General features: G+C 35.8%; 3 protein-coding genes across 3 annotated transcripts in view; 1 reads left to right on the top strand and 2 right to left on the bottom strand.

The window, feature by feature from the left end:
- Nucleotides 1-22,198, bottom strand: part of nudC (nuclear distribution C, dynein complex regulator) — a 171,969-nt gene extending 149,771 nt beyond the window's left edge. Inside the window, exon 1 of the mRNA XM_081759889.1 lies at nt 22,015-22,198. Coding sequence (XP_081616015.1) covers nt 22,015-22,092 — 78 coding nt within the window. The 5' untranslated portion in view covers nt 22,093-22,198. The remainder of the gene's footprint in view (nt 1-22,014) is intronic.
- A 240-nt stretch (nt 22,199-22,438) lies between these two features.
- Nucleotides 22,439-45,930, top strand: Bet3 (blocked early in transport 3). Its single transcript, XM_081759892.1, has 4 exons — nt 22,439-22,598; nt 36,761-36,955; nt 38,913-39,095; nt 44,693-45,930. Exons 1-4 carry the CDS (start codon nt 22,560-22,562, stop codon nt 44,810-44,812), a joined length of 537 nt encoding a protein of 178 aa, XP_081616018.1. The 5' UTR covers nt 22,439-22,559; the 3' UTR covers nt 44,813-45,930.
- Nucleotides 45,931-52,012: 6,082 nt separating this feature from the next.
- Nucleotides 52,013-116,104, bottom strand: LOC145686503 (DNA repair nuclease/redox regulator APEX1-like). Its single transcript, XM_081759886.1, has 7 exons — nt 115,800-116,104; nt 102,325-102,885; nt 86,472-86,598; nt 69,942-70,085; nt 67,701-67,844; nt 64,702-64,882; nt 52,013-55,611 (listed from the first exon to the last, which is right to left on the bottom strand). The coding sequence occupies exons 1-7, from the start codon at nt 115,827-115,829 to the stop codon at nt 55,494-55,496; spliced, it is 1,305 nt and encodes a 434-aa protein (XP_081616012.1). The 5' UTR covers nt 115,830-116,104; the 3' UTR covers nt 52,013-55,493.
- Nucleotides 116,105-144,179: the final 28,075 nt, after the last annotated feature.

The raw sequence follows: 144,179 nt of genomic DNA, 5'->3' as shown, positions 1-144,179 counted from the left end.
GACATAGAACATAATTATCGCCTAAGTACTAAAATAATAGTCGAAGTAGAACAAAAACAGCGTTTCTAGTGAGTATGAATGTCATAATTTTCTTGAGAACCGTTATACATCGCTACAAGTACCTTAGCAGAAGTCCTTGTGTTAGCTCACTGGTAAGCTGTTGGATTTCAAATCATAAGGTTGTGAGTTCGAATCCCTTCTGGGTCAAAGCCTTTTTAAAAAAATATATTTTCCGCAATGCATGAAAAATTATATAAAATAATGACATTAAATACATCAGTAGTATATATATAACATAATCATTGCAGAATGTAGTAATTATTATGTTTAAAATATAACATCTGAAATAGGTAGGTGTCCACAGTAGGTCTGTATTATATATATGAGAATGTTAAATACAAGTTAAGAAACTCGTTCACTAGCAATAAATAAATCATGTAGTGTATTTATTTGCAGCTATTTGTCATATAGAGGGTAATTCTCATACCCTCTATATGACATTTTCATAATACAGCATGTCATTTATGTTCTTGAAAACTTATTCGATGCATAAACCGAAGGTTTAAACAGAGAATCCAAAGTCGCAACGCTCGCAAGAAATTCATGAACCCCAAAGGTCACGTGAGCAGACTGGAATTGTCCTTATGAAGCATGCCACAGCAGAAAGTCTTTACATAGATTTTCAATTCAATTCCTGATATATGCTTTTGCAATGTGGAAGTGGTGATGCCTTTAGTCGTTCTCTCTCGCTCGCTCGCTCACTCTCTATTTATACAGAATATAAAAGTGGATGGATGTGTGTGTTTCAACATAATTCTGATATATCTAGCGCAATTATAACTATATTTCTTACAGTCTGGAAAAGAGTACTGTCGGGATACATATCAAAAATGCTAGAAACTGGTCGATATTAGTATCGAATCCATAGCTTCGTGGTCGCTTAGGTGAATAGTTCTACTTTCAATTCAAGTCCAATTAAGTTCCCATTAGCGCCCAGGGTGGTTACGTAGCGACATAAAAATATCGAAGTCAACCGATATTAGAATCGAATCGTAAATTTTCAGCGCCGCTAACTGCCGCATTTCCCATTAGTCCACATTAGTCCACATTTCACATTACTCCCATTGCCTAGAGGGCAATATATTTGCAGAGTGCAAAGTTTAAAACTTGAATAATATTTTAATTTTTTCCGTATGAAAAAGTTAAAAATCAAGAGCAAATATACTATTTCATGAACAATCCTCTTTCACTGTTCTAATATGTATAATAATAGCGTAAGAAATCTAAAAATAATTCAGAACACGTTTCACATTTGTTATTTTTTGTTACGTAGTTCTAGCTTTAGCATGTAGTGAGTGGTATTTAAATGTAATAAATTCACTAATTAAGCATATTCGAATTAAGTTTTATTTTTAAGTTAGGGATGAAGGGGCGGAGAAATATGTAGTTATTGGGGCGCCGAGAGCAAAAGTGCGTAGAGGCGCCGAGCTTTTAAATGCAACACTGGTCGCTAAATTAATTGGTAGAAATTTTAATGTCATTTAAGACCAAATTTAGTCCTAACGGTGGCAGTATCCGTTTGCTCTCCTAGGAGAAATGAAAGGGGCTGACATCAAAATTATATATATATATATATATATATATATATATATATATATATATATATATATATATATATATATATATAAAAGACCGACATCAGTGTCGAATCCATAATTTTCGAGGTGGATTAGATAAAGAGTGGCACTCCAGGTGCTTAATGATATAGAAAATTAGTTTTTCTTTCTTTTTTTACGTTGGTCTACTTTTCCTTGTTTTGAGACTTTCAAATTTCATCCTATTTTCTACTGAAATGTGTCTGTAAGGCAACAAAGAAATAATTATATATGATAAATTTAAATTCATTTTAATTCGGAAGTTGAGAAACACTTTGCCATTATATATCGTAAAGGTCAGATCCACCAGCATAGTAACAGAGAGGTGCTTGAGCCATTGACGGTAGAAATTCAAACTCCGGTAAGTGATAATTTCACAGTCTTGTTTTATTAAAAGTGTAGCCTCTTTAGTCAACAACAGAGAAGAGGGCGTGGATCATGGGTCAGAGTTGATGTCGATGGGTCGGAGTTGTTCGCAATGGTTCAGAGTGGTTCATAGTTTGTGGTGGGTCAGAGTAGATCACGATGGATGATGGGTCAGAGTGGGCCAATGGGTCATTTGGGTGGTGGGTGATACTGGATCATGGTGGGTCGTGAATCAAATTTTCATTGACCCACACCATCTCTGGTTAAAATTGTACTAAAGATAAGAGGCACCGAAGAAGCATGTCGGCTATTATGCTCAAATTTTGCACATAGATAGTACCCCACCAGAAAGCAATAAATCTGAAACGGTTCACAGTATCACCTCCTAAAACTCGAGATGTAGGGGTTTGTTTGATTGGCTAAATTAAGACGTCAATGATTTATCCATCAATAAGCAAGCTTTTTATGATCGTTTCCGTAGGGAATTCAGAAGAACACGTGCCTAGTAATCGTAATATTGATAGTTCGCGTCCACCCCGGGGTATTTGTTTTGTGTTTTTTTGACTCACCTAAATATAAACAAATCACACATATAGGCATTTTAACATATTTTGGGAGAGTAATTTTGTGGTTCGTTGTCGTTTCATCGCGTCTCTGCCGCTGGTAGTAAAGTTTTCAAAATGGAACTGGGGCCACCGCGGATTGTCGCTGCGGGGCCACCAATTTTTGGCGAGAGGTCAATAGTTGACCATCTGTAGTCCACCGACGCTTACAGCTTAGGGTAATGAACGATGTCTTTGCCTTGTAGATGTCATGACTACCGACGTCGGCAGTCAACTAGCTTTTAGTATTCCTTTACTAACCATCTATCGTTCATGTTTATACACGGTGTTGTACTACTACTATTACTACAAATAATAATAATAATAATAATAATAATAATAATAATAATAATAATAATTATTATTATTATTATTATTATTATTATTATTATTATTTGTAGTAATAGTAGTATAATTGATAATAGAATAAATATATTGTCTATGTATTGTCCAGGTAGGACTACACACAGGATTTGGCTCGTTTTAGTTTGACTCGACTCTAATCCGAGTCGAGTTGGAGGATATTTTTCGCGCCGAGTCCTAGAGTAGACCTCAAAGATGTCTGTTTCGAGTCGAGTCGAGTTTCAAAGAAAAGTCGCTCGTGCCCATCCCAACTATTGAGAGCTTAATCGGAGTTAAGCGAAATCGAAAGTCACACTATTTATCTAAGCGACTCCGAAAACTATGAATTCGACACTAATACCGATCATTTTCTAGCAATCTTTTATATGTATCCCCCTCCCATTCACCATAGGTAACCGGACAGCACTCTTTTTCAGACTATAAGAAATTTGGTTAAAATTACTCTAGGTCAGTGGTTCTCAATCTAATTCCTATCACGATCCCCTTTTATCACATCCTCTTGCCAGCGACCCTTTTATAATTTGTGTTTTATAATAAGCTTGTGTGGGATTTTTAACATACCTATTTCTATAATAGTAGAATCCATTTCTTGTTTATAGTGAACAGTGCCGTGGCATGGAAAATCAGCGCTCGGGGCGAGAGTATACGACGATGTCTCCGTATGAGTGAGGTCGACAGACTAGCTGCGAAGCGCCACCATGGTTGGCACAAAGCTCAATAAAATTTTCAAAAGTAAACTCTGCCTTTTCTTGATTTTAAGCACATTTTATTACATTTTTCCTTCTATTTTATACATGTGCACATGCACTTTCCTATAGGGATGCACGCGAGACGGGAGAAGTCTCGTCTCGTCTCGCATTTGCGAATCGAGACACGAGACGAGAGTGAAAATTTTATGCGAGACGCGAGACGAGACTAAACCATGCGAGACGAGACTCGGTTAAGTCTCGCACGAGAAGTCTCGCAACATTTATGAATTACATTTAATTGTATATTTAGTAATTTTACATTTATTGAGTTTTCTAAGTTGAGCGTTAATGCCTCCAGGAACAAAAAAGTGATTGGGGCAATAGACATTTTATGAGATTTATTATTAATCAAGGTTAATTTTCAGAATTAAAGCCTTCTTTAGTTTCTAAAAAAGAAAAGCTTTGTAAATTGGAAATTTATTACAGCATCGATTTAGGACTTTATTTTGCGACACAAACATATACACGCGGGCGCGCACGAATACATGAACTTCTATTTTTGGTCTGAAAAGCGAATAAGACTCCCTATTGCTGCGAAATATGATATTTCTGTTGTTTCTGTCTTTTTCACATTACTACTAGCGATTAATGTTGGGGAATGGCGGGGAAATCCCCTCTCGTCAAAGTTCATCCCCGGCCCGGCTCGCAGAAATAACATGATATTTTTACATGGAATAAGTATTTTCTTTCTATATATTTATCAAAAACATCCCCCTCTAGTTCGGAAGTTTAATTCAAATACTGGTTTGGCAGGATGTCCCTATAGGTTTCGTGGGAGATGGTAAGAATGGCCTTATATCTGTCAGTAATTTTATTTTCTAGATCTGGCAGTATAAGTTGAAAGCGAAAGTTGATAAAATGCGATAATCCAACATTGCTACAAGCCCGAACGAACCAAAAGAATTGGGTCGTATTGTGTTGTGAGGAGTTCTTCTGTTGTGTACAAGCGCTTTTGGTGGTATAAAAACATCTTTATAATGGAAAATCACCCTTCAAGAAAACGACCAAAACGTGTAAATGTTGATAGTGGCAACGATATTTTAGAAGAGACAAATATTGCTGGAAACCTCTAAGCTGGAAAACAATGTTGGACCCAGCAACAATTTATGCTGGTTTTGCTGTAAATTATGCTATTAATTTGACGAAAATTAATGGTCCAGCGATCAAATTCCAGCACAACTTTTCTTTTAATTTGGAGCGGAGGGGACACAAGTTCAGATACCATATTGAACTCTAGGTTCCGTCTCCTTAGGATGTTATGAACATTCATCCCATGGAAAGCAATGGCAAACCACCATTCACCTTGCCAAGGGACTTTTAGGTCAAATACCTGCCTTCGGACAGAATACCACATCATCATTCATTAACAGCCATAGAATAACACATTGCAAAATTTTGACCTAGAATATATGCGAGACCATGCAAGAAAGTCTCGCGCGAGACGAGACTTCACATTTGCGAGACGAGACCTTACGCGAGACGAGACCAACGCTTGAGGTTGCGAGACGAGACGAGACTTTTCCATTTCTCGTCTCGTCTTGTCTCGCGTGCATCCCTACTTTCCTAACATGAGTAACATACTTCCTCCGAAATTTGTGCCCCCGGCGCCCGGCATTGACAGTGGATACAGTAACTGTACTATCTATATTCCCAGCGACGAAGGTGCTGGTTCAAGATGGATGTTAAACTCCTTCTTTGAAGAGGCCATTAACGTATCTGATCTAAGCCCACAACTTCTTAACCAAATAATAGAATGATAATGCTACAAGTCTTTGCAACTGGTTTTCTGTAACAAAGACTTGGACAAGTTCTGCCTGATGAGGAGAGAAGAATATCCTGGTCTGGTATCTGCTGCTTTAAAAGTAATAATTCAATTTGCTACATCGTACTTGTGCGAAAGTTTTTTTTTTTCATGGTAAACATTAAAACAAAGACAAGAAATCGCTTATCAGTTGAAAATGGCTTCATAATGTTCTTCACGAAGATTGAACCGGGCATTGCTGCACTAGTGAAATTACACCATGCTTAGGTATCTCATTAGGTTTCAATTTTAATTGTATTTCAATGTGCAGGTCTTGTTCCATGTGTATTTTTCTAGTATTTCTATATACAGTTCTCATTAGTATCATATCATACGTCTTTCATTTACATTCATTTTTAAACAACTCTGCATCCTTTGACAATGTTCAGTAGACTTAGTTTTTATTGTTCTGTACAGTATGTATAAAAAATAAAAGTATGCTTATCAGAACAAAATTCAAAATAATTTCCAGTATTAGATTCTAACTATATTTATCTCTTCCGCTTATCTTCGCGACCTCCTAGGGGCCACGACTCCCAGGTTGAGAAACCCTGCTCTAGGCATACATGAGTTATGTTGAAACATACATACATACACTTTTATATGTATAAATGCAGATAAGAGAGAGTTGAGAGAGAGCGATTAAGGTATTACCGCTCTCAATCTCTTCACTTTACTTTTGCGATTCGTGAGTTTCTTACGTGACAGTTTGGGGCTAGCTAGTTTTTTGAACCACGATCCGATTTTCGATATGTTCTACCTAAATGCTGTAATGCGAATATTGAGAAGTTACCTGCGTATGAAAATAGCTGCAAATAAATACATTACATAACTTATTTATTGCTATTACACGATTTTCTTAATTTGTATTTAATATTCACATATAACATACCGACGTTCTGTGAATACCTCAAATGTTATATTTTAAAGATAAGAATTGCTTATGTCGTGAAATGATATGAATATATATATTCAACTGATATATACAACTGATGAATTGTAATGTAACTATTTTACATAATTTTCATGGATTGAGGAAAGTAGAATATCATAAAAGAATTTCACCTGAACGGGTATCGAACTCACGATTTAAACGCTCGGGTGTGTACCACTGAGCTAACATGACCGCTTTTCGGAAGCTGCTTCTGAAATATAACTGAGCTCATACGTAAATTATTTTTTTCGTATGGAAATCACAATGACGAAACTAGAGTGTGAATATATAGTTTCGAAATATTGTATCATTAACTATTTCAATCAACTTTACTTTTTTTCTACACTTAATACCATTTCAACATGTCTTATTATATTTAACAGAAGGAAAAACATATCTGTACATTTTATCCCGATTGCTAAGGTTGGCTTGGAGGTTCGAACCAGCAGGTTTAGTTTACTGTTTTCAGAAGATACCCGAAGTTGGACTTCGAAAGTGTCGTCTCAATACAGCTATCATCATATCGCTCAATCTGTTTGGTATATGGTATGTGTTTTTATACGTGTAAAGTCAGTATAACAATTCATTCTTTAAACAGCTTTTCGTATGTATTAATACTCCTTTATAAAAACCAGCGGCGTAGCGTAAGGGAACGCCGGTATGCCCGGCATCCCCTATTAATAAGAAAAAGTATGTATTTCATTATATATAAATTGTTTGCTTCTAATTATCACAATTATTTCCACTGCAACCTTCTGGCGCGCTCTCTCGACTAAGAGGAACCTACGCATGCGCGTCGCTCAGATGCACATTTTCTGTCTTTCCTCCTGTCGTATGCTATTTTCCTTGGGCTTCCAGGCCTACTGAAAGCATCGGGGTTTTCGTCTGCTTTCTGTTGAATGCGCATGCGCAGTACTTCCCTTCTCACTCCTCATCCCTTGCAACCGTACATTTGCTTTAGATATACGCTGGCATATTCAAGTATTTCCAACTGTATATATTTTGAACTAAGCTATAGTTTCTGAACAGAACGTACGAGCCCTAATATAAAGGAAATAGAACAAAACGGAAATGGTTAGTTCAACGCATTTTTGAAGCATACCGGTTATGTAAATAATAGTATTAAAATAGTTATGCCTTAATCGTAACTAAATGCATCGTAATTGTAATCTTCATCGTAAAGGAGCTCACAGTCACAGGCATAAATTTAAAGCATTCTGTAGAATTACGGTCACCGATCTGGTAGGACAAGAGAGCCACCACTCCCCGTCACTCGCAAAGATTGTGCCAGGGCCCTTCAGTCACTGGCACAAATCTCGGGGACATAAAGGGAACATGTTCCCTACAATCTTGTCCACTTCCCCCCAATAATCCGATTTGAGATTGTGATGATGATTTCTATCCGACTGCCACAAAGGAAACTGATGTCCTTTGACTTGTTTCATTTTTTAAAAAGAATCGTATTCTTTAATATTTCATTGTCATTAATAATTAGTAGTATATTTTCAACTATTTGTTTAATTCCTGTAACAATTCCTATAATGCTATTGTGGTAATCATAGTTTTGCTCAGATAAGAGTATTGTTGCGCCAAATATAGGCCTGATTAATTTTCTTTCATAGTTTTGGGGAAGTCATTATTTGTATTGTTATAAAACAAATGTCCTAAAATTTTAATGTGGATCATTGTGAATGCGTAAGTAGAAACATGTCAATTATTATTATGCATATATTCAAATTTCAGAATGTGCTCACGGCACTGAGTTGTAATAATGATATGTACCACTATTTCATGTACATCATTTGGTATATAATATACGAGTACAACAAGTTTACCTCAGAAATCTGATTCATCTACTGTAATATGAGTCTCTTCTCCCCTCCCCTCACAATAAGCCTTAAAATGTGCCCTCCTGCCAATGTTATAGACAACTCTGCTCCCCTAATCCTCCACAGCATTTTTTTCAACTTCATAAATATTTTGAACATCGTTAAAAAAAGGAAAGGATTATGGGAACAGTCTTACCCATCCCTCGAACGTTGAAGACAGATTTGCGCCCTTGACTTCAGTATCTGGATACAGAAACAGGCCCCCAGAGTTGGTTTAAGTGCTTTGTATTTACATCTTCAAATGATATATACACTCAGGTCCATATTCACGAACGGGCGTCTGAGTTCCGGACCCAAGATGACACATTTCTAGGGGCGATATATATATATTTTTTTTGAAAGAACAAGATTGACGTGTGGTATGTGGAGAAAAAAGCCGCCCACGAGAAAGAAATGAAGGGAACGATACTGGAAACCATGTTCATACAAAAGTGGGGCCTAGTTTTCTCGTCACAACGGTAGTGGCAAGAAAGAGCTGAGACAATTGGTTATTAAATTCTAACGTAATCCACGCATTCGCTTCTCTATGCCCCACTAGACCTCCAATTAGGGGGGCTTCCTCCTAAATTTTGTATAACCCTATATTTCCATTCGGAATAGCTATGTATTGCTGCTTGTAGTAGTACTATATCGCACAAATGACTAACTTTGGCATCCCCCTTTCGGAATATCACGCTACGCTACTGATAAAAACTGTTTTTAATATTATTATTACGGCGCACCATTTTCAGATTTCTTTCGCGAGTCGTTGACCAAGTCGTTCCCCACAATAGGCGTGTCGTGCAATTAACCAACCACGCGTCAGGTACTAGCTTTTACCTATTGCTTCCTGCTCACAGCTCAGAACATTGGTAACTATGGATAGACGTACAGCAGTAATTACTTTATGGGAGTTGGAAGGCTATTCTGCAACTGCAGCTAGCAGGCGAGTAGGTGTCCCGGCCTCTACAGGAAAGCGATGGATTCGGAAATATGGTCCTACACGTCAAACTGGTAATTTACGATCTTCTGGTTGTCCGCATGTGTCAACCGAAGCCGAAGATGCGAGATTAGTAAACGAAGCCCGGCTAGACCCACTAAGGACGTCTAGACAGCTAAGGGAAGCTTCTCTTTTTCCTGGTAGTAAGCATACAGCTCTGCGAAGGATTCGTCATGCCGGGTTACGTGGCTGTGTTGCTGCCGTGAAAGAAAAACTCTCAGACGACCACAAAATTTACCGTCTCGCGTTTGCACAGGCGAATGTGGGTCGCAATTGGGAAAACGTGGTTTTCTCAGATGAATCCATATTCACAACATTAAATGAGGGACGCCGTTTTGTGTATCGCCCGAGAGGCACCCGATATGACCCTGTATGTGTTGCTGCTTGAAATCGCAGTGGCCATGTATCTATTTCATGTTGGGGTTGGATTTTCAGGCGCGGAGCAGAACAGCTTCACAGAATTGAAGGACACCTGGACAGTGCTCAGTACTTAGATATTATGAGTAATATCATGGTGCCATCTGTACGAGTATTTCAGCCTGATGGTGTAATTCAGTTCCAGCAAGACCAGTCGCCAATACATAATTCCCGTGTGGTTTAGGAATGGTTCGCAGGGCAGCCTGAGATTGATTTAATTGACTGGCCGCCTCGTGGAGCAGACCTCAATCTCATGGAAAATATGTGGGCAGAAGTGAAGAGTACTCTAAGGGATAGTTGGCCTGAGGCAGATCCACCAGAACCCAAGATGACCTGTGGCATCTTGTTTCCGAAGCATAGCTGGAGGTAGGGGAAGGAGATAAATTTGTCACCCATTTAATAGATTCCATGCCCAGAAGAATAGGGCGTGTAATAAATTCAGAAGGGTGATTTTTTTTATTCTAGTGTTTGTTTTAAATTGATAACATAGATGTAATATTTTATGTAAGACTCCTGTAATTGGGATTCTCTTGTTGGAGTCAGCGGATTTAAATAAATAAAATAAGTATTGGACACAATGTCCCCGCCTTAACTCCCGAAAACAGTCCTTTTCAGGGCTACCTAAACGCTTCTGAAAATATTTCTAGAAGTAAACCACTCCTTGAATCCGATTTCTGTGCAATTCTACTAAAAAAAAAAAAAAATAATTCTCTGCAGGCTTTGAACTCAAGACGACCTCATTAACAAGCCCGTAGTCTACCAGTGAGCTAACATGAACACGCAAATCCAACCTGAAGAAACACGACTTTCAATTTCCGGTATTCCATTACACTGATGGTCATATACTTTGCAAATGTTGTATTCAACTTGGGATATTCCGCAACACATAAACAAAGCGAAACAGAGAGACAGAGAGAGAGAGAGAGAGAGAGAGAGAGAGAGAGAGATATGAATATACAAAAGCATATTCAACGTATTCGAATGAGACTCTGAGTAACGATATTCCGTTCTAAAGAGAATTTGTGTTTCTTCCCGTGACGTTAAGGGGATGGGGAAAAGTTGTGTCTTGAAGCAGGATCCGACTTTGGATACTCTGTTTACACACTTTCTATATTCGTAGGAATATACTGTATTTCACGAATGTAAATGACATGCTGTATTGAGAATATTGAGAAGTTACATCTGTATGACAAATAGCTGCAAATAAATACACTACATAATTTATTTATTGCTATTAAACGATTTTCCTAACTTGCATTTAACATTCTCATATATAATACCGACCTACTGTGAAAATTATATCAGATTTTATATTTTAAACATAATAATTACTACATTCTGCAATGATTATGTTATATATATATATACAACTGATATATTTTAATGTAATTATTTTATATAATTTTTCATGCATTGCGGAAAATATAATTTTTAAAAAAGGCATTGACCCAGAGAAGATTCGAACTCATAACCTTATGATTTAAGGTCCGACAACTTACCAGTGAGCTAACACAAGGACTTCTGCTAAGGTATTTTTAGCGATGTATAAATATTCTCAAGACAATTATGACATTCATATCCACTACAAACGCTGTTTCTGTTCTACTTTGACTTTTATTTTAGTACTCAGATGATAATTATATTCTATGTATTAACTTTAAGCATTCTTTTACATATGGAAAGATTCGTTTACATATCTAAATGTTCCATCACGTATGGAGAGCTAAATGACAAACAAACATTTGCTGACATTAATACAAAGTTTCGAAATATTGTATCATTAAATATTTCAATCAATGTTGCTTTTTTTCTACACTTGGTAAGAAGTCTTATTATATTTAAAAGAAGAAAAACACATCTGCAAACTTTTTCCCGATTGCAAAGGCTGGCTTGGAGGTTCGAACCTGGTTTACTATTTCCCGAAGATACCCGAAGTTGGACTTTGAAAATTTTTGCCTCAAAACACCAATAAAGAATGCGCTCAACCTTTTTGAGACAAGGTGTACATTGGGAAGAAGATTCATGGTCATAACAGAACGATGCGCTGAGTAGTCAGCACAGGTTCAGCTAGTATTTCATAATTTCACTTGAATTATGGTTGAATTTCTTAAATATTTACTCTTTATCATTCTAATAGTAAAATATGGAATTTAAAAAAAAAATAGGTAGTGTTTTTCGCATTGTTTATTTTGAACTTATCACATTGTTTATTTTGAACTGAGCACTTGTAATTATCACTAGAGACACGATTTTCTGATGACATAAGAAAACGCGAAATGTATCAGTTTTGTATGAAAATTGTGTGTACCTAAAATATATATATTTTTTTCATTATTCGTTAGGCCATATAACGCTCGCGATTAAACGCGAAATTCTGTCGAATTAGCGAAATTTGCAACAAGTTTCGATAAACCACGAAATATACGCACGAAATTTTTCGACGCTTTAACGATTTATTCATTACCATTATTTCTCCCATCTACATACCTGACCGTGAGTAAACGCCAATAGTTCGTCATTTGTCTATCACAATGAAATATGGGACTGCTGGATGTCTGGCACCAGTCGTCCCTCAGTTTGTTTTCTTGGCTGCAACGAGTGTGGTCCCAAATTTGCTCCGTGTACTTCTCAATGCAAAGAACCGGTATAATGCCGAAAATCAGAACATGTGTCGATAGAGCACAAGAATTTAAAGATCAGGATTACTACGTTTTTGATGCACGTCAAAAAATAGTCATGTGCAAATTTTGCAATATTAGACTATTCTGAAAGCGAAGTGATTCGCATGTGAAGCAGAATGAAAGCAAAAATCACAAAAAGAAGTTGTTCTTTTGTGTTACCGAAAAAAGCACAAATTTAACACCAGAAAACATTGAAACAATGCTTACGTGTTATTTACATAAGTAAACTGTTAACACTAAAGTTATTTTTTCTATTAACGTTCTCTCTCTCTGTTTATTTTTTTTTTCTTTAAATGATACTTTAATTCAATGACTATGCTTAGTGTTATTTTTTAAAAACTCAAACATTGTTTAATATAGTCATGCATGAGCTCATGTCATGATGACTGATGAATGGAAATTAAGGTGAAATAAAAGGAAACCAATTGTAATTGCCAAGGAAAATAGTGTTCTTACCGGTACATTGAATTTTTATTCGCCAATTTTATCTCGCTTCACGCATATTTTTATAACGAAATTACGAATTCTTACTTACCACCAGGGTGGATTGATTTAAATCAGTCTGATTTAAATCACTATTTAAATCACTTGATTTTTTTAAAATAAAAATCGCTGATTTAAATCGAATGCCGAAATAAATTAATTTAAAGTGAAAGTAAGTAAAATCCTGTTTCTGTTCTGTTATTTCGATTATGGAAGTTAATAATCATAATACAATGAGACTCAAATGTACAGTATAGTATGAAAACAAGTGTCATGCAGAGGATGATTAGGGAAAATCCCGTTTTGAACAGGTAACGGAGCAATCCTGCTTTCTTCTTTTCGTAACATTGGGTTTGGGTTTTAAAATCATTAACTATTCCAATGGGGAAATCACCATCGACATTTAAGACGATTTTTTTTTTTTTTTTTGTGCGTGTCTGTTTGTTTGTTCCCAGATAATAGAGCGTATTTAGAGGAGTCCTATTCCCTCAATTTGTGTGTGTGTGTGTGTGTGTGTGTGTGTGTGTGTGTGTTAATCTTATAACTTTAGGCGAAATTTATGTATTTCACGCCGCAAGCTAGTTTTGAGTTTTTAAAAATAGTTCCCTACCAAATATCAGTAACTCTTGTGAAAAAAAGTGTCATTCTGATAAACGTTGCTGTACTTTTTCCTTAATGCTTAACCTTTTGAATTATATCACCTATTTTTAGGTGATAGGGTAGAATCTTCATTATTCGATTTAACAAGTACCAATAAGGCTTTATACTTCGTTTTCTTCAAGACTGGAGGCATTTTAGAACACGTTACATATGCTTTTACGCCTTTCTGCGTTGAGGCATAGTCTATGATGACGTCATAAATTTAAAAAGATTTTTTTTGTTATGCGTAAATTATTATTATTATTATTTGGCGGGTTACATTTTGCATTCAGAAGACTGAAATTTTGCACACTCGTTCAGTGCTCCTCTTAATAGTTTTCAGATCTCTGCGTGGAAACAGCGAGGTCCAGAAGGGCAAAATTATTAAAAAAAAAAAAAAAAATTAACAAAAAGTAGCTTTTTTCGTGATTTTCCCGCCTCAGATGGATACATATGAATGGTACCCTTTGAAAGGCTTTTCTATTCTGAAGAAAATGATGTACGTACTATGCTCCTACGATAAATAGGGATGTCTCAGGAAACTGTTACCTGAGATCCTGTTTTATACGAGAATCTGGGGTTTTTAGGGAATATTATTTTTCGCGGGTTTACCTTTGCACCTACACGATTGAAATTTTGCACATTTACTCAGTGTACCCCTCAGTATTTTTGTGATTTGTTTCAGATCTCTGCCTTAAAACAGGGGGAGGGGTCCACAGAGGTAAAAGTTTAAAAAAAATATATATTTTTAACAGAAAATTCCTTTTTTCGTGATTTACCCACTCCAGATACATGATGGAGACATTTGAAGGGTAACGTTTGAAAATTTGTTTTATTCTGAAGAGAATAATGTCCAAATCATGATCCTAGGATAAATAGGGATGTCTGAGAAAAATTTTTATATTACATCCGGGTCATCTCAGGTATTGTGGGAATGATCTTAGCTCATTGTTAAATAGTTTCCTCACCCTTACTAGTCAAGATAGAAGCTTAAAGTTTTGTACACACATTTAGTAAACCCCTTACTATTTCCCAGTTGATTTTGAGATCTGTGCGGTAACACAGGGGAATCTAGAGGGGATCAAAATCTTAAAAGAAAACAAAAATGCCGATTACTCTCAAAATTTCCCGCTTCAGCGACATGATAAGGAAATGTGAATGTTACCGTTTCAAAAGCTGTTCTATTCTAAAGAGAGTGATGTACGTACCATGATCCTAGGACAAATAGGTATGATGCTGTAGCTGCTTGACTGAAAGTCTATAATTTACTTTTAAAAAGAACCTAATTTAAAAGGGTTAAGAAACATTGTTTGGGATCGATATAGGTTAACGATTGGGGATAATTCAAAATTTAACCCCAATACTTCCACTTAAATGACATAATTAGCATTTAATACTAATTCCTAACGCTTTTTCTTCAGTTCGCAACTTGTATTATACGAGGAGCAAGATTTGATTTAAATCAAAAAATCAACAATTTTTTTTTTTTTTTTTTTTTTAAATCATGATTATTTTCCACCCTGCTTACCACAAAATCGTTGTGTCTAATTATTACTATAGAAGATTTGTTTCCTTCATAATGCAACTCTTTTTCGTTCTTGTGTGTCTAATTATAGAAGTGTAGTGTTTTGTAATATAATGTCTTTGATTCAAATTATGGACTCCAAAAATAAAATAAAGTCAGATTTGTGTATTATATATTTAAAAAAAAAAAAATCTTAGCAGGGTAGTGTCGGCCTCAACCGCGACTTAACTTCAGACAGCTTGAAATCGTTATCCTTTAAAGACTTGTATTCACACACTCAAGAGTACGGTTTCTGCAGCAAATTAAACAGTAAATTCCTTGCAGAGTGACCAGGGCCGGATTTAGACATGGGCCCGGGACCAGGGCGGCAAATTTTAAGTGGCGGGAATATAAAAAATATATATATATTTAAAAAATATATATATTTAAAAAAAAACTATAAAAATACTGAAAACACATATTTTACCAACGACTCAATAAAATAAACGGAAGTCATTTTTTAATGGCCGTGACTACGATAATACTGTAACAGATTAGTCTTAGCAAATATTGTCATAAATCGGTTAGTTATTATCGTAGTTTGAGAGGGAAAAAAAAAAAAACTAAAGACTGTCCAGACTGCTCTTGAACTTGATGGTGAATTTATAGGAAACAAGCCTAAAGGATTATATATATATATATATATATATATATATATATAAAAAAAACTACTTTGATGAATCAGGAAAAGGAGACAGAAAACCCAGATCATCGTCTTGAAGAAACCTTTGCTGTGGTTACTGGCAAGCTTCTTTCCGAATTGAAGAGAATTGCGGTCTACAATGAATTTCTCAGCAGATTTTCCTTCTTAACAAATCTATGCAACTTGAGTGCCGGAGAAATCACCACAGCAGCAACTTCTCTGCAGGAAGCGTATGCAGCAGATATCGAGGAATCATCGTTTCTTGTTGAGTGTTTTCATTTAAAAGGAAAAAATGAAATGAAATCTTTGAGTTTTACGTCCCACGGTTATGCCGGTTAGGCTAAAGGAGACGGTGATGATGAGTAATGAATGAAATGGTGGAATGAAGAAAGTGGGAGGAAACGGGAGAACCCCGAGAAAACCCACGCACACGGTCATTTAAAAGGACTTTTAGCTCAAGAGAAGTTGCGAAGTGCTAAAGAAATGTCACTATCGCAATTTAACCGATTTTTCATATCGAAAAATCTTCAGGACTTATATTCTAACGTAAGTATTTGTCTTAAAGGGTTTTTATGTACACCAGCAACTAACTGTGCAGCGGAAAGATCATTTTCCACACTGTCAAGGATCGAAAACTATTTGAGATCTACTCTTTCTCAGAAGAAACTGTTCATCTAGCTGTTTTAGCCATCGAAAATGATTTGACTGTTAAACTTGATTTTGATGACGTTATTAATGATCTTGCCAATGTCAAAGCAAAACGTAAACAGTTCTGATACACAAAAGTTTCAGAAAGTCATTTTGTAAATTTATAGGTACAATAATATAACTCTTTATATAATTTAAGATTGTTTTATATTTTGCCGTCTTTTACACCATGTAATGTTGAACACGATAGGCAGAAGCCAGGTAAGTTTTAATGAATCTACTCCAAATGCTGGCCAGATATAGGAATTAAAATATATGACAAAAAAAAATGAGAAAGAACAACAATAACAACTAATAATAGTAATAATTATAATTTAGCAACAAACGTAAAAATAACATTTTAAGAAGTGAATCCAGGAGAATGGAAGTTTTGGAGAGCGATGCGATTGATGTGGTTAGGGGCGGCAATTTCGCTAGGGCTCATGGGCGCAAAACATGGAAATCCGGCGCTGAGAGTGACTACGTTTATAAAATGTACGAGCAGTGACTGAATTATGTGAAGTACTCTGTAGTATATCTAGAAGGCAGGTACAACTTATAGGCTGCAACAGCAGAGCTTCTTACTCTCTGAAGTACAATTCTCTAATAAGAATGCTGTCTCTAATAATTGGGAGGGTGAGAATCAGATCTAGACGCTTGGAAATAGGTAGAATATTACCTGATACCTGATCACGACCTACGGATTATAATATGAATTACCTTATACCAGGTTTAGAGCTTGATTGCACTGTCTTGGAGCCTTATGCTCTCTATATAGGAACTTAATCCAACCGAAGTATTACTAGATCTTGTTCAAAATCACTGGAATAAGTCTGGATCCAAAGGAAAGGGTTATTTGGTAAGATTATTAGAAAAGAACAAAAATTACTAAATACGAATTAGACAGCTAAGTATCATTCACATGCAAAAGCGAAAGAATGGCGTACAAACCATAAGGGCACTACATTACTCTATACATTCTCGATGCGATGTTGCACATTGAGAAAGGAATTTTAAATTTAATTGTATTAATATGCGAGTATGTACTATAAAAACAAAGGAAATGTAGTAGCATTGTTTTTGTTCCAGATTACAGTTGAACACCGTTATAGCGAATTTAATCGATTGTGAAGTTAATTCATTATGCACGTTTTCCAGACGTTTTTGCAATGATATTGTGTTCTCAAGATCTTCTATTGATAAATACGCACTTAAGCCTATTTTGAAACTAGCCGTGTACTGACAAACACAATTGAAGAAAGTAATTATAATCAGATTAAGGTTATCATTTCAATCCGAGTTTTGGAGTATGTATGTTTATATAGTAGCTTTTTTTTGGAGGGAACGGGATGGGGGCTGAAGAAAATTCCAACAGCCCTGATATTTACTATTCCAATCTCACGAATAAAAGTGAGAACAGTCACTAAACATCACACTGTCCCCCAAAACTTGATTCAATTTTTAGTAGTCTTAAAAGCCCGTTAAGGTGTGAGATTTCTGGACATTCTCCACGAATATGCAGAATACTCAGTGACATAATAAGATCCACAATACGCACGGCTAAAGGGGAATGCGAATGTCCGATATGCAAGCGAGTCAGGATCACTTCATTTCATTGACGAGGCGAACTAATTGCAGTTCACTCACTATCTATCAATTCACCCTTTACCACATCCGATTTCAATGAAATGGAAGATGGTTTGTGAACTCCTGGAGATTTTCATTTAATCAGATGTTAGGGTCAGTAAAACGACGTTGAATACACTGGCTTAATTTGATGCCAGCAACATAAGACGATGCATTCGCGTTAGCTTGAAACCACAGGTACAAGGACGAGGTGTTTTACTAGGTTCAGCAGATAAACTGATGACTATTGAATTAGAGATTATTTCTTTTAATAGAAATAAAATTATCATACCTCTTTTACTTGAATTTCGGTTGTTTTCAAGAGGAGTTATGTTTTTTGTGAATTACATTCCCTTTAGCATTGGTATAGGGTTTTCAGTTCCGGGCTACTGTTAGCTGGAGAGAATTCAATTTGCATAAAAAAGTTAGAAGTCCAAATAGCCACAGATTTTCGAGCAATAGCGCGGCAACTGCAACAAACTAAACACGAAGCGACGTTGGAATGCTCTGTTCCTAGATTCGAGCCTAAGTTCGATCCCAGCTCGCGCCAAGTGAACTTTGTGGTGGCCACCATTTTCTAGTCCTCATCATCACCGTCTCCTTTAGCCCAGCCGGTACAACAGTGAAACATAAGATTTTATTTTCCTTTATGTTACGGTACTGTAATTAAACGCAGCACGAGATACTTCTAAATGCGACGATAGAATACAACCTATGAAGATGTCAGAACTGTAATTAATTAAAACAAAACTATCACTACATAGTGGCATAATGATTCTCATTCTGTACGCCATATCCTTTTTTAGGTAACCATCTACAATAGGTATATACGTGATATTAATCCGATAAAACACTGTGCCAGTAATCCAAATATGTGGGGACCTTACCTGTGAGATATAGTTTGTACGTATAAATATATTAATGTAAGTGGAAGATGTTAAGCACAGATTCGTGTACCTAGAGCGTATCGCGATTAAGTGGTCCTAGGGTAAAGATAAAGTGATTAGCGAAGAAAGGAATATATTGATATCTCCGAAAGTATTTATGCAAAGAAATTATGGGCTCCTATTGTAAATCTGAACCGAAATATGCAATATTATTTTACCGGAATATTAAGTAATCAAAATTTATGCGGATGTTACCTTTAAGATGCATAATAACGAAGAAATACATGATCGAAAGTTGAAGCATGAAATCCACATAAGAAGTCATTACACAGTAAACTGAAGTACAGTATGAGAAGTGCGTTAATTCGTGATGTGAAACCATGAAGTGTTCCACACATTAATTGAGAGTTTATCAGCACAGAGGCCGTTTGTCCCCGTCACGATCAACAACGAATATACGGTTAACATATTAAACAAGCAAAAAAAACCTACTGTAAAATATAAATAAAAAAACAAAAAAACATATGAGAACAAATATACAACAATAATACATAGTTATAATAGTAATAATACAGAACAAACAACTGCTGGAAAATATAAAAATCCGACACCAAGAAATAAAAAATATATATGAATAAATATACCGGTAACAAAACAATAAAGAGTAACAATACATAAAACATATAACAAGTAAAAAACAATAAAAGGTCAAAATTTACCGTCTGACGCAAACCATTCCACGTGGGCCATCCACTCAGTATCCATAAGGTTGTCTTCCATCGTGTCAGATTTCAAAAGAAACTGCAAGGGATTAACGAAAAGGTGGAGATTTTGTTCGTTTCGGGGAAGCAACCTTGTCATTGAGATGGCATATATGGCTAAGTTTTAAGCCAGCGATAAAAGGTGAGCAGAGAGGAGCTGGAGCTCGCCGAAGACCAACACTATCATCCCTAGCTACAATTCGTACAAACATCAGCACTCGCATTACACGACGTGTTGACATTTGAAACAGCGCAGGAAACTCGGAACATAGGGGGCGAACTTCAAGTCGGTAATAACCAGCCTTCAATATACTCCGGAAATGCAGGCAAACTGAAGGTAAGAATTAATGAAGGTGAGTGGCAACGAGTACACCTGACTTTTTACTTTCGATGTGAGCTACCTCTACAATATGTTGGTTAGGCACTTCTGATTAAACTTCTTGGTGGTATTTAGGTGGTCCCAACATGATATTACACCGCGAGAGACGTTCAGTAAACGATGGGGTTCTACCGATATTTTATTCTTCGCTGTTTGCTTCTCGTCGACAGTTTCCACCAATAAAGTGCCATTCCGCAATTTCTTAATATCTCTAACACGTCCGGCGTTTTGAGAAAAGGGAACCAGCCCTTGATAGCACTCAAAACGATTTGCTTCAGCAGTGGCACTACCAGCATCTTTATCCTTAATTACAAGATATCGGACTACAGGCATCACGATATTTGTCCTCTCCACACTACACGTTTAGAGTTTACCTCGTTCTCATTTGGTTTGAGCCTTTTGCGAAAGGGTGAGTGCGAACCCGACTTTAAAGTTTTCGTACCCATTAAAAAAAGTTGGTATTAACTATACAATTATAAAGAGAAAATTTGCATGAATGCCACAACTTCACACCCGCGGCGCTTGCGAGGAGAACGTACGTACGCTACCCCCCTGGCTATCCCATAAGCACGCCCTCACTGTAGAATTAGCGTGGGGTCGATGCGATCAAGGAGAATAAGGATGCAAGAAAACCATTCCCGTTAAAAGAAAGGCATGGTCCCGGGTAGGGGGAAGTAAATTGGAAATAAGAGAAACAACCTGTCTAATAAAAAGATAGATCCCATCAAGTTACCAGACTACAAGAGAACAAAATGTGAGGATATTTTTGTCTTCTATGCTGTTATTTATCTTTTATGTTTTCTAAGTTTTATATAGCCTATAGGACAGGTGATCGCAGGTTTTAAATGCCGGGTGATTGGTTAGGCACAACACCCAACCTGGAGGACCAGTGGCTGGCTGCAGTTCCGAAGAACTGGGCGAAGGGTAGCAACGTTCCGACGCCGGGGTCCCACACGTAATGGATCTCCCAGTAAATATGTAAAGTACGTGTAGAAAGTATATCTACATTATCACCTGGTTCCATTTGGTGTCTTCGTCAGTTCTACTGTAAATCTGTACCCAGGAATGCAACTCTCCCATAAAATCTTTTCAAGGTACTGAATCGATCTTGTGAAGAAAGAAGTAAAAATATTAATTTATGTACCGTTCAAGATTGTAAATCGGCATTCATGTTTCTTCCGTAAATTTTACGAACGGGCTATGTGGTTTTAGATTGTAAATCAGTTCCTTTTAGTCCTACTTAGAGGGTGATCATAAACTGACGTTAAGGCGTAAACATTCGTATAAATTTAATTCAAATCTATAATATCACAACTACATTTGAGCAATCTAACTTAACACACATTACTGAGCTAATACCCTAGTAGTCCAAACAATTTGTATTTCGGTGAATTGTTGGATTAACCTAACGCTTTCAAAACGAAGATCAGTAACCAAAAAACGTTGGGTGAATAACGTAATGGGTGACAGCAGAAACGTTTTAAAAGTTACTTCTACACGTCATGAATTTAATACGATACCGCAAACGGAAGGTTCTAGAACACAGGTCCCCCACGTAGGTTAGTAGCTAGGTTGGTTCCTTTCTGTACCAAAATTTTTAAATCACGCAGTATTGCCGAACGAGCGTTAGCGAGTGAAGGCGGGTTAGAGCCCCGCAGGGCACGTTGTTTTCTGTCTTTATTACAACTAGACGGGGAGGAGGACCTGTGTTCTAGAACCTTGTCTACCGCAAATCAGTACCGATAAATGGCTATCATATAACAACATATAACTTAATTTACACTGTATTTAGGAAAACTTGGGTACCAAGAAGTTGAGTAGTTAGTAATACGCCAAGACTACAAATGTGCAAATACGCTTTTATACACACTATAATAACTGTAAGGAAGACATATGACACAATACTTACATCTTGCACACCACCTTCATGTTGTTGGGCCATGTTCAACAACAGACCATCAAATTTTTCTGGGTCTTGTCCCGCCATTTTAAATATTTTGATCACTCAACTTTGAAACACGAGCACGCCGCTGATTTTCCAGAAATTGTCGGTCGAAGCTGGCTGCTAGGCTCAAGTAAATTGTCAATTCAGCGTTGCCAAGCAACATTTCGCAAACAAAGATTTAGTTTTTATTTTTACACCTTAAACGGTCTATTTTATTTTATTTCTTTTTTAGAAAAAACTACACCAAGACAGCGTAAAACATATTATTAGGTTCACATAAAATAAAATATAAGGCAATAATAATAATATATCATTGAAAAAATAAATCTAAAACCATTCAGATTCCTAGTTATTGGTTATTACCAACACTGCACAAACGTTTAAAAAACAAAAGAACTGCGTTAACGCGTCGATACTAATAAGTAATCAGATGTATTGAAGCTGTGAAATAAATATGTTTTTAAGAGTTATTTCTACTTACTACTGAAGAATAAAGCCAAAAGGATATCATGTCGAGACAAGGAACAAGATTAGATTCTAAGAAAGTGGTAAGTTATATATATTATTGTAACTACAATATGTTTTTTCTCTACATATTTAGAAATGAATGTCATAACTTCAAAATATTAAATGTAGTATACTTATAGTTCTCTTTCTTTCTCTAATATATATATAATGCATGTACACTGTTCGAAATAATTGTTCAAAATTATAATTCTTAATGCGATTTCACATATAGTCTAAATACAGTGTCCGAATGTATGCCATAAAACTACACTGCAAAGAACACAAACCAGTATGTACTAGGTGGTTACAATATTACTCGAGCAGACGACTCTACCAAATTTTCACACATTTCTCTGATTTCTACTTGCAGAGCATGCACTAAATGAGGAGCTAATGCATAAACCACGAACCAACTTGTGCTAGGTGGCCAATACTAGCACGAACGCTATGTAACCGATTTAGGCTAGAAACGCAGCAGGGGGCCACGAGCGGAGCCAGGGGGTGCGTTCGTAGGGAGCAGGCGCGTCAGCGACGGGGGGCATACAAGAATTGTGGGGAAGAGCAAAATATCCGCAATTATTTTCACCTTCAAAACACTTAAATAATCGTAGTAACTCTTACTTTCAAAATGGCTTCACTGGTTTCCCGGGTACAAATGGCCCGCTGCGAGGAGAAATTAGTCACTCACTCTTTGAGAAAACCACTCCTTCTGGATGTTTTCAGGACAAATGAGCTATGCAGTATATTCGGCTATTACTGAAACATTTCTTTACGAAATATAAACAAAATTGCCTGAGGTGTTAATGGGAAAACGTCGAGTGAAAGCTCACTCTAAGAGTAAACTACCCCTTCCGAATGTTTACATGACGAACGATTTATGTCATATTGTTACGCTATTAATGATACGTTTATTTATGAAATGTGGTTGAGAAGATTATTCGAAAAAACGCATCCCATATAGTAAATTACACCTTATGTATTTTTTCAGAGGAATGATTCATACTACGGTGGAGAGTCGTTGATAAAACATATATTAGTAAAAATAAACAAAATCGTTACAGCTCTTTTTGAGAAAATGTAATTATTTTAAATTCCTGTCCTTTAGTAAACTACCCTTATTTTTAGGTGTCGGAGGGTATAGAATTCGAAACGATAAAAACCTCATGTGTAGAATTCGGTCCAGATACGTTGAACAGTATGGCCTCTATTTGAGTGCATGTTAAAGGGTGACGAGCCAACAGACGAACAGATGGACAGACATCGAAAAATCATTTTTTCGATATGTAGGAGCCATGAAACTTGAATTCATTGAAATTTCGAATTCGATTTTTATTACTATCACCACAATTTCTTCTTTCGTCGCTCGAATGTGAAAACGAATAGGCCTACACTGACAAGTAAGGTGATAATTTGTAATCCCAAAAATTTAATGAGTTACGTTTAATGTATTGTCATGTTAGAATAGAAAGCTTATGCCTGATATTATTTTAATATCAGTTTTTCACGCTACTGTATAATTTAGAAGAATGGTATAATTACCGTTCATATCCACACTATCTTTTGGAAGAATTCGCGTTCGGCACAGATAGATCTGTATAATTTAGATTTGTTCAAAGAAAGCATTCTTTATTCCTTACACAAACTTATGATTGCATTTCTTGCACTTGTAAATATGAAAGAAGAGAGAAGTTCAATACTCTAAAAAGAAACACACACACACAAATCCTAGAACAATTTAACTTTTTTTTATTTTTTTTTTTTAAGACAATAAGCTATTCTACTTCATTCGCTGGAACTGTAAGGGTGCAGGTCGCGTGTTTTTTTTTTTCTGTTCCTGACTCATACACACACGAAGTGAGTTGAACTTGGTCTGCTGTGCAAACACGAGAAGGGGAGGAGTAAGAATACATAAACTGAAAACAATCTCTCTTATCAATAGTACTCTAATCCTGAATAAATACGTCGATTAAAGGACACTATCAAGTTATTTCCTTATTATATTGTTATGGTCCTTATTGACATGACAATTATAAACTTCCTATAATATTTTGTAAAATAATAATAATAATAAAAAGATGGCGTGGGATGGGATTCGATTTGGTGTCAAAACAGTATAAGAACTACTAGTACGCCACGCTACCCACCTACCCATGGAGACTGCGTTTCCTTTGCTTTCTTTTTCTTAACAAATAAATGCTAATAACCATAGTACGTATCACTTCCAACCTTAAGACAAGCTTTCCTGTTTGTTTCAATATTTTCGTACGACATCTTGGTTACAGAAACTAAATTATATTTGGCAGACAATCAAGACACTAGGATTAAACCAATAAATACAATATTTTACTACACTTTTCAGTTCCTTCATTCAACTCCACGACTGCCAATTTGAAATTCCCTGCGCAATCGTGCTGTGCTACTGCAAGAATCCCCCGAAAGCATGACTGCCAGTATACGCAAAACCGAGCATAATTTTGTTTTTTGCTTACATTTGTATAATATTATTTGGAAATATCTCCTTAGATAGATTGCTTTCTATTGTCTCCACATATTAATAGCAGAATTTTATCCATAAATGTAAGGCAAATGGAATAAATGCGAAAATTCGTGAGTTACAGCATACGCTTTTTTTAAGCAAGTACCTGCGCTTCGCTTACCAAGTGCTTGTCTTCAGGACGTTACCACGTTTCGCAGTGTGATCGATGGAAAATTTCCAGTTCACTCTTAACTGTTTTTGTAAATAAAAAAAATTAAAAAAAAAATTATTGTTTTCAATAAGACATGGCTAGGCGGGCCACATATGGCTCGCGTGCCGGCAGTTGCACGCGGCTGATATAAAATGTTTTTCCACAATCCTCATTTATGCATATACCCACTGTTGCTAAGATGCTTGCTCACTATAAACGCCACCCACACGCGGGCCCCTTTGCTCTGACTCAGTTAGATAGCATTCGTACTTTTGAGTGGTTATCTAGCATAGGTAGTTTCGTATTTTATGCATTGTAGTTTTTAAGTCATATTCAGGACGCATTCATACTCTGTCTTCCTGAAGTCAATCTGCACCCATGAACTCAACTTCTCCCCCTACGAAACACTTTTTGAGGTAGTAAGAGCGCATCTCTTGCTAAGAGAAGGCAATAGTTCGAGAATATAAGTTTATCTATTCAAATCACTTATAACAGAAGCAATGACTAGGAACATTGAACTGTGTTAGCCATAAATTACGTATATAATTGCTCTCATCACTATTTGTACCCATAACACCATGGCTTGAGTACAGTCGAACTTCACGTAGAACTGCATAACTAAAAAATAGTAATATAGGTGCAGGTCAGGTTTCGGCACACCACATTTTGGAAAACTTACACGTAAAATTCAATATTTTGCATGAAACAGGGTGTCTATTGAAATTCTAAAATTAAATTTCGTGACCTTTTCTTTGCAAAACCATAAAATTTTATAACATTCAAACAGTAACAACAGTATCTATATTTTTTAGCACTTGTCTTTATCTTTCCTCTAGGCGTACTTTCAAAGGCTGTTCCCTGCTGCGATAAAAACTTGGTTTTTTCTCACATCACTTTCGGTATATTCACTGTATATAGTCTGTTTCTGCGATCTGGTAGTGTCTGAAGCGTGCGTTGCTTGTGATTTGGTGGCATCTAAAGCCGACCATGGACGTTTTTGGCGGTGAATTTTGACGTTTTATAGAACAATTTTGACGTCTCTACTTTTCATGACTTTCGTGACCGACAGACACCCTGATAAAAATACATATTCATAAGGAACAAATTTCTGTAGGTGACAGAAATAAAAAGAAAGTAATACAGCTGTATTTTAGGTTTACAAGTGTAGGGTTAACACTGTAAAATCATTACAAGTGCTTTACGAAGGATAAACTAAGTGAGTGCAAATGAAAGATACCATTTTCCACCGGCGGTGTATTTCTCTACAATGTACAGAAGCTGTTTTATATGTTTACAAGTGAAGCGTTACTGATGTGAAACCATGACAAATACTATTAAAACTCGTGTTATACTGTTATACTTTAATACCCATTTGCTTTCACTAACCTTGCAGACACTTATACCCACTATCGCTGACGCGCTTGGTCGTTTCTGATGCATCGCGTCGCCGCTTTCTCATCAGCTCCGCTCTGCTCTGACTCGGCTAACTAGCATTTGTGCCTTTTAGTAACCGCGGGTTCACTCGAGCAGACGGCTCTACCAAAAACAAAATTTATAGGTAAAATACGATGTCAAACACTTTTCGTAAAAGAAGTAGAATGTGAATATATGTAATTTCTGTCATTAGATATCATATTAAAATACATTTTGAATGGGAGTAAACGTACACCAAGTGTAACTATTTACTGAAGCGGAAGAGTACAAGGACGGCAATGGGAAAAAGGTAGAAATAAAGGACAGCAATGTTCTGTTCCTGTTAGCAATGGACATCTGCAATGGATATAATGCAAACATATGATTTTATTACAAAGAATTGGGTGATAAAGGGCGTCATATTATATGGTTTTTGCAGCGTCATAATATGTTGAAACGTAAAATCAAGTATGCGAAGTGTGGAAAAGAAGTAAAAATTCAAAAGAAATTAATTTCTCCTCGCAGCGGGCCATTTGTACCCGGGAAACCAGTGAAGCCATTTTGAAAGTAAGAGTTTCTAAGATTATTTAAGTGTTTTTGAAGGTGAAAATGATTGCGGATATTTTGCTTTCTTCCCCACAATTCTTGTGTATGCCCCCCGTCGTTGACGCGCCTGCTCCCTACGAACGCACCCTCTGGCTCCGCTCGGGCCCCCATGCTGTTATTGAATGTTTAGGCGTTAAAAGCCTGGAAAATAGGCAGGCAAGTAGGCACTTAAAATATAAAATATAGGCACTAAGATGTAACTCGAAGTAATAAAAATAAATTAAATACTAAATACAATTAAGAAATAAATTCGTCATAGATAATGTTCCAAGAATTTGTTAATATCGTCTTTTACTGTATATATAAAAACGAATTGACATGTATTCCATGTGTAGTTGGTAAATACATTTTATACAGCACTTTATCACTACACGTAACAATCCAAAGTTTTACAGCACTTTATCAGTACACATAGCAGTCCAAAGTTTTACGGCATCTTATCACTACAAACAACACTTATATTTCTCGAAAGAGGCAGAATTGTTTCTTGAAATACTAAATTATGTATTTTTTTCAATAAAGATTTATTTTGAAGAAAATGCATAGAATAGGCAATATTAGGCACTAAAGCAATTATTTAGGCAGGAAGAGGCGAAATAGGTAAAATAAATTTAGCTTAAATTGAAACTACACCCCCCTGATATAAACTTTAAAACGTTATTTTTGATCATGTCTTTAAGATTAAAGAATAGGCATTTTGCCTAACATCCGGTCTCTAGTAATAACAGACGAATTTGTTCTAGTTTCAGTAATAAATATTTCAATAGTAACCTTACAATATGATATAACTTGCTTGTCCCGAAAAGAAAATCCAAAAGAGGTTTACTTCGACGGTGATTTTTTTTCCCAACGATTTGCTTAAATAGACTCAAGCTACTTGGTACAGACTTCATAAATAATTTACAATATATATAAATCGTTTATCCTCAAAATTACAGATAGAATAGTTTACTTTTGGGGGTAAGTTTTTCCCAATGACCTTCGCAAAAACAACTCAGGAGATGTTTGTTGTTCATATTTCATAAATAAATGTTACGTAAATAACCTAATGATATAATTCCATCATCCTGAATAACTAGAAGTGGTATATCACTTTTGGGAATAAATTTTACCCTGCGATTTTCTCAAGAACGACTCAGGCGATTTTGTTCATATTTCATAAATAAAAGTTTCAACAGTAGCAACATAACACAACTCGTTTGTTCTGAAAAGATCCACAGGTGATAGTTTATTCTTTGGGGTGACTTTTCAACGACTGTCTTAGAAATTATTCAGGCGCTTTTGCTCATAGTTCACATACAATTATTTCCTTAATGATTCTAATATATGGCATAAGTTATTTGTAAGGAAATATAACTAATGGGTACTTAACTTTTGGGCCTAAATTTTTTTCGAACAAATTTTTCCAAAACCCATTATTTTATTCGCATTTTCCAATTAAATGTTTCAGTAATAGCTACAGCCTAACATGTGTCAGTTTAAGAAATTCGAGTGAGAAAGTTCAGTGTGTATGTTTCGTACCCTTTCTTAAATATATATTTTAAATGTCACACTTAATCACAATCTTCCTATCAACATCGAAACTTCTTTTTAAATGTGCCTTGTTGTGGCCAAATGGTTCAAGTGCCTAATCCAATCCACCGGATTGTGGATTTGATTCCCGATGAGAGCTAGCGTATTTTCATCTTTAAGGTATAGATGACACGTCGGTGCAAAGAAAAAGTTTTTAAGTAAGCCTAACTAAGCTAATCAATAATACAAAGAAATAAAACAATGTTACGAAATTATCGAAGAAACGTTGCTAATATTTGGTAGTGCGACTGAAATGTCCAACCGATTATTGTGAGTTGGAAAGGTAAAAAAAAAAAAAAAAATGGAAAAATACAATACCAGATTAATCAGTGGTCTCTAGGTAAAGCTGTCCTACTAAGAAGTGATTGATATACCAAAAAAATGTAATCGCTGGGAGACATGTTAGGAAAATACAGTAGGTGAGAGAGAGGCTCCCTACCCTTCGATTTAGAAATACGGTTCGCGAGAATTTTACTTAAAAAATAATAATACTGCAAACCATAAATAGTCTACACCTTCGTTTGAGGGCGAGAATTGAAGTTCCTATGTAGGTTTGCCCTGAAATTAACATTAGAACACAATATCTGTTGAATATTGCTGAGGGCTTGTGGACAAGTTTGCAGTGCAGTTCGCGGGGTTCGATATTGTAACGATCCTAGCGAACTCCTGAGCCTTCTCCACTGTACACTATAAGTTAAATTTGTGCTTATTTAAAACTGTGGACCGTTATCACCTGTGCTCCACGGGCAACACTCGCCAGTAATACTTTCTTTTCGCCTTTGTTTAAGTCCCATAAATGTCTTTGTTCATAAATTTCTTTGTATGTGGTTTTGCATATACGTGGCATGGACATTAAATTTTGACTTCTACGCCATATGTATCTAATTACATACACACCTATAGAGTGAACACAACAAACTTGGAACATATTGTTTGTGTATGGAAAATTACACACGCAGCACTGCACGGGAGAGCCGTATGTATGGAATTCCATACACATGGCAGTCAGCGTGTTAAGAATTAATAATAATAATAAACAGAAAACGAAACGATCATTTACATGATTTATAAACATAAGTTACCATTTATTAACGCATGTAAGTGTAGTAGACTTAAGTTATTTCTCTCTCTCTCTCTCTCTCTCTCTCTCTCTGAATGTAACAGCTCTTATTTTTTTGTGCGAAATAGAACTTGTGGCACTCACGGCTTTCGGGTGGTGTGTGGTCAGCACGGTTGTAGGTATATGCTCAATACCAAACTGCACCTACATCTGTAAAAATCATACTTTGAGCAAAATATGCACATGGAGCTTTTTGAAGGCTCAGCAACGGTATGCACTTCAATGTAACACCTCAAAGGATGATATATATATATATATATATATATATATATATATATATATTACTATGTATGATTTGAAGTATAAAACCCTTCCCTATTTACAATATTATCCTAATCTCTATCATCGATTACTGCCTTTTTTGGTATTTCAGTAACTTCTTGGCAGGGTAACTTTAGCCAGAGACTGCAGACTAAACCTGGTATTGTAGTTTTCATTTTTTCCTTTGAAAGTGACTCATTTAATATGGACATTTCAATCGCTCCAACCTCTTTTAAATAATATATCCTCGATATCTTCCTAATATTGTATGCTTTGTTTGATTGATTTATTTATTTGGTTTGGTTTAACAATCCTTTTATGCGCCGATTTGTTATGTATACTTTAACGTGGGAATCGGATTTTGGACTTAAGCCACTTTACTACAAGAGGCACATGGGAGTTTTTCTTTTGATTTCTTTAGGAATATTGCGAATGGCATGACTTTTAAAACTATGTTTAAAAAAAGAATACACATTGACACGCAAGATGATAATCTGAAACTTAGGAAATATATTACATTGTTTTTAATTTGCTCTCACGCTACCACGACAGTACTTATGCTTTTTTATTCCACCCTTTTAATATAAGCATTTCACATTATTGTCTGTTCTAAGATACAATTCTAGTTCATGTATATGCTATCTTTGGAAATACAGTAGAGTTTTGCTTATCCGAGATAAACAGGCAGGCAGAACGCCGGATAATATGGATGTGTTAAGAAAAGACCTATTTAAAGTAAAACTATGATATAGACTAATTTTACATATTACGCATCTAATAATCATGTTTTATAACATATAAATGCACTGCACTGAATCAGGAACGTATCCAGCGTGAGGTCCTTGGGGCTGTCCCCCTCCCAAACTCAAGTACTTTTTAATAAACTTGTTCTTACCCTTTTGAAGTTCTTTTATATTAATTTACTTTGAGTCAGTGTCCATACTTTGGGCAATGTGTTGTTGTCTTGTTATAATTCTAAGAACATATCGTAATGCCATTGATTCCAGGTGGTAAGTAAGATGTCTGTTTCTGTCTGCATATTTCCTTCACACTTTGTTGGAGACAAAATTGTTCTGTTTCCAACAAAAGAGAAGAAGCTATACAACAACATAAACTGAAAACAATAGCTAGTAACAATATTACTCTAATCCTGGATAAACACGTCATTAAAGGAAAATATCAATAAGTTATTTCCTTATTATATTGCTTCGGTTCTTATTAACATGAAAATTTTACGCTTCCTACTATGTTTTGAAAAAAAAAAAAAAAAGGATGGGATGGGATTCAATCTGGTGTCAAAATAGTATAAGATCTATTAGTCCACCACGCTACTCACCTATCCAAGAGAACTGCTTTCTGATTGTTCCCTTAACGAATAAATGCTAATAGCCACGGCGCATGTCACTTCCAACCTCAAGACAAGAGATTACGTGTTTGTTTCTATATTTTCGTATGACATCTTGGTTACGGAAGCTAATTTATATTTGGCAGACAATCTAGACACTAGGTTTAAACCAATAAATACAATATTTTACTTCACTTCCCAGTTCCTTCATTCAACTCCGCGACTGCCAATTTGAAATTCCCTGCGCAATCGTGCTGTGCTACTGCAAATATATCTCGAAAGCATGATTACCAGTATACGCCTAAACCAAGCATAACTTTGTTTTTTGCTTATATTTTTATTATTTTATTATATTATTTGGAAATATCTCCTTAGATGGATTGCTATTATCTTCACTTACTAATAAGAGAGAATTTTATCCATAAATGTAAGGAAAATGGAATAAATGCGAAAATTCGTGAGTTACAGTATACGCTTTTTTTTTTTTTTTTTTTTTTTTTAAGCATGGGGGTACCGACAAAGTTCTAAATACATTATTCTGCCCCTTTTTAGTGAGTAAATATTGTGGTTACCAGTATAACAGTTGTTTTGTGTTATTGTGATGTAAATTACGATGAACATGTTCCATCATTTAATACTATAGTATTCAATTGTCGTAAAAATGATATCCTACAGTGAGGCCCGCGACGCCATTTAGTTCTCTCTGATTGTCCCACCCATGTTCTAAGTTGCACACCCCCGCTTTATATGAAATAAAAACACATACCTTACGTGCGGCATTGCTGTGATTACGTTGTGTACTGCTTTCTCATAGCATTTAACTTTATTATGTCTTCCTTACGGAGAGCTCCTCCGTGGCTAAGCGGTTAGCGTACGCGCCTTTGGCTCGAGAATAATAATAATAATATCTCTTGATGGCTCGAGAACTTTTCTTGTTTGCACCTTTACACTTTTCCCAAATAATTGTGAACACACATTGTAGTGTCTGGATTTGTTAAATTTAGTAACGTCACACTGTGTACGGCTTACAGACTCTAATCCTGCAAAATACTAAGCATCTCTTCTGTCATAATTCTAATTATCGCGTTAAGTGACTCAACTTGGAAATTTTAAAGAATTTGGTTTCATATAAATTAAGAAATATAAATTGAATTCTCTGTGCTTCTTTAGAAATGAATATTATTGACAATTTATGGCAATATTATTGACACGGATTGTAATTTTACTAATGAAAAATCACACGATTCAGATCGCACTTTAGATTATAGATTGACGTCCCGTATAGCTGAAAAGAGACGTTAAATTGTAAATATACGAAGAAATATTCCAAAATGAAAGGCCACAAAATCCACCTAGTCAATGATAAATAGCAGATATACAAGATGAGCATTATCAGCACCATTTTTTTCTATTGATAATGATATGTCTGTTCGGAATGAGATTAAGTTTATTCGAATGCATAATATCGTCTATGTCTTTTGTTTATTTATGACACTATATATTTCAAAATGTTATTGGTAAAAAGTAAAACCTTTGCTCGGAGTTGTGGCTTTCTCGACCTGTAGCTCCAACTTCTGATTCAAGTTAACTCCCTAAATGACTACTGATTTAACGAAATTTATTGACGCATGTTGTTAGTATGTAACCATTTCAATTCGAAGTCTCTGTTTGGGAGGACATTTATAAGTAACCACCCCGTGTAATCTGGTCGCTGTTCGTGGTTCGTGGTCCTACCAATAAGTATTTTCCTGATACCTGAACTTACCTGGATAGGACGATGAAGGACCTCTCCAAGAAGGGTTACAAATTGTTTCCAAATTGCTCGTCGGTCTCAATGATGAGATGAGCATTAGGCGCCGAGAGGTTCGGGTGTCTCGTCTCGAAAACCTCACGGACGATCAGATGGTCATCCAGACCATAACCCACACAAACATCACTCATACAAACAACGAATTAAATAACACTGGATTAAATAACACCATACTTATTTATTAGAACACTATTATATATAAAAAAAAATTAAAAAAAATAACGAAGAGAAATGAATACAACACTTAGCACGGAATATGCGTAATAATTTTCATCACTGAAATCACACTTTACCTTTTTAATGCAATGTAGCCATTTATATATATATATATATATATATATATATATACAGCGGCGGCCGCTGTAGGGGAGCCAATGTGCCGTGGCACTACCACAAATAATACAAAAAATAATATTTGCATCTTACTAAATAACAAACTTTTTAATTTTATGCACAATACTTTACTTGCAACGTCATCATTGCTCACGAGGAGCTGGCTTGAGTCGCGCTCAGTGATTGAATGCGCTCAGAATTACTCCTTTACTCGCACGCTAGCATTACATAGGCCTATCTCTACTCTGTTTGTGCCAAGTTCTCCCGTGCTCTCCCGACTGTTCTAAAAAGGGTTTGTGCGCATGCTCGTTAGTTGGCGAGCAGGAGGAAAGCACGGAGAAATAACTAGCGTTTTGTGCCACGATCGAAGGTGGCTCGAAGCGGGAGATTTGTTTCGTCTTATGTTTTGATGCTCTAAGAAAGGGGGCTTTGGTTTGGAGTTAAGTCGCCTGGCATGTGACTCCTGATTCACTTGTTCCTATTGTATTGTTTCCAAACTAGTTACTTATTACATATCAATATGTACCATCTAAATTTGACCCTCCCAAAAATCGATTTGGAGTTTATTTCGTTATTGTGTTGTCAACCCAGGTATGATCCTTCCCTGATTGAAACCTAAACACATTGTGCGCCTGAGTGTTTGTGGTGTTGAATGTGGTGTGTGTATGAACTTGTCAATTATATATTTTTGCGAAGTTTTGATGCTGAGTATTTAAATGTAGCAGGGGCGGATCCAGAATCGACTTCTGGGGGGACGGTGGGTTATCATACTGCTACTTAGAGCTACTTTTAACAGCTTCAAACTCTTGGATGGGTTTATTTATACATATAAAATAAGAAAGTTTATTCTTCTGGGGGGTGGCGATCGCCCCCCTTCCTGGATCCGCCACTGAAGTGTAGTGCTGTTTTCTTCTTTCTCTATATTTGTAACTACTTTCCGTGAAACCAGAACAATACATTACGATGAATGCGGCAAGTAATTAGTGAAATATCCGTTTACATCCCTATAATATGACGACAAACTAACTGGAAGCAGGAAATTTAGGAAAGCAAATGCCTAATTTAAAATTATGTGTTAAGCAAGTGATCCGTAATAAGGAAAGATTGCATCAATTTAACATGAACATATATTTGAAAAACAGTTTGAATTTGTGGTTGTGATGTAGCCAATCCTTTATTTTGTTTTCCGTGTGTTGTTTGGGGAAGGGGGGACGCAAGCTGGACAAAATCTGCTTTATGTTTATAATAAGTTAACTCTAGGCACAAACAACTTCATTCTAAATAACTCTGTCTGTCTGTCTCTCTCTCTCTCTCTCTCTCTCTCTCTCTCTATATATATATATATATATATATATATATATATATATATATATATGTGTGTGTGTGTGTGTGTGTGTGTGTATGTGGCTGTAATAAAATAATATTATTTGTGCCTTTACACGTACTTTTTTTTACGGCTATGCATTTATTTATTGTTACGTTTTGGCACTACCATATCATATACTCACGAGCCGCCACTGTGTATATATATATATATATATATATATATATATATGAGATTATATCTGAAATTTCACTATGAATGCTACTCTCACACCATTGACGCACTGGGGGAAAAGTTGCCTGGATAATCCCACGAGGAGTCCAGTTGCTGCGCCAAACAATCCTGAAGCCTAAAGATGAGTCTTCAGCAAATTTTAAAAAAAGTAGAATGCTGATGTTGGAGGGCGCGTATATAACTGACATGTACGCACAAGGTCTGCGGACCTGGGACTTCACTAGTTGGGGGCTAGCCGTAAGAAAACGTCCTTCACCGGCTAATAGCTTGTGCCCCTTAACACAAAATCATACTTGATTCCCGACGCAACGTGCGTGGTGGCTGCATACAAAACCGGAGTCAAACTCCCTGAGCGCTAAAGCTCAAGGTACGGGCTGCAGTGGTCGACTGAAGAGTGTTGGCAGTTCATTCCAAAAATCATTCAGTTAACTCACCTGTATGCAGATACAAACAGAATATAGAAAACAATTTATGTTAATTTTAGTCCACTGGCTACGATGCACGAGACACTGCGATAACTCGGTCGTGAGAAAGTACAGATAAGGAACTGCAAAACCAATGTGACTGGCGTCACTTTGGTCACTTGAACATCTGGTCAGCCAGTATTTCTTTACCGCAATATTTCCATAAGCGATTAAAAAAAGCACTTAATTCAGTTCCCAATAACTATAGAATATATACTGTGCATAATAATAAGTCAGGGAGAAACACTGAGAAGGTTCGTGGCTCTCTGAAATTTTTTCACCAAAAGCAATGTTTTAAATATGTATATGAAAAAGCAATGAAAGACTTCTTTGTCCAGTTGTGGGGAAAGAAGCATTTCCCACCGAAGAAAGAACTTATATGCGTCGCAGAATAAAATATAAATCGAAAATAATAATCACTGTCCTTACGAAATATACAGAGCGCCCACAAAAAATACTTCTATAACCTGGTAGCGGTTATAAGTAAGTAGATATACTTCCCAGTAAATGCGTCATCTTGAACTTGGTCTAGAGTTTTGCGTTAATGCCTGTCTGTTTCTGTTTCAGTAGCTCGGAGTTATTGCTGATTTTTTTTACTAATGTATATAAAAACCTATAATTTGTTCAGAATTATAGGTTCAGAACTGAAAGATGAGTAACAGAAAATTTTGAAAGTGAGTACTGCTCCGTGTTCAAATTACTTTATGTAGAATATGGCTTTCTAATACAACAACTGGTATCTTTACTATTGTATATTATGTTCGAGTCTCGAAGAAGCTGCTAACGTTTGATTTTTTAAAACTGCTTTTGTAACACTAACTTAAATGACTGATAATTCACGGTGTTGGGTCTATTCTAAACAAACAAGCAAAAAAAAGTACCCCACCAAGAATCGACCCTCGGATTAGTCATGCTAATCAGAGAAAGTTATTTACTTTTTTTTATGAGTTTCTGTTTTAAAATTTTGTAATGTGAACTGTGACCCGTGAAGGATTAGTTTTGAGAAATAATATATCATTTTGTTTCTATTTCAGAACTCAGAGTTGTTCACTCTGACGTATGGTGCTTTGGTGTCCCAGCTGCTGAAAGATTACGAAAATGTCGATGATGTCAATAAGCAGTTGGAAAGAATGGGTTATAATATTGGAATCCGGATAATAGAAGATTTTCTTGCAAGAACAGGCTCCGGGCGCTGTTATGATTTCAGAGACACCGCAGAAAAAATACAGGTTGTTTCTACTATTTGTAGCCACTTATTTGTATTCTTGTTAGATGTATTACTGGAGGTCAGCTTACATTAAGACATATTAAGTCGAAAAACATTATAACATTTTGAAAAAAGAAAAAAATTAAGTTATAATTTATTTCCGTGGTCAGCTTCACGTTCAGGAATAAATAAATAAAAGGCTCTAAATATAAATTAGTTTTAAAATCAGGAATTAAACAAACATGAAGTCAGTGCTCATTAATGATGGAGAGAAATTATTATGGAAAGGGCTGAAAATATTTTTAAGTGTTAATACGTACGAGAGGGTGCTGATAAAGATTGAGCCTTACTAAGAAAAAATTGAGCTAGAAAGCTGAAATTAGCAGGGTATATAGGGCAGGATCTGTATAGACTATGTTCTATCATATTAAGATTCTTTATTTTTCATTTCAGAAGTGAGCATGGCTGTACCTCCAGTAAGCTTCAGTCCAGAGAAGCATAGGACCGCCATGACGTTTCTCTTCCTCCAAGGGAAAGGTCCGACGCAAATCTACGATAAAATAAAACAAACTTTGGGGGGCCATGGGCCGTCATATGCAACTGTTAAACGCTGGGTGGCAAACTTCTGAACCCATTTTGATGTTGAAAGTGCGAAACCCAGTGGCAGGCCTGTTTCGGTGTGTTCCCGAAAATGTATAAATCATCCAGGACATGATAATGAAAGATCGTCGAATATCAGCCAAAAGGATTACTACATGTTTGGGCATATTACATGAAAGAGTTGGTACCATTATGCATAATGATCTGGATATAAGGAAGGTTGCAGCAAAGTGGATCCCCAAACTTCTGAGGGAGGAACAAAAGCAGGAAAGAGTGAGAACTTCGCGGACAGATTTGGAACATTTTGCAAGAAGTGAGTTTGTTTTTTTAGCGAAACTCATAGCTGGTGATGAGGCGTGGACCTATTCCCGAGACTAAAGAACAGTCTAAGGAATGGAGGCACAGTTCTTCTCCCCGGCCAAAGAAGTGCCGTGTGCAGAGGTCTTCACTGAAACGAATGGCAATAATCTTGTGGGATAACGACGTAGTTCAGCTGGTGGACTATTTTCCAATGGGTGTAACGATTAATGCAGCATGTTACTGTGATCTCTTGAGGAAGTTGTGTAAAAATATCAAGGACAAACGTCGCGGTAAGATCTCCAAAGGTGTTCTGCTTTTGCACGACAATGCCTCCTCACACACGGCATCTGAAACACAGGACATATTGGCCACCCTAGGCCTTCAAGTGTTCTCTATCCTCCTTATTCGCCGCACCTAGCTCCATCTGATTATCATCGGTTTCCGAATCTTTAAAAAAAAAAAAGAAAAAAAGAAAAAAAAGAACATTTCAAAGTTCACCGTTTTCAAAGTGTTCAAGCGGCAACTGTTGCTACAGATAACTGGTTACAGCAGCAGACAATTACAGACTTAAAATGTTGCAGGACAGATGTCGCAAATGCATTGACCTACTAGGGGAATATGTAGAATAGTATGGGAGTTTCAGCTTCCTAGCTCAATTTTTTTCTTGGTAAGGCTCAATCTTTATCAGCGCCCTCTCGTACAGGTTTAGAGGTGGGCCAATGACGAATTCAGTTGTTGTATCGTGTGCTTGAATGTAAGTATGTCGTACATGTATTATAAGTAGTTGTATATTTAAAAAACTTTGTGTATCTCCTAGACAGAGAGCTCGGCGTGCTATTGTGTTTAACTAGGATATACGTCAATTAGTGGTAAATAATAAGAAGGTGAAGGAGGATATATTTATTTGAGCACTAGTATTAAGTCCTAACTTGATATGCTGGATTGTGGCTAGATTAGTCATTCAAACATAGATATTACAATTAGGAGTTAGTTTACCCATGTATTCAGCTTTGGCGTCCTTTACTTATGTATCTGAAGTGTAATTTTCCTGTGTATGATAATATTCCTCTGTTTTTCAGACTGGATTCCGGATATTTCTGGGTGTCACCCCAACGATAAGTAACTGGAGTCCTGCAGGAGACGAATTCTCTCTATTGTTGGAAAACAATCCGCTGACTGAATTCGTAGAACTGCCTGACAATTGTTTGCAACTCAAGTATTCTAATATCTTGACTGGAGTAATTCGAGGCGCATGTGAAATGGTAAATATATTTTTCGTTTCCCTTTAGCAGAGAAGTTCCATTTTAGATATCGATTATGTATTTAAATATATAACAGCACTAGCGTCAATTAACTGCTTCGCTGGGTTAAAATAAGAAAAAAATAATATGTTCCGTTAATCAGTCACTTTTTACTATTACTGAACCGCTCTCTGATGTCGGTCATTTTTATATATTCCTCCTCCCGTTCCCCATGTTGTGAGGCTTAATTTGGATTTAAACGGCATCTGAAGTGTCACTGTTCATCTCAGCGACCCTGAAAGTTATGGATTCGACAATATCGGTCAATTTCGATCATTTTACCTATCTACTCCTTCCTCTCTCTTAAGTTGCGCTGCAAAAGTGAAATGATAAAAGCCATCCCAAGCGCGAACGTTATCTGTATTGAAAATTTGATCAAGGTTGGTGGGGTGGTTCAAGTGTTATTAAATCACAAACATAGTCACTTTCATTTTTATTTATATAGATTGATCTTTTGACCCTGTCCATGAGTCGTTTGAAATTTTCTCACTTTAATTATATGTGTATATAGCTTTTATATGCCATAATGGTTTTGAAATAAAAAACAAAATTAAATCTTCAGTTTTGCATAACCCAAGTATGACCTATAGCTGTCATTTCGTACTGGCAGATGTGTGACGTAATAGCGTATTTTTATAATCGGAGAAATGCCAGCGAGAAATACGTAGAGCGAAAGAGAGAAAGAGAAGAGGTAGATAAGAAAATAGAATACAAGTGTTTTTTACAGTATATAGTAGTTAGCAGGGTTGGCAAAAACCATGGTTTTTATTGAAAAAAACAAAAAAAAACAGGTTTTTTGGTTTAAACCAGGTTTTTTTGGTTTAAATAATTTGCTCTATGTATTTATATCACATATTGACAGAAATAAGTTTGTTTCGCCTTGGTATTATTATACAACAATCGGGTTACGCTGGAAGGGGTTACATACCGCTTCTCGGCTTACATCCGAGAGAAATTTTCCTCTATTTGAACTCGAAACCAGGATTAACTGGCGATACGTCTCCCGACTCACTCACGAAAGACTCCTGATAAAAAATACATTGTACTGATCTTTACATACTTGTTAATATAATTGTCAAGAGCCATTTCACAAGGGCAAAAAAAATAAAATAAAATAAAATAAACAGTTGCACAAGTGAAACCATTATACAGAATTACATATGGACAATTTCAAAATACTACAGAGTACAGAACTAATTTAGTCCAAGTTATTTTACTACAACTTTTTTTAGTCCAAGTTTAAGAAATACGACGACTTAATTTGCATATCAGTAAGAAAAGTGAATAAAGATACGAATTATTTGAATCCACTTTGGTTCTGACCCATTTATACATAAATAGATACCAAAGATACTTCTGATTTCAATAAATGCCTCTGGTGGGGTTTTGTATGACCCTCTTCCCCCAAAAAGTACGGCACTTCGATGTATTTTACCAACAGTAAACATTATTAAAACGAAACAATATTTAGAATTTTTCTTTGATCGCAATTGCATAACAATAATAATAAACTATTAAAAAATCACAAAACAAACATTCATAAAGTTATAAAAAGAACAAAAGTTGCTTTTGTAGCATAATCTCTTTGAGTACTGAATGGGGAATTTAGGTCTGAATATAATACGAATAACATATGGGAGTGAAACGTGATAACCCACAAATGTGTGTTCATCAAGATTTTACGAACACTTACACTTTAACGAACATTTTTTTTTAAACCAGTTGTTTTTTTTAAAAAAACAGCTGGTTTAAACCAGCCAACCCTGGTAGTTAGTCAATAGGTCCACGAATAGTATACTTGAAAAACCATCCATGGTTTTAAATAAAAGATTGAATATCCTCACTGAGGCACTAAAATTAAATTGAACAAATGGACGCTTCGTTTCAGTGACTCTTTGTCATCTTCTTCATGTGTTTATTGTTGTTAAAAATAAACGTCTCGTAAAACTACATATTGTGAACAGTTTCGCCCATTGTAGAAACATTTCTAAAGTTCCTTGAATTATAACTATGAAAAATCCTTGTCGAGAACCAGTCCTTCCTCTTTTACAGTTTTACCAAAAACATGTCAACAGTCCACCAAAGTGTTAATAAATATTGGTATTATCAATCTTAAATCACGTTACTATACCTTAATTTAATTTTTCCTTACAACGTAGTTTTAAAATCAGGACTCCACATTAATTCTTAAATCCGTGCTTTTTTTATTATTTTTTAAAAGGAATTTATGTTCCGTGATGGATACTATTTAACTTAGAAAACATTCTTCACAAATTATAAAATAGTGAAATCAGTACCTGTAAAACCTTTTTCCGATTATATTTTCGCACACTCCTGTTTTTAAAAATTTGGACCTGCAACGGAGTGAGCGTTTCTGAACTCATCTCAATTAGTGCATCGCAGTTTAGGAACTAGCAGGGTATGACATAGAAATACTAAATGAACTGAGATTTTTTCTGCTGCTTTCACAGTCCGAAATTAAAATAATATACTCCGGTACAAAATTTCTTATGCTCTAACTTAGTTAAAATGCAGAGGTTGTTCAGCCTACGTTTGGCCGATTTCGTTCCTTCCTCCTCCCGGGCAGAATGGACTCACCCGACCTGGCTCGTGGCGACCTGCAGTATTGTGCAGTGGCTTCCTGGGAACGGAGTTGTTTTTCTGCGCGGACGACAATAACGCACAAAACAGGACCATTGTTGTAAGTGTTGTGTTAAATTTGTTTCCAAGTGTGTGGGTTTACGCTCTGTGACCAAAATGCCGCCCAAACTGAGTCGGTTTTGGGAAGGCTATGTTGCGGGTCTTTATGACGCCCACTTTAGTGTTTCTGTCATTAGAAAACAGTGCAAGAAGAATGGTTGCAACATTAGCTTAGGGGGAATAAAAAATAATATTAAAAAGTACAAGGGCAACGAAGCTCCACCATTTGGATCATCAACGAAGTTGCCTAGGAAGCGGGAATGCACCAAGGCCATCTCCACCATGCAGAGGAAACTTCGCAAAATGAGAATGCAAAAAAATCCGCCAACATACAGGTGTATGGCTAATCGTCTTGACGTGTCTTTGGGGACTGTGAGCTGGACGTTACACCATCAACTCAAGCTGGAAAAAGTAATGAAAGCTCGCGGCCATCTTCTAACGGATGCCCACCAAAAGGAACGAAAGTGTAACGCCCGGAAGCTGTACGAACGGCATCTGGCAAAACAAAGGTGGATGTACGTCGTAACGCTCGGTGAAGCATAGATTTACCTTTCCGACTGCGGCAAACCGAAAGCCATCATGTACCGAGAGAAAGGCGCCAAGAACTTCAGAAGGTGGGTCCGTGTCTGTAAAGAATCCTTCCCAAAAGGGTTCATGGTCGTTACTGGCCACTGTTACCGAGGTAAACTGAAGATTTGTAGGGTGGCGAAGAACTGCAAAATAAACTCTCAGTATTTTCAGGAGCAGATCATGCGGCCGAACTACGAGCATGAGATTCCAACAATGTACGGAAATGACGTTAATCTGGTGTGCATTCACATGGACAATGCCTCATCACATACCTCACGATCGTCTCTCGCATTCTACAGGGAGATGGAGGAGGCAAGTGGTGCCTTTCACAGGTGATACCTTTCAATGAGATACCTGTTAAATCTCCAGATGCAAGTCCTATGGACTATTGTGGATTTGGATTGTTGAAGCGGGCCTTGTGAAACTAAAAAAAAATAAATATATAAAATAAAATTTCTCTAATATGCAGTCCGTAGCGTTTATTTAAGTTCTTCAAATTATTTTATAACAAGTGTAAGCATATAATTAAAGAACCGTTTTATTTATAGAGTTCCCTCATGGTCATACGGTTATCGTACGCGCCTTTGGCGCGTGAGACTCTGGTTCGGTTCCCAGCGGGAGCTCATATGATTTGGATTCACATTAACTTGTGGGTCCGTGACTCATATAGCCTCGCTGCTGGAAGGGACGCTGAACTAAAATCCAATCGTGTCATTTATCCAACAAAGGGACATGAATGCAATGATACATCCTTGATAGCAAGCAGTTCGTCTGGGCAACAGGCTGCACTGTCACAGACTGAACGAACCTGTAATGATCCACCAAGGTTGGTCTATACTTTTTGTCTTATCTTGGTGTCAGGAATCGCCATCCAAACGTTGTCGGTGCTGTTTTAAAACATCCTGTATATAGAAAGACCTCGATTTACGTAAATAGGTTATTCCAAGGCTCTGTGCGTAAGTCTGATGTTTTCTATAACCGAAGATTTATCGTAAATAAGAAAAAATTCGATAAAATACTATTTAATAATACTGTAATGAAAAAACTCAATTATATATGCTTAAAATCGGATAGAGAACCATATATTGTTACAATGCCGGTAGAAAAAAGAACATAATAACAGTTCAACAATAGTTAATTACCTAATTAGTTCATGCGTCACTCACTAGATGACTCTCAAAATAGAATTTAGAAATTTAATGTTACTTCTTGCTTAAGATGTAAGTACCATTCGTAAATTCTACTTCCGAAGGTTATCGCAAAAGTCATGGCAACTTGTTTTTATGAAAATAGACAGTAAGAAATTCTGAAATAGGCAAGTGAAAGGTTAGTACTGTACTTATGTAACGTTACATGTAAAGAGTTGGATGAACATACGTATCTCCATCAGGATATAGCACAAGAAAAATGAGAACAAATTGTTCATTTCGTTCGTTTTACCTCAAATTACAACATTACAAACCAAGTGCGATTACAATTGTGCGTAAAGTCCAGAAGGCATCTAGAATCCTTCGAAGTAATCTCCTAAAGAATCCCCTAGATGGCAGAATCATGACACCACAATAACAGCGCTTGTGCAGAATCTTGTTGCATGATAAAGATGGGAAGTACTCGAGCATTCACCATATTCGTCAGACTTATCACCTTGCGATTTCGACATCGTAACAGAACTGAAGGAGCTATTACTTGGAACACGCTTTTGAACACGTGAAGATATTTTCACAGCAAGAGCCATGAAATCAGAGGACTTGCTCATGGCGGGGCCACGAATTTTCGGCGTCTTCCACATCGTTGACAGTGCGTGGTGCATAACTACTTCAAAGGACACTAGGTATCACTAGTATGTGTTTCTGTACTTTACGGATAATCGTAATTGAAGTGGTTTGTAATGTTGTAATTCGAGGTAAGCACGTTTGAAACTAACGATTCGCTATATTTATTTTTCGTGTGTCACATCCTATGTATGTTCATCCAACTCCCTACATATAAGATTTACATATAAACTATCTTCCATTTGCATATTTCAGAATTTGTACCTTCATTCCCATTTTCGTTTTTAAAAAATGCCATGACTTTGGCAATAACCCTTGTGTATCTAAAATTTCTTGTGTAGTATGAATTTACCTATGCCGAATTTACGTAATTAGGACTGTCTGTATACTAAATCTTCACTAGCAACCAGTCCACTCCCTTTAAAACCGAAAACACAATTTTATATTGAACATATAAGCTTGTTCCTATGCAAAATCGATGTATTTTATTGTATTCACTTATAATTTATTCTTAAGGTACAAATGGACGTTACGTCGTGGTTTGTTCAAGATCAACTGAAAGGTGACAATGTGACGGAGTTGAGAGTTAAATTTATTAAAAGACTAGAAGATGCTATTCCTGCTGGTGAGGATTAACAATTCAATGTGAACAGTGCTTTCGTGTATATGCGTATCAGTATATCTCTTCTGCGGACCCATTATAATTGGTGGTGGACATTATTGGATGCAAAGAAACATTTTGCATTCCCGTGTATTGTTAGACTTATTTAAAATTGCAACATTCAGCAAGTTTATCTCACCGTTCTTTTCGTTGCATTCGAATTTGTACGATAATGTAACTTTGTTTTTGTTCTTTATATATAAATTTGTTATACTTTTCATGTAGAGGAGGAATCAATAAATAAACCTTTTTTTCTTATACATGCACACAATACATAGTGGATGCATACAAGCGTACCCAAAATTTGAATATAAATATGAGGGTTATTTTTTAAGGTAGATCCGATTTGCAATAAAAGTAAAAAACCAAACATTGTTTAAAAGAAACATTTATTGTCTGAATTTGTATACAATTCTCTATTTTATTACGTAATTTCTTTACAAGTTTAAACATTTATCGTAACAAACTAGTTTTTGTGTATTCTTCCCATAGAACCCCGCCGCCTGCGATAGGCAGTTTTCACGGACGTGTTCACAAAACTGACGTTAAAATTTGTGTTAATTCAATAACGACTTGAAAATTGTGAATCTCCGGTTTCGTAAATTTTGGTTTCAACAGTCCGCAGGAAGTCGTCAGTCATTACAGCTGACCAACCAAGTGTGAATTGTCATACACGTTTTGCAGCTATCATGATTCTTGTTGTTACGAACCGCATGGCTGACCATATTTTACAATCGGCGGGCCGTTTGATATTCTTAAACACGTTAACCTCACACTATGAAGCGTGTGGACTGACACCATGACATGAAGCGTGCAGAGATGACATCTTATTGTACGTAAGGATGCCGGGGGCCTGCGCACGCACTCATTTCTCAAGAGCACGCGAAATTTCAAACAGTATCCACAAACGGATCGTACTTGAAAAAGTAATCCTCGTATATGAATTACAAATAATGAAGCCATGACTTACATTCACTTCGATGTTAATTTGCGTTAAAAATAAAAAATGTAAGCTTCATTGAAATGTATTTCCATAGTAAAGATTTAATTGTAATAAGAATGTATATAATAATATATAAACTTTAAAAAAGAATCTGAGTGAAATGTTTATTATTTAATGTGTGAAAGCACTGCATAAGGAAGCCTGAAAATTTTCTTTAATCTGCACACTATTTTACTTTCGTTATTTCATTTCACGTGCAGGAGGAGGAGTGTAGACTGTAGAGCAAATAATGTATAACTTCAGCATTGTAGTCTATTTTTATTAATCGCGTGATAATTCGATTCAGTTTTATTTCAAGAAAATCCCATTTTTATTTGTTGAAGACTGTCTCACTAAATAGGTAGAACATACCTGCCTAAGTAACGCATTTAGTACTGTCAGCATATTAAAAAAAAAAAAAAAAAAAATCTTGATTTTTAAAAAGACATGCAAAGTAGATGCAGAGAGTACCTTCGAAATATTTGTTGTCAGAAAAATAAACATACTGGGCCTTATGCAGAGTCTTTCTGACGCGTGATTAGTGCCATACTAAAGAGTTCGACTAACATTTGTTTCCTGCAGTAGTCAGACCTTTAGTATGATGCTAATCGTACGTCAAAACGACTGCATAAGGAGGCCATTTTACTAGTTGTAACCACCGTCATTGCCGGCTTTTAATTCAGAACCTGTGAAAAAAAAAGTGTCCTTATTCCATTGCCCGGGTATTTATCCTGTACTGTTATGTTAGCTTGCATAACCAAGGTATAATGTTGATTGCATATAGATAAGGTGTTTTTAAGAAAGTGCTAGAAACGTGTATACATTTTCGTATATGGGTAAATCCATATCAAATTAACCAATGATGGTCGCTGACACATAACAATATTGCCAACTGACAAGGGTAATGCCACCATCCTACTACCTACGCAAGCTTACAAGGAGAAAATAGCTGACCTTCTAGACGACCCAGTCTACAAAAAACTAACCAAAGATCCGACTTCAAGCTTGAGAGGAAAACCAACCTGTTGCTGAAGAATTCCGGATTTCCCGAAGATCTGGCCAAAAGTCTGTCCTCAATAGGAAGTAAACCACCTCGACTCTTTGATTTATCAAAAGTTCATGAGAATAGTGTACCTTTGAGGCCTATTGTCAGCGCTATAGGAAGCCCAACGTAAATGTTAGTTGAAAACTGTGAACTTCACATTAAAAATTCCTTTGATTTTGTTAAGATTCTAAAGAACCTTAAAGTGAAACCAAATGACGTACCTATCATTTTCGACGTAGTTTCTCTATTCATAAGATTTCCTCTCAAGGATACTATGTAACTGATACGAAATCACTTCAGCCCAGAACTGACTGAGTACACTGACCTCCACATACTTTTCGTATGATAGATATTAGTATGAACAAGCGGATGGAGTACCCATGGGATCTTCTCTCTCTCTCCAGCCTTTGTCAGTTTCTATATGGAATGCTTTGAACATGAAGATCTTGATGCGGTGGTTCTTCAGCGTTCTTGTTTCTTTCGATATGTTGATGATACTTTTGCTACCTGACCACATGGACCTGAAACGCCACAGGATTTTCTGAAATTTTTCAACAGTTCCCACCCTCAGATCAAATTTACCATGGAATGGGAGCGTAATGGACGCCTCCCTTTCCTTGATATTTTTGTTTACCATAAACCTGACGAAACATTAGGACACAGCGTATATAGGAAGCAGACACACACGAACCTTTGTCTCAGTGCAAGCAGCTGTCATCATAAGTCGCAGTGCTTTACAGTTCTAAACATCTTTCGACGCTAAAAGAGAATAACTACAGTCTTACAGAAATCAACCTGGCCATAAAAAAAGGCTGTTACTTTCCAGTAGAAAGTGATCGAAAAAGTCGAAACGATCGAGTGAAAATTCTCTCCACTACTGTACAGGGGCGTCATTTAGGGGGGAAGGGTCAGGAGGCAATTGGCCTCCCCCCAAGAGTTTGAGGAATACATATACTTTAATAGATTGTCTATTAATATACTAGTATAAAACGTGACAATCTTGTTGGTGGTGCTCTTGCCCCTTTCAAGCGGTCTGAAATGACGCCTCTACTACCGTATTACCTTTCATTGGCCACACTTCTAGTGAACTCAGTAGAATACTTGCCAGACATAGTATTATAAGAGTTCTTCCCAGATCTCTAGTCAAAATCAGATCGTTATTCAAACCACTGAAGAACAACCTCCACCCTCGCACTCCTGGAGTGTATCGTATACCTTGTGAATGTGGCACATAATACATAGGACAAGATGTTTTGTTGAGTTCGCCATTACTACTCAGAACGCCTCAATTGTTGTCTCCCCATTTTATCTTTATTAGGATCAAGCACGTGGGGACCTTGCAGAATGTAATGTTAGGACATATATACGTCCGTTACTCTACACAATACGAGGGCGTGCTGCGAAGTCCTTAGCTTTGCCCCCTTCCGATATTTATAATGTTTGTTTTTATTTGAAAGTTACATATGTCGATATGTTTCTGACGAAATATTAAAACAATAGTACTAAGGAAAGTTTTTTTTTAGGTGAGTGCTTGAGATGGCAGGGCAGCCCAACAAGTTCAACGATGTTGAGAGTCGAGCGGTGATGGGGGAGCGGTGAGCGGTGCCCCTTCCTCCAGGGGAAATCTGCAAAGACGATCCATGGTGAGATGCAACAAACATTGGGGGTCCATGCACCTTGTTATGCCACAGTGAAGAACTGGGTTGTGAAATTTAAGATGGGCCATTTTGGCACTGAAGATGACCCCCGCCCTGGGAGACCATCCATAGTGATTGTGCCAGAAATCATTGAACAGGGTTCATGAAATGATTCTCACAGACAGACGAATTTCTGCTAAAAGTATAGCAGAGGACCTAGGTATATCCCGTGAACGCGTTGGTGTCATTATTCGCGATCATTTGCACATGAACAAACTTTCTGCCAAATGGGTGCCGAAATGTTTGCAAGCCGATCAAAAGCGTGCAAGATTGCTTGCTTCCAAAGAGGTTTTGAGCCGTTTTGAGCGTGGAACGTTTGGTCACCGAGGATGAAACATGGATCTATTTATATGATCCAGAGACAAAGGAACAATCAAAAGAGTGGCGTCACAATGGTTCACCGAGGCCAAAAATAGTTTCGTGTGCAAAAATCAAGTTCAAAGGTTCTTGCCAGTGTTTTTTGGGATAAGGATGGGGTAATCTTTGTTGATTATTTAGAACAAGGTAACACCATAACCGGAGCTTACTATGCATCATTACTGGAAAGGCTTCACTCAGAGCTGAAGCAAAAACGCCGTGGAAAGTTGTCTACCTTCAAGACAATGCATCTCCTCACAAGAGCAATGTTGCGATGCAAAAATTGGCTAGCTTAGGGTTTGAAAACTTGCACCACCCACCATATTCACCTGACCTGGCCCCATCAGACTACCACTTATTCCCAAATTTAAAGAAACACTTGAAGGGTCAAAAATTCGCCACCATTTCTGAAGCAATTACAGCAGTAAACTCATGGTTTGACACCCAACCAAAAGAGTTTTATTTAGAGGGTCTAAATAAATTGCAGGCCCGAAGCAAAAAATGCATCGAATTGAAGGGAGAGTATGTTGAATAAATCCATCAAAAAAATTTAATTTTGTCTTATTTTATTCTGTAAAGCTAAGAACTTATCAGCACCCCCTCGAAACACGTGAACAAGTTACTTTTTTTTTCTTTTTTTTCAAATGAGTAGAGCGATTGCCGAGTTAGTAGAGCCAATCTGTTAACATCAAGTAACGATGACTCTAATGGTATGTATTCATATCCTATTTTCTACTATTGAAACAAATAATAGAAGTTAACACATCCCCTCGTTAGATGGCAGCAAACATCCTCCAGCAGTTAACATCTGCTGGATGAAATTGAAGCTTCAAGCGCTTATTTCTTTTTACAACCTACCAGAGTTGATTTGGTACTGATGTACAGGAAAGAATAGGTCAGGAACAGTTTGCCTTAAATCGAAATGAACTCTCAGATGTCAAAAGAAAGAATGTGAAGCAGATTTCTTCCCTTATTTTAAGAAGCAAAGATTATAAAGAACATTACCCTTGTAGATGTATGTCCACAATAGCACACACACAAAAATATAAGCGACTACAAGAAGAGAGCAGGATGAAGGGTCTCTTAACTTTACATTGTACTTGGAGCTGAGTGGAGTTTCAGCTATGTTTGAACATACCCAGTCTTTTCCTTTAAAGCGGATGTATATAATTAGTTGTACTAATTTGGCAGATGGTCCCGAGTTTGACTCTTATGAGAGTATATATCACGGATCCGGTTCACAGGCCCTCAGTACTAAAAAGTACGTTATATCAAGCACTTCAGATTTTTTCTGCATTATCTTTAGAAAAAATTTCAAACTGGGCAGTGACATAAAAATTACTTGATTTATGGTTGAGAAATATCGAGAAGATATTATTGCTTCGTGTTCGTTGTTTAGTTAAGGGTACACTACCAACTGCTTGAACGCTAACAATAACAGTAAGTAGTCATCCCTAGAATATACTGTAATATCGCTAGAGGCAGGAACTTAACATATGTTTCCATGTTGCAGTTCGCTGAAATGTTTCAGAAAAATTAGATACTATAATTTTTGCTCTATTATGGTAACTGACACTTATTGTTAATTTATTGCCTTCGAATATATGGTTCTCGCTTTGAACCTCCACTAAACACCATTGGTACAGGAATGAACAAATACAGTACTAGTATGTATAAACAATGCTCCTGAAGCACAAACAAAACAAATGCAGAGAGAAAGAGAGATATTTATAAAGAACGTCATATGACGATGTAATTAAAATGGTGGAGCACGAGTTAGTTGGTTCATCGTTATTTTAGATTAGGAGGTCCTGAGTCCGAAACCCTCTACCATTCTAACTGAAATTTTTCCAGGGTTTTCAGGTAAATGTAACAGTGTTCCATTTTATATAATCGATTACCTTTTTTCTTAAAATGTAAAATCTGAAGCGATCGTGGTCTTATTTCATTCAAAGTGAAGATAGAAAGAATTAAATCTTGCCTGGTGACGTGATTTTAGTAAGTTTTCTCGGGTTATCAGCCAGATAAAAAATATTGACTTCCGATGTTCCGGATGCGAACATTGCATTCGTCAAGTATTGTTGTGAAGAGACCAGAGATATGTAGTGACTATGTAGAGGTCCAGCTATCAATGGGGGACTGATTGCCTGAGGGAAACCCTGGCTCCTGATTGGATGTTGTGATTACGAGAAGTGTTGAACGTGTGTTTTTTGTTCCTAAAAAGGTCGGCTAGATGGGACTGAGTTGGAACCCATTGTCTCTATTGAGATCATTGCTTTCACGTGAGATGGCTGTGGTTTCCTTTATTATTCTGTCCCAAAAATTGCTGCATTTGACTACTATGGTAATATTTGTAAAATTGACTCGTCCCAGCTTTACACTATGCTCTGCTAGTCCTGACTGTTCGGGTCGCTGAAGTCTGATATTTAGTGTTGGTATGCGAAAGAAAGGTGGAACTCCACATAATTTACCCACGTGCAAATGTGGTTACTGCCACATATCACTTTAGATAAAGAAAGTAATACTTTGTAGGAAAAAAATCACCCGATGATGAGTTTGCCCTTGGTAGCCGGAACGTTTCAAACTTGGTACAACTACTCAAGACATATTACAGTGTCATAACTAAATGTGAGTATTATACAACACATACTAAAACATACGGCAATAGTGCATATGTATGACTTTCCTCTTTTAAACAGAGTGAACTTAGCTCCTGTGGCAGTTTTTGAAAGAAATCACATCGGTAAACAAAACAAATAAACTATTACTATACGCTAACGGAAAAAGTTTGCCTATTTTACTAATTCTAGCATACAAGAATTTTGTAATTTGTATGCAACAAAATTGTAGGTTTTACCCATATGACTACCCTCAAGAGGCGCCACTACTTAGCTTTATACTGGCTATGAGAAATAATGATGCGAACGATCAATACTAATTTTATACAAAAGATTTATTTCAGTCTAAGTATAGGAATACAACACAATAATACAGTTTTGAAAATATACATGTATAACGAACATGAAACCTACAAAATTCAAATGGATAATGGTGATGCTCTTAAATGAAAGTAACCATTAAACAATTTTTAAAAAAAATCATTGATGATTTTTTTCTTCACCATTTCAGTCACAAAGTTAGAAACTGGTAACATTTTTCACTAAAAACATAATTAACATGCGAGTATATAAGGACACTAAATTCGTAACTGCGGCATGAGATAAATTTGTTTACTCACATTTATTTATTTAAATTTACGTTGTCTTAACATTTAGATTTCACAAAATAAAATCTGTATTTCCATATGCAGTGAAACAACTATTCACAATTATTCAACACACCACAAAAGTAGTTCGTAAACTCTTTAAAAGGGTTTATTTTGCAGCTTCAAATGTAACAATAAACATAATTTTACACCTATTTGTTTTATAATAATAAAACCTTACTGTTACAATACCCAAATTTAACTGAAGCCAGCTAACCATTTTATTGACAGGTACAAACGAATATACAAATCTTCAACCAAAATATCCTTCAAAAACTCAATGATGCGTCTATAAAGAGTATATGACACTTCGTTCGTAGCCTGAACAAGTATCTTCTCATTTAAGCCTTTCGCTAGGAACTTTTATGCACTTTGTGTATTTGCATTTCAATCAAGTCGTTACAATAATTATCTTTTTATACACCTTTACATCAACTTTCAACTTAATTCCACAACTGACACTCGTAATTCAGATAATGCAACACAAACAAAAATAATTTTCTTGCGAATTTGATAATATTCCAAATATCAAACTTACGCATAAAATACTATGCAATCGAGAAATACATGGTAAACTTATTACCTATTTGCTTCGAAATCTTACACAATGGACAGACAAGAAGTTCCAAGAATCTCCCTGCACAGGGAGAATGAGAATTGTGGAGAGCCTAGCATGTCCCTCAGTTATGAAAGTTTCAACAGTTTTTGAGGTTTAGTGTTGTCACTGCGTGAGCGTCGGTCAGTCGGATCTATGTGGCAATTCGGACAGCATTTAAAAAAAAAAAAAAAGTGCTCAAACTTTAGCAAATTTAGACGTTTGTTTATCATTTGGAGATAATGATGCGACTTTTGGATCATGATAACTCAGGTAGGTATATGTCGCTTGTTCTTCAGCAATTCCTTGCAAAGAAAAATATTTTTGTAATCACCTAAGCATCGTACTTTCCGGATCTCGTTTCAATGTTTTGATCATTCCCACGGTGAAAATGGGCTTTCATGGGATGTGTTTTGCAATATATCAATGAGGCACATCAAACTGATCGCAACGATCGAACTTAACATTAAGATTCAAATATAAGACTTCCACCTGTACTTCCAACAATGATATGCTTCACGAAACAAGAGAGCATGCGCACAAGAATCCTAATTTCAAGGTAATTAGATAAGCATTGCAACTCCCTTACCTTCAAGAGTTCTATAGAACTCCGGTAATTTTTTGATTGCTTCTCATAGGCTCCTATTCTCATTCGTACATTGGGAAACAAGGATGCACTCCACTTCTCTCGAGCAGTAAACACTCACCCCACAGTGTGTGTATTTGTACTGTATAATTAACTTTCGTCGTAGTTTGTGTACTTGTACTGTATAACTTTCACCAAGTTCCCAGTTTCTTTTTCTTATTCGATATTATTTTGAAAGTTTAATGGTATTACTAATGAAGATTGGATGCAGTTACTGACTTGCGGGGTAACCTTTCATAATAACGTCACATATTTTTTTCTTTCCAGCTAAACATTACAAAATAAAACTATTTTAGTGTTCCGTTAGTGCAGCATGAAAAAAAAATTGAATTTACTCTCTCATCCGATTTCAACATGATTACTTTATAGCTTCTCTCTGCTTAAAAATTCTTTACTCAGAAGATACAACACCAGGAAGAAATGTATTAACGTATTTAAAACTAAAATGTTACCTGGAGAACCAGCATTACTTCGAGAAAATTTACAGTGGAGAATGAGTTAATGGTAATAAAAAATATGCGTCAACAATAATAATAGTGAGTCAAAGCACATTATTTTACAAAATGTTACGATAAAGTGATAATTGATATTCAAATTACACGACGATAAAAAGTATCTATTGATGATGTCCAAGAAAATTAATATCAGTCTTCCTTTAGACCTGACGTTTATGGTGTTGGTACATAGGCGTCAAGAGAAAGTTTAAAAGGACGAAGAACACTCGTATTAATTTGTCACAGAAGTATATAAGATACAGACAAATTTATATGTGCTTCATATCTTTATGCAACAACAAAGTCATAGAAAACCGACTACACTTCAACGAAATTCATTCCCTCTTTTACAAAAATAAAAACAAACAAAAAACGCAAGAGAGTTCCCAGGGGAAGACATACTTAGATAAAAAAAAAAAAAAAAAGGAGAACCTTGAGATATTTTATTGATCTAATTTGAGTTTAGCATTCCATTCAGCAGCAAGCTTATACGAAACGTGGAACCTACAGCTTAACTGAGAATTCGAACCACATGAACTCCCGCCGGGAATCGAATCCGGTCTTCCACGCCAAAGGCACGTACACTAATCGGTTACCCACGAGGAAACTTAGGGATGAGATTTTAAGTAAATATTGAAGAACAACAATCTATTGTCACTATAATCCACTTACAAAATGGGTAAAATTCTTTAAACGTCTTTATCTGAAAATTAAGTTTTTGGTCTTCTTTCCCTTTTCCCAAAAAAAACAGACATATAAAATGTTTTCTCCACATTCTGGAAGTCTTGTGAATAAATTCTTCAGGAATTTAATAAATTGATTGATTGATATGTTTTTACGTACTTTGTCAACAGCGAGGTTCTATATTAGATGAAACTTGAGAGTTTCAAGTGGGATCAGCAACATTGCATGTGAGGCTACTTGTAGACATCGATAGGTTTTACTTCCTCGTCATTCACAAGAAATGCATACGCAAATAAAAAGAAAGAAAACCAGCATCTGTAAAAATAATTCTTTGTTTCTACATAGTATCATAAAATGTTCAGGATAACTATTAACAAGGGTAAACCAATATGCGCGAAGTAGTTCCTTTCTTTCACTTTTGTATAGAGAAAATAATTTTTCCTCTTTTATTGCTTTTAAGAAACAAGGGAAGAAAAGAAACAGAAAAAGATATCTTTGCTAAAGCACAATCACAGTTCGATTTTATATACTCTCTCTTACAACTACCTATCCAAAGATTAATTTTAATGATGCTACGCATTCCAGCGCTACCAATTCCCAAGGTTGTCACTTTACGACTGACATTACGAAAAAAATTCTCTTTTTAAAACAATATCTCAACATTTTGTAGAAACCATTATCTAAGCAAAATACCCGTGTGAAAAACTGACAGTCATCCACTGCAATTTTCTCCAAGAAATAATGGCTCTTAATGAATAAACTCCAGAATAAATTGCCAGGCTTCTATTCTTTCTCAGTGTAAAACACACTAATACAGTTAGGTGGCATAAAAATAAAGGATTCAGATGCATCTACTATTATAAGGTAATCCTGTCGTTCTCATAAAAGCACTTATATATGCATCAGGAGAGTAATAGGGCAATGGTCACTCCCATACACTTCATCTCGTCTTATGTTATCACACAAATTATCCAGCAGGCTCTCGGACAACACGAAATAATCCAATCGCCTAAAACAAACAAAAAGAAATATGTTAGCGATTACTACAAACGAATACCTTTTCAAAAAAAAATCCGCAATTAGCTTTCTGCAGCACAGATAATCCGAATAAAAGAACAAATGAACTCTAGATGTATTCAGTTGAAAAGTTCAGCAATATCCTCGTACAGATACTCATCAACTTAATGTGACACCTGAAAAAAGTGCAACTTATTAAATTAATATAGCGTTGGAACATCTTTCGACTTAAGAACAGCTCTGATGCGAAGTGGGATAGAGTCATAGAGACCACGTATCGTAGCAAGTGAATATTATACCATTACGCATGCAGTTCATCACTCAGTTTCCTGCGAGAAGATAGAGGCGGAAATCTTGCGCCGGATTCGTGTCCAAACGGACTGCACATGTTAAATTTTGTTCAGATTCTGAGATTCCGCGATAATGCAATCGAAAAATTATTATAAATTATAAAATACGAGGGCTATACAGAAAGTGCCACACTTTTGGCCTATTGCGGCACTGGGTGAAACTAGAGTCGCCATCTTGGTATCAGAATGTTGCCACACTCAGTACGCATACAGCTGGGATACCGTGAGGACTGTGACGCTCTTACTGTGCTTTCTGTAACGTGTTACAATGTGCGCTGCAATAGAAAATCCCGCCTCTTGTGAGATGTGTTCTGTGATTAGGATATTGTTGGCAAAAAAACACAAGCCAATTGAAATACATCGCCAACTGCGTGGTGTATGGACATGGAATAATGAGTGAAGGCGGAGTGAGACAATGGTGCATTGATTTTAAAAATGGCCGAACTCTTGGATGGTTTTGGATGGGAGATATTCGATCACCCACCATACAGTCGGATTTGGCGCTGAGTAACTATCACCTCTTCCCAGCGATGAAGTCATAGCTCGCTACACAACGCTTTAACACTGACGCCGAACTCCATGCCGGTGTAAGCTAGTGGTTGAAACCGCACGCGGCACATTTCTACCGCGACGGTATTGAAAAACTTATGCCACGGTATGATAAGTGCCTTAATTTGCATGCTGATTATGTGGAAAAATAGCTTAAGAATATGCCTTTCAAATGTATATAATCCAATTTGGTTTGTTCATTCTGCTATTTTTTTTATTTCAAAAAGTGTTATTTTCTGGACAGTCCTTGTATATCACTGCTATCAAATATATATATATATAATCATTTCCTGATATATGTACTCATTTCTAAACAAAATTACAACCCTCTATAATGTATACCTTTGGACAGAACGCTATATATATATATATAAATGCTTTTCCGTAATACTAGAAAGGAACAACGTTAATATAATTTTCATATATTGAGAAAAATACTATAGAAATTTCTCCCTTTCACCTTTGAGGTAGACGTTTCTGAAATGTTGGGCACGTCCATTTATTTAAGGACTTCATATTTCACGTTCTCATCCCTAACATGAGAACTGGTGAGATACTCTATTTTGGCATACATTTTGAACCTCTTACTTCCCTTAGAATACGCATTTTAAAGTGACATGATAAAAATCTTGATTCGATGTATAATCTTGATTCTTGAGAGTCTTCATCGGTTCTGCTCGTCGACAACCAACTGTCTTACACGTAACAATTCGACGTATCTTATGTGCATTTAAAGTGTTGTCCCTATAAAATTCAGATAGGCCAACGACTTCCTCCTGATAATTTGAATCAGTGGCTTTAAATTTACTGGGAATTGTTGTAAATGATATAAAACAATAAAAAGGTGATGGAACATTGCGATTCCTTTATGGTGTGACGTCGGTGGGAATAGACCATCGGTATCATTCAAATAGTTCACAGAAAAACTAATCGCATGGAAATAAATCAGGGGAACGTGAAGGCCATTCACAGTTTTGGAACCGCTTCTGATATCGTTTCTCTAATATTCAAATTCCCCTTTCTTTATTCAGAAAATGCCGAATATAAATATTCGCTTGAGTTGGAGGTGTGAATTTGGCATATAGGCTTTTAATTAAAAGTAATGAAATGTGTTTCATCATTTTAAAAAATTCAGTTTTTAAGCGGGTTCACTTCTATATCTAAATTTCCCTTTCTTCCCTTTGTTTTGAAAGTGCTGAACGTAAGGATTCCTTTAACATGGAGGTGTGACATTTGTAATTAAATTTTTAATTAAAAATAAGGGAACATGGAGCTCAGTATTTCTAAAAATTTCGCTTCTAAGGATGAAAATAATTCATTTCTATAATATCCAAATTTCCTTTTCTTTATACAGAAAATGAGCAATTTAAGCATGCTAAAGTTAAATTTCGATATAAAAACACTTAATAAAAAGTAAGGAAATTTTCGGAAACTCCTACGGGAGAAAGGGTGGAAATTTATAGAATTTCTCTTTCTTTATTCCGGAAGTGTGCTCTACGGTACACAATCAATCTATTCATTACAATACGTGATTCAACATTTTAAAAAAATCCAGATTTAAAGGAGAAAAGAACAATTTTTACAATATTCATATTTTCGGTTTTATATTTATTACATCTTCCTGCACGCAGAAAGAATACTTTTGTTAGTATTGATAAAATATAGCGACCGTTTATTTTCTTACCGAATGATTTCTCTTGCCTGCGGTAATTATTCAAGGTTTTGCTTCGGAGGGGGCAAGATTCTCTAAGATATACATAGTTTACGTTTTTCATTAATATATTATTATTAGGGCTCGGAAGTTGAAGACCTAAAAATTGCCTAAAAACGGCCTATAGAAAGACCTAAAAATATCTACTTAAAAAAGACCTAAAAACTGGAAATAAGGACATAAAAACAAGACCCAATTTAATTAAATTACACATTTAATTAGTAAAATGCTCAAGAAATACAAGCTTCTGGTATTATATAATATATATTTGAAAGAAACTTCATCAATGAAATGCTTTGCTTTGTCGTTCAATTTGCATTATTGATTTTGTTGTCCAAGTTAAATCCTATATTTTGAACATTTTTGGAGAAGAACTAGAAGCCGGACACTTTTGAAGATGATCAGGACACCATATTGGCCCATAACACTCTGAAATTATAACCGATCTGTCAGCTGACACGTAATAAAAAAATATTTCAATGTTTTATGCTTTAAATTGTAGGTAAAGAACAAAATTACTTCCCCGCCCGACATGAATTCGGCAACCTTGAGCAGCAAGACGTACGAAAATAAATTTGTATTAGGCCTTCTTTAGCAGCGGCTCAAAGCAAAATTGTCACCTGCGCAGATTTGTTGCTCCTTTCGTAGTCCTAACCTATGGTTTACATTTTATTATAGTGATTTTAATAATTTAGAAGCCATTTTTCAGGAGGAGGTAAGGCGTGTTCTAATGCGATTCTGAGTTGCAACACATACTCAAGCAGCCAGTGGAGTATTTGAAATTTTGTTTCGGGGAAATATGCACTACAGAGGTCACAAAACCTCCACTTGCAGAGGAAAAAGTAATTCGAGAAGGGTTTTCAGGCCAATAGTCCTCCTAAATACGCCATTCCAAACAGCTGTTATGGTCTGCGCGAAGTTCCCACCATTCACCTCTAAACATACAACACATACCGTAGTGCGACGAAATTCCCATTTTTCCGTGGTAGAAAAATATCAGCAACTGTTCAGAAAAAGTACACAACTTCTTAATTTTTTTGTTCCTTTCCCCTGACGAGGGCGTTCCAGGCAACCGCCCATCTTTTGGGCCGCCCTGGCCTTTCCGTATAATACATATGTATAGATTAAGATAATTTGAAAAAATCTGTAGTTGTTTAAAAATGCAAGTCCAGTCGTTGAAGAATGTCTTATCTTTTGAACTAAAGAAAAGATGTTTAAGAAGTGGTGATTCGAGTTAATGACTACTAAATTTATTGTCGAAATATGAAATCTAAGAAAGATGTTAAGTCATACAAAAATCTTTAAAAAAGACCAATAAACAAACAAACAAAAAAAAAACGCCGAAAAAGGAAAAAAAAGAAATAAAATCCACCGTTTTCTGGCCTACAATGACCCGAAATGAACATATATTAAGCCTCGTCTTCAGGAACTCGTAAAAAGGAGGATTTTTCCTCAACTTCCGGGCCCTAATTATTATACTATCGATGAAAATGTATATATATCTCAAAAGATGGGAGCTATTCCCCGCCTGTCTCCCGGAAATGACGCCGCTGTTTGTGTGAATTATTAAATAATTAGTTTCTAGCATGAGTATCCTTCCATATTGCTTTCTGTTCAACAGTAAACTATTGTACTGGGTTTTAGCGTCCCTTTCAACACCGAGGTTATGAAAGAGCTGGACCGATTGTTTAATGTGGAATCCGAATCACATGAGTTCCTGCCGGGAATAGAATATGGATCTCCCACGCCGGAGTAAACATTAGAGACAAAAGGAGAAGTTGTAATTTTGTTTAATATATATGTCCTAATATGTAAATTTAATAGGAGCTGACAGGAGAACAATAGAAAGAAATGCAGAGGCCTTATTAAACGCTGCAGGGATATGGATTTAGAAGTAAATGCAGAGAAAACTAACTACATGGAAATTCGTAATGTGGCAAATTATGGATGCGTTAAAATTTCAAATAATACTTTTGATAAAGTGGATACCTTCAATTATCTAGAATCAATATTAACAGACCAAAATCATATTCACGAAAAAATTAAATGTCGACTAAAAGCAGGAAATTCGTGTTACTATTGGGTTCAAAATCTCTTGTTGTCGCGAATTCTGTCGAGGAATCTGAAGCTTAAAATATATAAAATGATAATCATGCCTGTTCTGCATGGTTGCGAAATATGGTCGCTTACTCTGAGGGAAGAACATAGACTAAAAATATTTGAGAACAAGATCCTGAGACGAATATTCGGACCCAAAAGGTACGGGAATGGGGAACGGCGGAAACTTCATAACGACGTACTACATAATTTATACGGTTTACCAAACATTGTTAGGGTCATCAAGTCATCAAGTTAGGCTTAGGAGGGCAGGTCATGTAGCTAGAATGGAAGAAAGTAGGAACACTTTCAAAGTCTTGACTGGAAGATCCATCGGAAAACGACCATTAGGAAGACCTAAGCGCAGATGGGAGGACAATATTAAGATGGATCTCGCAGACAGGAATACAAAGTAGAAACTGGATTCAGTTGGCTAAGGATAGAAGTCAGTGGAGAAGCTTTGTGAACGCGGCATTGAACCTCCGGGTTTCATAAGCCATAGAGTTAGTTAGTTAATTATATGCAGTATTATATAGCTATGACATATATTTATAAATTTCTTGCATTTAAACATGAATGATCTTTGTCAGTAAAATGCAGAATAGAAACATGAACCACTTACACAAAGGCAAATCACAAAAAAAAAAAATAAATAAATAAATAAATAAATAAATAAATAAATAAGAGAAAATAATCTAGACTTACTTTAATAACTTGTGAAGTAAGACTGGAAAATAATTACAGTTCCTACAAAAAATGAAGATCGATTTCCCTCACATTCCCTAACACGAATTTTTGTTTTCCCTGACATAATTCTTGAATATAAATGGGAAGATATGGGGTAAGTTCTATCATCCTCTTTTTTAACGGCCTCCTTTATCCCCATAGCCGTCCAACACACACCTTTAATTATGATTTACATATTTGTTATATTCAATATGAGCAACAGTTATTTACACAATACTTAACATGTAAATATATAATAATATATGTATGATACAGTATGACATGCCTTGACATTGCAAATCAGATTTTTTTTCTTGAAGAAACAATAAAAAGCAGTCAAGAGTATATTGCCAACTCTCTTTGAGCCTAATACTATCAGTACTAATACTACCAACTCTGCGACATATTAATCCTCACATTTACATGTTTAATCAGAATTTTGTTTTGCTTTCAGTTCATGGATTTGTTCTATGAGAGCGTCTTGTTCTTGTTTGTAACAAAATTCCATTTTTTTCTTCCTTCTTCCAATTTCTTAACTTCAGCACTTAGTTTTCTACTTTCACCTTTAATTGTACTTTCCTCTGCACTTTGGATTCGTTTCTGTTTAAAGTATTCATCATAGCGTCTCCGGGCTGAACGAACTGATAGAAGCATTCTTCGATCAATAGGAACAGATTCCATACTTCTATAGTACATAATTGCATCATGTACCCGTCTCTGTGCTACTAAAGAATCTTCGATTTGGTTTTCTACAGTAAGTGTCTTATTGACTGAGAATCCACCCTTCACTGAGGCATTGCCGTGAGATGAAATTAAAAATATTTTCACAACATCCCACAAATCAGAATATTCTTGTTTCTTGGACACTATCTTTGCAAAGAAGTCATCTAATCTTCTCTTCGTATTCTCTGAAGTTAAGAGACCCCTGGATTTCAGTACAGAAAGACGTAAATTAACACTGCTTTTTTAGCTACAGAATCAGATATTGTGTTATGCTCATGCAGAGTTTGTAGGGTGCGTTTAACCCTGGTCTGAGCAAATACTGGATTGCTCTTTTGTAGCCTGGTGTCCAAAGCTGATAGAGCACGTACTAGTTTGTACTTCAGAGGGCTTCTTTCCACAATCTTCTTGATTGTGCCAGCAAAAACTTTCGACACTCAAGCCTAAAAGCTTCTTTATCTAATGCTTCCAGTTCTTTCAGTAGCTTTTTTCTTAAAAACAATGTCCACCTTTCTTATTTCTAGTAAATTTTCATTTACAGTCAAATCAAAAGCAAGAATCTTCACTGCACTGTCAGCAAGTTTCATAATGCTTTGTTTGACTCCTTACGAGACAGAAGTTTTGAGTACAGGAAACAAACAAATGGCTCAAGACTCTGGAATTTCGTTTAAAATGGTTCACACTCTGCTGTGACAGTTTTGAAGGCACATAATTTACACTTCATGAACTATCTTGTACATTTACATTCCCTGAGTTTACATGAAGATGACGGCATTTCGGTAGAAAGTAGAATGATTAGATGCATAAGATTTGCAGATGATATGGCGCTTATTGCAGAATCTGAAAAGGAAATCAATAAAATGTTAGAAAACCTGAGGATGGGCTTTGAACAATATGGGATGAAAATAAATGTTAGAAAGACAAAAGCCATGGTGATTGGAACGAAGAGGTCTGTGTCAAATATAAAAGTGGGAAGGGAGAAAATAGAACAAGTGAATAGTTTTCGATATCTGGGTAGTATTCTTAGTAATGACATGAAGTACGAACTTGAAATAAAAGCAAGGATAGGAATGGTGAAAGAAGCCTTTAGGAGGAAGAAAAGTCTTTTTTGTGAGACCTTGAATAGAGCTGAGAAAAAGACTCATAAAATGTTTCGTGTGGAGTGTTGTACTGTATAGGGCGAAAATGTGGACATTACGTAAAAGTGATGAAGAAGGTTTAGAAGTCTTCCAAATGTGGATATGGAGAAGAATGAAAAGAATTAGTTGGGTTGAGCGGAAAACGAATGAGAGGGCGTTAGAAATGGTAGGGGGAGAAAAGAACACTTTTAGATATTAAGAAGAGGAAGAGAAACTGGTTGGGACATTGCCTAAGAAGAAATTGTATCAAGAGGGACGTCCTAGAGGATATGGTGGCGGGAAAGAGAGGGAGGGAGCGAAGGAGACTACAATTAATTGATGATATAAAAACAGAAAGATCATGCGTGAAGACGAAGAGGTTAGCGCAGGACCGTGGAGCATGAAAGCTTCTCAGCTGCTGCAAGTGACCTGCCAGTAAGGGAAGAATACCTATGATGATGATGATGATACTTGGAAATCCTTATTCGAGGCACAGAGGTATTAAAAAAATATATACTATAATACAACGTAGCTTAAAGAATACGATGTTGTTCGGTGAAAGTGATATCCAACTGGAAAATATAGCGAGGACAAAAGTCGGAAACAAGAAACTGAATACTGGAAAGTTGAAAGATGAAATAACCAACGAATTCGCTAGATAATTTGAGAAAACTGCAGAAACAACAAAAAGAACATAACGGGTAGTGGAACCAATTCAATCTATGCGTATTACAGACGGAAGTAGGGTGACATAGAGGAATTAGGAACATAGTTCATAATAACAAATATGATACTAGAAACTAATGGAAAAACTGTTGGCGACGTTAAGGTTTAAGAATTGTATCAAAATATGAATCGACCATATTGTCTAGGTATTGAAGGGCAAAACGAAATAAGCCAGAATGACAAAGAAATGAAATTCTCAGTTTTAGGCCTCACTTATCCCCTGTAGGCAAAAAGACATGGATGATTAATGAAAGCGAATGATTATAGAAAAATTGTTAAAATGAAAATGTGGGTAGAAACGGGAGAACCCTGACGAACCCACGGACATTATGTTGTTCACTCAAACTCACACGGGCTGAAATCAAATCATAACTGATATCAGAAGTGAGCACTTTAAACTGATTCACCGTGTCCTGAGTTATTACTTAGTTGTTATATTTCTGGGCTAGGCATCTATGGACATTTTAGCTTGTCGTCAGCGATCACACTACCCGGGAAGTGAAAAGGAAGGAAGCAGCCTAGGGCCGTTACGTTAGGTGCCATTCCAACATTTGCCCGATATGAATCAGGAAAACTCAGGAAAAACGTCACTAAGGATGCCTGGTCTGAAAAAGGTTTTACGCTTTTTCGACCAAGTGTTCCTCCAGAAATCGAACCCAGGACTGCTCCCACCAAAGGCAACAAAGTTAGCGACTACGCTAAGCGGAGCCACATCGTGCCCCGCGGGAATAACAAAGAAACTTTTGATATTAAGGTATGAGTTAGCGAGATAAAGAATGAAAGGGTAACAGGTATAATAGATAATTAAGAATACAGGAGAAACAGGAAAAAAGAGGAATGTTCCGTATTTGAATGAAATACCTGAAACGGAAGAGCAGCTAAAATATTTCTTAGATTCCCTTGACTAAGAAATCAAATGCGAAAAATCTGCGAATGCTATAGAATCTTCAGTCACAATATTGCATAAGCCAAATTGCTCTCAGAATACTGAACAGCCGAATATATATTTTTACAGAGGAGGTAACGAGGAGGAAATGACGACATTACTATTTCAGTCTATTATTACAACAGTAAAATTTACTTACCATCCTACGTTCCTTGACCTTGCATTTCCCATGTATGTCCAGAAAGTGTATGCTCCGGTTTCATCAGGATACAAATGGCGGAACGAGTCAACAAATCCTGCTTCCAGCAACTTGGTGAATCCTTCCCTTTCCTCTTTGGTAAAACCTGCATTCTTTGTGTTTGTTTTGGGATTTGCCAGATCTAACGGAATAAAAATACAGTTTTCTTTTTAATATTTCTGAAACAGTAAATTAAGTTAAATTACTGCCTTATACCTATTAGTACGAAATTCTGATTTCTGGAAAGGAAAATGGCATCCAAAGAATCTATAAGAGAAATTTAGGGACAGCTGTACTTAGTGATCGAAAACAAATGTAGTGTATTAATACTTTACACACAAGGAAGTGTATTAATACTTTATGTTTTCACTTAATTTGCAATACATAGAAATCTAATTCCCTAATAATATAGTGGCTCTCATTCTTTTAGCGAGAGAAGCACACTGTGGCTTCGGACAACTGAGAGTACATTCAGAATGTGCAGTAGAGAAAATAATACACTATTTAAAATCAAAGTTTCCTTCTTTCTTGACTTCTTTTCAGCAAGCAATGATTAAGCAGCTTACGATGCTAAATATATATATTTTTATTTAAAAGAAAACTGAAAATAGGATTATTTTTTTTTTTTTAATTATGGAGGAACAGAGGGGGAAGGGGGTGTTATAGACTACGATCAACAGTACAACTTGCTTGCCTTCCCAATCTCTTACAGAGGGAGGTAGCAGAATCTAGAAGAAGGGTTTTCACCATAGTTCAAGTGGAAAGTGTTGCTGAATGAACTGTTATGATGGATTATGGATTCTTAGACAGGTACGTCGGAAATCTGAATGATGGAGTATTCGCAATTGTTGACGCAGGCCAAAAGAGGAGTTAATCGTTTTGCTAACTTATACGAGGTGCACTTAAATATGAATGAGGTAGAAAAAATAGACACGCCCAAAATAGTGAAATGTGTGCTATCTCTGTAACAGAATAAAAAGTTTATATACATATCTGACGCATTATGTTCATTTTAAGAGAGACCCACTTTATTGCACACATTTTAAGAGAAACGACAAAATTGCGTAGTTCTTTTAAAACAGTTTCACTGAATACTTTAACCTTCCTCAGTTGATAAAAACTTCTTTCTAATGCTTCTCATACTCCAAGTTTGAGTCAACATTATCATTTCATGATATACAAACTAAGCATCAACCTCAAGACTGATAGTATGTGTGGATGTTCAATGAGAGAACTGGGTAGCGTAGTGGTTAACGCATTGACACAGCACGCTACAGAACCATGTTCGTACTTCAGTCCAGTCAGTTACGCATTTTTTATTCTGTATGTCACTGAATTCGCAACTACAAGATAAACTAAATTGGTTATTTCTTCCGTTTGTCATATATTGTTAATTATTATTTCATTGTAAAATAAGGACGCTAGCCTCTGAATGTGCATAATAATTTGTTCTCTGAATGTGTATTAACCAGAAAACAATTACGTTGACACACACATTTTGGGATGTGAAAGCAAGAAGTTTCTACCAACTGAAAAATATACAAGTATTCACTGAAACTGTACTGGATCTAATAAAGCACAGCGTTTTTTGGGTAAGTCCGAAATTTTAAATTTGTGACAGAATGTCTTAAAGGTGTCGAATCTACAGGTTGGTAAGATAATACACTGACAAACTGGAGATGGCGACAGTAGAAATGGAATTAAGCACAAAAAAAATCTCATCAACTGAGTCGAAAACGACACTGTTTCATGGTGTTAACAAATGTGGCGAAGGTGCTGATTATAATGCCAAATATCTCATGGAAATATATGACTGTCCGGAAAGACTGCAGAGAAAGTCTCATTCAATACATGAAATAACGTACAGATAGGAGTGGAGCGGTCGCCAGATACCTGGAGCTCTACAAATGGGAAATACATGTGTCGATTCTTTATATGTCTGTAAGGATCTACGTTGTGCGGCGACCGCCCTAATCCTATATGTGTGTCATTGTATTTGTCGGATGAAACTGTGTGGAATCTTTTGACCTGAATGACATTCTTCCGCGTTCATGAAAAATTCGGCATTATATCAGCACCTTCGCCATTTTTCAACGTCTCTCACGTGATAATGGTAGTTTTCGACTCAAGTTTATTAGATTCTTTTTATAGTTTCATATCTACTACCTTACCACTCTGTAGAACAAATTTACATTAAGTTATGGCATTTTACAGTGAACTGCAGAGCTTTAGTTCCTACATCGAGGATGTTAATGTTGAAGGGTTTTCTGTTAACGAATTGAGGAAGGGTGTCAGTCTCAGATGAGGTGGTTTGTATGGAATAAACATGAGTTATGATTATCTGTAAGTCCTAGTAGTTTGGTCACAGTAAATTTTCAGCAAATCAGCTACTGCCCTTGACGAGATAAATACTAGGAACATCCAAGGTTTTGTGGAGTCTAGAATTCATCCAAAATCGTATCCTGCACGGAATTGTGTGTGTCAGACATTTCTTCTTCCACCCCCTCCCAACTTTTATTATTACACTAAAGAACTGTTATCTTAAATATATTTTTTAGACAACAATTCATTCCAATTTTTATATTATTATTATTATTATTATTATTATTATTTTTATTATTATTATTAACTGGCTTTGTATTTATCACACACGGAGCTTTAAGGGCTGTATGAGTTCCAACTTTTCTTTTAACAGAAAAACAAGTAAAATCAGATGTTTGGGTTTTTAACTCCGAATCCTCATCTCAATAGCACTCTATTTTTTTGTAACTAACTAAATAGAGAAATACATGACAGAAATTTCAATAATCTAGTTCCTTGTATGTATTATGCAAACTGGATGAAACCAAGGAAAAGATCTGTTTCTTTCAACATTATGAATTAACACATTTTGAGTACTTTTATCTTACAGCATTATTGTGGAGATTTGATATTACTGCTTTTCTTGAATTACAACATACCTATTTCTTTATGTGCTACGTTCATATCTCCACAAAGTATAACAGGTTTGTCCTTGTCCAAATCTTTCAAGTATTTCCGGAGGGCTGGGTCCCATCTCATTCTTTTATCTAACGTCACAAGACCTCTTCCAGCATTTGGCACATCTAGTTCAAATAGGAAAAAAATGCTATTAACAAAAATAGATATTCAAACAGTATTTTTTTCTACAGCGTAGGAAAGTTACCAGTAATGTGATTCGTAAACATAAAAGTCCGTAAGTCGTACTGAAGAAAGCAACGAACAGGTTGCTGACACATCTATAATAGAGATTAACAAAATGGATGCTTAAGTGAGTATAAACCTTATTAATAATATTACATACAATACTTATGAAACTTAAGTGGCTTAAATGAAATCATATAATGTCACACAAATATGTATTATACAGATATTTCTTCTCACTTTAACTACTTCTCTGAAACTCACTCACTACACGTTCTCCTCCTCTTATATCCTTCGCTCTTTTCCCTATTCCTAATTCTTATGGTAGGAAAATACTATTGACCCAGAGAGAAAAGGTATAGTTTTTGTGTTTTACATTTAAGAATTTAAGTGGGCGTGGACAGGAATGAAGAAAATAGACTCGGTTCAACGGCAAAGTAACAAGAAATAATGGAGTTTTGAAAATAATTAAAATGGTTCACTATCTAGAAACAAACATTATACTTGATTACATAATACGACAGCTGTATAAATAAATTCTCAATACTTGTAGTATTTCACTGGAAAATTACTATGTCAATGTGTTTTCTCGCTTTGAACTACACTCTGAGACATGCATTGGCACTCTACGAAGGACAAAGATAGCGCATATTCAACTAGATAACAGTTAGTGCATTGTCTCCCAACTATTATACTAGCATTATTAGACCAGAGTTTCTGTACGTCTTAACTGAAGGACCTTTCCAGCTGCCCTACGTAGCTTCGTAACACCAAATACTCTCGAAATCCCTACCGAGAATAAAGCTCAAGACCACATATCCACAAATACAAGAGACCGTATAAATTTTTATTATTACCTATTCCTAGTACTAATCACGTACTTATCAATAGTCATATTCGAACATAAACATTACAATATATATGTTGCTTTACTGTAATTAACATCCCAGTACCTGCTTGTCTTATTATACGCTTTAATATTGCTTGATATGGAGAAAAGCCTGATTTTTTCTATCAATATCTCTCATGACATAATACGCATATTTCGAAACACTCCCTAACACACATTTTTCACTATTTCCCTGTATTTTCTTCCACTTTTTTAGGTTAATGTTAAAAGAAACAATTATGGAACTATTATTTAAAAGTAAGAATTGACGCTTAATTAAATGCGACATTGCACTTACCTCAGGCTCCGGCGTCGTAATACTGAATTATTGTACAGTTTTGATAGGTTTCCCCATCATCGTCAAAGCCTATGAATCAAGCTGATACGTCCCTAACTTACAGTTTTATGTTCAGATGTAAAAGGTAACCACTTTGTTTGAAGGAAAATTAAGCACCCATCGATGTGAGAAACTACCACAAAAAATTCATTTATGAAATTAACAGAAAGCTCATATATTGAAAGAGGAGTCCAGATAATGAATCCCTAAATTATACTGTATACATTTATGGAAGAGAATCGTTAAGTAACATGCTGCAATACTTGATTATTTTATGAAAACTCTTAACTCGCTATTATAATGTAGAAAATATCGTCGGATAGTAACAATTCCATCCTTAAAGGTTCTCTTTGAAATTGAGGAAAAAAAAAAAAATAACTAAGGCTAGCGCAAACTATGATTGCAGCTGAAGCTTCGATATAATCGCTAACGATGATTGCAGAACTTATCGAAACTTTATAGTAATTTAATATTGCGATGCAGTCTTCGGTAAAAGGTCCAATATTAAATTACCGAATTAATTTTGTTTCACTTGAAGAAACATTTAAAAAAAATAAAAGTTCCTTTCTATAAAAAAACAAAAAGTAAAAAGAACACATTTCCTTCTTAGAAGAATTTTTCTAGTATGAAAAAAAAATCTAAAAGAAACAGAAAAAAAGTCAATGTTTACTGAAAATTCATGGACAATGTTACTAATCTACAACAACCATGCAGATGCTTACGATTTAACTAGCTCTATAAATTCTTCCGTTGATAGAATATAATCCCTACGCTAACAGAAAATAAGAAACAGCAAAATTTAAAACAGCTTACATGTAGTAACCAGATAAAACTTCTCATATTCAGCTGTGATAAGCCTTCCTTCACAATCGAATTCCTCGATATCTAACCCGTATGTTACTTTAATTGGTTTATCCTTAGTGTACAATCCTACACCGGAATAGCCTTCTTTTTCAGCTGTAAGAAAATAAAAACATAAAACACAATATCATATGCAATTAGCTTAAATATAATGTAATTTTTCTTACAAATATTTCTAAAATTATATTTGAGAATCCTATTACAAAAATATTTCGAAAGGCTATGGAAGGACTTCCAAATATCTATATTTTAGGATAATAGTAGAAATCACACTTAAACAGAAGTTAAATCACCTACTTTTATTTTATTATATAAGTTCTATTTTCTTATTCTCGCCGTAGTAAATTGCTCTATCAGTCACTTGTTAAAACTTGGCACGGTGTATACCGTTTTTTCTATTGACAGAAATGTCAATGCACTGAATCCTTCACTTCCTATAGAGTTCGTAAAACTGTCTTAATTCTGAACAACGCAGAAAAATAACAAATGAAATGCAGTGGTCTCTCTTTAATTTGAAGTCCAAGGGGACACGAAAAAAATTCGAAGTATCCAAAATTCGAATTAACCAAAAACTCTCATTTTTAAGTAAAATTACGGAAACAAAATAATTATACTGTATATGAAAAACTAATTAACACCTTACCTTTAAAGCACCACGTTTTTGTACGGAATTAGAATATGAGCCGCGATTCGACATTGCGCATAATGCACACCAATAGATCACGAACGAATCTGGTTACCTTTTTGGCACTGCTTTTAGTTCAGTTAAAAAGAATTGCACAAATGTCTCGTACAAGTGATTTGCTAGTAGAGGACAGGGTTCAAGGTAGTTCACACTTCTGCAGATGGGATGGACACTGCCAGGTTACTGAGGAGGAGGGGAGATGCATACCAACCACCTTCTGTCGGATTCTCTTTAGCAGGAGGGAGTCCAGCGGAGGTGGTATTAACAAACGAAGCTTTCCCTTTCCCACGGCTGCCTCTGGGTAAGATAACAGATAAACAAGAACCAGTTGAAACTGCATTGTTTTGTTTCCAATCTGTCGGACACTGGAAATTTTTTCGTTGTAAATATTTTGAATTATTTAAACACAAGGTTCAAAAGTTCGATTTATCCATGATTTCTTACCACTGTTTTTGATAGAATTTTCAAGGGGAATAAACTTCTGTTCGAATTATCCAAGTTCGAATTAAGGAGTCCGCTGTATTTAAGTTTAACGTCCCAGAATTATGTCCTTAGGCTAAGGGATATGGAAGATTAAGGAAAGTAAATGATGATGGAAGTGGTGGAATGATAATGTGGCAAGAGTATCCCGAAAAAAACCACGGACACAATGCTGACAACCATAAATTTACTTGGCCGGGGGTCGAACCAGGGACTTCACAAATCAGAAATAAACGTTCTACCACTGAGCTACTGCGCCTTCCTGATTAGCTAAGAGAAGGATATTTAAGTCTCCTCAGTTATGATTAGAATAGTCAGAATTGCAGAAGGGCACCAGAAGGGCATAGTTTCACAGGAAATTTCGGTCCAACTTACCAACTTTCGGTCCGCAGTTTCGGATCATTTATTTTTGGATAAAATAACGAAGCTGTGTGTAAGTGTCTGACCGGAATTAACTATATTACTTAAGAAACTTGTCAAGGGAAAGAATATCTTCGAAATATACAGATGACCTGAAAACAAACCCAATCATGTAATACGGCTTGTAATCATCACAACTTCCCGAGCTGCCAATCTATTGCTTTTATTATTGCTACATTCAACGCACTATGTGCGGACATGGCCTACACAACTAACGAAACGCTGATTTTTAATAACATCAGTGCTATTCTACTAAACAGAATCAAAGAAGATTGCAATGCGTAGATGGATTAGGAATAACACTGTAAAGTATAAAAATCAGTTCCAACTACACTGAAATGTGCTATACTATGACTTGCGAAATGGGTTGAACATTCTTAGTGCATCCCATTCTTGATATTTAACTAGTAATGCTATGCAGCGAGTGGTTCTTCCTCTTACTAGCTTAAATCCCAAACTATAGGAGTAAGTCTCTAATTTCCGACAAAATACAAACAATGTTCTATAAAATTCTGTGTGTGATTAATAAATATTCAGAAAAATATATGAAACTGAGAAGAACGTGTTCCCTCATTACTGGCTCATTTGAACTGCAGACAATTGAGGTGATTGGAAATTCTCAGAAAAAATTAGACCCTATTCGACAAAATTTTATATTTCACAAAAGATATCAGAATTTTTATTTAAATCTTCAGGGGGGAGAGAGTTAAGTAAGTCTTGATATCTCATGATTCAACTGCACGAGTAAGTATTTTATGAAAACTTCAATAAACACATACAACATATTGGGTTTAAATCGAATAATATTTACGTAAGTTATTATAGAACACATTTCTTTAAACCTGAAAGGGGTAGGTACAATCTCGTTCTCAACTGATTTTAAATCCAAGTACTGGAAACAATTGCGAAGCCTCAAAACGTACACGCTATATTCTATGAAAATCAAATACTTTTACGAATAATAACTAAGAAATATTTCCAATCTTAAGGAGAGGGAGGAGTAATTAGGGGTCTAAATTAACCGCTTATTCTTGATGTTAATCTCAAGCACAAGAGATAACGGAGAAGTCTAAGAAACTACATAATATTGTATTAAAACCGAATGAATTTTATGTAAGTTATCGTGGAACTTAAAATATATATATTACGTTATTCTTTATTGATTTCAGTTCCATGCAGCGTAAATGATTGCGAAGTCTTAAAGAACACGTACGATATATTACATCTTCCCGCGAGGATTGATTTAAATAAAAATATGTATAAAAGTTTTGGCGAATACAGTCCAATTTCTGGGGGAATTTTCAATTGTCTCAACTGCTTGCAGTTGAAATGGGCCAAAATGAGGGAACGCGTTCTCCCCTAGTTCATATAACACATTTTCCAAAATATTTATTAAGATCATTTTGTGTATTTTGTTGGAGATTAAAGACTTACTCCTACAGTTTGGTATTTAAATTAGTGAGAGGGAGGATCGCTCTCACTCACAATGCATAGTATCATTATAGTTCTTGAAGAATCTGTTCCTTGGTTCTATACGAGGTAAGTGCGTGAAAGAAAATGACGTATGCAAGAAAATATTTCTTTAATTAAGTCATAATTACTCTCTCTCTCTCTTCCTGTATCAATTGTATTCCTCACTCTATGCTTAGTCTATACATAGCTCTACAATGAACCTGCCTTAGGAGAAACACATAGACAAGATTACAATACATTAAATTTTGATGTCATCCAAATAAAGCAAGATACAGGAATACCTTGTATAACGCGGTTTTGAACAAAGCGGGTTTTCATCTCACATGGTTTTGTATTATTACACGTATTTACGAATTGGAAATAGACTCCCCACGTCAAATTTTAAAAAATAACCATATTAAAACCAGTAATACCATTATGTACATGTACAGATGGAAATCCTGTGTAAATCGAGTAGAATATTTGCTTGTGATATGACGATTCTGACTATAAATGAAGAATAGGAACTCAGTGCCTCAATGACAATTACGCAAAATTTTCAGGTTATTAATATGAACAAAATCATCTGAGTCGTTTTCGAGAAAATTGTCGGTAAATAGAAAAAATAAATAAATAAATAAATAAATAAATAAATAAATAAATAAATAAATAAAAATGAAACACCTCCAACAGTAAACTATCCCTTATGGATTTTTTTCAGGTCAAATTGGCTGTCATACTGTCATGTTTTAATAAAATATTTATTTATGAAATATGAACAAAATCATTTGAGTAGCTTTTAAGAAAATTATCCGGAATAAGTTACACTTTGTGTATTTTTTTAGGACAAACGAATTGTGCCATATTGTCATGTTATTAATGAAATATGAACAAAATCGCTTGAATTGGTTACGAGAAAATCGTCCAAACAGCTCCACCCCAAGAGTAAACTACCTCTCCTGGATTTTTTGCAAAGAAATGACTTATACCACAATACGAGACTGTTAACATAATATTAATATATAGAATTAGAGATGCAAAAAAGCCGGCTTTTTTGAATCGATAGTTTTTTTCACATAAAAAGCCGGCTTTTTTGAAAAAAAAAAACGAGAATTTTGGAAATTTTGGCTTTTTTCATTTTCATGATTTTTCTATCCAAATAGCTTTCTTATAGTATATTCTATAGTTAGATAAGATTTCCACGACCTGAATGCCATATTTAGCTCTGTAATTCACCATCAAGATGGATGGAGCACATATTTTACGAATTAAAGCTAACATGAAGAATGTAGTATTTGAGGGCAATTTTACAGGTTATTTAACTTTATTTTAACTTTTGAGTTATCGACATTTTTTCCTTCTCTAGATCATTTTAGTTTGTCATCCGTGTTTCATTTCTAAGAGCTTAGTACTCCAGCTTCTAGCACGAAAGTTAAACTTACGTTTTCCTATATATATCCGTCAAAGCATACGTTTTTCAATATGTCCGTCAAACCGTATTTCCACATTTCTGTTATACTGTAGTTGTGCAATGATTTAGCAATAATTTTCCAGATACAACCTTGAATACCAATTTACACAAATAATCAATAGCGGATTTAGAAAAGTACTTTGGGAGGGGTTTCTCTGATTGTTTCGTTTTCTAAAAAGTCCTAATTTTATTTGGGAGCAGCTTGAAGTTTATGAGTACAGGCATAACTAATATTTCGTTTCGTTTATATGTTTAGCAATAATCTTCCGGATACAACCTTGAAGATCATTTTATACTGAGAATCAGTCGCGAATTTAAAAAAGTGTTTTGGGAGGTGTTTTCTTACTACTAATGTTTAGTTTTTCTAAACATTCGTAATTTTTATTTGACGGGAGCTTAAAGTTTATGAGTAAAGGCATAACTAATAGATATTTCGTTCGTTTTAGACATTCCACAACTTTGGAGAACAGGATTCAGTCCGAAAGACCGATCCTCTAACCTTCGCAAAACCGTCACTGCTGGTAATTAGTAATAATAACGATTTAAAAACAATAAGAAAGGAAGTCGGCCAACTCCTACACTCCTAGTCGGCCAGTACACGCACTATTTCTACATTCTCAGATGGAATGAAGGAAGGCTTTGTCAGAATGGTCGAATGCTGGGTTGAATCCCGGACTTCCCGATAGAAGCGGAAAAGCCAACCACTCAGTCACGTTTGTTGTGCAATTGTATTTAGCTTAACTTAAATATATTCCGTAGTCTTTTTTTTTTTTTTTTTTTCGTAATGATATGTTGAATCCCTCTTGTTAAAAATTCAGAAACCTTGAGGACTGGGTAAACCGTGATGGTGGTCAAGGGCGCCCATGTTGTGGTTTCCAAGGAGGGGCAAGTATAAGCGACGTTTCAAAAATAGTTTCAAATTTTGCTGTAACTAATGTAAAAATCCTATTGGATTTTCAATATTTGAAGTACATTTTCCTCTAGGGGGCAAGCGCCCCCTTAACCCCCCTGATGGGCGCCCTTGATTGTGGTTATAAAAAACTTGACTGTAGAATTTCAAGAATATACAGAACTATGTGCAGCCTTTAATTGCATCATACAAATCTAAGTATTTCTCTTATGTTTTATTTTAATTTTATTTTGTTTCAAAAAGAGGGTATGGAATATTTTGAAGTAAAAATACTACATACAATTTTGCTAGTTATTTGTGTATTTTTTGAAAGAAGTTTTTACTCTTAGGGTTGGCTCGTTTACACCAGCTGTTTTTTTTTTTTAAATAACTGGTTTAAACTAAAAAAATTAAAAGAACAAAAATGCGAATCGTGTGAACTTCATGGTGACGTTTCACATGTCAAACCATCTGCATTAGTCTTATTTCCTTTTCACCTTTTAATCAAGGTGTCCCATGTTCACTCGGTCGAACCACAACCCTTCTTTCATGTGTAAACCAAGTACTCTTTCGGATGTCACTTTAACGGGATGATCTACCTTTTCTCGGCACAAAATTTTTTATATTGGACCTTATGGGGAGAACATGGCTACCGAATTTCCTCAGTTTCTAAGGAACTAGGTATCTCTAATGGGAAAGAAAAATTTTGCAGCATTCTACAGAAGTTTATTAACTGGTTGAAATACTTAAATTGTATATTTGTCTGCTAGTTTAGCAGAAATAAATTATTAAAAAATAAATAAATTAGTTTCTTTTTATACAAATTAAAATATGTCTAACTTTGGAACCAATTATGGTAGAAAGATCAACTTTTTTTTTGTTTTATTCCTTGAGAAGCAACGACTCTAATAGTTTTAATCACAACCATATCTGATACGCCAATTAAAAAATAGTATTTTAATATAAGTATTAAAGTCCACCTGTCAAAGTTTGACGAGGGTAAGTCACGCCCCACTCTAAGCTTGGCCGCGGAAAGGACGGGGGTTGGTGAAATGGAGGGGGAAGGGGGTGGATGTCTGAATGAAACAGGTTCTCGACCAGTTTCTGAGATTACCTGTCAGCTGCCAAATACTGTTAGGTTTATAGAGTTTGTCTCCCTCAATGGTTCCATACTGAGAGACTGGACGATGTGGTGTGAAGTATCCTCTTTTCCCCGTTACCTCTGGAAGTTCATAAAGATGCATTCTAGAGTGCGCGGGAAGAACAGTATATACTGTATCAGAAAACACTGTTATTTTGGGATCCCCCCCCCCTTCCGGACAAATATTATAGCATACAGTAGTGGCGAAGGGAAGGGGGCAGAGAGGTGCCCCCACAGGAGACTTTTTCGACAATGTAAAGTCCTGGCCCATATATATGTGTCCGTAAAAAAAGTCTCCTAATTTTTTTTTTTATAACGTCTTGGGAATATATTTCAAATTTGAGGTGTTTTCCTGGTAGCCGTCATTTTCCAATATGGCCGCCGCCCTACGTAATTCTCTCTCTCTCTGTATATATATATATATATATATATATATATATATATATATATATATATATATAAAGAGTGAGATCGTGAACCAAGGCACTTAGAAAGATAATTTTGGTGTCAAAGTATAGGTTTTTGAGGCCGATGAAATTAAATATGGCATTGTTTATTGCCACTTAGAAACCTTACAACCTGGCAACACTGTTGTCTAACGATTAACTGTACAAAGTTACAAATGCGTATATGCACGCATTACTCTAGGATGTAGCGTACTTCCTCAGGACTAGGCGAAACCTACTTTTTCTGGTAGCTTTCATCACGACAAGACATATTTTACATGGTAACATGAGAGAACATTTGTCTAAATCCAATATGGCAGCCAATATGATGGCTAATTACTAGGCAACCAAGTAATGGACTTATTCAAATGCCTGTCAGTCCTAATTGGCCTAGAGCCTAGAGAGTGGGAGAAAGAGGCAGGATACGGTCTCATTGAAGAAGCGTCTCCTAGGGGGCGAGGGAAATTTAAAATACTCCATTTTTTAATGAAAAACACGGTTTTGCCTCCTTGTCCGCAGACAACACTACACACCAAATGCTCTATAAGACGTTCTCTAAATAGCCCTGTTAGATCCAATCTGTATTGTGTGTAAACCGTGCATTTTTACGGGGGAACAGCGGAGCAAAAGCCCTGTTTTTTGTGATATTTCTGGTTTCTCGTGCTTACTTCGCTAAGACTAAGCACTGTAAGCCAATCTAATTATCCTATAGCAGTGTTAATTTCAGATCATTTCCTCCGGAGGCAACACGCACAGAGGGGGAAAGCGACTAAAAATTGCGTGCTCCACAGAAATTTCTGCGAAGATCTCAAGCACCCGAGGGTGAATTTCGTAGCTCTTGGGAGAATCCCCCCCCCCAGAATCACCCCTGAAATCATCACTGTCCTAGGGAGTTGAAACAAGAAGCAGGATACGCAAAAAGAACAAACTTTTAAAACATATAAAGTTTAGGCTCGTTGCGCTAAGCGCCTTCTTAGGACGAGGATATGGGAATTGAAAATGCACGTTTTCTTTTATTTATTTATTTATTTATTTATTTATTGAAAAACATGTTTGCCCTTTTTTGTCCCCAGACAACCATGCAGACGACACACACCAATTGTCTTATACAAAAATGTTGCCATGATAGCTCCTATAAGATCCATTTGGAACGGTGTCCATACTGTGCATTGTTATATGGGGATAAGGGAGCAAAGCCCTGTTTTCTTTGACTTTTTCGTTTTCCGCGCTTACACCGCTAAGACTACGCACTGTCAGTCTCGATTTATCGTAAAGAGTTGAAACAAGAAGCAGGATACGCAGAAAAGAACATACTTTCAGAATGATGACGTCCTATGGGTGGGACCTACAGCTTAACGTAGGATCCGAACCACTTGTGTCTCCATCGGGAATCAAACAAGGGACTCCTTGACTATAAGGGATGAGCGTAAGTATTCATCCACGACACACACATACATACATACATATATATATATATATATATATATATATATATATATATATGTATGTATACACACACACACACACACATATATATATATATATATATATATATATATATATATATATGCAGACTATAATAGACTATTGTACGTGGTAATAAATAGCTACAATAACATTCCAGGGACTTTTTGACTGTCCCCAGTACAATCTTTATTTTCTAGTAATGCATTCACATTGAGGGCTACGTCTCTGAAAATAATGTTGACAAATTATAAGAATTCTTTAAATATGTTCTATCGACTTTTTTTTCTGTAATAGACTATTGTACGTGGCAATAAATAGCTACAATAATATTCCAGGAACTTTTTGACTTTCCCCCGTATAATCTTTATTTTCTAGTAATGCATTCACATTGAAGGCTACGTCTTTGAAAATAATGTTGACAAATTACAAGAATTCTTTGAATAACTTCTATCGACTTTTTTCTGTAATAGACTATTGTACATGATTCTAACACAATTACTCAACTATTGACACTTGTAATATCCAACATTTCTAGGATAGCACTGCAAACCTTTGATCACGAAATTAGTTTGAGGTTTCTCATTTAAACAAGCGCCTCTTTTAGGGTCTCTTCTCTTTTACATTCTTGAGTTTCTTGAAGGACCTGCAGCTCTAGGTTTCTGCTCTATTATCTTCTCCACCAAATTCAAAATAGAGGTTCTTCTACTCTTATGTTTTCCTGTGACAACTCTCTACAATATCCAGGAATTTACAGATGTTGTATCCGTACGTGCACTAAGAATAGTCTTGAACCTACCCGAATGAAGCATTCTGGTCGTTTTGGTTGAGTATGTCAACACCATGTTATGTTGCACAACAGTTCTCCTTCCTTTTTTCCTTCAAATGACAGAGTTATGATACATTTCAACGTAGAGTATTAAACTAGCATCAGGGGCGGATCCAGGACGGACTTTTGGGGGGCAGTGGGTTGTAATAGTGCTACTTAGAGGTACTTTTAAGAGCTCCAAACTCTGGGATGGGTTTTATTTATATATATAAAATAAGAAAGATTCCTCTTCTGGGGAAGGGGCGATCGCCCCCTGGACCCGCCACTGACTAGCATATATACGGTATATAGCTAGTCGTGACAAAAAGTATAGACCAACTCGAAATTTCAGACTCCTGCGATATACTTCCGCAATGATTTTTATAGAGGTAGTTGGTGACTACTTCAAATTATATGCCCGTAGCTAAAGCCCCTCTATAAAAAATTGTTGCGTAAGTACCTTAGGATTCTGAAACATGTATTTTTGGATAGCGCACCTGTTAGTTCCTAAGTGAAGTCTTGACCCGACTACGGTAGGTCCGGTAATTATTTCTTGTGAAAATGTCATATATTACCTTTTACAGCCCGTGACGACAGTAAGATTTCTGTGATTCAGCCAATCCCTGTTCCTACTTGCAAATGCCTGATTTATAGCATTTACGCTATTAGTAAGCGCTACTGAGGTCAATAAGAGTTGAATTAGATTTTTGCGAGGGGCGCATTGTTATAGCATGTTTTCTAACGCATAAAGGGATGTTCTGAATGGGGGCAGCTATGTGTATGTTTAGCCAATGGAGCCATTTGTATCTTCGTGGCTTTGCACTCTAACTCCAAATAATAATAATAATAATAATAATAATAATAATAATAATAATAATAATAATAATAATAATAATAATAATAACAATAATAATAATAATAATAATAATAATATAATTATAATAATAATAATAATAATAATAATAATAATAATAATAATAATAATAATAATAATAATAATAATAATAATATAACTTTTGCCTCCTGAAAATAACCAGATGGTAAAGTTATGGTCGATACATTTTTGGAATTCGAAGGCATTTTAGAATGCTTGTCTATCATCTGGCTATCAGAAATAATTGATCACCATTTTCTCTACATATCTACAATTTTCTTACAGGGTAGAAACACCTCCTCGGAGGAGAGAGAAAAAAAAAGAGAGAGAAAGTGACCGAACTTGGGCTATTGAACGTGAGGACAGGATGTTTACATTCGCATTGACACCTGCTGTGAAAACGGTCTGTGTACATAGCTGAAAGAGATTTGTGAAGACCCTTCCCTTCATATCTCTCGGGACGAAAACAAAAGAAAAGGGTTGGCGCGGATGCCTTACCCTCGTCAAACTTCTTGACAGGTGGACTTTAATACTTATATTAAAATACTATTTTTTAATTGGCGTATCAGATATGGTTGTGATTAAAACTATTAGAGTCGTTGCTTCTCAAGGAATAAAACAAAAAAAAGTTGATCTTTCTACCATAATTGGTTCCAAAGTTAGACATATTTTAATTTGTATAAAAAGAAACTAATTTATTTATTTTTTAATAATTTATTTCTGCTAAACTAGCAGACAAATATACAATTTAAGTATTTCAACCAGTTAATAAACTTCTGTAGAATGCTGCAAAATGTTTCTTTCCCATTAGAGATACGTAGTTCCTTAGAAACTGAGGAAATTCGGTAGCCATGTTCTCCCCATAAGGTCCAATATAAACATTTTTGTGCCGAGAAAAGGTAGATCATCCCGTTAAGCGAAAGTCTTCTCCTTGATAAGCTCGGTATTACATAAGGATGTTAAGCCTAAACATACAAAACGAAACCAAATTATATATTTCTGCATGCATGTTGTTTTATAAAGAAGCGAAGGTTGCTTAAATATATTGATTAAAATTGGTAAAATTTATCGATTGCCTACTTAGCTTCCAACATTAGCTTGGATTGGACTTTCAATGATATCTAAATACTAAATCTGTAATTTAATACAGTAAAACCTGTCTTCAACGGACCCTTTATTAAATGGAAAACTGTCTTAAACGGAAATATTTCACGGTCCCTGAATTTTGGAGAACAAAACGTGTAAAAAGTCCCTTCATTCAGCGGAAACTCTGTTACGCGGACAACGGAAAGAAAAATAAACATTTAACGGAAAATTCTGAGTTCCGGACTACAGCGTTTAAAAGATGTTTAGACATTTTGTGAGACATATACATTACACTGTCTGCGATAAAATGCTAGTTCTTTCGTTAAATATTTCTGGACAGTGTTTACCTTCCCCAACCACTACTCATGTTCACCCCCACAAATTGTCCTTAATCCCCGCAACTTAATCAAAAATCATACGGAATGTCGGAAAGAAGAAAACTAGATAGAGGAAGAAGAGGAATACGATACCGAGTTCGAAGAAGAGTGTAGAATAAATACATATCAAGATGCTCTCAGAAGTTTAAAGGAACTGAAAAATTTGCCTTACGGAAAATGATTCTGATTAAATTAGTATAATTTCTCAGGCTAAAGTGTATGCGGAAAGACAAGCAGCCAAGCAGCAATGTACACAGAAAACCCTGCTTTGCTATTAGAAAAATAAAGAAAACGTGTGCATAGTATATTTTGTATTCATTTTAATTTTTTTGTGTATTTATTCGTAGAAGAAAGAAGTACTGTAATCGAACAATGTACGTACAGCAATATATTTTCTCAGTATGCCCCTTTATAAGCATGTATTTTTTTTTTAAAAGAGGAAAGGTCTACCTCCACTAAGCGGAAACCTGACTTTAACGGAAATTTTTGCAAGTCCCGCTCGATTCCGCTAAAGACAGGTTTCACTGTACCTCAGTTTTAGAAAAATAAACACACTGCTGAACAAGACTGCACTTATTTAATATAAAAACACATTTACACGTGACGTTTCGATCTTCTATCCAAGATCCTCATCAGACGTGAGTGTACGTCTGATGAGGATCTTGGATAGAAGATCGAAACGTCACGTGTAAATGTGTTTTTATATTAAATAAGTGCAGTCTTGTTCAGCAGTGTGTTTATTTTTCTGATTTTATTTGTAAGACGTTGACTATGACTGTGTGTCACTCAGTTTTAGCGTACTGATTATAATACGTTGACCTTTAAATTTTACAGGATTTTCCCGTTATTGTTTTACATTTAAAAGAATGACGGGATTTTCCCGATGGCTAGGGCGGGAGTTTCTCAATTTAAGAAATTTACTGACCGGACTTCTTTAAGCTTATGGGACCTCTTCCAGCATAACCCCGTTGTTGAATAATAACACCAAGGCGAAACAAACTTATTTCTGTGAATATGTAATATAAATACATAAAGCAAAATATCTAAATCAAAAAACCTGGTTTAAACCCCAAAAAAGCCTGGTTTAAACTGCCCCCCCCCAAAAAAAAACGGGTTTTTGGCATTTTCAGAAACAACCATGGTTCTTGCCAGCTCTGCTTACTTTTGTACATAGGAGGTTAAAATGTGTTTATTATATACATTGGTTAATCCTTTGGAATTCATAATGTAAAAATATTGAAGTAAAATTGTTTAAAATATCTTTTCGAAATTCATGGTTTACTTTCGAGGTTTTATATTATTATCGGCATCAACCACTAATTAAATGACTTTCTGTGTTATAGAGAAGCGAAACAAAGTCTGCTTTATCGATTTAAAGCAGAATTTTGAAAAAAGACCAAAATTTCCCAAGCAAAAAAGCAAAGCAGAAAAAACCGAGTTTTTTTTTCAAAAAAGCCGGTTTTTTTCCGAGCCCTTGCATCTCTATATAGAATACAAAATCGTTACAGTCGTTTTCGAGAAAATTGAGTCTTTTCATTTTCATTTATCAGTAAACTATCATTATTTTGGAAATAGGGGGAGTAGAAAGAAGGGAAAGTAGAAATTCGAAAAACTTCTGGAGAATCTTATAAAAACCTTAAATATTAAAGGAAAAACAAGAAGAGAATAAACTAGAAAAATTGAGAATAACTATAAAATCTTATATTTTATATACAGATGGTGATCAGAAAAATGGAAACACCTGTAGTTGGCAACACGTCAGATGTACGGGTTGGCAGTGGTGTTGTGGCGCCCGCAGCGCCGGACCGCTGTTAATGGTGTATTAGGTCGGTCTCCATACTACGTCAGGCGCAGTGGAACAGCAGTGTCGAGTGGCTGCAGCAGACAGAGGTAGTGTAAAATAGGAGACCTTTCAGATTTTCAAAGAGGGCAAATTGTTGGTGCGCGGTTATGTGGAGTGAGTGTGACGGCAGTGGCTACTGTGTTAGGTGTGTCGCGTGGGACAGTGTCGAAGGTGATGACGTCCTACACAACACACGGGAAAACCACATCGGGGAAGCGGAACAGTGGGCGGAAGAAAATCATAAGTGACAGGTCACGCCGGGTATTAAAGCGCATTGTCACGCAGAACCGTCGTGCCACTACGGAGCAAGTGACGAACGAACTTAATCAGCACCTCCCCCACCCTGTTTCTACAATCACAGTCCGCCGCGAATTACATGACATGAACTTACGGGGTCGTGTTGCACAGGCCAAATTGCTCATTAGGGACCATAACGCTTTCGCACGCCACAAATGGTGCCGCGACCATGCAACTTGGACCATTGAGGACTGGAAACGTGTGATATGGTCGGATGAGTCATCCTTTACCCTATTCCCAACCACGGGCCGTGTTTATGTGTGGAGAACGCCCAAAGAAGCTTATGATCTGCAGTGTCTCCGCCCAACTGAAACATGGCGGCGGCTCGGTGATGCTGTAGGCCGCCATATCATGGTTTTCATTGGGTCCTGTGGTCACACTTAGCGGACGAATCACAGCCAACGATTATGTCGCAATTTTAGGAGACCACTTGCATCCTATGGTCCGGATGTTGTTCCCGGACAATGACGCCAACTTCCAGGATGATAATGCACCCATTCACACAGCTGGCGTTGTTGCAGCGTGGTTTGAAAAACATCGGGATGAAGTTCAACACCTCTCCTGGCCCGCCCAATCCCCAGATCTCAACATAATTGAACATCTGTGTTCCTTCTTGGAAACACGACTCCGGCGACGATTTTCACCTCCATCCTCTCTCACATAACTGGCCGATGCCCTGCACGAGAAATGGTGTAAAATTCCACCTGCTACCATTCACGACCTCTATGCCTCCATCCCACGTCGCATCAAGGCTGTTCTGAAGGCGAAAGGTGGCCCGACACCATATTAATCTGGTAAGTTGCAATTTCGTTCAGGTGTTTATCATTTTTCTAATCACCATCTGTAACTTAATTTTTACGATTTTCATATTTTAGATAAATTGGTTTCGTACATATTTTTAAAATTTTATTTTGTTGTTTGTCTCTTTCCAAAAACTTTGGTAGATAAATTAAGGTGATTTATATCTTCTGTTTGTGAGCTTTTTAAGTGTGTTGATTTTATGCAATGACGACACGAAATTACGGGAAGAGAGAAAATTTCGTTTTAAGAATTATTAACTTTTACTCTTTAAGGGGAATGCCACTGGCTTTGAACTAAAATTTGGTGTGGATATGTTGAACGACATGCCTTCTAGGTGGATAACGTATACATCGGTACAAAGAATGGACGGACATTCAACAATGACTTAATTTTTTTCGGAATGTAAAGGCATAAAATGTGTAGATCTTTTTTCTTTTCTTTGCTTTTTTTTTAACCATACTTTCTTCTCTCTCATTTTCTCTCGAAAGTAAAAACTAAAGTGCGAAACAGCGTCTTTTTAGATCCACTGCATATATATGGTTAAGTAGTTGATGAGCACAGATGATACTCGAAACATGGCCAGAAACTTTTATTTCAATGAGAAAACTGCAGGATTCAAACTACAATAGTAATCATTGATTGATTTTTGCGTACGCCTACGTAACGTTGACAACTCCTTAGATATACATTTTAGCATCAAATAATTTTCCACGACATACAAGTAAGCCAATAAGAAAACATCTATCATATATAATTTCTTTCTCTTAATCTCTTGAGGGAAACCCTCTCCCCAGGAATCGGCTCCAACTAAGTCTAATTTAAATATCAACTTTATAAATATTAATTTTTTTTTCTCTCTCTCTCTCTCTAAATTGTTAGTACTACTGATACGTCACTTCCAATTTCAACACACTTTTACGACGAGCATCCTCAATTCTCTATATTATGTATGATCCCGAACAAAAACTATCAACAATTCACTCACGTACTACAAAAACTGGCTAGGGCTCTGAATACAATTACTCTCTGCCTACATATATAAAATTCGTAATATATTTTTTCATCTTCCAACAAAAATAAACTGAAAATTGTAATTTACAATGTATTCCATCCATATTGTATGACTATGATTTAAATTTATTAAAAACTCTCACATTTCTCGAGAATACTTAATAATAAATTACGAAATTAACAAAAAATGGCTAAAGCACTAGTACTAGAGATGTTCCACGAAAATATCTAGTGCTGAGTATTTGAATTCCCATGAAAGTCAAATCCAGAAGAAACAAAAGACGGAATTAGATGGCTGAATGTAAGATAATTGAATGATATTACCTTGCAACATACATAGACTTACATGTAAACTTATTGTTTTTTAAGAAAACGTACACCTCCAACGAAAATGAAATTTATCGACTGCTTGCTGCATAATTAAGTCCTTGCCACCTACTGTTCTTTGGATAAAACAAGATGCACTACGGCCTCATCTTTAAGATACACCGACTATTCGTAATTCTCTGCTGATCAAGATATTCAATATATTTATTAAAATGAGTTTCAAAGCTGCGTACATAGGTATCTCCATCAGGGATAACCAAACTCGAGAACCACGCTCTGAAACTAGCGAGTCAGACCCTGAGCCCGAGCGAGTGCAAACCCCACTGAAGACGGTAGGGCTGAACTCTTTAACGAGCGCGAATCACTTTCAGAATAAGCCTGAGCCCACGTCAACCAGAGTGAACTTTGATAGCAAGAGAGCCATATCTGAGCTCTACGAATTGCCTTCAAACTGATATCAGTTTCCGAAACTAAAGTTAAATAAATGGACGAAATTTGCGTTTTAATGCTCCTCCCTTTACCACAAAAACAAACTATAGGTAAATTCTACCAAATTAGTTCCTCTTAAGTCCTAGTAACTTCTACTAAATTTATACATACTGAAACTAACCTGGACACCAATACTTATGGTAGCCATCCACATCAACTTCTGGAGGTAGTTTCTTCTCTGCACACTTTATTTCTTGTAAACAAAAAATATCTGGATCTTCATATTTTATGAAATCATGTCCTTTTTTCTGAAAATACGATTTTCAACAAACAAACAATAATAAGTACAATTTCGTTATTAACCTATTCGTCACGCAATGCAGAAAGATTCTTTTTACCTTTTCCCATAAGCACTGTACATTATTTATTGTACGTTCTTCTGTCAATCAAACTTTTTCAACTGGTATACAGAACTAGTAATTCACGATAGCAATATTTTCACCATTTGTTTGAATTACGAGACAATATTAGGTCTTACATTTAGCCAAAAGAATCCAGAATCCAACTCCTTTGCTCACTTTGATAATTTGTCAGGATCCTATTATGCTTTACAACAAACTACAATGATGACCAATAAATTTAAAATCTCAAATACTTCATCATTAAAAGCAAGCGGTTCTTTTTGAAATACGTGAACAGCTACACAATCAAAACAGAAACAAACAGAAAAAAAAAAAACGACGACTACTTTTATAATCACTTATATTATGGAATAACTATATAAATATTTTATCTACCTCAAACTCCTATTTAAGAACTTGAATTACAAAAAAAACTCCTGGAGCAGATGCTGGACTTCCACCAGGCGTCTCCCCAAGTGGCGGATAGGGGAACGCCCATCAGATGGTGGGTACCGGAATTCATCCCGGGGTGTGGACCAAATCAGTACTACCACCTTGCAGTTAGTACGGGAACCTACAAAGCCTAGGGGAAGATGACCCCGACAGAAGAATGAGCCGGAGGGCCAATAGAGAACAACGACCTTGGTGTGGATTGGAGATCAAACTGGCTACATGGAATGTAAGAAGCCTAGGCCAACTTGGAGTTGCGAGAAATCTGAAGAATGAGCCACAGAGATACAATATACAAATCCTGCCTTACAAGAAATAAGATGGAAAGATGTAGAATGGATACCTCTAAAAGAATATATAATCATAAACAGTGGAGAAAAACAAAATATGTTCGGGACTGGCTTTGCTATACACTAGAGAATTATGCATGTGCTAATAGATTACCAGACAACAGATTCGAGAATATGCAAGATAAGAATAAAAGGAAAATTCTTCAATATTACTCTAATCAGTATCCACGCTTCGACGAAAGAGGAAATGGAAAAGGACTCCTTCTATGATCAACTAGGAAAAGTATATGGAAACTCTCCAAAACATGATGTAAAAATAAGTCTGGGGAATTGGAACACAAAGATTGGAAAGGAAGCCATTTGAAAAAAAAAAAATGAAATGAAATCTTTGAGTTTTACGTCCCACGGTTATGCCGGTGAGGCTAAAGGAGACGGTGATGATGAGTGAAATGGTGGAATGAAGAAAGTGGGAGGAAACGGGAGAACCCCGAGAAAACCCACTTGCACGGTTTGTCCACCACAAAGTTCACTTGGCGGGGGCTGGGATCGAACCCGGGACCCCAAAGGAAGCCATTTGGAAACGAACGATAGGGAAACATAGTAAACATGAAGAAACGAGTGAAAATGGATTAAGAATGACAGATTTTGAGGTAACAAGAAATATGAAAATAAGCAGCACTTTTTTTCCGCATAAAAAAATTCACAAAGGAACTTGGATCTCTCCTGACGGGCGGACAAAAAAAAAAAAAAAATAGATCATGTGATGATCGATGGGAAACATGCGTCAGACATTGAGGATGTAACAAGCTCTTAAGATGCGGATTGGAATACCGATCATTTTCTAGTCAGGATCAAATACAAACAAAGAATATCTACGAGGACAAAGAGCTACATGGAAGAAAACAAAAGTTATAACTTGAGTAAATTTAATGAGAAAGGGATTACACAAAAACACGAAGAGGGGGTGAGTAAAAGATCGAACTTCACTGGAAGGAAAAAGGAAGCATCTAAGAAAAATGGGAAGCTATAAAAAGAATATTGAATGATACGACGCAAGAAGTGATCGGAATGAGAAAGAGAAATAGAAGAACGGAATGGTATGACGAAGAATGTGATAAAGTGATCCAAGAAAGAAACGATGCAGGGAGAAAGTGGCTACAGCTGAAAACAAAGTGAGCCAAGGGAAATACCAGGAAAAGAGAACATTAGCCAGCAAACTGATAAAAAATAAATAAATAAATAAAAATGTGAAATTAAAAAAATGCTTGACCTTCAGGGGAGTTACGAAGCTAGAGTAAACAGGAAATTTTTTCAAAGGGATTAAAGAATAGGATATTAGCAAAAACTAGAAGCATGTGGGAGAAAGGATGGATCAATCGCCACGGGACAAGAGGAGATCACGAACAGATGCAAGAAATATTTTCAGGAGTTGTTAAACACTAAGATGGAAGATGAAACAGACAACGGAGTAAGATGATCTGGAAACAGAGGAATGAATGGGAGTCACAAAAGCAAGAATTAACAAAAGGGCCAGATGAAGAAGAAATAAGAGACGTAATAAGATGCTTACAAAATCATAAAGCGGCTGGGACAGACGGGATACCGGCGGAACTGATAAAAGCGGCAGGAACGCAATTCTACAAACTAATTCATAATCTGATATCTGAAATCTGGATAAAAGAAGAAATGCCCAAAAATGGTATACGGCAGAAATAATCGTCATACAAAAAAAGGCTGCAAAATGGATACTCAATAGAAGAGTCTCTCAAAATGGGAAGAAGAAAAACTGGACAGGATTCAGACCGAGCAGATCAACGTTAGACTACCTATTCACCATTAGACAAATGACAGAGAAAACATACGAATATAATACAAATTTACATAATCTGTTCATAGATTTTAGGCAAGCCTACGACAGCCTAAATAGAATAGAATTAATGAGGAGCCTTAAAAAGATGTAATTACCACACAAACTGAGAAAACATAGGAATGACGCTAAAAGACACAAAAGGGAAAGTTAAGCTACAAACATCAGATCAGAAGAGTTTGAAATAAACAGGGGACTAAAATACGGAGACCCCTTATCTCCAGTGCTATTTAACGTTGCACTAGAACAAACGGTAAGAGCAACCAAAGCAAACGCAAGAGGATGCACAAATAATAGGCTAACACAGCACATGGCGTATGCAGACGACGTGGTGGTATCAGCACGGACGGAACAGGCCCTAACAGGAGCGTTTGAAGAGTTTGAAAGAGAAGCGAAAAACCTCGGTCTACGCATAAACGAGGGGAAAACAAAGTATATGCTAACAACGAGAAGAAGCGCAAGAGAACTAAAGAAAAAAATATGCTGTACAAGCATTCGAACAAACAAAATAGATGCTTGTACGTGTTACAGAAAATCATCAATTTCAAGAGGATATCAAGACGGGGAAAGGAAACCACATATAAAACAATCCTAAGACCAATAGTGACATATCCTAGTGAGGCATGTACCCTAACTAAAAGAAACGAAACATTATTAATGCGATGGGAGAGAAAAATATACGGACCAAAAAAGATGCAGGAATCATGGAAGATAAAGACAAATGAAGAACGTACCGAATATATAAAGGTTTAGACATAGTAGCACACATTAAACAACAAAGAATAAAGTGGGTAAGCCATGTTCAACGCATGGAAAAAGATGCTAAATGGAAGGCCAGAGGGGGGGGGGAAGATTGACTGGAAGACCTAGGCTGAGATGGTTACAAGACGTAGAACAAGACTTGAGGGAAATGGGAATACGATGTTGGAGAACCAAGGCCATGGAAAGAGAAGAATGGAGACGTGTAGTTGAGGAGGCCCGAGTCCTACATGAACTGTAGCGCCGAGGAATAAGTAAGTAAGTAAATACGAAAAACTATAATATTTAAAAAAAATATATAAATATATCTACAATGTATTGAAGTGACATCCTCAAATAAAACTAAGTTTGGCATGTCCAGATATTCAACATGAAACTTTCTACAGGTGCAGAGCTTTTATAGTGTACTTTGATACATTCCATCCATTTCAACAATACCGATTTCAACAACATATATTTCAGTAACAAATAAGACACGAGAGTCCCTCAATTGGCAGATCATAGGACCCCACGACCCCTACCATCTAAAATTTGATACATATAAGTTAAGGTTTTACCAATACAAACGCCAAAGCACAAAAAACTAGTCGGGTCGACGGTGGTCTAGCACACAGAGTATCCTATGGAAGTTGGTACCTGTAATTCGAGTCCCTGCTAATCAAGTAGTCAGATTATTCTCTTATTCTATCAATTAGTCTGAGATTATTGATACTTACCATAGTACCAAATAAAATAATTTCAATATTTGTATCAAATATTTCGCCTTCTGTTTAGGCTTCATAAGTCAGTTAAAAAAATTCTAAGGAACAAGTAGAATTGTGTCACGTGTATACCACAAAGGAGTTTGGTTTGTATGGCGTGATATTTTCTCACCATTTAAACCGGAAATAGTAGTAGTTTTCTATCACATCTGGTTTTAGTAGATATATTAGAGTGGAGATGGAATATATTCTTGGGACGTTTCAACTGATTGCAGAAATCGTTCCTCACTATCTATCATCAATTTTGGCGATCAAAGTTAAAACCGGAAATGGTTGATTTCTACCACTTCCGGTTTAAATACCACCACCTTCAACAAACTAGATTCCTAACTTTCGATCCTCTACATCCTGGCAGAAGTTGATGATGATCCACTGAGTAGTTCTTGAGAATTTTTCTTTCCGGATAGACGGACACACATTTTTTGTCTCCCAGATGGACAGGCACGCAGACAGCTATGGTGAATACATAAGGAAGCTTTGGTAAAGCAAGCTCTTTAAAAATAGTTTTACAATGAAGATACCATATGTCATACCCAACGGGTTACATGCGTAGGATCGAAACTGCGTAGCATCGAAACTGCGTACGATCGAAACTGCGTACGACCGAAACTGCGTACGACCGAAACTGCGTACGATCGAAACTGCGTACGATCGAAACTGCGTACGATCGAAACTGCGTACGATCGAAACTAAAACCGGCGTAGGATCGAAAACAGATAAGGTCTTATGATCGAACAATAAAAAAACAATTATTTTATAATCACAGAATATTAAGTAATAGTATTTTTTTGAAGTTATATAGGGAAAAATCGGAGTAGGATCAAAACTGTATACGACCGAAACTGCGTAGCGTCGAAACTGCGTAGGATCGAAACTGCGTACGGTCGAAACTGCGTAGCGTCGAAACTGCGTACGATCGAAACTGCGTAGCGTCGAAACTGCGTACGATCGAAACTGCGTACGGTCGAAACTGCGTACGATCGAAAGTGCATAGATACGAAACTGAGAAATAAAATAGTGACAAATATAATTAAATAATCATACAGGGGTGTACCCAGGAAGTTTTTCTTGGGGGACTATGACTTATTCAGGAGGACCAAAAAAGCTAAGTCTTGTCTCAGCAGGGAGAAAGGAGAATCCTCCCCCCAAAAGCCACTACTTCTGATCAAGTTGGCAAATTCCTTGTTCAGAAGATTGCCGTTAAGTTCAATTGACTTAGCTTAACATTTTCTTAGTTACCTAGTTGCTGTGAATTGTCACTTCTTTTATAGACTTTGCAGGTGGCACAATCGAAGGTTCATGTAATTAGTTCAAGTTTTTGCTAGTTTGGGCTTCGTCCCAAATTTACTAACTTCCAGGGTTGTTTTGTTTAAAACAAAATATTTAAAACAAATGATTAAAACTTTTTTTAACAATTGATTTTGTTTAAAACAAATTTTGTTTATGTTTTAAACATTTTGTTTTAAACACGTTTATTTTGAAGACTTGTCTTAAACATATGTTTATTTGCATTTTATTTTATGTTCGTAAAAAAAAAAGAAATCTTCCAGAGCAAGAGAACTGTCCAAAAGTGCTCCCCAATCAGAAGACTATTTTCTTCCCATGTGAATGGTTTGATTTCTCGTGGCTACAGCAGGTCAATGTGGTGATCTACAATTTATTTTGTCTCTTTTCCCCCTTATTTTTAACGTATATTGTATTGTTTAAATGCTTCTCAGTTAACTTGCGAGAAAGTGTCGTAGTCGAAGGTTGGACTACTTATAGAACTGATATTAAAAAATAAATAAAATAATTATCACGGAAACAAACTGTTGTGTTGTATTCATTGCGACGTTGAGGTTCTGAAATTAAAATATCGCAAGCATTCGTTTGTACAGTACATGTTAGTTCTGTCTCCGTACAACATGGAATCGTTTAACATGGATTATGCGTGAAGAAAAGAAGGACATGATTTGATACAAATTTATTAGAGTAACTCAAACTCAATCAGGTAAGTAAACGATCAAACGAGTTTGTCACAAAACGTGTAAGAAAGAAATGGGTGGTTTAGTTCCAAGAACGAAAATCATTATAAAAAATGCAATGCTTGGTAAAAATGGAAACCCAAACAAATGGTAAAAATGTTGATCCGAAAATTGCTTCTGATGAATCTAACGTCAGTGGTGTGGCTGAGATGCAACTGGAAACTTCAGGTAACAACTAATTTTGTATCAACAATATCTTTTTCATTATATTATGAAAATTTTATTTCGTACCTCTTCCCCACCACAGTTCTAAATTTTCTTTGAAACTTTACAACTTGGCATAGCTTGTATGAAGAGACCAGGTGAGAAACGCAAGGTATGGCAGTCGATCACGTAACTAACCAAGTGTGATACTTATTATAACGTTAGTGCTGAACGTCAAGGTCTGGGACAATTTGATCTCAATTTGTTTGTTTGTATGTATGTACCACGCTACAGGGTGCAATATTCAGTCTTTTAACATTAATTTTTGAGGATAGAGACACGAGGCGTCGGAATTTGCTGTATAGATTTTGACTGCGATCCCATGTAAAATTTCAAAATTAGTGGGTCAGATCCCACTTTAAACAAAAAGCCCTGTCTAATATAGCCTTGCTACTGATGCAAGATGTAATCAATCAAACTAAACAAACTAATTTTATATGTTTCGAACAAACTTGGGTTGCAGGATAAATTTGGCTTCAACTCAACATTTAGAGCACAAGGGACCCAAGTTCATTTTCAGAAAGGTTCACTTTTGCTCAGCAAACGTAATATCTTCGTAGCATAGGGTATGAAATAAATGAAACAAAAACCACGGGAAAGCGTGTGGACTAGAGTTTCATAGGACAACCGCTAGACAAGGGCGTTGACGGAATGGGGAGGAGAGCTAATTTTCCCTTCCCCCTCCTTGCTCATACATTTAAGATATTAACATTATACTTGTATTGTGTATGTTGCAGCGTTGGAATGATTAACAAGTCAAGCTCCGAATGTCATAGTCAATGATGCATAATTACGTTACATAAATGCAGAATGTGTCCAAAAGAATACATCGACGTAAAATGTCATATTTTCACAACCACGAATCCGAGATGAAAGAAAGAAAAACTACCTGAAAAAAAGGAATCTAGAATTTTGTATGATTGCCGCTAGATAGGGGCGTTCGTTTAGAAATCATCCGCCTTCTACCCTGAATTTCAGATTTTTGGGGCAGTAATGCAGATTTAGAAACATTTTGCTTAGCAAAGTCCAACATTTAAAAATTGAAGTCCTTGCACCGAATAAATACGGATTTTGATCATTGGCCGTAAGGAGCTATAGGCCTATATTGCTTTCTTGTATAATTTTTTTTACCCAAGGATTTCAAAGGTGGCTCTACTTTCGAGTTTCGGGCCTGCTTAAAATTCAGGAAATTGGACCTAAGCAACTTCCCAGTTTTAATCATCTGTATGTTCTTCGTATTTATTCGGTGTAATTACCTCAGGCTTATTCTGTTGGACTTTGCTTATCAAAAGATTTCTAAAACTGTCTTACCGTCCCCAAAATCTGAAATGCAGGGTGCGGATGAGGGTGGTTGTCCTCCTGTTCCACTGACGCCCTTACTAGCGGCTGTCATATGAAACTATCCCACGCCTTTTCGCATGGTTTTAGTTATATTTGTTTTGGATTCTTGACTGCGAAGTATTATTTTTTGAAATAGAATTCATTTGCTGAGGAAAACTGAAGTTTATTGAAAATGGATTTGGATCTATTGTACTCTGAACGCCCCAAATATTACCTTTCGTCAATAAATTTTTGACTCAAAAAACAACCAATTACATAGACTTGCAGAAAATATAAAGTTAGCACAATATGAAGTGTGCTTCAAACATTACTTTTCGAAAACGTAGCCCTATTATTATAAAATAATTTTATTAGCACCAGTGTTATGAAGTAGTAATCAAATTTTGCAACAAAAATCTCACCCGCCTCCACGAAACGCTAGCTTAGCCCCTAAAGGCATAACTACAAAACTTTTAGAAGCGGTAACTCGAAATGATTTTCTTTATGGTTAAAATAACCGCACAACAGCATTTCTGGTAAAATTCTAGCCCTCATGTAACATGACACCATTTGAATTTGAAATTTCGAATACTAAGCACAGATGTTCGCCATGATGCTTGATAGCACCATCTGATGTGTCAGACCACTTCCAAGATTCATCATTCTCCCTCAACCCGTTGTCAACGCACAAGGATGGTGAGGACTTTTGTTTTGCCATGTATATTGATAGATTGTGTGAAACCTCTATAGTTGGTAAATTTTAAAATCTACCTTAAAAGCTTACTATATCCAAGAAAATACTTACTGTATGAGAGTCACTGGCAAGAGGGTGTAATAAAAGGGGTCGTTATATGAAATAAGTTGAAAATTACTAATCTATACGGAAATGTTCTGTACCCAACACTGTGTAGTCTTAAAGAGAATAAAATAAATGAAAAGATCGGTTGAAAGAGCAAAAAGTCTTAATAAATACGTGATTACACGATTTTGAAATATGTTTAAAATAATATTTTAAACTGTTCAAAATGTTTAAAACATGTACTTTTACTTTTTTGTGTGTTTTTTAAAACATCTTTAAAACATTTTAAACACTTTTTTCATGTTTTAAACACGCGTTTTGTTCTTTTTTTTTTAAAAAAAACTGTATTTTTTCCAACCCTGCTAACTTTTGACCAAGTTGGAAAATTAGAATGCGTTGCTGCCAATATTTACTTAAAAGACTTCCGTTTCTTTCAATTGACATTTGGATTAGCATTTTCTTACTTACCCAGTTGCTGTGATTTTCAATTTCTTTATGAACTTGGCAATTGGCAAAATTGAATGTTTATATAATCAGTTTAGTTTTAAGTAGGTGGGAATTTGTCGCCAGATACAAAATTTCTCATCCTACGGCCTCGCGCCTCATAAACCTACTAACATACCAAAATTCCTAGTTTTTATTCCGATTTCAATTACGGTACCTAAAATATGAGATTTTGTACATCCAAAAAGTATTTAAATTACACAGTTTTTTGTCTCTTTAAAGCTGCTAAAAATGGAAAATATTCACTTCTGGAAATTTTCTATATAGTCCCAGGAGGCTAAAAACTTTGCCAAATTTAATCCTTGTAGTTCTACTGGAAGTGCCTATACTGTAAAAAATCGTTGTATTATTTCAACGACATGCCTATGTGTTAGCACGATTGTGTTAAAATATAACACAAACAAGTGGTTAGAACAACTCACTCTCCGTTTGGAGTTGTGTGTCAAATGCCGCTAGTTGAAATGACACACAGCCTGTGTGTTAACACAAGTGTAGAATCTTCGGTGTTGCTTTCTGCGTGATTGCCATATATGTTGGGTATCTAATTATAAAGGCTTATGAACTGAAGCTACAGGCAAACACAGTAGAAAGAAATATTTAAACAAATCCAAGTATACGCAAAATTTCAAAATACAAACCGCGCGATGTGTTTTCAATTGTTTTACAAAATGTTTCTGAAGAAACCCTAACAGCACAAGATGTGCTAGGCATGTACCATTTTGGTGTTCTAAATTCATCTCCCACATTTGATGCATTTATTGCTTCTTTTTCAAAGCGGTTGTGTACTAGAAGCAACAAACGCATCAACTTTATTAGATGGCAACTGGCGCCGATCATTTGAAAGTGAATATGGAAGAACTACAAAATAAAGTAAATAGACAGTCGTCATTTTGTAATAAAATTAGGTCTACATGGCGAGCAGATTTTATCCCGAACGGTTATCGTCGAATATACGCGAGTTAAAGGAGCACTCTGATTAGCCAAATTCAAAAGACCTTAAGAATTTATCCCTCTACAAGCGACGGTTTACGTGTTATAGGCTGCCAAAAACATGAAAAAAGGAATTTTAAAGGTCCATAGCTCCAAAACTATGGGACCTACCGCAGTCGGGTCAAGACTTAACTTAGGAACTAGTATGTGCCCTATCCAAAAATGCGTATGTCAGAATCCTGAGGTGCTTCCACAACAATTTTTATAGACGGAGTTTAACTACGGGCCTATGATATAAAGTATTCTCCAACTACCTCCATAAAAATTGTTGTGGACATCTTAGGTGAATTGAATTTTGGACATCTTAGGTGAACTTTGGACATCTTAGGTGAATTGAATTCTGTATGGAAATGGAAAACATTTCAGTTTTATTTAAATCTTGGAAAAGAAACATTCTCTGTGTGCAAGAGGTTAATCTATACACATGACGATACATCACTCCAAATGTTTTAAACATATTAACTGGCAGAGTATATAGTTATCCTGGGGGCAAGAAAACAAAGGGATTTTTACTGAAATTAAAAATCGTAGTATGGTGGTACGTACCATACGCATGAACTTACTTTGGAGGAGGGGTCCAAATTCAATGCGAAGATAAAGTATTTTCAGATTTGTCAATTTTCGAAGTTTATGTTTATAATTCCGTACCTATACGTCCGAGCGCAAGTGAACTACGTCAGTCAAACATCGGTCCTTACTGAACAAACTTGGGCACAGATCGTTGCAATTGCGTAATTAGGAGGCGCACCATAAATTCGTATTTAGGTTCTAAACATCGTGTGTGTGGGTTTTATCGGGGTTCTCCCGTTTCCTTCCACTTTTTTCATTCCACCATTTCATTCATTTCTCATCATCAGCGTCTACTTTAGCCTAACCGGCATAACCGTAGGACGTGAAACTAAAAGATTTCATTTCATTTCATTTTCGTATTAAGGTTCTAATCCTTGATTTTTCTCACTTTTATATTTACCATAATCTATTAATTTTTAATTACTAGCTTCGTTTATTCAATATCGACATGATACTTTCAGGATATATTAGTGGTGGGCTAAGGTTTATTTGAAGATAGTTGCATCTGTCTCTTAGCAGTATTTCCAGCCATAGAACCATTTATTTCCAGACTTTTTTCGGTAAAAATTTCCTTTTTTCCCTTCTAAAATTTGCCTCTTATTTCCTTCTCTTCTATTGGCTACATTGGAACGAACATACCAGATTCTGGAAGCCTCATCCTTGACTTACACAACGCACTATAAAAAGTTTCACTTGGATAATTGGGGACACTACAATTCCGGTCTTACAGTATACAATATTACATAATTTTAAGGATAATAGTGACTTTCTAGGAAAAATGATATACTTTTTAAAATTACATGCTTAATTTGAGAGATATCATCATGATACTAGCTGAATATATTATTGGTGGGCCAAAGATTACTTTAAAATTGTTTGCTTCTGAGTGGTAGCAATGTTGCCAGCTACAGAAAATGTTAATTGTAATTGTTTGTAAAAAATTTGGGAAGTTTATCCTTTCCCCCCTATTATTTCAGTGTCCTTGGCTATATTCAAACCAACGTACAACTGTCTGGAATCATTCTTGGCCTACAAAACGCACCATAGAGGAGCACGATTGAATAATTAGGGAAGACGGTGAACCACCATGTATGCTGATTTTTGCTTCTGACGCGTAAGAAGTGCCAAAATTTGATGTGTATTATGAGAGAGTTTTTTTCTTTCTCTCTTTGTATGGCAGCCAGCGACTTCAGGTTTTTACTGTACCTTGTCAACATACCAGAAAATTCTTTTTAGGTGACTTGAACCCCTGTGGCTTCGGTGTTCCCAGCTAGAAAAAATCATGAAATTCGGCTAGGGATTTTTTTTTTTTAAATTTCACTCCTACATTTTTTCAATAATCCCTCCCGTTAGCAACACTGCAATCTAACTTACACCAAAAAATAGCCATGTCCCTCTTCTAAAATACAAGACGTAAACGATATCAATCGGGATAACAGTGTTTGGGCAATAAATCATTAACTGAAAGTCTACCAAAAACCCCAAAATCGATTTTGTCCCGAAAGGGTTAATGAGATATGCGCGCCAAAGATTTCGGGCTCTAATTTAACGTGAGCCCCCCCCCCCCCCCAAAGTTTCTGGGCTGGTCCAGAGAATGAATGGCCTACATAGTACTGTCTACGGGCTGGATAGGCTACCAAATTTCAGCTTTCGTTCTCCCATAGTTAATGTGATATAGGCGCCGAAAATTTGGGGGCTAACTTCACCAGAGCCTCCCAACTTTCTGGGCTAGTCGAGATAAAGATCGATGGGCTAACAAATTTCATCTTTTGGGCCAATATAGTTAATAAGGTGTGAAAATCAAAGTTTTGGGGCGTTAACTTAACGTGAGCCCTTAACTTTTTGGGCAAGTTGAGATAATGAGTGTACCAGGTACTAAACTTCATGGGCCTTCCAACCCATTATTATTTAGCATTTGGGGCACTCAAGGAACACAGATACAGGGTCTCCAAATGTGAAAATGAAAATGCAATCTTTAAGTTTTATGTCCGACTGTCATCCTGGGTAGACTAAAGGAGACGCAGATGATGAGAATAAATGGAATGGTGAAATGAAAGAGTTGTGGGAAAGGGAAACTCCAAGAAAACCCTCACACACGGTGTTTGTTCACCACAAACCCCACTTTGCGCAAGTTGGTATAGAACCAGGGCCCCGCAGCATGTGTGAACCCTCTGCCACTAAGCCACTGCGGCCCGGAAGTCCTCGAGACGAGACACATAGGCGTATACCTAACGTGTAATTTGTTCGTAGCGGGAATTTCTGTTATGGTATAGTTAATTACATACAATGAAAAACCGAAAATGTGATGTGGACAATCGCGAACAAGCAATAAACAATCTGCGTGATTTGTTTTAGATTTCGGAAAATAGGTTCTGCCAGATTTACGCTTATCGACTGTAATCGTTTATTTATTTATTTATTTGGGAGGGAAGCAAAGTATAATACATTTCAGTCATTACACATGCAAAGAGATGTTTTATGGTAATTGTTTTTTGCTGAAATATAACTTCGGTATCTTTTATACGTGTTTAGGAGCTGAGATTATTATCTAATAATTATAAGGAAGATACAAGGTTTTTTTTTTTTTTTTTTTTTTTTTTTTTTACGAAGATACAAGTTTTTCACCTTCGTACAACAATTCATGTTTAATAGGCGTATAGAAGGGGCTCATGCCCAAAACATTGGGACTCCATTTCTGGGGCCCCATGTTGGGGGCCCGGTTCCTGACCACCACTGTGCTGAGGGGAATCGGATCTTTCCAACGTCACCATCTGTATGCAACAACTCCATGCTGAAACGAGAAATAGAGTGGACTCAAGCCCAACATTTCGGAACCACATTTTCTGGAGCTTCGAGGCCAGGGCCCAATTTCTGACATTACCGCTTTCGTTAATCGACCCCGACCTTTCAAACGCTAACACTATAGTACAACACCATGTTAAATAGGCAAATAAAAGAGACCTGAACCCAAACTTTTGGGATCTCATTTCTGGAGTCTCAGGTCCCGGAGCTTTCCAACACCACAATATGTATCCAATAACTCCATGCTTAAAAGAAAAATATAATGAAGCCAAGCTCAAAATTTCGGGACACCATTTTTGGACCTTTGAGACAAGGGCCCAATTTCTGACGTTAACACTGTGCTCAGACGACCCGAACATTTAAAAACTTCACCACCCACCCACATACAATTCCATGTTTAATAGGCGTATAGAAAGAACCCGCGCCCAAAACTTCGGGACCCCATTTTTCTGGAGCCTCATGGCTGGGGCCCGGTTTCTGATATCACCACTGTGCTCGGGAGACCCGGACTTTTCCAATGCTACCATCTGCATCCACTAACTCCATGTCTAACACGGCTTCCCCATTGTAGGAGGATTTTGACGAATTTTCTGCAGGTTCTTTACAACTATTTACAACGTTTCAAACTATTCATAAGAAATGAAATTTCAATACATTAGAAACTATGTTCTTTTAAAATGTTCAAAATGGATGACAGCATTGATTTCCAGTAATAGTTGTAAACTTTCGTAATTTTATTCTCTATTTGAATAGTAGTTTAATTTCGAATCTTTTACGGTTAAAAATATTTTTGTGAAATGTAACGGAATACATTGAAATGCTCCTACCCCCACGGGTACGTGTTCCAATTATAAATCGATTTGAGGTTCAGCGTACAAATGAGAAACTCCCAAAGCGAAGTACAATATTGTAACGTTGTTGACATACATATGAATAACTGGTGATTAGGTCGTTAAGCTGTACATAAAATCATATAAATTTTCATTCATATTACGCAGACAAGTACACACAGAACAGCATATGAATCTTTATCTGACTTTTGTTTCTCTAACTTTCTGATAGCCTTTAGAAATAATATCTTTACAATCGAAATATTCGTTAAACATTATTATTATTATTATCCTTCAATATTCATTATACATCATATTCTTCATTACTTTAAATTCTTCATATTACATAACTATTTTACATTATATTCCGTCGAAGCTGTTTCAAAGTTAGTATTACACTTCTGACATAGTCATCATTACAAATCATAATTGATTCTCAATCCATACGCCTGTAACTTGTCCATCCTACCTGCAGTGTGGATCCTACGCAGTTTCGATCCTACGCAGTTTCGACGCTACGCAGTTTCGACCGTACGCAGTTTCGATCGTACGCAGTTTCGACGCTACGCAGTTTCGACCGTACGCAGTTTCGATCCTACGCAGTTTCGACGCTACGCAGTTTCGACCGTACGCAGTTTCGACCGTACGCAGTTTCGATCCTACGCAGTTTAGGTCGTGTGGAGTCCATGAATATAACCCTAATTTATAGCTGCACAGGTTAAACAAATTAAAGAGAGAGAGAAAAAAAATATATTTTTTGAGCGCATGATTAAAACTTAAATTATTTCAGGGCAACTGCGTAGGATCGAAACTGCGTACGGTCGAAACTGCGTAGCGTCGAAACTGCGTAGCGTCGAAACTGCGTACGATCGAAACTGCGTAGGATCGAAACAGGTTTTGAGCTGAATTTTTCGATCGTACGCAGTTTCGATGCTACGCAGTTTCGATCCTACGCCGCATTCCCATACCCAACTGGATCATTTGTTTCATGTGATCAGTGGCTTATATAACTACTTTCTTCCTTTAAATTTACAGAAACCATGTAGTTTAGTAAGATTTGGATAAAATATTGTAGTTTATCGGTTTGAAGAAATCAAGTAAACTCCATTTCTTATACATTGGTGGTAATAAGTGAGGTAATTTTTATGTATATTCTCGAAATGAAATGAAATCCTTAAGGAAATCCTTAAGTCCTATGGTTATGCTCTTTAGACTAAAGGAGACCGGTGATTAATGAAAGTAAATGATTGGGAAGAACTGATGGCATACTGTACGACAAATCCAGATGGCTGGGATCGAATCAGGAACTCCTTGCACCAGAAGTGAGCGCTCTGCCACTGAGCCACCGTGATCCTCTCGAGTCAATATATACGCAACCCAACTGCATTATAACACTATGAATTGTAGAATATTAAAAATAAACAAAAATAAAAAAATATATTAGAAGAATCAAATTCACTCACTTTTACCCATGCCCTGATACCGTCAACATTCCACGATGATATTTTCAGATTCCAAGATTTGCCACCAGGTGTCTTTTTATCACTAGAAAAGTCTATAGTAGAAAAATCACTATCAGTTTTGTTTAATAATTTTGTGTCTGATTTCGACTGTTTTGGTCCACTATCCTTGGCCGTCTTTGCTTTCTTTGCTTTGGAGGATGGTTCGTATTCGTCATCGGAAGCTGCCTTCTTTCTCCCTTTTCCCTTCGCTTTTGATTTTGAGGAACCTGACTTCTTATCGTCTTCCGAAATATCGTCATCTTCTTCCTCACTGTCGTCTTCTTCCTCTTTTGCTACTTTCCCAGTTTTCAACTTCTTAGCCGGTTTACGCTTCGACTTCGCGGGCTTCTCAACAGTCTCCTCTTCTGAACTTGATTCTGATTCCTCTTTGGCTTTCCTTTTAATGACTTTCTTTTTCACATTCTTCACTTCTTCCTCTTGTTCTTCAACATCGCTTTCACTGCTGTTCTCTTCTTCAATTTTCTTCTTTGGTTTTGAAGCCTTTTTTGGTTCCTTGGATCCCTGAAAAATGAGAGAAGAATGTAACGGAAAATGAGCTGTGCGTGGTTAAATTTAGTAAGATCATATGGTTTAAATAGACGAGCCACAGAAGTACAGAAACGAAAAAAAAAAAAAAATGAAATATGTAGATTAACATCCTACGATTATGCCCTTTAGGATACAAGAGATGGATGGTTATTAAAAAAAAAAAAAAAAATGTGGGATGAAACAGCAAAACTAAAAGACACGGGCATGATGTTGTCCAGAGTCGTGAAGAACGCAGGGCTATATTTCAAAAACCAAATCAGTGACTTTTATTCGGTAAAATTGGATTTTACTGGGCAAGACAGGGTTTAATTAATTTTTGTACTTACACTTAAAGCTGAATTCCTACTTAAAGTATCATTTTAGTATTCATGCTCTAATTATTCGTTGAGCGTATGGAATAATGAATTAATTACTCTCCTAAACAATCTTCCTTCCTATATGTAACTCATTTCTAATATTTCAAATGCGTCACTCAGGCATTTTCTTCAGGGTCACACACGCTCGTTTTTTTATTCATAGTGTTCACATTGTTCTTGTACCTCAATGGTGGTAAAATGATGTATATTGTGCAATATATTTTATCGATACTAGTAGTTTTATCCACCTGTCCCAATAGATATAAATTACTTTATTTATTAGCTATGTAATAATTAGTATGTGCAAATTTAACGTTAGTGCACTAACTAAATTACTAAAACCATGTTAATGTGTGGTTATAGGAATCTTTCTTTCAGTCATCTTAATCAGAAACTTGACCACCTCCAATCAACCAACAACTATGATTTCACTGGAAAGAAAAAAAAATCTTTGTTTAACCACTTCCTGGTCCACTTTATCCGAAGTAAGCAGATCCAGGCGAAGCAATCCAAGCTATTAAGTTTTCCGCATTTGTTTCAATTTGGACCAGGACGAGTAAATTTGCACTTTGTTTCGTCGACCGTTCTTTCGTGGTTTATTGCGAGATATTTCGTGTACAACATAGTCACGTTTGGGAAGAAAATTCGACCAGGACTGACCTATTCAGTAAAACGAAATAACTCGGGTTAAACCGGGAAGCGGTTAACCTCTCACGGTTATGGCCTTTAGGCTAAATGAGACGGATGGTTAATGAAAGTTAGTGATTGTGAAATTAAATATATGTGTTTTCCCACTGGGAATCGAACCCAGGACCACATGAAGCAAAGGACTTCACTGAAAAGTATCCTTAAAACACAAATTAACACGTTTTTAGTAATTAGGTTATTAACAGGCGGTTCCGTTCGAATAGCCTGTTAAACTACAAACGCTGTTTCTTCATTTAGCATAGGGTACCTTACAAGTATGGAGACAAACAACTGGTGAAACGAGCTCTCAAACCTTTACTATTTAGTTGTTATATATGTCCGGTCGTGTAGAAGGGCTGGTTGTAACACTGATCACTACCTGGTAGCAGTAATAATAAGAGAGAGATTATCACTGAATAAAGCAAATATTCAATATCGGAAAACGAAGAGATTTAATTTAAAGAAATTAGAAGAGAGCTTGCTAAAAGAAGAATACCAGATTGAAGTTTCAAATAGATTCTCGGTTTTAGAAGATTCGGAGTGCACTAGTGTTGAGGATACTTGGATTGAAATTAGAGATAGCATTAAAATTTCAGCAAAAGAGGAATTGGGATAAGTAGAAATACGTAGGAACAAACCATAGTTCGACCAGGAATGCATTAAACTAGCAGAGAAGAGAAAACAGGCAAAATTACCTTGGCTACAAAATTTGAATGAAATAACTTCACAAAATTTCGTAGACATCTGGCGGGAAACTTCCAAAACTTTTAGAAGAAACGTGATTTTTTAAAGCTAAAATTAAGGAAGCTAAAATTAAGGAAAGATAATAGTAAAAATAATAACATTCGGGACATGTATAAGGGAATCAACGAATTTAAGAAAGGCTATCAATCTCATGTTTATATATTAAAGAAAGCTGACGGAACAGTTCTCACTGATACAGATAGCATCTTAAATAGATGGAAAGACTTCTTTGACGATTTGCTAAACACGCAGCAAAAATCTAAAGTGTGTGGAGAAAGGGAAATACACACCGCACAACCGTATATTCCAAAACCTAACCGAATAGAAGTAGAAATCGCTTTAAAGAAATTAAAGAAACAGGAATCTCCGGGTGTAGACGAAATTCCGGCTGAGTTAATTTTAGCTGGAGGTGAAAATTTGTGGAACAAGATACATAAACTCATTCTCCTTATCTGGAACAAGGAATAATTGCCACAAGAGTGGAAAGAGTCAATCATTGTTCCATTTCACAAAGCGACAAAACTGACTGTGGTAATTATCGAGGTATTTCTCTTCTGTCAACATCCTATAAAATTCTTTCAAACATTCTATTAGCAAGATTGATCCCATACACAGATGAAATTAATGGAGATTATCAATGAGGATTTAGACGAAATCGATCAACTATCGACCAAATATTTACCATTCGACAAATACTGGAAGAGAAGTGGGAATACAATACCCCGGTACATCAACTATTTACTGATTTTAGAAAAGCCTACGACTCGGTTAAGAGAGAAACACTGTACAACATTCTTACAGAATTTGGAATACCGAAAAAGCTAATTAGATTAATTAAGATTTGTTTAAATGAATCCCAAACTAAAGTCCGGGTAGGAAAATTTTTGTTCACGAGCTTTCACGAAGAGAATGGCCTGAAACAAGATGATGTGTTGTCGCCATTATATTATATTCCCAAAATCATTAAATGATGAAAAGTTTAAAGTTATTATACACTCATATACTTTGCAATGTCTCCTTGTAAAAGTTCTATTAAAGAACAAGGTTAACAACACAATCAAGATAAAAACTTTCAAAGTGATGGTATCAAGTATATTCAAGGTGATGGTGTCAAAACATAAGATAAAAACTTTCAAGGTGTCTATTTTGAAAGAAATTGAAAAAACATATTTTCCAGCATAAACAGTGCCTTGCTAAAACCAAAATAGTTTTTTGTGATACTATAAAACCAGGTATTTTAAAACAATTATCATTCATTCGACCTACACCTGCTAATAGTGTGGTTTGGCATATTCAATCTGCATCCAGGATGAACCAACCAGGACTCACAGTCGTGAAGAAAGGCCTGAGTTTGTGAGTATATGCTCTGTACTGTTGAACTTTTGCATGACATATTGTCGTGAAAGGAGGACCACGTAACATTAAAAACACACGAGAGTATCAGGGATTTCTCCTTGATAGACCCCAACCATTGTACTTCTTATATTTCATATTATGATTTTGTAAATATTGTTTGTTTTTATATCGTTAAGGTGACGGTTTTAATAAATACCCCAGATGTATGACACTTGTCCTTTTATTAGCATTCTAATTACTTAACGTAACAATTGATTGTTGCTATATTCAGTAACATAATTAGTATCATATTAATTATTATTCAACTTTGTCCTGGAATACGCCATAAGGAAAATCAAAAATAGCAACCATGGCCTAGAGTTGAATGGTATTCACCAGGTGATGGCGTATGCTCATGATGTAAATTTAATAGAGGATGATAGGAGAACAATAGAAAGAAATGCAGAGGCCTTATTAAACGCTTGCAAGGATATGGATCTAGAAGTAAATGCAGAGAAAACTAAATACATGGAAGTTCGTCGGGATCGTAATATGGATGCGTAAATTATGGATGCGTTAAAATATCAAATAATACTTTTGATAAAGTGGATATTTTCAAATATCTAGGACCAATATTAACAGACCAAAATCATATTCGCGAAGAAATTAAATGTCGACTAAAAGCAGGAAATTCGTGTTACTATTCGGTTCAAAATCTCTTGTCGTCGCGAATTCTGTCGAGGAATTTGCAGCTTAAAATATATACAACGATAATCATGCCTGTTGTTCTGTATGGTTGCTTACTCTGAAGGAAGAACATAGACTGAAAGTGAGAACAAGATCCTGAGACGAATATTCGGACCCAAGAGAAACGTGAATGGGGAATAGCGGAAACCTCATAACGAAGAACTACATAATTTATACGGTTTACCAAACATTGTTAAGGTCATCAAGTCTAGAAGGCTCAAGTGGGCAGGGCATGTAGCCAGAACGAAAGCAAGAAGGAACGCTTAACTGGAAGACCATTTGGAAAACATCCATTAGAAAGACCTAGGCGTAGACAATATTAAGATTAATTTCGCAGAAATAGAAATATGAAGTAAAAACTGGATCCAGTTGGCTAAGGATAGAAGTCAGTGGAAAGCTTTTGTGAACGCGGCATTGAACCTCCGGGTTCCATAAGCCACACAGTGAGTGAGTGAGTTAGTTAATTTACGTAAAGGTAAAGAGATAATACAGTGAAAAATCAAGAACAAATGTCACAAATAACCGAGAATGAGAGATAGTGACCCTATCTCCCACGTTCATGATTTAAAAAAAAAAAAATGTTCTATTTTAACGTTCGTATAAGTTATTTTGGTCGAATATAGTGTAATTCCTTCTATCTATCTTTAATTTTCTCAATTGCTTAGAGCTGAAATGCATCGATAATGAGGAGGTGCAGTTTTCACTATTTTATATAGCGTATTTTGCGTGAAAATTTACTAAAAACATTCCAATTCCTATACAACATACTGTGTGTTTTAATGAAGATCAGAAACTTAGTCGTAAAGGTTGGGATTGAAATTACTGAGAAAGAAGAGGATCTCTGGCTTCAACAATACACATAAATAATAATTGCACTGTAATATTGCTTCACAAACTGTATCTTGACGAATATCTGATAAATAAATAGTTCTTACCTTGCTCTTCCAGACAGAGACCTTTATTACCATTAGGATCCTAATCCTAAAGTAACAAGTGTTTGTGCAATATAGTCATATACCCATATCGTTCAGTCTGGCATAAAAAAAAAAAAAAAAAAAAAAAAATAGTTTTTATTGGGGGGAAAAAAAAGTGGTTTAAACGAACCAACTCTGGTACTAATTACACAGGTCGACATGGCTACTGGGGTTTGGAAATTAAGAAGTGTCTTTAACTAGTTTGGCACGGCTGAATAAGAAAATTACATACTTCCCTTTTTCTTATCACCTGAGTTCTCCCTGCACTCCCCTCCCACCTACTCCAGACCTACCCCAATTCCCTCTCCTCCAACATCAATGGGTACGTTTGAAGTCTTAGAACTACAGGTAAGTATTGAAGATAGATTCTGACCATTCCGTGGATGGCAGTGATAGCATCCAAAAACCTCTTACTCAAAACAAAACCTAATAATTTGATGAAAAACCTGGGCTATCGAATGACGTAGCACTACTACTGGGATTACGTTTCAGTGAAAATCATATACTTACGCCCAATAAATCGTATTCCATGTACAAAAAAAAATGAAAATGAAATGAAATCTTTGAGTTTTACGTCCCACGATTATGCCGGTTAGGCTAAAGGAGACGGTGATGATGAGAGATGAATGAAATGGTGGAATGAAGAAAGTGGGAGGAAACGGGAGAACCCCACTCGGACGCACACGGTGTTTGTCCACCACAAAGTTCACTTGGCGGGAGCAGGGTTTGAACCCGGGACCCCAAGCACCAGAGGTGAACGCTCTACCACTGAGCCACCGCGGCCCCCATATTCCATGTACAGAAATCTAGATCAAGATTTCATGTTTTTTTAAACTTTCGAATTGTGTTCTGCAAAGATACTGCCGGACCCGTTGGAAAAAAATTAGAGTTCAAATGAAAGTAAGCAACAGAGGGGTTTGGCAAGCTCGGAGAATTTTTTAAAAAAAATATTGAGTACAATTTCCTTGGTCAGAATATGCATCCCAATGTCAGGGAAATAATGGAAGAAATTGAAACTTCATTTTCTAATATCTCATCTAAACTATTTTCCAAATAATTTGGCTGACACATCTGAGAAACAAGGCGAACGGTTCTGTCAGAAACTTAAAACACTCGAACATCGTATTATGCTCACTGAGAAATAAACATAATCTCTAGACCACTCCTAATGTATCTTATGTGAAGGAGAAAAACACACGAAAAGGACATCAGACAACAATTCACATGCAAACATTAACGGAAGTAATACCTTCGGCTATTAAGTTTCCAACTTTGTATTGCGAATATTACATTGTATGTCTAAATCTCTATATCATGCTTTTTGTAATATCATATGTCCCTTATGTTGCCTTTTTAACATTTTAACTTATCCAATGTGTCTTTATCTTCCTACAATTTCTTCCATATTTCACTGGTAACATATGATTGCGCAAAAACCTGGCGTGATGCAGAGAAAGAGGCATCATTTTCGAGATCATCACTAACCAGTAGAAATTTTCATGTGAGTTATAATAATGTACTTACACTAGCACCCATGGTCGTCTTCATTTTAGTTTATGTTGATATTTCGACTTGCGATGAGAGTCACGGTCGCAACCCAAGAATTACCGGACCAAACTATTTTATAGAACACTTATTACACTTCCGTTCCGATTAGTATCTTTTCACTAACAATTCGAAGAAAACATACTATCTTTATAACAGTTTTTGCTTTCAAAGTTATTTCAGTACCTTTCTTAATTAACGTTACTTCTCACACTTGTTTTCGTGTATCTCTTCTTAGATGTACCTATTAGTATTATTATTTTTATCAGAACTTTGACCAGAAGCACGCACAGACTACTTCATGTGTAAATCAAAGTAGACAAATCAAAATTTATATCAAGTTAAAACTCTGACAAGTCTTTGAGTATTCGATAGTTTACAAATTCCTAAATATGAATCTATAAAGATCTGTTTGTGAACTTAATTTGTACTTTTCTTTTCACTTGACAGACATTAAAAACATAGCTACGCGAACAAGTTGAAAAATTCCTAAGTTACCAACGAAGTCATATGAAGTTACATTGGGTGAAAAAACAGTTACAAAAATAGCTTGCTTTCTCCGAATTATTAGTGGAAAGACACTAATCGGAACGGAAGTGTTAAAAGTCTAAAACCTGTTTGGTCTGGGAATTCTTTGGGCTCGCTCTTTTGAAGTGGACTAGTTGAACTAAAATGAAGTGGAACAGTGTGCAAAGGTAACAGATTGTTATATATTAAGACGTAGCCTACAGCATCTATCAGTAGTTCCATTTGAATTTCCCACAGCTACAGATGAAATAGTTCGGTATAATTGAAGTTCATTTGTACGTAGCATGGGCCGAGTCTGAGCAGTGCTAGAGCGCTTACCTCTGGCGTTTGAGGTCCCTGGTTCGATACCAGTTCCGGTGTGTGTTGGTTTTCTCGAGGTTCTCTCGTTTCCTCCCACTTTCATGATTCCATTAACACCAGTATCATTATCACTGTCTTCTTTAGCCTCGGTGTATAATAGTGCGACGTTATAAAAAATTATGTAAGTTATATATCTTTTACTCATTATATAAATATGCATCAAATCACATCCTGAAATAAGTCTCTCAGAGGAAACGAAAATTTCAATATACTTTTGGGAAACGCAATTAGTTTTATATTTTGATGGTGGACAGAGGTTTAGCCGCCCTTTCAGTAGCCAGGTTATATGAGACGTAGACTAACAGCATAGTATGTATCAGAATCACATGATATCTCTCAGGCTATTCGAATCTGAGTTAACCGCGCCGAAGACGCGTACGTTAACCATACAGGCACGAAGGAGCTCTCGGTTTAATGTTATAAGTAACGTGCTAACTATTATTCTACAAATCACTCGCTTACAAATGCTGAATACATCATGTATGCATATCGTGCCTTCCATTTCAACTCAGGCAAAGAAAAATAAAATTGTACCATCATCATCTCAGATATTGTTGAAACTTTTTTTATAGCAACTACGCATGTTTTTAAGGGACCCATTTTTGTTTGTTTGTTTGTTTTGTCGAAAAAAATTTCCTGCCATGTAATGGAAAATCGAAGACGGGAAGTACAATTTGTGAATTGTAAAAAGTGCTAAGAGTTCAATTCTTACAATTAAACCAGCAACGTACGATACGAAAACAGAAAGTAGCATACTTTTTTTTTTTTTTTTTTTTTTTTTTTTTTTTTTAATGAGATCATTGTTTTTCCATACGGCATATGTAACACTTTCGTTTTCATCAGTATCAATAATTAAAGACTCCACACTTACTCCTTCCACTCCAGGACATTCACATTCTTGAAGACACCTGTCATTTTCTACGGAGCATACTACTAATGAAAATAGGACACTCATGACAGCTTCAATACACGCTGCACCTTTGATTTGTTGCAACGAAGCAGCAGCTAACTTAAAATTCGAACTATATATATATATATATATATATAGGAGGCCGGGGTAATAAGAGACATGGCCAAAAAATACCCTAAATATCAAAGCAAAAATATTAAAAAAATAAGTAATGGCAACGTCAATATCTTTACTTCCCTACTCCACTGGCACTTATGAACTAATATGAGTTTTTATATTATTGTCACACTGTGAAAAAATACCTTCACTTTGAACTTTACCACGGAAGTTTGTGACTTTTTAAAAATAAAATTTTATTCTGAAAGGTGAGTTAGAAATGTGGAAATGACTGATATGTAACTTTATGACGAAGACTATGAAGATTGATGAAAAATTTTGAAAAATGCTGAAACATTGCATTTCAGGTCAATTGATGGCATGTCTCTTATTACCCCTTTTAGAAATTTTGAAGGGGTAATAAGAGACAGCTGTCTCTTATTACCCCAGTTCAACTTTATGCTTATTTAGCGCATGTGACGAGTATAACCTGCTAATTTTTGTATATGGGAAGTAAATAGGAAAACTCCTACTCCGGCAATCCAGTCAAGAGTCTGTGCATAGATAGTGACAGTGGAGAATATGCTTTGGATCAACTAATTTCATCATCAACTGGTGAAAGTTTGCCAGGAGAAATTGATCCAACCAGAGCAGAATCTTGCTTAGAAAAGTATTACGCCGCGTACTATGATCTTGACTGGCAAATTGGGAGGTCTATTGCTTTCCCAGATGAAGAACCGTGCAAGGTTAAATCTTTGAAAAAGAACTAAGTGGTTTTAATTGGCCTGCCTATGGTGACATTCAAACAGTGACATCCAAATTTGTGTTTTATGGACCTATCAAACTGGATGGAAATGGGCCATTCAAGATTTCCAGAGATAGCTCAAAAAAATTCGTTGTGTTTAAAGCAAAGTGAAAAAGGGCTTTTGAAACCAAAAAAGAAAGATTAAATATGGCTCCTCTTGTTTTGGTAGACCTAGGTGTTTGTAGGGCTATTCTTAATATTTGTTAAAAATTCTTAAAAATAAGTTAAGAATACTCATGCCTATGTGCAACAATTTTTTTGGCCTATACATTTTTCATATGTTTATTTAAGTGGTCCAGCCTAAGATAATTAATAAGGCCTGCCTGCTATAAATATGTTACACTAAAGTTTAAATTATATTTATGAAGTTTTTAAATGTTAATTTTGAGTTTACATAGGGTAGCATAACATTTTCAAACTTTTCTTCACATTTTTCATATGTTCGAGTGCACATCGTAAAAAGTTTATTATTCATCTTACATATCATTCGAAAATGTAGTTTTCTACATAAGCTACATTTTACATAAAATTTGATCAACAATAAGCTTACAACATTTTTCAATGTTCTCTTCTTGTATGATTACAATTTAATAGCTTTTTCAATCCATTTTAAGTTAGCTAAAACTATTTTTCAAATGCATTGTTTTTTCTTTATTGCGAATTTAGGCACTTTTTAAGTTCATTTTCGACATTCTCCAGCATTCATTATTATTTGGTAGTGTGATTTTTGTCCGTGATGTATCTAGATTACGTAAAACTCAACTATACTTTGTTTTAATGATTTCTGATATTTAATACTTAGGCAACTAAATTTTCCGAACGAACAATTGAATTTCATTTTTTAAATCTTGATATTTCGGGAACATATTTACATATTTCAGATCTGAAAAGAGTAAATTGTTCAGAATTGCCTGAATATGTTTCTTAAAACTCTTACTCATTTTCTACTCTATTTGCATGAGCAGTGAGAGCCCTGTCTCTTATTACCCCTTACGGGTAATAAGAGACACTGACTTTAACAAAATTTTTCGTGGTCTGCTTGGCCGTGGGGGTAGCCCTCGTATGATCAATCACTTCATTGACTTATCGAGTTTGTCAGTTGCCTGCAGTAAGGCTCTGCTTAAAAAAAAAAAAAAAAAAAAAAAAAAAAAAAAAAAAAAACGGAAGGGCACATTTTAGAAATCAAAACCGCTTCTTTAATAAAAAACTGAAAGCTCCCTAGAGAAACGTATCATATCTTTATTTAATAAATGTGAACCACAGACATCATCAAATTGTTGCAGTTTTATTCTTTCCAGTGTTGCCAACTACGATATCAAAATTAACAAAATTTCGTTAACTTCAAAAGATTGTAGGCAATTGATGAAGCACTGGTCGAAAATGCTATATGGTGTGTTTATTATTCATGTAAAGTTGAACCATCTGACAAAATTTTAGAATTTTAAAGAATGATGTTTTCGAGAAAATGACGCTCAAATATGGCGATTTTTGAAAATTTGACTATTTCTTCATTTTTTTGTGACAAAACGGTTGCACACAGAAGCGATACTTTTATTTTTATTTTTTTCGAAAAGCGGATAACTAGATCTTACCAACCGTCAAAACTAAATTCCAAAATTCGAACCGGAAGTGCTCAAAAAAATTCGTGAATTTAGATTTTTCAGATAAACTGACGTTTATTTGTTAAATTATGTACAAAAAGATACGCATGCGCAAACCAAACTATAATAAAATATATATTTATATCCCTATGTACCCTCATGTCCAAAACGATTGTCGCATATCTATAACTGTCTTCTTGTAAGAATATAATTTGATAATGGTGTTGTAGGGCACTTTTAATACTGATACTATGTGAATAATAGGGAAACGTATATTTGTGGTAAATATCATAGGGAAAAAATTATAAATACGAAAATTAGAAAGAATAAAACGAAATCTTGCTAAATGGAGAAGAAAGTTTTGCATGTTTTCGTTTTACTGTTCTTATTTACTGCTCTTTTGACATGAAATTTGCTACATATATGTCTTTGACGATTATACAGAAACTAACATTATAGGAAATACCGGTCGAATTCGTTATCAAATTATATTCCTAGAACAACATATTTATAGACATGCGACAATAATTTTGGACATGAGTGTACATACCACAAACAAGAACCATAACTCTACCTGTCTCCATTGCTGAATGGTAGGCCTCCGAATTTGACCATTTTCCATATTTTCTACATTTGTTACATTTTAAGGTTAGGCTAGAGCTTTATATTTCTTTTAGCAGAGCATGCACTAAATAAGGAGCTCCATTACTACTTGCAGATTAGATTGACTTCAGGAGGTCTCTGCATAAATGCAGTCTAGACATATGGCATAAATCTAGTGCATAAAACACGAACCAAATTGTGCTAAGTGGCCATTAAAAAGCATGAATTTCATCTAACCGAGTCACAGCAGGAGTGCAGCAGGGTCCCAAGCGGCAGCCAGGGGTGCGTCAAAAGAAAGCAGGCGCGTTAGCGACGGGGGCATACGTATAAACCGGAATAGTGGAAGAGCACACTTACACATTCAATACTTTCAATATCGTTCAAAATTCATTTCAATATGCTGTGCACTGACAGTAATTACTTACATTCACTCTCATTCCTTCACTGAAAAGTCTCCAATCATATTTTACCTATAAATTTCCTAGTTGATAGAATTGTCTGCACGAGTAAAAACGGGTTGTGCCGGAGAGTAGTTTCATAAATATGAAACGTAACCGAACCTAATTAAGCCTTAATCGTTTGAACCTCTGCGGCACAAATGCCGATACGCGCACAAAGGAAGGAAAGCGCATTAACATGTAATACGCTGTCACTACAAGAATTATTTGCATTCGAACTGCGTAATAATCAACCACAACTTTAAACGCAGAATCGTTCTCTGCCTTTCTTTGCAAATTTCTTTCCCAACAGCCTTTGTTTCTGAATTAACAATTTCGTCTGTACAATTTCAAAAGACTCCATATTAATAATCTATTTCAGGGTATAGTATACATGAAGCTGCATCAGTTCCCGAAGGAGCAGGAAGCTCATACTTTTAGGGATTATTCATTGAGTATGTACGAACTTACAAAGGGGGTAACAAAGCGACTTTTATTTACTTATCGACTGATACGAAAATAAAAAAGAACGTACCTGTACATTATATCTGCATGTGTAGTGCCCTTGTACTTTATCTATGACTATGTGCGTGTGGGGGGGGGGGATTTAACGCATATCGCATGTCTTGTGCACATGGATACTTCTTACTATTGCACTACGTAGAAAATTTATGGTATTTCATGTACAAGTGGTAATAGAACACAGAAGGGTTATAGTTAAGGAGCCGTACTTCCCATTTAGGGAAGGACGAGAAACGCCATACTTTCAGGAATTATTCATTGACTATCTAGGATGTTAAAAAGTAGGTAATAGACTGAGTTCTTGCCCTTGTACTTAGGGTGTTTAGGTAGTGCAACAGTAAGATGTATCCTCGTGCACGGGAGATGAGAAGTAGCTGTTCTTAACTATTACCCACAGAAGAAACGCAGTTCAGGGGGTTCTCATGTATACTATTACCCTATTTCATTTTAAATACACTAATCAATTATGCTTCAAGGTTCTGTTTCAAAGTTGCCGCTCTCGATCCTTCTGCAGCATACCCTCGGCTATTACTTCAGACCCCAGAGGTTCCTAAGTTTTTGCGCAAGCTACTACCATAATTACAACAGCTAATACAACCAAGTTTCTTGAAGACATTTTGCAGCCTCTACAACATACCTTGCGACCACCTGCTTTTGCCTTGGGCATTTTGTGTCCCTAATATGCGGTAAATAACACTTTCTGTGCACGTGTCAAATCGAGTAGTCTTTGTGAATTCAAAAAAATTTTAAAGTTATATTCACTACTCCATGTAGCTCAATTAACTTAAGTTCTTATTTATTTTGTGTCCTACTGAATATATCTGCACTAAGCTGTTACTACAGTGTGTAATATCTTGTTCAAGTAGGACACAATTAATTCTTCCGGCAGCTTCCGAAACCGGCAGCAAAACAAAAACAAATCATATATTGATTCCTTCCGTAGCAACTATTCCCGCGCATCCAGTGGTACCAGAACACATACACAAAAATTAGTCACTAAAGTGCTAAAATACCACATGTAAGCACGAGAAATGTCACGAATAGAGATGCAAAAAAGCCGGCTTTTTTGAATCGATGGTTTTTTTCACATAAAAAGCCGGCTTTTTTGGAAAAAAACCGAGAATTTTGGAAATTTTGGCTTTTTTCATTTTCATGATTTTTCTATCCAAATAGCTTTCTTATAGTATATTCTATAGTTAGATACGATTTCCACGACCTGAATGCCATATTTAGCTCTGTAATTCACCATCAAGATGGATGGAGCACATATTTTACGAATTAAAGCTAACATGAAGAATGTACTATTTGAGGGCAATTTTACAGGTTATTTAACTTTATTTTAACTTTTGAGTTATCGACATTTTTTCCTTCTCTAGATCATTTTAGTTTGTCATCCGTGTTTGATTTCTAAGAGCTTAGTACTCCAGCTTCTAGCACGAAAGTTAAACTTACGTTTTTCTATATATCCGTCAAAGCATACGTTTTTCAATATGTCCGTCAAACCGTATTTCCACATTTCTGTTATACTGTAGTTGTGCAATGATTTAGCAATAATTTTCCAGATACAACCTTGAATACCAATTTATACAAATAATCAATAGCGGATTTAGAAAAGTACTTTGGGAGGGGTTTCTCTGATTGTTTCGTTTTCTAAAAAGTCCTAATTTTATTTGGGAGGTGCTTAAAGTTTATGAGTACAGGCATAACTAATATTTCGTTTCGTTTATATGTTTAGCAATAATCTTCCGGATACAACCTTGAAGATCATTTTATACTGAGAATCAGTGGCGAATTTAAAAAAGTGTTTTGGGAGGGGTTTTCTTACTACTAATGTTTAGTTTTTCTAAATATTCGTAATTTTTATTTGACGGGAGCTTAAAGTTTATGAGTAAAAGGCATAACTAATAGATATTTCGTTCGTTTTAGACATTCCACAACTTTGGAGAACAGGCTTCAGTCCGAAAGACCGATCCTCTAACCTTCGCAAAACCGTCACTGCTGTTAATTAGTAATAATAACGATTTAAAAACAATAAGAAAGGAAGTCGGCCAACTCCTACACTCCTAGTCGGCCAGTACACGCACTATTTCTACATTCTCAGATGGAATGAAGGAAGGCTTTGTCAGAATGGTCGAATGCTGGGTTGAATCCCGGACTTCCCGATAGAAGCGCAAAAGCAAACCACTCAGTCACGTTTGTTGTGCAGTTGTATTTAGCTTAACTTAAATATATTCCCTAGTCATTTTTTTTTTTTTTTTTTTGTTCCGTAATGATATGTTGAATCCCTCTTGTTAAAAATTCAGAAAACTTGAAGACTGGGTAAACCGTGATGGTGGTCAAGGGCGCCCATGTTGTGGTTTCCAAGGAGGGGAAGTATAAGCGACGTTTCAAAAATAGTTTCAAATTTTGCTGTAACTAATGTAAAAATCCTATTGGATTTTCAATATTCTGAAGTACATTTTCCTCTAGGGGCAGCCTTTAATTGTATCATACAAATCTAAGTATTTCTCTTATGTTTTATTTTAATTTTATTTTGTTTCAAAAAGAGGGTATGGAATATTTTGAAGTAAAAATACTACATACAATTTTGCTAGTTATTTGTGTATTTTTTGAAAGAAGTTTTTACTCTTAGGGTTGGCTCGTTTACACCAGCTGTTTTTTTTTTTTTTTTAATAACTGGTTTAAACTAAAAAAATTAAAAGAACAAAAATGCGAATCGTGTGAACTTCATAGTGACGTTTCACATGTCAAACCATCTGCATTAGTCTTATTTCCTTTTCACCTTTTAATCAAGGTGTCCCATGTTCAATTCTCGGTCGAACCACAACCCTTCTTTCATGTGTAAACCAAGTACTCTTTCGGATGTCACTTTAAGCGAAAGTCTTCTCCTTGATAACCTCGGTATTACGTAAGGATGTTAAGCCTAAACATACAAAACGAAACCAAATTATATATTTCTGCATGCCTGTTGTTTTATAAAGAAGCGAAGGTTGCTTAAATATATTGATTAAAATTGGTAAAATTTATCGATTGCCTACTTAGCTTCCAACATTAGCTTGGATTGGACTTTCAATGATACCTACATACTAAATTTGTAATTTAATACCTCAGTTTTAGAAAAATAAACATACTGCTGAACAAGACTGCACTTATTTAATATAAAAACACATTTACACGTGACGTTTCCATCTTCTATCCAAGATCCTCATCAGACGTACACTCACATCTGATGAGGATCTTGGATAGAAGATCGAAACGTCAGGTGTAAATGTGTTTTTATATTAAATAAGTGCAGTCTTGTTCAGTAGTGTGTTTATTTTTCTGATTTTATTCGCAAGACGTTGGCTATGATTGTGTGTCACTCAGTTTTAGCGTACTGATTATAATACGTTGACCTTCAAATTTTACATGCAAATTAAATTTTACAGGATTTTCCCGTTATTGTTTTACATTTAAAAGAATGACGGGATTTTCCCGATTGCTAGGGCGGGAGTTTCTCAATTTAAGAAATTTACTGACCGGACTTCTTTAAGCTTATAGGACCTCTTCCAGCATAACCCCGTTGTTGAATAATAACACCAAGGCGAAACAAACTTATTTCTGTGAATATGTAATACAAATACATTAAGCAAAATATCTAAATCAAAAAACCTGGTTTAAACCCCAAAAAAGCCTGGTTTAAACTGCCCCCCCAAAACGGGTTTTTGGCATTTTCAGAAACAACCATGGTTCTTGCCAACTCTGCTTACTTTTGTATATAGGAGGTTAAAATGTGTTTATTATATACATTGGTTAATCCTTTGGAATTCATAATGTAAAAATGTTGAAGTAAAATTGTTTAAAATATCTTTTCGAAATTCATGGTTTACTTTCGAGGTTTTATATTATTATCGGCATCAACCACTAATTAAATGACTTTCTGTGTTATAGAGAAGCGAAACAAAGTCCGCTTTATCGATTTAAAGCAGAATTTTGAAAAAAGCCCAAAATTTCCCAAGCTAAAAAGCAAAGCAGAAAAAACCGAGTTTTTTTTCCAAAAAAGCCGGTTTTTTTCCGAGCCCTTGCATCTCTAGTCACGAATGATGGTTTAATTATTACGAAATTCCTGACACGGTGCTAAAATTAATACAGAAAATACGTAGCATATGAAACAATAATTTTGAAAAGACAATTAGCAAGCGATCTGAGTTACACACTGATTTTCATGTTCACATATGCGATAGTACATATACTTATGGGCAAGGCCAAGTCCTTTGGAGTTTCTTCATATACACTATAATTTCTTCCACTATTTGTCCACAGCATTTAAACAACTAAAATACTAAATGTACAGCTTTTTATGATTCTGGTATTCTACATCGATTAATGTGATGAATATGCTAATTAAATTAGTCAAAATTATTTTCTTGTGGGAAGAGAGAATCAAGTCTGGCATGACGGCATGGTAATGGGAGACAACAGAAGTTGTGAATACAAATAATGCACAATATAAATAAGTGATGACAATATAAGAGAAATACGAAAGAATCTATGAAACAAAGAAAAATATCAAAGAAGATTCGAAGTGATGACACAAAATAAAATCAATGACATCGTAGTAATAAAATCAATGACATCCTAGTCAAGGCAAAGTAATCGTGGTCTACTGGTTAAGATAACTGACTATGAATCTGAAGAACCGTACTTCGAATCCATTCAGTGTTCTTTTATTTTTATTCTGACAATTATTTATAGGTTAAATGTTTTAATATTTTTCTATCTCAAGTTAAAAATGCCAAAGATATAATTTTGAAGATGAAAATTAAATTTGAATGATTATGGAAACAGAAATATATATTGTGGCCAGCCTGCAGCCAGGGCTGTGCCGTGGAAAATCAGTGTCCGGGGCGAGAGTATACGACGGCGCCCCCATACATATATTCCAAGCAATTTTTCCTATCTTTTTTCCTTTTTTTCTCTCGAATTTTTCGCCCCCCTTTACTTCGGCACCCGGACCGTCGCCCCGCTCGCCCCCCCCTCCACGGTACGGTCCTGTCTGCACCCCTCAAGAGTCATAAATAGCGGTCTCATGGGCCTGTTGTGAAAAATGTTCTATTATATAAAATATGAATATTATAAGTATATTTCTAAAAAACTAAATAAATGATAAATTTTCTTAGTTTATCTTTCTAATATGCTATAGAGATACACATTTTTATGTAACTTATTAATATACTCTAATAACTGTAAATATTAGTCATGTTAAAAACTATCATACGCGACCCCCTTGAGCATTTGGAATTTAGCAATATGCTCTTTAAAACAAAAAAAGGTTTCCCATCTCAGAGTTAGGGTTAGGGGAGAACTATACAATTATTACCGAGAACTATGTGAATGTTTCCACCTTACGGTGTCCGGGGGCAAAAGTCCGCAGGGGGCAAAAGTCCTTTTTGGGGTTTTAGGGTACTTTTTGTTGGAGTTGCGCAACATATCTTCCGCTGCAGGAAGATTATATGGCGGCGGTCTATTGTACATTTTAGTAAAGTTGTGCGGTGAAATTTGTTAATACAATGAGGTAAGTTATATTTTGTTTTATGGGAAATAGTACTACAATGCACCTATTTCTTTTTTTCTGGGAGTGGTGTTAGTTTATTTTCTGGTTCTTGTCAACAACGAACCTTTGTGTAATTTACTTTTTTTCTACAGGGTGGTCCGTAAGTCTTAGTACAGTGGATTATTTTGGAAATAAACATGATTAAAGCAAATCTGACTAGCAGTGGGCGGACTTGGGTAAAGGAACTACCGATTGATGCATGCGTGGTGAATGGCGGCCATCTTAATGGCCACCATCTTAGATCCAAGTTATTTTTTTCAAATGGGAAGGTAAGCATGTGGCCTTTTTTATGTTGTAACGTATTCCCGCAAACAGAAATGCGTTATCATGTCCCGTTCCAAAGTTATGACGCCCCAAAGTTAACAGTTTTCTGTTTCCTTTGAGGGAGAGTGATATGGCACTAGCGCTGCAAGAAAGACATGACGCCCCAAATTTGACAGGTTTTCTTTTCGTTGCAGGTAGAGCGAGATGGCACTGACGAAGCAGGAAATTAAAATCATCCTAATGTCTGGGGAAAGGAGCAGTCGTGTGATTGCCCAGGACTTTCACGCGCGCCACCCCGAAAGACCTGCAGTAAGCTACAACACCGTTACCTACCTCATTAGGATATTCAGTGTAACTGGTAATGTTGCCGCCAGACCATGGTCAGGTCCCCCACGAACTGCGACAGATGAGGAGACATCTAGAATGGTGCTTGCTGTAAGTGTGAAAAGTCCGAAGCGCAGCACAAGACAATTATCAGTGATAACAGGCGTACCACGTGCTTCCGTGATGAAGATTCTCCATACGAACAAGTGGCATCCCTTCAAGCTGCAGCTTGTCCACAACCTTTCAGAAGATGATCCAGACCGGTGCATGGAATTCGCCAATTGGGCTTTGTCACAATATGACCGAAATCCGCATTTCCCAACCAGCGTTCTCTTCACAGACGACGCAAACTTTTATTTGGATGGGGAAGTGAATCGCCAGAACATGCGATACTGGTCGGATGCAAACGCACATCCGATCAGCCCCTGCAATATGGTTACCCCTGCTCGTATCATGGTGTGGTGTGACATATGGAACACGTCGATCATAGAACCCTTTTTCATTTCTGATACCCTAAATGGTGTCCGATATCTGGACATGTTACATTAGTTGGTGTTTCCGCCGCTTCTCCGCCCTGATGCCATCTTGCCACGATATTTTCTGCAAGATGATGCCCCACCGCACTATGCCTGCCTGTGAGGGAATGCTTGGATCTGCATTTTCCTGGACGTTGGATCAGTTACCGAGGCTCTGTGGAGTGGCCAGCTCGTCGCCGGACCTCACAATCTTGTTTTTTTATGGGAACACTTAGAACACGTGATGTATCAGAAGATTCGGGATATTGCACACCTACAGGGACGTATTCAGGACGCCTGTGATAGCATCTCCCCTGCAGTGTTGTTATGGGTTCAGGAGGACTGGATTAAGAGACTCCGGTCGTGTGTTGCAATGGACGGGGTGGAGGACATCCTGTAGGTGGGACTTTGGGGCATCATAATTTTGGAGCGGGACATGATAATTCATTTCTGCTTGTGGGACTGCATTCCCCTGCAAAAGCAGTTTCAATTGATGTGTCACACGCCTACCTTCCCATTTGAAAAAAATAACCTGGATCCAAGATGGCCGCCATTCAGCACGCATGCATCAATTGGTAGCTCCTTCACCCAAATAGTAGTAGTGGCCCCGTTATGGCCGGCCGAGTCAGCAAAAATTTTTGTGACGTCATAGGTCAAAGGTCAATGACCTTGGCCCGGGGTCAATGACCTAGGGGTACCTAGGACCACCCCCTCTAAATTTTGGCAGGGGTACCTTGGCCCACCCCCTAAATTTTGGCAGGGGTACCTAGGACCACCCCGCTTAAATTTTGGAAATTGCCAAATCTAAAAATTTGGTATGGTAGCCTAGGACCATAGTATGTACATCTATCAGTATTGGGTGTCTATGTCGTTCCCTTTCATGGGTAAAAAATTGCCAAAAATTCAAATTTCGGGGTTTTTTGACCTAATTTATCCCCTTGGATGAGGTATTATTACCCTATATAGTTATATGGGCGTATACAGGGGTCCATTCCCTTTCATAAGACATGTGAATATTAATGCACCCCTTTAAAAATTTGGGAGGGGTACCTTGGCCCACCCCTTCATTTTTAGAAATTGCCCAATTTAAACATTTGGTATTATAGTATAGGACGCTAATATGGATCACTATAAATTTGGGTGGTCCACCTCGTTCCCTTTTAGGGGTACAAAATTGCCAAAATATAAACGTAAGCAATACGTTGTACCACGTGTTTGGTTTTCGACCTAATTTATCTCCTTGGATGAGGTCCTATTACCTTATATGATTATATGGTCATGTATAGGGGTCCATTCCTTTCATAAGACATAGGTACATTTGTGCACCCTTTAAATTTTTGGATGGCCCACCCTCTAAATTTTGGCAGGGGTACATAGGACCCCCCCCTTAAATTTTGGAAATTGCCAAATCTAAAAATTTGGTATGGTAGCCTAGGACCTTAGTATGTACCTCTATCAGTATTGGGTGTCTATGTCGTTCCCTTTCATGGGTAAAAAATTGCCAAAAATTCAAATTTCGGGGTTTTTTGACCTAATTTATCCCCTTGGATGAGGTGTTATTACCTTATATAGTTATATGGGCGTATACAGGGGTCCATTACCTTTCATAAGATATGGGTATATTTGTGCACTCCTTTAAAAATTTGGGAGGGGTACCTTGGCCCACCCCTTAAATTTTGGAAATTGACCAATTTAAACATTGGGTATTATAGCACAGGACCCTAATATGTATCGTGATAAATTTGGGCGGTCCACCTCATTCCCTTCTAGGGGTACAAAATTGCCAAAATATAAACGTAAGCAATACGTTATACCACGTGTTTGGTTTTTGGTCGATTTTATTCCCTTTGATGATGTGTTATTATCCTATATAGTTATATGGTCATGTATAGGGGTCCATTACCTTTCATAAGATATGGGTATATTTGTGCACTCCTTTAAAAATTTGGGAGGTGTACTTTGGCCCACCCCTTAAATTTTGGAAATTGACCAATTTAAACATTGGGTATTATAGCACAGGACCCTAATATGTATCTTGATAAATTTGGGCGGTCCACCTCATTCCCTTCTAGGGGTACAAAATTGCCAAAATATAAACGTAAGCAATACGTTATACCACGTGTTTGGTTTTTGGTCGATTTTATTCCCTTTGATGATGTGTTATTATCCTATATAGTTATATGGTCATGTATAGGGGTCCATTACCTTTCATAAGATATGGGTATATTTGTGCACTCCTTTAAAAATTTGGGAGGGGTACTTTGGCCCACCCCTTAAATTTTGGAAATTGCCCAATTTAAACATTTGGTATTATAGTACAGGTCCTCAATATGTATCATGATAAATTTGGATGGTCCACCTCGTTTCCTTCTAGGGTACAAAATTGTCAAAATATAAACGTAAGCAATACGTTGTACCACGTGTTTGGTCTTTTGGCCCAATTTATCCTCTTGGATGAGGTTCTATTACCTTATATGGTTATGTATAGGGGTCTATTCCCTATCATAAGACATAGGTACATTTGTGCACTCCTTTAAAAATTCGGGAGGGGTACTTTGGCCCACCCCTTAAATTTTAGAAATTGCTCATTTTATATATTTGGTATTATAGTACTGGACCCTAACATGTATTATGATAAATTTGGGTGGTCCACCTCGTTCCTTTTAGGGGTACAAATTGCCAAAATATAAACGTAAGCAATACGTTGTACCACGTGTTTGGTTTTACCTAAGTTATCCCCTTGGATGAGGTTCTATTACCTTATATGGTTATATGGTTATGTATAGGGGTCTATTCCCTATCATAAGACATAGGTACATTTGTGCACTCCGGAAGGGGTACTTTGGCCCACCCCTTTAATTTTGGAAATTGCCCCTTTTTACATGTTTGGTATTATAGTATAGAACCCTAATATATATTACTATAAATTTGGGTGGTTTACCACGTTTCCTTTGATGGGTACGAAATTGCCAAATTTTAGTACAACAACGTGTTTGGTTTTGGCTCAATTTATCCCCTTGGATGAGGTCCTATTACCTTATATGGTTATATGATCATGTATAGGGGTCCATTCCATATCCCCTTAAATTTTGGAAATTTTCCAATTTAAGCATTCGGTATCATAGTACATGACCTCAACATGTATCATGATAAATTTGGGTGGTCCATCTTGTTCCCTTTCATGGGTAAAAATTACTAAAATATAAACATAAGCAATATGTTGTACCATGCGTTTGGTTTTTGGCCCAATTTCTTCCCTTTGATGGGGTTCTATTACCTTATATGGTTATATGGTCATGTATATGGGTTCATTTCCTATCATAAGACATGGGTACATTGACGCACCCCTTGAAAAATTTGGGAGGGGTATCTTGGCTCATCCACTCGGTTTTAGAAATTGTTTTAATATAAGCATTTGGTATCATAGTACAGGACTTCAATATGTACCACCATAAATTTGGATGGTCCACATCGTTCCCTTTCATGGGTAAAGAACTACCAAAAATCGAATTTCGGAGGTTATTGACACCTATTTAGCACGTTATATGGTTTATTACCTTTATATGTTTATGTTCCCTTTTAAATTTGGGAATTATCAAATAACAAAATTCGGTAAACGTTTTCTAGGACCCATTGGTGTTCCTCTTATGGCCAAATATTCAAAATTTAAATGTTATTGACCGGCTTTATTATTGAATAAGTACAGGATTTATTACTTTTTCATAAGACACAGGTGTATTTGTGTACCTATCTTTAATTTTGGGAGGGGTACATTTCTTATTGTCATATCAATAATTGGTAATTGTTCTTTGGGTAAATCATTATGATCACGTGATCAGTTATTGACCTATGATGGGATTAGGAGTCCAGGACATTGGTACATTGAAACTTTGTAGGATAATTTGAGAATGCGTCATTGGTATTGATTATTACAGCCAAATATAAACGTAAGCAATACGATGTACCACGTGATTGACCTTGATGAGGTAGTGTACAGGGATACATAGCTAACCTTATTGAATCTTATGACTCATAGTCTTAAGGGAATACATGCTACAACACTGACAAAGTTATTGTTGATGCAATTTGATTGGTTGATCACTATCTTTCGTGCAATCTGATTGGCTGATCACTATCTTTCGTGCAATCTGATTGGTTGCTGATTTTCAAATCTTTGCTGCATTCAGTTTTTAAGTTTTGTTTAACATTTAAAAATCTTGGTTTCGTTCAACATTTTGGACTCACTGATAAATATGATCAAAACCGTTTATTTGTTAATCGAATAGTTAAAAACCGGATAAAGTTTGACGGTTAACCGTGAAACGTAAAATTTTTTTAGTTTGAAATTTTTTGTTTTAATTTTTTTGTTTCAGAATTTTGTTTGAAATTTGTTTCAAAATTTTTTGTTTGAAAATTTTTTTGTTTGAAATTTTTTGTTGCAAAATTTTGTTTGAAATTTTTTTGTTTAAAATTTTTTGTTCGAAATTTTTGTTTTGAAATTTTTTGTTTGAAATTTTTTTCGTTTCAAATTTTTGTTTAAAATTTTTGTTTGAAATTTTTCGTTTCCAAATTTTTTGTTTGAAATTTTTTGTTTCAAAATTTTGTTTGAAATTTTTTTTTGTTTCAAAATTTTGTTTGAATTTCTTTCGTTTGAAATTTTTTTGTTTGAATGTTTTTCGTTTCAAAATTTTGTTTCAAAGATTTTTGTTTGAAAGTTTGGTTTGACATTTTTAAAGTTTGTGCACTCATTAGTAAAGAACCGGAACTGTTTAGAACTAAAACCTCTGGCAACATTGTGGTGCAATAGTACACGTTAGAACATGGTGCAATAGTACACGTCAGAACATGATAATGAAACGTCATCAGTTTTGCATCATATATAAGTATCGTTCGCGTTAGTATTCATGATAACATCATCATGGCTACTTGTCTGCAGTTTCTAAACACGCGTGATGTGATGAAATCATTTACCAAGATTACTGATTTACAACAGAATGAACCTTATAGAATCTTAGCTAGCCAAATGATCCCTACAGAGTTTGGATTAAGAATCGTAGTGAAGCTTGAAAATGATAAGAATATAATTTTACCAGCAAGATATTTACCCATGGAAGCATCAAAACAAGAAGAACTGCTGCGTTTCTTAAATACTGGATCTGTATCTTTATGCTATAAAAGACTCTTGGGTCGAAGTCATCAGTTTGAATTTAGTACACAGCCAGATTCGTCAGCAAAATCATGAATTCAAACGTCAGCACATCAGACATAGTTGTATGAATGTGGTTGGTCAGCATGACGTCAGCAACTGTGATGAAACCGTGAATTCAAACGTCAGCACATGACGTCAGCCGTAGTTCTATAAATCAACCAATACCGTGAAATCATTTGAGCAAGTGCTTTTCAGGAGGAAAGATGTGTACTTCTAACGATAAAGAATTCATCTTCGCAAGCTATTATCCAATAAACAAAACATGTGATGATTGGTATCAGTGCTAGAACATTTGAACCAGTGATTCGATTGGGCAAAGCAGAACAATTTGGTGTACAACTGACCTGTGAAGAATGGCACGAATCGACCAAATGAACGATGAGCTAAATGTGACCATAGTCAAATCATTAGGCTCAAATCATGAAGTTGTGATGCGTACAATCCTCGAAGAGAAGATGGTGCTGTTACGTAAAAAGAGTACATTTCATGTCCCTCGCAACATGGTGTATCTAACACAAACAGAATGGAACAAATTCATCAGCGTATTTCAGTGTGCGAAACATGCAATGGAAGTGTGCAACAAAACAAGTATATTCCTTCAAAAATGTGTCATGCATATTGTACAACATGTATCTAGATATTGTGATGGTTGTCAACATCGTTCGTGGGTGCATACCTGTATTGATAAACAGTTTATTTGTGATCAAATGAACATTGAGTTTCCACCAATTGATATCGCAATAGACCTTAAAAGACTTCAATTGGAATTAAAATTATACGCTAAAGACAAACTAGTGCAAGAAGTTCAAAATACATTGTATCGACAATATCCAGAACCACTATCTGGTATGGATGTATGTGGTGTAATAAAATGATCCATTTCAATGAATTGTGTTTTTTCATTTCAAGTACAACCCCATATTCTGACGTGTACTATTGCATCATGAAAAAAAATATTGACAAATGTTTTTGTTCTAAACAGTTCCGGTTCTTTACTAATGAGTGCACAATCTTTAAAAAAAATGTCAAACCAAACTTTCAAACAAAATTTTTGAAACGAAAAAATTTGGAAACAAAATTTTCAAACGAAAAAAATTTCAAACGAAAAATTTTAAACAAAAAAAAACTGGTAACGAAAAATTTCAAAAAAAAATTTCGAACAAAAAATTTTAAACAAAAAATTTTCAAACAAAATTTTGCAACAAAAATTTTCAAACAAAAAAATTTCAAACAAAAAATTTTGAAACAAATTTCGAAACAAAAATTTTTAAACTAAAAAAAATTCAAACAAAATTTTGCAACAAAAAATTTCAAACAAAAAAATTTTCAAACAAAAAATTTTGAAACAAATTTCAAACAAAATTCTGAAACAAAAAAATTAAAACAAAAAATTTCAAACTAAAAAAATTTTACGTTTCACGGTTAACCGTCAAACTTTATCCGGTTTTTAACTATTCGATTAACAAATAAACGGTTTTGATCATATTTATCAGTGAGTCCAAAATGTTGAACGAAACCAAGATTTTTAAATGTTAAACAAAACTTAAAAACTGAATGCAGCAAAGATTTGAAAATCAGCAACCAATCAGATTGCACGAAAGATAGTGATCAGCCAATCAGATTGCACGAAAGATAGTGATCAACCAATCAAATTGCATCAACAATAACTTTGTCAGTGTTGTAGCATGTATTCCCTTAAGACTATGAGTCATAAGATTCAATAAGGTTAGCTATGTATCCCTGTACACTACCTCATCAAGGTCAATCACGTGGTACATCGTATTGCTTACGTTTATATTTGGCTGTAATAATCAATACCAATGACGCATTCTCAAATTATCCTACAAAGTTTCAATGTACCAATGTCCTGGACTCCTAATCCCATCATAGGTCAATAACTGATCACGTGATCATAATGATTTACCCAAAGAACAATTACCAATTATTGATATGACAATAAGAAATGTACCCCTCCCAAAATTAAAGATTGGTACACAAATACACCTGTGTCTTATGAAAAAGTAATAAATCCTGTACTTATTCAATAATAAAGCCGGTCAATAACATTTAAATTTTGAATATTTGGCCATAAGAGGAACACCAATGGGTCCTAGAAAACGTTTACCGAATTTTGTTATTTGATAATTCCCAAATTTAAAAGGGAACATAAACATATAAAGGTAATAAACCATATAACGTGCTAAATAGGTGTCAATAACCTCCGAAATTCGATTTTTGGTAGTTCTTTACCCATGAAAGGGAACGATGTGGACCATCCAAATTTATGGTGGTACATATTGAAGTCCTGTACTATGATACCAAATGCTTATATTAAAACAATTTCTAAAACCGAGTGGATGAGCCAAGATACCCCTCCCAAATTTTTCAAGGGGTGCGTCAATGTACCCATGTCTTATGATAGGAAATGAACCCATATACATGACCATATAACCATATAAGGTAATAGAACCCCATCAAAGGGAAGAAATTGGGCCAAAAACCAAACGCATGGTACAACATATTGCTTATGTTTATATTTTAGTAATTTTTACCCATGAAAGGGAACAAGATGGACCACCCAAATTTATCATGATACATGTTAAGGTCATGTACTATGATACCGAATGCTTAAATTGGAAAATTTCCAAAATTTAAGGGGATATGGAATGGACCCCTATACATGATCATATAACCATATAAGGTAATAGGACCTCATCCAAGGGGATAAATTGAGCCAAAACCAAACACGTGGTTGTACTAAAATTTGGCAATTTCGTACCCATCAAAGGAAACGTGGTAAACCACCCAAATTTATAGTAATATATATTAGGGTTCTATACTATAATACCAAACATGTAAAAAGGGGCAATTTCCAAAATTAAAGGGGTGGGCCAAAGTACCCCTTCCGGAGTGCACAAATGTACCTATGTCTTATGATAGGGAATAGACCCCTATACATAACCATATAACCATATAAGGTAATAGAACCTCATCCAAGGGGATAACTTAGGTAAAACCAAACACGTGGTACAACGTATTGCTTACGTTTATATTTTGGCAATTTGTACCCCTAAAAGGAACGAGGTGGACCACCCAAATTTATCATAATACATGTTAGGGTCCAGTACTATAATACCAAATATATAAAATGAGCAATTTCTAAAATTTAAGGGGTGGGCCAAAGTACCCCTCCCGAATTTTTAAAGGAGTGCACAAATGTACCTATGTCTTATGATAGGGAATAGACCCCTATACATAACCATATAAGGTAATAGAACCTCATCCAAGAGGATAAATTGGGCCAAAAGACCAAACACGTGGTACAACGTATTGCTTACGTTTATATTTTGACAATTTTGTACCCTAGAAGGAAACGAGGTGGACCATCCAAATTTATCATGATACATATTGAGGACCTGTACTATAATACCAAATGTTTAAATTGGGCAATTTCCAAAATTTAAGGGGTGGGCCAAAGTACCCCTCCCAAATTTTTAAAGGAGTGCACAAATATACCCATATCTTATGAAAGGTAATGGACCCCTATACATGACCATATAACTATATAGGATAATAACACATCATCAAAGGGAATAAAATCGACCAAAAACCAAACACGTGGTATAACGTATTGCTTACGTTTATATTTTGGCAATTTTGTACCCCTAGAAGGGAATGAGGTGGACCGCCCAAATTTATCACGATACATATTAGGGTCCTGTGCTATAATACCCAATGTTTAAATTGGTCAATTTCCAAAATTTAAGGGGTGGGCCAAGGTACCCCTCCCAAATTTTTAAAGGAGTGCACAAATATACCCATATCTTATGAAAGGTAATGGACCCCTGTATACGCCCATATAACTATATAAGGTAATAACACCTCATCCAAGGGGATAAATTAGGTCAAAAAACCCCGAAATTTGAATTTTTGGCAATTTTTTACCCATGAAAGGGAACGACATAGACACCCAATACTGATAGAGGTACATACTAAGGTCCTAGGCTACCATACCAAATTTTTAGATTTGGCAATTTCCAAAATTTAAGGGGGGGTCCTATGTACCCCTGCCAAAATTTAGAGGGTGGGCCATCCAAAAATTTAAAGGGTGCACAAATGTACCTATGTCTTATGAAAGGAATGGACCCCTATACATGACCATATAATCATATAAGGTAATAGGACCTCATCCAAGGAGATAAATTAGGTCGAAAACCAAACACGTGGTACAACGTATTGCTTACGTTTATATTTTGGCAATTTTGTACCCCTAAAAGGGAACGAGGTGGACCACCCAAATTTATAGTGATCCATATTAGCGTCCTATACTATAATACCAAATGTTTAAATTGGGCAATTTCTAAAAATGAAGGGGTGGGCCAAGGTACCCCTCCCAAATTTTTAAAGGGGTGCATTAATATTCACATGTCTTATGAAAGGGAATGGACCCCTGTATACGCCCATATAACTATATAGGGTAATAATACCTCATCCAAGGGGATAAATTAGGTCAAAAAACCCCGAAATTTGAATTTTTGGCAATTTTTTACCCATGAAAGGGAACGACATAGACACCCAATACTGATAGATGTACATACTATGGTCCTAGGCTACCATACCAAATTTTTAGATTTGGCAATTTCCAAAATTTAAGCGGGGTGGTCCTAGGTACCCCTGCCAAAATTTAGGGGGTGGGCCAAGGTACCCCTGCCAAAATTTAGAGGGGGTGGTCCTAAGTACCCCTAGGTCATTGACCCCGGGCCAAGGTCATTGACCTTTGACCTATGACGTCACAAAAATTTTTGCTGACTCGGCCGGCCATAACGGGGCCACTACTACTCAAATCCACCCTCCGCTAGTCAGATTTGCTTTAATCATGTTTGTTTCGAAAATAATTCACTGTACTAAGACTTATGGACCACCCTGTAGTTTAACTTTATCAATACGAAGAATAACTTCATACTTTGTATGTTTATTGATTTTTTGTCAAGTGAGATAAATTTATCTTTTTGCTTAGTCTACCTTTTTTTTTTTAACAAGAAGAATCACTTCATGCTTCGTATGCTCTTTGTTTATCTTAAGATTCTTGTAGAAAACAAAATAATTCAATAAATATGCATGTATGTCGATTTTCTACTTCGTGCATTTCAGCGGACTTTTGCCCCATTGCGATAGGACTTTTGCCCCCTATACTAGGGTAAAAGTCTGAATTTGTCCATTTTTTTTAATTGGTGTATCTTATTAAGTAATAAATTGGTAGGCCTTCTAGCACTTTCAAAATATAAAGGAAGGTTTACTTATACTTCTGTGCGAAATTCGTTATTTTGCCGTTATATCTTTCTGCTCCAGCGCAATTCAAACACCGAACTGCGGACTTTTGCCTCCGCTTACTCTAATGTTCAAAACATTCATTTAGAGAAGCAAAGCAATGCCAATGCCGTAATAGTCAAGAGTTAACAGTAGCTTAGCGTGGTGAAATTGTGGGTCGTGCATAACAAGCCAGATGGACCTCAAATCGTCAGAACACTTGTTTGTAACCGACTCATTGTCTTAGTAAATCTTTGGAATTAAATAAATCTTCGCTCAGATTATTCAGTCTTAGGGCAAAACTGCAACTCAGGATGAATCGCTGATAAAAGAAGTCAGGAACAATCCAAAAGTCATAAATCCATCTTGTGGAACAAGGCTTTTGAGTACGACTGTTCCAATGAAACCATATGACAAGCCTAAAGACAGGCTGCTGGAGAACTGTTGTTTTGCCACGAAGACTTTTCTCAAGAGTCACACATAGTAAGACGATTAGCCTGTGTAGAGTGGAACATTGGACTCCCACAGCCATACTGGGATCTAACCAGTGTTCGAAGTGGAAAAAAAGCAGAGGCGGTATGTTTTATTACGATTTTAACTCGACATACCGTCTATCTAAGTGTTGAAATACAGTAAGAGTATGTTGCCTAAAATATTGCATTTCTATTTACATAATGATTGACAACCACTGGAAAGCTTCTCTTTAGTTACGGGGGGAGGAGATACTTTTTTTTAGTGGTAGATTTCACTCATCTGAATTAAGTCATGAGCACTAAACAAACAAACAAACAAACAAACAAAAAGAAATGTTCAATAATTCTGAAACGTAAGGGCGTCACTTTTTCTTCATTCCCTGACAATCTGAAAATGGATCTAGCAGGTTTTGCTTCTATATTCCTGAAATATTCACGAAAATGCTCAAAAACCGAATTTTTATATTAACAATTTACTGCGGGAAAGCTCCCGAGCCCTCCACTCTACTGAGGGGTATTTCAAATCCCTGGAAGAGTCGCCCCCACAGCAGACAACCCCTAAATCCGCTCATGCTCAAAACGCGACATTTATACAGGGTATATGAATTAAGTCAAGAAGACACACATACGTATGAAAGAAACGATTCAATATGGCACATCGAAATATAATTTAGATGAACTTCTTCGAAGACATCTCATTTCAAAAACAAGAGGTAAGAAAAAGACAACAAAAATGTCGGTGCTGCAACTTAGAAAAAGGGAGATAAAATGGATATCAGTAACTATAGACCAATTTCTCTTATTACAACATTTGCGAAAATATTAGAATTAGCAATGAACAAACAGGTTACACTGTATTTACAAAGTACTGGAACAATTTCAAAAGATCAACATGGATTTATTCAAGGAAAATCAACGGAAACCGCTATTTATCAATATCTGAATTACGTAAGCGAACTACTAGATAAAAGAAATAAGTGCATAGGATTGTTTTTAGACCTTACAAAAGCGTTTGACTTAGTGCCTCATAGAGAACTTTTATATAAAATAGAGAAATGTGGAATAAGGGGAGTAATAAGAAACTGGTTTCGTTCATATTTGACAGATAGAATGTAGGTGGTAGAAATAACTAGAGTAGATGGGAGAAATTCAAAATTAACTACTTTCACATCTACAATGAATAAAATAAAATGCGGCGTACCACAAGGATCAATTCTTGGGCCATTACTGTTTTTGATATATATAAATGATCTCCCGGATAATTTAAACTTTGCAAAAGCCACATTATTCGCGGATGACACAAGTGTAGCAATAACAGGCGAAAACCAACAACGATTAAATACTAACATAGAAAACACCGTAAAACAGCTAACGAACTGGTTTGATCATAATAAGTTAATGGTAAATTCAGAAAAAACCTTGTCAATAAGTTTTAAATTAACAAACAACAATCTAGATAAAGGAAGTATAAAATAGGAGAAAACGAAATAAAACAAGTTAGTTCTGTAAAATTTTTAGGTGTACATATATCAGCAGATTTAAAATGGGATTATCATATAGAAAAAATTGCAAATAGGTTAAGAAAAATGTGTTTTGCCGTACAAACCATCAAAAATACTATAAACCGAAATACAGCAAAAATATTATATTACTGCTCATTTGAATCTATATTAAGATATGGATTAATATTTTGGGGAAATACTGTAAAAAGTAGATATATTTTTGTTCTTCAAAAAAGAGTTGTACGAATCCTAGCTGGTGTAGAACCCCGAGAGTCCTGTAGGAAATATTTTAAAGAACTAGCTATACTACCTTTACCATGTTTGTATATATATTGCTTAATAGAATTTGTAAGATCCAACATAAATGAGTACACAACAAACAGTGACGTGCATGGATACAACACAAGAAATAAGACTCATTTTCATCCACCAAACCATAGAACAGCAATGTACGAAAAGGGAGTAAAATATGCTGGTATTATGCTATACAATAAGTTACCAAACAAATTAAAGGTAATCAAGTCTAATGTTGCATTCAAAAGAAAATTAAAAGAATACCTATTGTCACATTGCTTCTATACAACAGATGAATATAATCAATTAAATAGTCACAATGTAAATAGTAGTAGCAAAGTAACAAGATAGGTTCATTTATGTATAAGGTATGCTGTAGTATTGGTATAATGATATTTCAAATTACTGTAATGTATAAATGTATGAATTATGTTTAACAAATATGTCTAATATATATGTACTGCATCAATTAACCATGACGAATCCCATGTACTATCGGAAAATTATTTCCAAGTTTGTACAGAATGGAGGATAAATAAAATGAAATGAAATGAAATGAAATTATTTCTACATAAGATTTTTTTTTTTTTTTTTTTTACGTGTAAAGCTATTCATCAATTACTGCATACAAAAATGGATTTATTAAAGGTATATTAGCATCCACTTTCCAGTGATGGTATGTCTTGATCAGTAAAAAGCCAGAGATGGTATGCCTTCATCACTGAAAAACCAGAGGCGGTATGGCATATCACTGCATACCGTCTCACTTCGACCACTGGATCTAACTATATGAAGTGATGAAAAGGTATTTCTGTCCGATCAATGAGGAAGACTCATCCTCGATAGGTCAGAAGGGACAAGTGATGTACCTCAATATGTAGTGGAGCGGATAGTTGCACGCTTCTAGGGCTGGCCCAAAGGAACTAATTTCATGCCGGGGGAATGACCAGTCAGATTTATATTGATATCCTGGAGAACACCTTGCTACCATCCTATCTTGCAAATTTTCCAAACCAAGCGGGGTTTGTATTCATGCAGGATAACAATGTTGTGCATACGTCGAGGCATATCTAGGTGTGGCTATAAGAACACCTAAAACTGATCTGCATGGATTGATCTCCACATTCTCCAGATCTCAAACAAATGGAACATCTATAGGATTTCGTGACGCATGAATGGTTGGAAATGAAAGAGGATAGAAACTAGACGATTCTAGAAGCCAATATCCTAGAAGTACAGAAATACTGTCACAGTGACCCGTGTCACTTTACTGCAATTGTTACAAGCATGAAGGAGCGACGGCGTGCCGTAATAGGGATGCTTTGCTGTCTTCATCTCTTATTCATTTGATGATATATAAAGGGCACTTTGACCATCCATGTGAATTTAGTGGTGGTCTAGTATCGTGATAGTAGTGGATGTATCGGTTTCTCAGTTTCCTCCCACTTCACCATTCCACCATTTCATCGATCATCAGTCATTTGCAATCATCATCGTCTTTTTTAGGCTTAGTTCAGTGATCATGGAACGTTAAACTAAACAACTCATTTTTTTTTTAAGTTTTACGCTCGTTCCTAGGGTTTCGGTTTTCCATTACATGATTATTACGACAATCATGCTGGGTGTATGAACAAGGAGTTCTTGGTTAGCTGTTGGAAGCCTCATATTATTTCCATTTTCCACTCTTTCCTTGAAGAGAAGGAAATGGTTAACATATATTATCTTAGTTCGTTTCATTTGTCATGGTTTATTTTCCAGACTACTGTTTGTGGGTTTCGTTTTTATCTCGAACCAGCTGAAACACGCCTTTTTCAAATGTGTAGAATACTTTTATGAAAAGTATTTGAACCCTTTTCCCCCTCTCATGATAATATAAACATCAGAATCAAAGTGTAGTAACAAAAAATCTATAATGGCATTCCCTTTCCACCTACGAACTGACATTTCGGTTACTTCTGGTCCATCGGGTCTGTCTGCAAAACTAGATTTATTTGGGTTACGTGATCTATCCGAGTGAGACCGGAACTGAAAAGCAATCCCCGATTCGGATAAAAGGCATGGCCAAATTCATCCAAACTGCAGCAGTAGTAAATAATTTACTAATAAATAAGAATGTATGATATCGATAGCAAAGAAATGTTTGCAAGATGAGCAATCTGAACATATTGTGTATATTCAATTTAATTTTCCTTTCTATCAGAAGCACCTTTTAGGTGCTAATGGTAAATTATTACATGAACGATTTTTCAGTATTTAAAAAATGTTGGGGAAAATATTCAACTAAATCTGGGAAAGTTGGGGATAAAGTATGAGAAAAAGTGTTAAGACTGCATGTAAAAAAAAAAAAAAAAAAAAAAAAAAAAAAAAAAAAAAACTATGATGCCAGTTTTGTAAGGTATTGACAAAATAAGGCTCAAAAGGAAATAAAATCTCTTGAGAAATGAAACTGAATAAAGATTTTTCATTCAAGCTTAAATTCCGACTAGTATGACATTTTGTGCACAGCTTGACTGCTGATTTGATAGAAAGTGGTGTTATGTATTGTCCACCACATTAAACATAACTAATAAATAACTCAAATAAATAAATAAAAAGACAGTACAAATACTATTAATATATATATCGTATATAGTATATAACTGAAAAAGACATTGTCTAGTAACGAAAAATGGCTGAACCGTTTGAAATGTATTTTTTTTTAAAAATAGTTCACACCTACCTTAAACTGTTTTTTTCTTTTTTTTTTTTTTTGTTACGTCACATTTATTAAAATGGGTGTCCTTACGGAGGAGAGAGGTTACAAATGTATGCCGAAAATAGAACATCTCACGTTAATGAGATTAAACTTGGTACATAAAACACTTATTAAAAACGAGTAGGCATGTCTGTAACAGCTTTTAGAAATTTTGGTATTAAGAGGAGAAGAGGGGCAACTTCCATTACTTTTGCTCAATATTTAAAAATGATGACATCGAGATTATGTGTCTTGCCATCACAGTAAAAACAGATAAACCGCTTGAAATTATTTCTTTTAACATACTGTATTTAGTATTTGGTTCCAGTCGGTTGTTTGAGTTTAACATACCGTTCAGCAAAGAGGCTATATGGAACACAGACCTACTGATTAGCATGGAATCCGAATCAGATGAGCTCCTTTTTTTCTTTCTTTTTGTCTTACATTCATTAACATGTACATCTATCATAAGAAAAAGAGGTGATACTAGGTACAGGATGAATACCTTATTTTATGAGCACATCTTTCATCGTCCTCAAAATCCACTTTTAAAGGAACAAGGGGCAAATTCCTAATATGTAGTCAATATGTAAAAGTAGCATCGTGATTATCTGCCCTGATCAACGCAGGAAAACGAATGAACCGTTTAAAATCAATTTTTGAACACATTTAGTACTTAGAAGATGGTTAACTGGCGTCCGCTGGAAATTTGATAAAACTTTAACTCAATTTACAGAATGGTCAACTATATCTATATATAAAATTTTGACGTGAAAGTGAACACGAGAAGAGAAGTAATAAGGGTTAGAAGTTTAGCATTGGAAGTCATTGAGAAACCGAATTTGATGCGAGAGAACGGAAACAAAACGTAACTTTTTATAGGGTTTGAACACAAGATTAACATTATTATTATGGCTATATCAAAATCTGGTTCGTATTGAGTTTCAATACTAAACTTCAATACTTTAACCCCAATAACTTCTCCCCATATGCACTTCTACATTATTTTTTTATTTATGCATAATTAACCATCCTCTGAATAGTCCAAGTTTGCCAGCGCACACCAGTTGACCATTTCTTAGTAAACTTGGACGGGCTTTTATCATGTCATTTTCATTACAATGTGTATCCTAAGCGGGGAATGGGCGATTAAAATTGTATTCCAAAAAATAGAATATCTCACGAACATCTCATTATAGGATTATGAAACTCGACATAATAACTCCTCATTAAACTCCTCATTATAAACTCCACCGTCGAAAATTCTTCCTCTAATAGAGAAAGCGGGGCAGCTGCTGCAATATCTGAATTTTTTTATTTTGTGTTTATAAACTGGTAAAAGTGAGTAAACTTTTTAGCTGTTCAAAATAAATCTTGAACATAATTAGCAGTTGGGTTCACTTGGATCTTTATCATTTTACTTTGATTGAAATGCTATCCTATTGGGAAAGGGGTTCTGCATTTCTCTAATATTTCAATAAACTTATTCTTCTCGTTCGAAGGATGGGAATTTCAGCTAGTTCTTGTCTGACATTTAGAGATATCCCTTGCCAATACTTTTAAAGGAATTGTGTATTTTATTTTATTTATTTATTTATTTATTTATTTATTTATTTATTTTTTTTGATTTTTAGAATATATTTAAGGGTCTTTTGAGCCAATATTAGGAACCTAGAAGCACAATTTTAGGAAGCTAAAAATCCTAAGTTTAATTACGGGTCACAATTGTGCAGTGAGCGATACCTAGATTTGTGACTTTCATCTATTATGGGTTTACGTGGATATTGCTCCATGCATGGTTTGTAGGTTAATTGAGACCTTTCACGGGTAACAAACCAATCTTCTTCTCTGAAACTTACGAGCTCTAAGACTGATGATTTGCTTCACTGGGAATTTGGTATCCCTTTCAGCACAAAGATTATTTAAGACATGGACCTACAACTTAGAATCCTGCACCAAATGAGTTCCCACCAGGAATCAATCCTAAATATATAAAAAACTACATGAGCTGACATAAATTATTGAGCACTTCCTGTAGGGCTACAATGATTAAATTTGGCATGATTGTACTTTCCGGAACTAACCCACAGGAAAATTGCCAAACGTGAATATTTTTAATTTTTAGGGGGTCTAAAGAAAAAATGAAGAATTTCCCTATGTTATTTAAATGGGCTTTTTTTACCTATAATTTCATGTTTCAGGTACTTAGAACGGGAACAAAAACTTGAAATTCGGTATGCTTATGCGTTTTCGTTAACATTACCTAAGTGAATTGTTAGAAATAAAAATTTCCAACCGTAGAGTGGTTTTATGGGAAACTGAAAAATCTTTCCCATGTTATTTATATGGAACACCTTTTACGCCCCCAAACTATTGAGTACTTCCTGTAAGGCTACAATGATTAAATTTGGCATGATTGCAGCTTTTCGGGACAAACCCACGGTAAAATTGCCAAAAGTGAATATTTTTAATTTAATTTTTAGGGGATCTAAAGAGGGTCTGATAGTTGTTCCTTTGACACACACACACACAAAATATATATATATATATATATATATATATATATATATATATATATATATATATTTGAAGATTCGAACACGAATCAGCTGATTGGTAGGTAATAACGTTACCTACCACGACATATACTCACGTGCTGCCTTTTGCTATAAACTTTAAACATACAGCTTGTGATTTTTGTTTTTGTTGTCTTACCATGTAACAGTTTTTCTGTCTTACCTGCTTGTTACACTATTTGTATTATTTATTGTGTAAATTGCATTTGCAAACGTAATATATTTTATTTTACCAGGACCACAGCTTTAAAAGTTTAAATAACTTCAACTACATTGTTAAGTGAACTGATTTTCTCGTATCTTCCATCGCTTCAAGGGGTAAGAGATACTATCCCGCGAAAAACATGCATTCTCTTTTGTGACAGATAATACAACAATACATTAAAAAGCACTCATGGCATTTGGATATATTCAGCTTCTGGGTCAAGTGGCTCAAGTATTTGGTTATAATTCGATTTGAAAATATTTCAGTTTAATGTCCCAGGTTTATGGCTCAGTGGTAGAGAGTTCACCTCTGGTGCATGCGGTTCCGGGTTCAAACTCTGCTCCCGCCAAGTGAACCTTGTGGTGGGCAAACACCATGTGCGTGGGTTTCCTCGGGGTTCTCCAGTTTCCTCCCACTTTCTTCATTTTACCATTTCATTCATTTCTCATCTTCACGGTCTCCTTTAGCCTAGCCGACATAATTGTTGGACGTAAAACTCAAAAATTTCATTTAATTTCATTTCAGCGTTAAAATACTTTGCAGATAAATAATTTTCCGCTATTTAAAGACATGCGTAACTTAAGCGTGAAACGGTGTATCATTTTCTATTTTAAATTTCTTATATAGCGATAAGTCACACAAGAAATTGAGATTTTCTTCCTCCAAACAAACTTCATTCATAACTATGCAAGCACATTTTTTCCATACACCAGTTCAGTTGAAAGGGCAACGCGTTTGCAGCCCTCCAATGGTTATTTTATACCTCTGTGGTAGACTCACATCCCACACGTAAGACAACCTATTCCACGTGATGTCAAATATACGGAGAACTTATAATAGTCAAATATACGAAGAACTTACTGTGATTTTGTCCATTTGTGTGTGTGTGTGTGTGTGTTTATGCTTTCTTTCGCGTGACTGGACAGTGATCCTTTCGCTCACCATCCAACAGGGACCTTCGCTGAAACCTTAGTAATTTATTATTCTCAGGTGGCGAAGAAATCTAGCCATCTTAATGAACTATATATATATCAAACACAGCGAAGAACGCCTTCCATTTTTTTTCTACTGTATCACTACACAGGGTTATGTCTAGATAAATTTACTGACAGTAGTGCCGTCTGAGTGGCTTTGCAGAAGATTATGTTATACAATCTCTCTTTCATCTTGAAGAATTGTGTTTTTACAGTGTATGTGTTCAGACTAAGATGGCGTAGCTATTTAGCTTTCTCAAAGCAGTGCAAGGGCCTACGGCTGGATTTTCGCAGGAGAGAGAGAAGTTACCCTTCAGTCTCTTTATGGAACATCAAAAACTTTTGAGTTACATAAATTGGGAAGTTTATCAAGAAGTTATGGTAATTCAAGGTCACACTCGAGTTAAGATGCTTCCATTTTCATGTGTTAATAAGACTACTGGACGTACGATGGAAGTCACCGTTCATGGTCACCGCTATTACCATTTATTCCATCACCTTTTTGCACTACTTCCATAACAATTCCTGTGTTGGCGAGATAACGATGGAACTTTTCATCTCTAAGATAATTACTTTAGACGCCCATCCATAATGGATATTAGTTCCCAGGAGATAGTTTTTTAAAGTGCAATATTAAAACTTTATTACCACCTTGAGATTTTCTAAGACTACTACATTGCATCCAATTGATTTATTCCATAGTGGATATTAGTTCACAAGAGGTGATTTGATTGTTTTACTTTACATATTTTGTTTTAAGTACGAAAACTATTAACTCCAGCAGACTTTCAAAGAGTGCTACGTTCTATCTAATCAATTTACAAATCATATACTGTGTGTATATTAATGACTGATATTCAGGCGATATATATATATATATATATATATATATATATATATATATATATATATATATATATATATATATATATATATATATTTATATTTATATTTATACTTAGTGACATACATTTCTATCTATTCAAAGTTCGAATCTCTTTTTTTTTTCACATGACTAGTCATTACAAAATCAAACACCAAATCCTCCTTACTGTCCCATAAAGTATATTCTCAAGGGTGGCTGAGGCAAATAACAGTATGCATTTTTAATAAATCAGCTTGTTGTTCACATTACTGTTAAAAATATTGAGGCAGTATTAACTACTATATATACACAAGAGTAATTTGTATTACTTACTATTTATTTTTTTTTAAAAAAGGAAAGTAATTCACAAGAAAAATAGAAAGATGTTAAATTTCTACCCGTCCTATGAATAAGAAATTTAACATCTTGCGCTTTTCAACAAAAATTATCATAAAATTACAAATAAGATTGATAAACTTGATATATTCCGCATTACTCAGTTAAAGGTTGTAAGCTATTTGTGGTTTGCTAGAAAGTTATTCTAAATAATAATTATTCATGCACAGAAAGGAGGAAGGGCGCTTGAATCAGCTTTTAATGTTTAGTATAATTAAATCCTTTCATGGGCAAAATAAATTTTGAATCCAGAATTAATTATTACTCCATTAATCTCTGTTATAATACTAAAAGCGGTTGAGCATTTCTTTTCATTCTTTTGCAGCGCGTTATGGTGATATCAACTTCAATTTTGTTATTCAATTTCAAATTTATTGAATTTTCAAATGTATTTAAAGAAAAAAAAAAAGATATTTGTTGAATTTGTTTTCGTATTAAAAAAATAAAGTTTCATATTAAAATTTGGCTGTTAACAAGAAAGTGTGTTGAATCATTTGTGTATGTCAATCTTTTACCCATTTTATTCATGACTGGAAATTAAAAAAACACTTTTCTTTTATCGCAAGTGTGTAATCAGAGTGATCTTCGGAAAACGTTTCAATCACTACATTTTTTGTCATTTTCTTGCATACTTGTATCAGAAACAATAGCGTTTAGCTCTACGCTCATGGTAAGAAGGCATTTCAAAAACTCAACTCTGATTACAGTTTCAATATTATATTTCAGCCATATAGCGTGTGAAAGAAGCTCTATCTCAAAGCATTTTCTTTAGCGCTTTTTTTTTTTTTTTTTAATTTATTCCACTCTCAAGACTTTTCTTTCTCTAAAGCCCTGGAATCCGTTAGAAAAGGGTTGGTCTTGAACTGAAGTTGGAAGGGAACTAATATTTAGGCATGTCTAGCGGACGAATTCTCGCCTCAGTAGCGCTTTCAGCTGAACCGAGGTTCTACTCCTCCAGACGGACTCAAATCCTGGTAACGCTGAGTGTTACGAACTATCATATTTACCTATGCAGAGGATTTAATTGAGGACTCGAAAATAAAAGGTGAAATCATGCATTTTAAATAACATAAAACCCCTGGATCAAGAGCACAAGGAATTTTGAGTGCTATTCAAAAACAATATCTCAAAACGATGTCACAAAACTGGATTCTTTCAGCTCTAAATCAAATAAACGGGTTGCTGGGGGAAAAACCTGCAAAGTACTATTAACAATGGCGCTAGTGTTCCGCTATTATAAAGTTCAGAAGAATAGATCTTTCTATGTTTAAATTATATTTGTTTGTTTAAGCTTATTTGTTTATTTTTCACAGCAGTTTGAAGTAGTTTTGTATAAGAAATGGAAATTATTGGTGAACACTTTCAGGTAATAATTTTTCAGATTTCAAATGATGATTTCAAATGCAGTTTAACACAGAAATAATGCATCAAGCGACTTCATTCAGCTTTTGGGAAAGTAGATAAAAATCTTTCAGTTTAAATGCTACTATTATGCCCTTAAAGCTAAAGGAGATGGATGATTAAGGCAAGTGAATGACGATGGAAGAATCTGTGGAATGAAAATACGGGAGGAAACGGGAGTACCCCGAGAAAACTCACAGACACAATGCTGTCGATCACAAATATACTTGGCCGGATATCGAACCAGGGACTCCACACATCAGAGGTAAGCGCTCCATTACTGAGCCACTGTGCCCGCCATTTGGCTTTTAGGGATGAAGTATCATCCAATAGGAATGGTACAATTGATTTTCCTAATTCCAGCGTAGTCGTACATTTCGGTGAT

The sequence above is a fragment of the Thermobia domestica genome, chromosome 5 (assembly GCF_964235325.1).
Source record: "Thermobia domestica chromosome 5, izTheDome1.hap1.1, whole genome shotgun sequence".
Lineage (NCBI taxonomy): Eukaryota > Metazoa > Arthropoda > Insecta > Zygentoma > Lepismatidae > Thermobia > Thermobia domestica.
This window is presented reverse-complemented; position numbering and strand designations above follow the sequence as displayed.

Bases quoted from the DNA above. Each gene is read 5' to 3' on its own strand.
- Bet3 (XM_081759892.1), top strand. From the start codon at position 22,560: ATGTCGAGACAAGGAACAAGATTAGATTCTAAGAAAGTG. The intron at 22,599-36,760 runs GTAAGTTATATA...TTTCTATTTCAG, and splicing joins GATTAGATTCTAAGAAAGTG to AACTCAGAGTTGTTCACTCT. The intron at 39,096-44,692 runs GTAAATATATTT...TTTATTCTTAAG, and splicing joins TTCGAGGCGCATGTGAAATG to GTACAAATGGACGTTACGTC.
- LOC145686503 (XM_081759886.1), bottom strand. From the start codon at position 115,829: ATGCCCAAGGCAAAAGCAGGTGGTCGCAAG. The intron at 70,086-86,471 runs GTTAGTTTCAGT...ATTTTCTTACAG, and splicing joins CCATAAGTATTGGTGTCCAG to CTGAAAAAGAAGGCTATTCC. The intron at 64,883-67,700 runs GTATGTTGTAAT...TTATTCCGTTAG, and splicing joins CGTAGCACATAAAGAAATAG to ATCTGGCAAATCCCAAAACA.